At 38.3% G+C, this 144,179-nt stretch overlaps 2 protein-coding genes across 2 annotated transcripts; both read left to right on the plus strand.

Moving 5' to 3' along the window:
* Positions 1–2,225: 2,225 nt before the first annotated feature.
* On the plus strand, positions 2,226–74,870 carry LOC116738204 (probable phospholipid-transporting ATPase VB). Its single transcript, XM_032593998.1, has 5 exons — positions 2,226–2,279; positions 3,651–3,776; positions 5,615–5,774; positions 70,287–70,471; positions 74,482–74,870. Exons 1-5 carry the CDS (start codon positions 2,226–2,228, stop codon positions 74,848–74,850), a joined length of 894 nt encoding a protein of 297 aa, XP_032449889.1. The 3' UTR covers positions 74,851–74,870.
* A 2,726-nt stretch (positions 74,871–77,596) lies between these two features.
* On the plus strand, positions 77,597–105,994 carry LOC116738205 (probable phospholipid-transporting ATPase VB). Its single transcript, XM_032594000.1, has 7 exons — positions 77,597–77,650; positions 79,022–79,147; positions 86,392–86,592; positions 87,663–87,743; positions 89,061–89,165; positions 98,267–98,454; positions 103,349–105,994. The coding sequence occupies exons 1-7, from the start codon at positions 77,597–77,599 to the stop codon at positions 103,584–103,586; spliced, it is 993 nt and encodes a 330-aa protein (XP_032449891.1). The 3' UTR covers positions 103,587–105,994.
* The last annotated feature ends 38,185 nt before the right edge of the window (positions 105,995–144,179 follow it).

Consider the following 144,179-nt stretch of genomic DNA (forward strand, 5'->3'; position numbering starts at 1 on the left):
GAAATAAAAACTGTACCTACATCAACAAGCAAACCTGGTTTGCAGGAATCTTCATGATGTAGTCTCTGCTAACCCTCCAGTCATGTCCTTAACCACAGAAACCCCTGTCCCCAACATTTGAACTCCATGCTCCAGTCAAATGGAACTGTCTCCATTCTCCATGAGGTTTGTCCTATCTCTCTCACTCCCAGGCCTTTGTATAAGCTATTTCCTCTATAAAACACCCCTTCTTCTAATCCCACCTAACTTTCCTTATCTCTGAGAACTCCCACAGCACACAGCCCTCAGAGCTGCAGAGCACTGGTTTGCCTTCTGTGAGGGCCTGCTCAGTAGACCATGAGTTCCTTGAACAGAGGGACCATATCATTCATACCATTTCATCCCATGCTCTGCACACTCCAAGCACATAGTAAATATTGCATTCATTTAAGGATATTCTGCAGATGGTTCCAGGTTCTATCCTTCCTACACAGACATGGAAAGAGATTTTCCTTCCTGGCATTTCAAATAAGTCTATATTATATATTGTTCTTTTCTCCCATTCTTCAGGTAAAAGCAGTTCAAAACAAAAAGGGGAGGGGAGGAGTGGGTAGACAGGATACAGGGAGCAAAACTTTAGCAACTGCATCCTAATTTTATTCCCTGAATTGCCCTCTTCAAAACTTTAGACACACACAAGGCAACAGCCCAGGACTGACTCCCTGAGGTAAGAAATTGGTTCTGCTGCCATAGAGGCAGAAATAAAAACAGCAGGGTAAGCAATGGCATGATTCCACACCTCTACTTCCAGTAGTTTGCTAACAGAAGAGGTTAAAGGGTAGACTTGTTTGCCATGGGGAAGATAAAAATTATGTCCTGTTATGCTACCATGAAAAAAAAGTAATCATTACAAAAATAATGGCTACTTATAGTGAGAAAATTGTTAATATTAACAAATTTCATTGCCAAATAATTAAGGGAAGAAAATTCTCCCAATCCCTTAGTCTCTATGGTATCTAATATAAATTTAATTACATATTATTATGAGAACTTACTGGAAAAAGAGGTGTGGCCAGGAGGAGAATAAAGGCAATGTAGTCCACAAACCAGTTCACCAGGCTGAATCCAGCCCACTACATGTTTTTGTAGGGATACTAAGAATGATTTTTATGTTTTTAAATGTGAAACGTGTAAAAGACTGCCTCTCAGCAAGAACAGTTGTTCAATTTTGCTTCTTGGCCACAGAGCTTAAAATATTTACTATCCGGCCCCTTACAGAAAAAGTTTGCTAAACTCTATTCTGAAAGATAAAGCTCTGGAAAAAGCCAGGTTTGTAAGGAAAGCCTCAATTGCATAGAGCTGTGCTGTCCAAAATGGTTGACACCCAGCTCTGCATAGGTATGGAAATTTAAAATTAAACACAATTCACCAGCTGCATTTCAATGGTCACATGGGGCTAGTGGTTTCCCTCTTTGACTGTAAAGATATAGCACATTTCCATTATCACAGAAAAAGCTATTTGACAGTGCTGGAAGCTATGTGTATATGTGTATTTCCATGCCCTAACCTCCAATTTTCTGAAACAACTTAGTTCATTAAATGGGAACTCAGTGTGATTAAATGTTCCTCAACCAAAAAAACCCAGTCGATCCTATTTTCTATATTCAGAAACAAAACTGAATACCATCCCTGTCCCTGGACGCTATTGACAATCTTTGATGATTTAGCTGTCCAGACATTCTAGCAGTCTTAATATGGTCAGTATTTTAAGTTATACTGAGTTAGGAAAGTTATCAGAAAGATCTTAGTGCCAATGCTCCTGGACATTTTCCCTAGCTGTATTACCCTTGCTAAATCTCTACTTTGCTCAAATTCTCCATTTCGTCATTAGTAAAGTCCACTGTAACATTTGTGAAGGCCTGTTTTGTAAACTGTAAAGCACTGCTCAAGTCTCAGTCACTACTGTATTCCCAATACCTAATGTGCCTAGGAAAAAAGACACAATAAACATTTGTTGAATAATAGAGCTTCTTGTCAAAAAAGAAAAAACCTCTCTCAGGCCAAATAGCAATGACTTTTCCTATAGGACTAATCAGAGCATTGTAAAAGGATTTGATTATATACAAATGGGGACACGTTAGAGCCACTCATGTAACACCATTTTCATTGTCATGCAGCAATTAGACCAGCAATAAAGATACCTCATGACCTCTCTTCTTTCAGGTGATGGAGCAAACGATGTAAGCATGATTCATGCTGCCGACATTGGAATTGGAATATCTGGACAGGAAGGCCTGCAGGTATTGTTCCCCTCCATTCTTCTCCTTTCTACCCTAACTCTCCTTATTGGAGAGTTATGGAATTCCCCACAGTGTTGGAGGAATCTCTCCCCAAGAGCTTTGCAGAATTATCATCTTAGAGTTGGGGGGTGGGGGGGGGGGGCTTCCTTCTTACGTAACTTACTTCCTCTTACATAACCTCCATCACTATACCCCTGCTGCCCTGTCCCTCTGGTACAGAGAAAAATAGAAGGATGTTTGGCTTTTTATAGACAGCTGGCAATACCTGTATTCTAAAGCCAAAGAGTGCCTAACCATTCAGGTAGGGCTAAGCCTTCCTCTGACTCCATATTTCCTCCCTGTAGCCTATACCCACATCCAAGGGTATAGTGCCCTCCATGAGCAGTGACACATATAAGAACATTTGAAAACACATTTCAATTGCCATTTTAGTCTTGATGGCTAGATTGACCTATAAATTGTTTGGTACAGTTTAATAGACATACCTAAGTCAAAATTCAGCTTGGGACAAGCATATAACTTGAGCTACTAATGTCTCCCATTAAAACAAACCCCACCTTATCATTCTGAACTATTAACAATCATATTCCCACCTCTGGTGCATACAATAGGTACTGCCTAAGTTTGTTGATAAGGATGAAAGAATACAGTTACCTTTTGAGTATCTACCATATGCCAGCACTTGATATTCCAATTAATATGAACCTCACTTGATATTCCAATTAATATGAACAATCACAACCCCATGTGTTAGGAATTATTACTCCATTTGTTTTTTCAAATGAAACTTAGTCTGGGAGAGGTTAAACAGTCTGACCAAGACTCACACCAGGATTTATAACCAGGCATATTTCAATTTTATACTCGTAAAAGAGTACTAAGAGCTATGTCTTGTTCCAAGCAATCCTAAGGGCAGAAGACATATTTCAGCTCCATGTAAAGGAAGAACTATCCAACCATCAGCTCCATCTAAGAATGGATCAAATGGTCTGCCACAGGAGGTGACCAAGGGAGTTGAGAGGTTTGAGAATTACTTGCACAGAAGCCCCTACTCTCTCGTTAGCCATCGTATCTCTAGCATGGTGCCAACACATTTTAGGCCATAGTTACTGTTTATTGGATAAACAGAAGGAGAAGAAGGGCCAGACTAGACCAGTGGTCCCTTATGAGCTGCCTTTCTTGGATTCTAGTAAGGTTTGGCTTTTCCAGAAGAGAGGATGGGGTGAACCACCCAAGGATGCCACATAATTACAAAGGGTCTTTTCAGCCCTACCAGCTGTGGACCTAGAACAAAGCATGGCCCTTGAGGGAGTCTCTGTGGTTCACTGGCAGCTGTGGATAGAGGCTGATGTCTCTGTTCTGCCCTCTCAGGCTGTCATGTCCAGTGACTTTGCCATCTCCCGCTTCAGACACCTCAAGAAGCTGCTGCTTGTGCACGGCCACTGGTGTTACTCACGCCTAGCCAGGATGGTGGTGTACTACTTCTACAAGAATGTGGTGAGTAGCCCTATAGAAATCTCCCACCCAGGCCTTGGGAGGCCCATCCAGGGACCCAGTTCCCACCACAGTGGTAGACAAACCTTTTTAGCATAAGGGAGTAAGTCAGGATGGCCTGGCTTTTGAATCCTGAGACTGTATCCTACTAGCTCTGTGAACTTGAGCAATGTAATTCATTTCTCTGAGCCTCAATTTCTTCTTTGGTAAAATGGGCTAAGACTATTGTGTGAAGTTATTGTGAGCATTAGCAATACTGTATGGAAAGCACCTGGCACACAGAAGGCAGTATGAGTGGTTACAAGCACAGACTCTTGCATCAATCTTATTTGGTTCAAATCTATGCTCTTACATTTGATAATGGCCTTACACCTTAGTTTCACCAGCTGTAAAGTGGGGATGATAAGAGTACCTTTCTTGTATATTTGCTACAAGGATTAAATGGGAGCTTGTATATAAAGTGATTGGCACATAGTAATCACCTTATAAAGTTAGCCATTATTTTTTATTATTGTTACTATTGTCATCACTCTTAGATGGGCTCCATAAATGAGATTTATTTTCTGACTGCAAGGAAGAAAGAACTCGAATAACTATCCTGACATGTATCTGAGATTTTTCTCTCCCTATAGAGCCCAATGCAAGAGCTATAGCCTATCCCTTGGGAGAGTACAGGTTAAGACCAGTCTCCTAGCTTCCACCTGAGACTCTATGTATCACTTCAACTTTGCCAGCCTTCCCAGCAGAGAATTCACAGAGGTCAGGATATTTAAATAAAATATCTATTAGCAAAAATGTTTTAAAGGGGGAGATCATCTGGATTTTAGTTTTGCCTGACTCTAGCATGCTGTGTGAACTTGGAAGAGTCACTTAACCACTCTGAGCCTTGGTTTCCTCATCAGTAATATGGAGACACTATGACTCCCTCTTCCCTAGAAGTATTATTTAAGAGGCTTTAGAGTCAGAGCTCAGGAAAGTATGTAACACTATAAAATACAATCCTAGGAAGATACCATTGTTTCTCCTGAAAAATAGTTCATTTCTGAATTATCGATAAGGGCCCAAAGCAGGCACACACCAACTGAGGCATTAAAACTGTCAGCAGCTCTTGTTTGAAAAGTGGGGAGGTGGGGAGGCACAGGGGAACTGAGTTTTCATTACCTAGTTCAAGGACCTTTGAATAATCCCCAGGAGTCTGCAAATAGAATCTGATTCCTGTTTGCATAAGGAAAAAGGGAGGATTAAGAGCAGGGTGGTAGAAGAAAAATGCATTAGCCAAGTAGCAGCTACGAAATTGCATTGTGTCCCCTTATTCCACTCTCCCAGTCCTGATTTAGGCATGTCACAGTTGCCCTTGCTCAAGAGTGAGCATTTTTGTGCAAAGTTCAATGTGTATGTAAATAAACAGCATGACAAAAAATAATGTAAATTCGATAAACTGGATGGTAATATTCAGCAAGTCTATGCAAACAAGTCACTCTATTTAACTTGAAACTCACTCTGAGCATGAAAGACTGTTTACTTAGAATTCAAAATGCCCATTTAATTTTTTTTCTTGCCTCCAAAGGAGCCGTTCTTTTGAATAAGCACAACCTCTTCTCTGCATTAAATTTGTGAAATAGAAAAGGAAACGTTTCCAGCCAGCCATGCTTTCAAAGCTTAAATGGTATTTATTTCCAGCCCGATGCCGTGCTCGAAATTGTGATACTGATGCGGCATTATCTCCCCATTGCAATTAGAGGGTGGAGAACTATGACTTCCACATCCAAAACCAATTTCAGAGGGGATTAAAACTCTGCATGCTCTGAAATTTGAACAATGAATTAATTACTGCACTGTAGCTACTTGGGAGGAAAACGCAGGCCCCAGTCTCCGTGAGGCTGTCACCAGGTTCAGTGGGTGCCCTCAGAGGCGCAAAGATTCCAACCAGAGGAAGTGGAAGCAAACAAGGTCCTAACAGGGCCTGCGGAGGAAGGAAACACTTCAGTGTTAAACTCCAGGGTGAGTATTGGGACAATAGAACGGCAAAGATTTATTTCATTTATTCAAATCATCATTGAACAGCTGTGTCTGGAACCTTATCAGACACTGGGTATAGAGAATTAGACAGACGTGGTCCCTGCCTCATGAGGCTGACAGTCTAAATCAGGGCTCAGTAAGCTTATTCTGCAAAGAGCCAGATAATATTTTTAGTTTTCACAATAACCCTTCAAATTTGGGGAAAAGAATTAAACTACTTATTATATATTTTCATGAGATAAGAAATATTCATATTTAAATACAAGTGGACGGTAGTCTCTGGATTAGAGTTTGGAGGACGTTAGTTCACCTGCTTTGTTCATCATTATGTTTGGCATCTAGTATAATAGTGGGCACATGATAAACACTCATTTTGCATCTGGTGGATGAATGAATAAACAAATGGAAAGAGTTGCTGGAGATTACGTAAAAGGTAAATCCTAAAATTTGGATTTCATTTAGCCCTCTCAGACATCAAAGGCAATGTTTTTATTATTTTATTTTATTTTTTCTGAAGTAAATGAAGTTCTGGCTCTTTCCATGATCACATTCACTGCTACCTTAGTACTTTACTGTTACTAAGTGTCTTTAGTTTTACGTATTCTCAGTTGACTTTAATAGTGGCTGGAAAAAGTCACACCTACAAGATAGGTGAGCTTCCAAATGTGGTGGGAGAATGTCAGTCATATGACCCAAGTTATAAGGCTTCGTACTACACTGGCTAATTCAATTAACATAGAGTAAGTAAATTTAGTCCTCTTGCACCAAAAAAAAATATGTTTTAAAAGTAATTAAACTTAATATTAACTATTGCGCTACAAAATATTTTAGATACATTTTTCAAAGGAAAAATCCAAGGGTGGTTTAAAAACTTTCTCACTAGTTCTTCCTCTTCAGACAGCAAAATCACTTACCAGCAATTTGTTCTCTTACTTCAAGCGTGTTCCAAAGAAGTTTCCCTCAGCAGCTTGTTTGCTAGAAGGCTTGGTTTCCTCTTTCTCAGCCAAATTATCTTTCCTATATTTTCATACCAATGAAAGAAATACCCTCAGTTTACCTTTCCAACTTCCTTTCTCTCAGAGTTTGGTTTGTTCATTTGTGCACATGGCAAAATCAAAAGTTGGTAAGGATAGCTGTGCAGTAGCCTGATGGGGCTGAGATAGTTTTTACCCGATCAAAAGAAAGTATTTACATTTTACTCATGTTAGCTTTCTCGGGCCCACCTGTCAAATTATATTTCCCCAGCCTACAATGAAAGCATGAATGGGCAAGCATCTTGAATGAACGCCAAAAGAGAGTTCAATATTGGAAGGGATAGTGGAGCATCAAATCAAGGGAGTAAGCTTATTTATTAAACAAAGTTTGAGATGTATTACAGAAATGAAAATGGGAGAATCAGCATCTACAAAGACCCAGAGGCAAGGTCATTTCACCTTTAGGAAGTTGGAAGTTGTTCAGTATGTCTGGATGAATATGAGATATCCCCCAGCACCCACTTGTTCACAGTCCCTGATTAGTGAAATTTCCATGCTTAGGGTATCTTGTGACTTAGTCAGCAATGTTTTGTATCATATAAACCTTGGACCCTCCCATTGAATAGAGCTGGTTAAACAAGGTGTGGTACTATCTCAATAACAGCCAACCATTCCTGCTGGCTAATGACATATGATTTATTAATGTTTCTTTATTTTTGAGAGAGAGGGAGTCTGAGCATGAGCAGGGGAGGAGCAGAGAGAGACACACACACACACAGAGAATCCAAAGCAGGCTCCAGGCTCTGAGCTGTATGCACAGAGCCCCATGTGCGGCTTGAACCCATAGACTACGAGATCATGACCTGAGCCGAAGTCGGACACTTAACGGACTGAGTCACCCAGACACCCATGACATAACCTATTGTGTGGCATGGGAAGATAAACTGGACCAATATGTTTCTTTTCTCAAAACCTTGGACTAAGAAAATGAGCAAGATGTGAATGAAAGTAAATCTGAGATACATGTGACGGGACATATTACCGTAAAAATCATGAAGGAATAAAAGCTATTAGTAAGAATGAAAGGTCATTTAAGAGAGAAAAATGTAATGGTTATGCAGCAAAGCATACTCCTCTAAGCCCTTATTTAAAATACAATTTTTTATTGGGTGCCTGGGTAGCTCAGTCAGTTGAACATTCGTCTCTTGATTTCGATTCAGGTCCTGATCTGAGGGTTTTGAGACCCAGTGCGGCAACAGGGCCCCACTGGTGCAAAGTCTGCTTAAGATTCTCTCTCTCTCTCTCTCTCTCTCTCTCTCTTTCCCTGGACCCCTCTCTCACTCGCACGTGAGCATGCATGCGCATTCTCTCGCTCTCTCTCAAAAACAAACAAATAAATAAAATACAATTTTATTAAAAAAATACATCCCACAATTTACCCTCATAAACATCAATGGTGAAGCTATATGATTAACCTGGCCACAGTCTACTTCACTTCTGTTTCTCCTAGTATTATAATAATGCTCTCAAAATGTCTTTGCAGCGTTCTTCTCATTCCATTTTCTAAATGATCTCATTTTGCAGATTATAAAATTGAGGCACTGAGAGGATTAGTGACTGGCCCAGGTAATGTTGGGTGACCCTTCAGTTAGAACTTACATTTTTTTAACTGTTTTAGCATCTTCCCCATCAATGTGCCACAGTGAATCCCCGGACTACACATTAACAGCAGTCAGACTCCACATCTGCACTGGCCAGGTATTTTTCACAGTCATTCCCTCCTTCTCATCTAGATTGTCAGTTACATACTATAAATATTTATATACCTTAAAGTATAAAACAACATTTTAAATTTAGCTTAATGACTTTCTGGTGTGCAACACTTCTGATACTGCCATTCTATTGAGCTCAGTGTAAATGACATTATTAAATTGTACTGGCAGAAAAAACAACATTCTTTAAGTCATGTGCTTCAGAATTTTTACTTTATAAAGGTTTTGCAGTAGAAATCTCTTCCATAACTCACTTATTCTTTCTCATAAAACAAAAAGAAAAAAAAATTTGTTCCAGGCCTTTAAAGGAGGGTCAAGTGAAAAATTCATAATAGCTATATTGGTGACAAAGTTGCTTTAGAATTTTTTAGTATTTAACGGACTATCCTTTGTTACAAGCATCAAGTCCTAAAAGTGTGGTCAAGGTAGGAGGAATTTAAGGAAGCACATATCCTGGTAAGTTCCAACATGGCAAAGGTTTCTTTGAAATTATTTGTCAAATCTTGTTAATTGCTTCATCTCCAGTGTTGCCATGGAAATAGTACATATTTAAAGCTCATGCATATACACACACGCACACACACACAACTCAGTTTTTTGTACTTATACAATTATCCGCATGCTTATATTCAGTACAAATGAAATATTCTTCAGTAGTCTTACTGCTGTTGCTATCAGAAGTCTGTAAAAGCGAAGTAAAATATGTAACTGGTAGACTGTAGTGCATCTTTTAAAATACAGCATATTCCACAAAACGCAGATTTTTAAAATAAGCATGTGTGAATATACCGTGTGAGATCCCAAATGATGTTTTATTCAAATAACCTAACCAAAGACAAGTCTTCCTGAGGCGGGGATTAAGGTTCCTGCATCTGTGTTTTCCAGGTGCATCCTTGCTGACCTTGAAGGTAACAAATAGGTGTAAAAGACATCCAGGCCCCTACACTGCCAGCATTATGGTTCTTTGTGATTGTGCAGGAGATACATTAGCGTGACGCTGTGGCTCCCCGACTGCGGGGGAACCAAAAACTCACCTCTTGGATATTATTGCATTACAGCTTTGACTGGTACTCTGAAGTCAGGGAACCAACAGGTGACAAAATACATTTTTAAACTTCCCAGACTGCATTAGCATTAAGAATGCTGAAGGAAGAAAGTTCTGACTGAAGAACCATGGGCGTCCCTTTCACTTGTCCCCGTGGACTTTGAAGGAAGCAGCTGGTAACCTGGCCTCGCCTGTGAGCACTTTCTGTTCCTAGGAACCTGGGTGATGGAGCAATTCGAGTTATTACTGTGTGAGGAAATCCTGGCTACTGCAGCCCAGCCGGCCGGGCCAAAGATTGTCTTCTTGATATGACTTGAGAACCAGTAATATTTTAACCCACAATTGCAGATAACCATTTACCTGCCAGTTACTTGGGGACCAGGAAAGATTTTTAATTGGAGACTTACTTCCATTTTCCTTGACATGAAAGCGTCCTCGCTATGGGACTGAGGGTCAGGAAGGGAGGAGGACAGAGGCTGGCTGGTTCCAAAGGACTGGAGCAAGTTTATAAAATAGAGATACTATTAACAACACTCTTGGTCTATTTCTCTCATCGATTCTCTTAGAATCTAAGCCTTCTAAAAAGTTTTAACTTCTAAAGAAATTTACTACATATTAAACCCACGTCACCATATTGTCCCTTAGAAAGATTGTCCATGTGACACTCCCACCAGCAGCATCTGAGATCACCCAGCTCCCAGCAGTCTTGCCAGCTTTGTAACCAGGCTTTCTCCATCTTTGCCAATTTCATAAAGGAAGATATTCTTCTCTTTAATTTATTAGAGCCCATGTTGTCATTGGCTTAAATGATCATATTTGTAAATCTAACCTTCTAAAGTGTTTCCATTAATGTGCTTCATAGTAGTAAATCAATCTTGCATTCTTACGATAAATCTACAAGATGATGATGAATGATGCTGTGAATACTCTGCCAGTGTCAGTTTGATCTTCATCATTTACGATTTCAACACCTATGTTAATTACCGAGATTGGTTTCTGACAGTCTGTCCAGTAGCTGAGAATACTAACACACACCAGCGCCTGGAACTCTGGGAGGCCCAACATTATAAACCATCATTAGGCATATGGGGCAGGGAAGAAAAATAAGGACAGGTGTTTTTATGGTTAAATAAATTACGAAGGCTTACCGTGCATTTTTGTATATTTGAGATCCTAAGATGCCCTGTACTAGAGCACTCTGTTAAGATTTGTTTTATCCATGGTTTATTAAATTTATTTGGCTAAATATATGGAATGCTTTCTGTGTAGGATAACTATTAACTCCTGACAGGACATTCAAGTGTTTCATTTAACATTTTGAAAAGGGTATAGTTTTCTTTTGTTCTATATTTGCCAGTTTAATGCCAGTTTCACAAAATTTAACCACCTTTCCTGTTCTCTACAATGGCTAAAATGGAAAACACAATTTATTCCTTGAAAGTTTGAAAGAATGTTCCTATGAAATTAACCTGTCCTGGTGATTTTTGTTGATGATATTTTTTATTTATTTTTCAATTCCTTTTATGGTCATTGATGTATCTTGGTTTTACATTCTTCACAGACACTTTTGGAAATTCTTTTTTCAAAATAGTATTGTATAATTAACATTTTCAAATTAATAGAAAATTTTTATATATATCCTTCATATTTTTAAAAAACCTTGTCACTTCTCACTATATTTGTTTTATTTACAATATTTTATTTGATTTCTATCCTTTTTTCTTCATCAGATTTTCCAAAGTGCTTTTCTTCCAGTTCTACTCAGATGCAGTTGACATTTATTACTGTTAAGTTTAAGGCATACAACACAGAGTCTTACTATAGTGTGAAATGATGATAGGCAGGAGTTTAGTTAGCATTCATTATCTCATGTAGATATAATAAAAGGAGAAGTAAAAAAGAAAAACAAATTCCCTGTGATAAAAACTCCTAGGATCTATTTTCTTAACAGGTGCCCTATGTACCATACAGCAATGTTAGCTAACATCACCATTCTGTACATTACATCCCTAGTATTATTTATCTTGTGACTGGAAGCTTGTACCTTTTGACCATCTTCCTCCAATTCTCCCTTTCCTTACCCCTGCCTCCTGCAACCACAAATCTGACTTCCCCCCACTCTTTTCAAGATTCCATGTCTAAGTGAGATCACATAGCATTTGACCTTCTCTGTCTGATTCATTTTACTTAGCATGATGCCCTCAAGGTCCATCCATGTTACCACAAATGTCAGGATTTCCTATTTGCTTATGGCTGAATAATATTTCTTTACACACACACACATACACACACACACACACACCACACACATGTATTATATCACAACGTCTTTACCCATTCATCTACTGATGGACACTTAGGTTATTTCCATGTCTTGACTATTGTAAATAATGCTGCTGTGAATACAGGGGTGTAGAGATCTTTTGAGTTAGTATTTTCATTTCCTTTTAAAATATTTTTAGTATTTCCTTTTCTATGATTTTATTATTTAATTATCTCTACTTAAGTTTACCTATTGTTATTATTTTTTTGAATGATGCAAAGTTTATTTATATCCCCTCCTCATCAGTGATTAGCAAAAATTAAGGCTCTGGATTTGCTTTTGAGTAAGATTTTGTCAATCTTTTATAAATTTTGCCATATAATATTCTCTTATTTGTTATTTTCTAAATGATTTATTAATGCAGTATTGGTCTCTTATGATTTAAGAATTATTTAGAAAAATGCTTTGTAAATTTTATTTGTTTATTTAATTTATGTGATTATTTTCTAATTTTATTGTAAGTATCCAAAAAATGCAAACTGCAACGTTTCTACACTGAGGTATGGCAATAATAATATTTCTAAATGTTCAATAAATGCTCAAAAAGAAGTTGTTTTTCTGGGGTATATGGGTGGCTCAGTCAGTTAAGCATCCAACTTTGGCTCAGGTCATGATCTCATTGCTTGTGCATCAGGCTTTACACTGACCGTGTGGAGCCTGCCTAGGATTCTCTTTCTCTTCCTCTCTCTCTGCCCCTCTCCCCCCTCAAAATAAATAAATCAACTTTAAAAACAAAAGAAGTTGTATCTTCTCTATATAAGATATAAAGTTTCAGGTAGTCAAAATTATATCTTCTCTTTAAAAATTTTATATATTGATCTCTTTTATCTTCTAAATAATTAAAGAGGTATAATTTCTTCAAGTAAAATTGCAATGACTTGAAAGTATCCTTTTTTCTAGACTTCTAAAATATATTCAAAATATATTGGATATATAAAATATCTAAAATATATTCTAAAATATATTCAAAATAATTTCATATATAAAATATTTAAGATATATTCTAAATATATTCAAAATATATTGATATATAAAACGTAGAGCTCTTATTATTTAATTGGGTAAAGGAGAGTTTGTTAATATGAAATACCCTTTTGTCTTCTTTAATGTATTGCCTGAATTTTACTCCATTTGAAATTTAATATTACCACTTATAATTTGTGTTTATCTTTACCTTTTAGATTGACAATTCTCAAATGTGGTCTAAAACTCTTGGGAATCCCTGAGACCCTTTCAGAAAGCTTATGAGGTCAATCTTTTCAGAATAATTCTAAGATATTTGCCTTCCTCATGTTCTTTCAGGAGTGGACTGTGGAATGTTCCAGTCTACATGATGTATGGCTTTGATACATACATACATCACACTCTGAAGGGTAATAGTAGGTGTGCTTGTGTATTTTTATGTTTTAAAAATTTCTCAGTTTTATGAAACTTCTATAAGAAAACATGGGAAAAGCCCCTGTGACCTGGTTTAGGCAAAGCTGTCTTAGATAGAATACAAAAGCATGAACCATATTAAAAAATTGATAAATTGGAGTTCATCAAAATTTAAAACTTCAGCTCCTTGAAAGACACTTAAAGAAAAATGAAAAGGAAAAGAAAAGCCACAAGTAGAAGAAATATTTGCAAAACATACCCTGACAAAAGACTAGTATCCAGAAGATACAAAAACACCTCTTAAAATTCATAATAAGAAAACAACCCAATGGGCAGAAGATTTGAACAGACATGTTACCTAAGAAGAGACACAGATAGCAAATGAGCACTGAAAATGTGCTGTATATCAGTAGCCAACAGGGAAATGCAAATTAAAACCACAACAGGATAATACTACATATATATTAGAATAGCTAAAATAATTTTTAATTGACAATATCAAGTCCCGGCAAGAATGCTGAGTAAATAGAACTCTCATACGTTGTTAATGGAAATGAAAAATTTTTCAACCACTTTGGAATTGTCTTTATTGAGTTATTATTTCTTATACAGTTTATTATTTTGTAATATATATGTTCTTTATTAAGAATTATGCATCTGTTTTCAAATGGATTAACAATAATCATAAATTTATAAATAAGCATTTATTAAGCCTAACATTTTTTGCTTATTTATACATTTTATTCCTTCAATTATCAAATGTTGAAGGATTTTTTTTTCTGATTGCTGCATTGAGCATATTCTATCAATCCATCATGTTCCTTCTCCATTCTGTTCTCTCTCCTGAGAGATTGGCCTGAATAATGTACACCATTGGGATGCCCACCTTGTGGTTTTCTGTTGGATTTGGCCTCTGGGGCCAAGAGTTTGGAAGAGAAAGGAGAGAAATTAGTGTATTATTTCCCTTTGTCAGGTTGCTTTAAAATGGTTTGTTCCTTAACAGAAAACCACAGATCATCTTTTTTTTTTTTAATGTTTATTTATTCTTGACAGAGAGAGAGAGAGAGAGAGTGGTGTGTGTGTGTTTGTGTGTGTGTGTGTGTGTGTGTGGTGTGTGTGTTTGTGTGTGAACAAAGGAGGGTCAGAGAGAGAGGGAGACACAGAATCTGAAGCAGGATCCAGGCTCTGAGCTGTCAGGACAGAGCCTGATGTGGGGCTCGAACTCACTAACTGTGAGATCATGACCTGAGCCAAAGTCGGATGCTTAACCCACTGAACCAACCCAGTGTCCCAGAAAGCCACTGATCATCTTAAGGTGTCCTGCCCTACATAACATACTTACATTTGGGATTTGATGACCTCTCCATCTCCTTTTTCCCTTGGGTCTATGAGTAAGATAGTCTGCTGCTGTTACTAGCTCTGGATTCTTACTTTAATCTTTTGTGGTTCCCAAGCATCTCATCCACTCCCTTGCAATTAGTCTCTCTGTAAATAAACTCTCCTCAGATTTTATTCTGAGTCTCCATCCATTTTCTGTAGGGACACTGATGTCACTGATTATTCATAAGTTTGGCCAAGATATAGCTTGGCATAGCATCTCTTTTCATGCTCTTTTCAGAATATGATGAGCTTTTTCAATCCACATTTACCAAGTTTGGGGGGCTTTTTTGTTTGTTTTTTCAGTCCAAACATTACAGTTCAATTTGCCTTTATTTACTGAATCTGTCCCAGTTGTTTGGCATTGTCCTTAAGTTGACATGTAATTTTTATGTTGAATCCTTGCTCTCTATCTTTTCTAACTGCCATATTCTTTCTTATTGCTATCGTTTCTTTGTCTGCATTCTGGGGGACATGTAGTATATTTATCCTTGACATTACCCATTTGGTTTTCTGCAACAACAGTTCTTCCTTTTACGAGCATATTTTTATTCCGTTATTACATTATTAGTTATTGGGTTTAAAAAAATAATCCCACCCCCAGTGTTTATTTTCATAGTACTACTTTTCTGGATGACTGTGGCTTTTATTTCATAAGAATTTTATCTTCTTGTAAACTGGATGTTTATCCAGTAAAATGAAAGCATTGAGACTAGGTGTTTTTATTAAATTTATATTAAATTTTCTTCTGTTCCCTGCGAGAAATCTCTTTCGGCATCCTATTCTTTTAATAATAAATCTTCAAGATGGTATTCCACTTCCATATACTGTAATACTTAAAGAATTTTTTTTGCCCTCTGCTATCCAAATTTCCCCAGGTCTGTTTACTATCCATTTTTGGATGAGTAGACTCCCAGGTTCATATGCCCATCTGAAGAACAAGATTATGTATACAACTTCTGGCTTCATTCCTGTGTCTTCCATCATGCGGTATGGATATGCTCATCTTGTCCATAATTCTGTAACACTTAGAGTGACTGGAATATATGGAATAATCTAATTTGCATTTGTCAAGTTAGTTGTCCTACCAGGGCTTTCCCTGATCTTCCTTCATTTACAGCTTTTTGCCTCTGTGACATAATGAGCCACTCCCATTTTCTTTTTATACCTCCCTGTTTTGTGCTCTTTTATCATTTTGCTTTTTAGCTGCAAAATGTGTATAAAAAGAGCCATGATGGTGAGAGGAAAAGGGGTTGGTGCTTCAGCAAACTTCTAAGAAAATACCTGTGTAGATGACAGCTGCCCATTTCAATGTCTGGAAGAGGCGCAGGGACTTGGAGCCAAGAACTTGACGTTAATAGGACTAAAGTAATTCTATCTTCCTGGGGACCCTTATATGAGCTCTATTAGAAAAAGTGAACAGTGTATATAGACTATTGGCCACAGTGGAAATTCTAGTGGCTTTATAATTTGTGGAAATACTTCACAAATTATGGGTATAGATCAACACTTACTTCTGCTTCTTAGTATTGTGTGACTTTCCACATTTCTATGTGTGAGATAGGAGAAACTGCATCAGGAAGTAATACACAGAAGCCTGGAAAATACTTTGACACAAATTTATGTGTTCTTAGAATGTAAGATAAACTTCTGAAGAAGTGAGGCTTAAATTGGAACTTCAGAGAATCCTTTTTCTGAGGTTGCTTTTGATGACATCAAATTAAGATTTACAAGGACCACATTTAAAAGTCTATTAATTCCTTTTTAGATATCTTGGTTATTATCAACTGTTTCATTTATTGCTCAGATTCAGGAAATAATTCAGGTTTTGTGGGGGTGGAGACTGAGGTACTAAGGAGACTCTTTAAGAAAAAAATATAAAATCATGAATATGAAATTAAGTACAAATGATTACTTATTTAAAATGGAGAATGAAAATATAACATTTAAATGTCTTAAAAGTCTGACAAATAACATAAACATCACAAAGCTCAGAAAAATAACAATATTTTTATTAATTGACCAACACAGTTATATAAGTCATTTTTTATAAGACACTTTTGGCTGCACACTTTTTAATCAGTACTCTATAGGAGAACAATTTTATAATACAATTTTTATTAAGGAAATGGAAAATAATTCTGTATTTTATCTAACATCATTGACTGATCAAAATTTATTTTACTTAATGATGTTTTACAAAGTTTCATTCAGCTTCACAACTTATTGATATTACATAAAGTTTTATGTTGTTATCAGACTTGGGAAGCATTCCAACAAGTTAATTTTTTGTATAAACTATAGCTTATGGGAAAAAATGTCCATAGCTGTCTCCTGGTCCACACATTTCAAACTCTGTTTCTCCGCCACTACTGATTATACGTGGCCCACCACTGGAGGACACATTCATATCCTGATACAGATGCTCCTCTTTGTCATAGTGCTGGGTGGGTCAAAGCAAAAGATGCTCACTACATTTTTGATAGACATTTCTATACCAGAACAGCTAGCAGTGACATAAACATTCATAGAAGTGACCAAGAATTACATAAATACATTCCATGAAACCTAAATTAAATGTACCCACAAGTCAACTTCCCATGAATAGCCAGATCCCAGGTTCAGAACTTTACAAGTTTAGCATTCTGCTAATGTCTCTAAGATATAGAGCTTGTCTGAATGAGACTGCATAATAGTTCAGGCGTTTCTGGAAGCAAGTTCTCAATATTTTTCCTTTTTTTTTTTAAGAGTTCCATGTGTATAATTATTTTTCTTTGTAACTCCACATTTTCTCTGAGTATCTATTCTTTGCTGATACATTTGTTGAAACTAGTGGATAGTGAGAATGAATTGACTGAGTTCTATGACAGGCTTTTCCAAATGTTTTGTAAAATGCTAGTGTCCTGTCCTATTATTTCACATAAATAGCATGTGATATAATGGCTGTCTCTCATACCTAACTTTTCAGTTTGGTTTTTATACAGTGGCTCCATTCTCCTTGTTAAGTTGGTGTTTAGCAAGTTTTGACAATGGAAGGACATTTTAAACTCCCTTTGGAAGGAAAAGCCTGCTCTTATTTGAAGTCCATTGCATAACTCCATAACCTACTTCCTGATTTCCTCCTGACCCCACTGAACATTATCCTAGAGGCAGCAGTCGACCTGTATTTCTATTAAATTATTTTCTGCTATATAATATGTAGACTCTATATGTACATACAAAAAATAATGTGCACAAAACTAAGAGATAGATTTAATGAAGTTTGGTATGAATGAGACGATAAGGTAGGGAGAAGCAGACTGGTAAACAGGAATAGAAGCACATGAGACCATCTATATCATGGGCTGGAGACTAGACAGAAGTGACTACCACTTAGTGTGCATTTCAGAGTAGGAAAATTCTTCCATTGGCTCAACAATGGACATGGGAGGCTGAGTTTACATCTTAAAGATGTAATTCTGCCATGGTCTTTAAGGAAAGTCAAATCAGTACTGAACAGTCTGGATTCATGCTTCCTCGGATCACAAACCCTTCATTCTTTTGTCATTTCTGATCCAGGATTGACTATAAGCTTTGACCTTGTGTTGATACCTTTAGATTTCAGTATCTTCTATTCTCCAGCATAAGATCTTAGGGGAAACAAAAGGCATAAACTTTATAGTCAAGCAGATCTGGGTTCATATTCCAACTCTTACACTTACTCACTGTGAGACTGGGAAAAAATACTTAAACTTCATATTGCTCATCTGTAAATTAGGAATAGTTAAATCTTTCTTAGAAATCTGTGAAGATGAGATACAATATTGTACCTATGGCCCTGGGACAGTATCTACTGTATAGTTCTTTTCATTTCATAATTCTGTCATCTGATCCTCATCAAAGCTTTAAATCCATATTATATACATGAATTTGATAGTAATTTTTAAAAATTATGCTGTATCTAGCATAGAAATAAAGAGACAAGTTTACAAAACTGCTTCCCCAATTCTAAGATTGTCTCAATGCTGCCTTTCTAAGAAGAAAAGTTATCTAATGATTGGAAACCATCAAACGAGGATAAGGTATAGACAGGCGAATAAGATGATTTAAGATATATGGAGGTCATTGGAGGCCAGGAAAGCTTCTGATTACCCAAATTTCTTTCAAAGATCTGAAGTCAGTCAAACCATGAAGGAATCCTCCACTCTAAGAAGCCAACCTACTTTTCAATACTTGCTTCCATTATTCTCTATAACTCAAATCTCTAATTTCTTAAGATTCCTTCCATATCCCTACCCCCAAACTTTTACTCGTATGTTATGTGTTTTATTTTGGAACACTCCCTCTCCTCACCTCTGCTCTTTTAGATCAAACTATTCTTTGGGTTTCTAATTCAATTTTAATACTTCCATGAAACCTCAATGGCTATTATGAAAAGAAATGGGTAGAAGAGACTCTAAATCCTCACTTGAATCAGAGAAAATATGTCTTTCTAATTTTTATATTTTATTCTCAATCTCCAAGATTTTCCTCTTGCTTAAAAAAAGTTGGAAATCTACTATTAATTCTGCTCAGATTATTCCCATATTTTTGTTTAACGTTTCTCAGCTACAAAGTTGACTTTTAACAAAAGGTGTATTCTTAGTAGGCATGGATCATTCATAGTTTACATTTTTAAGCAATGTCTACAGTACCCAAATCGTGTTTTAAACAGTTTGAGCACTCAATAGATTTTAATCAAGATATATATAAGAGTTTTTCCTTACTATGGATTGAACCATGTCTTTAAAAAATTCATAGGCTGAAGCCCTAACCCTTAGTACCTCAGAATGTAATTTTATTTGGGAAAGGGTTTTTGCAGAGGTAAATAATTATGATGAGGTTATACTGGAGTAAGATAAGCCCTTAATCCAAGGTCAGTGTCTTTATAGAAAAAGGAAATTCAGATATAGACATGCACACAGAGAAAACGCCATGTGAAAATGAAGATAGATATTGGGGTGATGCAGCAGAAGTCAAAGACACACCAAAGATTGCCAGCACATGGCAGAAGCTAGGAAAAACACCTTGAACAGATTCACCCTCACATCTTCCAGAGGGCACTAACCCTACGGACACCTTGATCTCAGAATTCTAGGCTTCAGAACGGTGAGACAATACATTTCTGTTGTTTAAGCCACCCAGCTATGGTACTTCGTTACCGCAGCGCTAACAAACTAACATGGTCCCGAATGACAGAAAGAGACAAAGGACAAAGCAAATGGGATTCTCTCCTTCCTGTGAAACTCTGGATTCACCTGTGAGGAAACGGCAGACACTTGCAGCTTCTGCTCGGCAAATCCCAGGTCTTGCCGTGAAGGAATGTGGCCCAGGGCAGGCCAGCATGTTACACTGTTTGAGCAAAGGCAGGGCTCACTGTGATTTTAGGGCAGCAACAGAACCGAGAGTTCTGTTAGGACTCTGCCTTGTGTCTCTCAGGTAGCACAGTGCAAACAGCAGGAAGCAGAGGTCTGGCCTCTGTTGGGATCACCATGGAAACGCAGCCATGGCCAATGCAGAGGAGTCAGGACTCTTTGGTCTCCTTCTCCAAGGCAAAGCACTGCAGGATTAAATCCACATTGGCTGCAGGGTGCGTTGAACAAGGTTTGGTGGTGGTAAACCCGGAGAGGCTGGCTGCACAATCCATACCAATATAATCATGCCTCTGAAATTGTTCCTTTCCTTAGTTTTCTCTTTAAAAATGTCTAGGGTCTCAAAGTATAGATTTAGAAGACGATAGTGATTGCTCTGGGCCTCGAGAAAAAAAGCAATAAGCAACCCCACAGAGGAAATATGTGAAGGTTTATTTGTCATGAAATCACAAGACTGGAATAAAGCCTAATAGAGCCTGAGATCCATCCCTCTATCACTAAGCCTTTTCTTAAAGATAAGAAGCTACCTTATAAAGAAAGGTAAGAAGGCAATTTTCTGTCTCTCTCTGCTACCTGTTACTTGGAAGGGGGAGGAGAGGGAAGATGTAAAGACTGAAGAAATACATTGATAATACTAAAAACCCACATCCATATTTACTCTACATGTTACAAAGTTATTTTTGTGCCCACTATTTTATTTTCCCCTCTCAGCAACCCTATGAGGCAGATATATTTATCTTCCTTTTACAAATTAAGAAACGCTTTTTTTTTCCAAAAATGAAACTCAGAACTGGTTCAAGTTCATATATTAATAATTACCTGCTGAAACCTCACATTCAGAGCTTCTAGCTTCAAATCAGATATTATTTCCACTAAGACGTGCTGAAGAGAAGAATCAGCAATGGGGGAGGAGGAATAAGAAAGAAACAAAAAGGGAAAATGCATGTGTGGGAAGGGGGCTCCCTGCCATCCCGGGAGCAGAATCAAACACCCAAAGGGAAGAGAGGACGTTCATTTCCCACCTCACCTTAGTATGGTCTGGACTCTGGCCATGCTACATTGCTGAGTGTCAACTCTTTATAACATTAGTGTCATTATCCTCCAGCCCTGTTTCCTTTATAAGCCCAACCCCATTAGCATTTCCTCCTAGGCTTCAGTCTCCAGTCTCCAGTCTCCAGTCTCTTGGCACCTTTGTACCTTCTCTCTGAACCTTCCACACATGATGTCTTTATTCCCTCTCAGTTGTAGAAGCCAGAGCTGGATGAATTCTTTCAAGTAGTTTTTAGCTTCTACCCACCACTCTCTACTGCACAATGAGGGAGTCTGTCAAAGATTGGAACATGATTTACGTCGGGCTGCCTAGGTGGCTCAGCTGGTTGAGCGGTTAGAAACCAATTCTTGATTTTGGCCCGAGTCATGATCTGATGTTTCGTGATATCAAGCCCCAGGTCAGGCTCTGCACTCACAGCTCAGAGCCTGCTTGGGATTCTCTCTCTCTCTCTCTCTCTATCTATCTATCTCTGCCTTCCCCCTACCTCTCTCAAAATAAATAAATTAACATTTAAAAAAAAAGAACATGATTTAATTCAATGCATATATCAGTTTTTAAATAAACTGCATTTCAGGTAATGAGACATATATGATGGAGGACCAGTGTTTTATTTCACTCACTATCATTTTAGCTGTTTTTCCTTGTATTAATAGCACCTGATAATTAAACAATTAAAAAAGAAAAATAAGGGGTTCCTGAGTGGCTCAGTTGGTTAAGCATCCAGCTCGATCTCAGCTCAGGTCTTGTTCTCAGGGTTGTGAGTTCAAGCCCTGTGCTGGGCTCCACGCTGGGTGTGAAGCCTACTTTTAAAAAATGATATCTAGTTTTGGGACACCTGGGTGGCTCAGTTGGTTAGGCGTCCAACTTCAGCTCAGGTCATGATCTCACAGTCTGTGAGTTTGAGCCCCGCGTCGGGCTCTGTGCTGACAGCTCAGAGCCTGGAGCCTGCTTCAGATTCTGTGTCTCCCTCTCTCTCTGCCCCTCCCCTGCTCATGCTCTGTCTCTCTCTGTCTCAAAACAAATAAAAACATTAAAAATTTTTTTAAAGGAAGAAAAATAAGTTTATTCCAAACGGTACTGTATATCCCCATTTCCCAGGCTGTCTCTCATCTAAGGATATCATTTTCCAATACAAGCAACAGTGAATCCTGGCAAATGTTAAGTCAAAACTTTCCATCAAGTGATGATGGGGAAAAGAAATTGGTTATCGATTTCTGGTGTCATCACTCAGAAACAAGAGGTAACATTAATTAATTATTTACTATGTATTAATCATCATGTGCTAAGGCCTTCATGTTTACTATGAACCTTTAATTCCCCACAACCTTAGGAAGTAGATATTGTACCTTCCATAGTATAGAAAAGGAGCACCAGTCTAGGTCCATTTAACTCCAAAGCTTTTGGCCACTATGTTATACTCCCAGAATATGAGCAGTGTTCTATACTGCCTCACAACAGAAAACAAAATGCTATTATAAGAAAAGGAGTAAAGTATGTTTTACAGATTTCTAAAGTAAATAATGCTAACTTTAAAATGTAGAAAAGAAAGAGCATAGAAAAATGGTTCCTTAGAGTATTGATGGTAATACCAAAATGAATATTTCAGATTTGACAATCTAAGCAGACTTGCCTTCATCATCTTATTTTTGCTATCCCTCTGAACCAAGAAAGCAGGAACCATATCTATGTCTCAGTTAACCAGAACATAGTATAGTCAGGCTGGCTATGTCAATTAACTCCAAATGCGAAATGGTGGGTCAGTTCAGTCACTAAACAACCCAATTAATAGATGAGAGTATGTAGCAGCCTGAATGTGCCATTGCTAATTTCATCCCTGCCTGTTGACTTTTTGGTAATTGATCCGATCCATCATGCACCTAGCCCACTTGGTTTCCAAGATGCCTGGAATACTGTGTGTGGTGTTCTAGCTATTTCAATAATATAATTATGGCCTTTGAATTCCTCTTTCTCAAAAAGAAGTAACTTTGGGATGAAAGCAAATACAGCAGTCCTATGGATTCTGTAGCTGAAATAGATATATTCTTTATCTTATATCTCTAAATTATGACAGATATGTAACAATAAAATAAATTGCCTTTAAAAGTGTTTACACACTAGAGTCCTTTGAATTGCCATGCTGATAGCTAACAATACTATTAATTAGTATTAACTAAAGATTATATAGAGTTTTACTTGTTATTTTAAGAAAAATTCTACCCGGGCACCTGGGTGGCTCAGTCGGTTGGGCAGCCGACTTCGGCTGGGGTCATGATTTCGCGGTCTGTGAGTTTGAGCCCCGAGTCGGGCTCTGTGCTGACAGCTCAGAGCCTGGAGCCTGTTTCAGATTCTGTGTCTCCCTCTCTCTGCCCCTCCCCCATTCATGCTTTGTCTCTCTCTGTCTCAAAAATAAATAAACGTTAAAAAAAAAAGATAAAAATTCTATTTTTACCATTTTATTTTTTATTAAAACATTAATAATTCTCCATTGCCATAATTCTATCTTTTAGAGCTTCTGTGCAAATAAAATAATTGAAAAGACTAATCCTGTGACTAATAAAACTACATGATTTTAATGGGAAGAACACTAGGTCTACATTCAAGAAACCTAGATTATAACCTCAGCCACATCATAGATTTATAAAATTCAGACAATCTACAGGAAACATATCTAAAGGAAAGATATTTTAGAGACTATTTAGTCCAAACCCTCAAAGAAGGGGATCTAAAGCCCAGAGAAGTTCATTGCCATACCTCCTGATTCCTACCTTTGGATCCCTCCACCTCTACAGTCTAAGAATTTACAATGGAAAACTTTAAAAAAAGAAAGTACATTTTATAACTAATTAGGTTGTGGAAATACCTCATGCCTCGATTACTATGGACAAATCTTTAAAGTACAATATAATTGTTAAGATTACATAATAGTGGTAGGCTTTAAGTTTTGTAATATGAATATATTTTGTAAAGCCTTTTTTAGTGAGATCAATTATACAAAATCATTAAATTTTGATCCACATACGTTCATTACATATTCCACTATTTTGTTTGGTTTTTTATAATGCTAATATTACTCTTTAGTATTAGTAACTAAACAAGATGGATTCAGTGGAGGTGGGGGGAAGTGTATAATGTGTGAATTCATAGATTTATATCTCTCTATCAATTATTTATTCATTCATTCATTTAATTATTCAACACATATTGACTGCCTGCTCCTAGACTCTGGGATACAGAAATAAACAAGATATGGTGGCTTGCAGGCCCCACAACCCAGGAAGATACAGACATCCCAGCCTAGGATTAGAGCACTGTGTGTGAACAAGGTAAGAACAAAGAGTAGCAAGCACACGGATGATGTTGATGTAGCCTGCTCAGGAATGGACAAGGATGAGATAACACCTACATTTCATGACTTACAGGATTAGTAATAACAATAATAATAGATAATATTTTATTGATGCTTACAACATGCAAGGTGCTATTCTAAGCACTTTGCATCTATTAATTTATTTGATTCACACAATAACCTTTTGAGGTAGGTCCTTTTTTTTTTATTTTAGAGAGAGAGAGAGAGAAAGAGAGAGCACAAGTGGGGGGAGGTGGCAGAAAGAGAGACAGAGAGAGAGAGAGACAGAGAGAGACAGAGAGAACCTTAAGCAGGTTCCACACTCAGCACAGAACCTGATGCAGGGCTCAATCCCACAACGCTGAGATCATGACCTGAGCTGAAATCAAAAGTCAGAAGCTCAACCGAGTCACCCAGGTGCCTTGAGATAGGTCCTATTATTATCCCCATTTTATACATGATGCAACTAAGACTCAAGGTCACAGAGTCATAAAGTGGCAGAACTTGAATTTGAACTCAAATAGACTCAAGGCAATGACAAAGAAAAGGGAGTTAGAGTGAACAAAAAGAAGCTGAGTTAAGGTCACAGATGTCAGTAATGGCAAATCATAAAAGCTTTGTGTGGCTTATGAACAGTTATGAATTTATCCCAGAGGCTATACTTATGCAAGGCTCTTAAGTGTATCAAAAGTACATACATTCTCACTTCCATCCCTTTGGTCACATTTTTACCAGAAATGTCCTTCTTATACCCTCACTCTTTTTTAATTCTTTCCCATCCTTTAAAATCTACTCTGTGACACTTCCAGCCTATAAACCCCTCTGTCCCACTCTTCCAACACAAATAGCCCTTGTCACATAAGTCAATAATTCTACCTAATATTGTGCACTAATTTTTCCCATGTGTTTATCTAACCACCCTATATTAGTCACACACACACACACTTAAAGGCATGTCCTACTCCCCTTATATATTCCTGTAGTGTCTAATTCAGTTATTGAGCAACTAGAAGTTACTCATAGAATAAAACTTACTTTAGAATAAAAACTTATAAATTGATAAGCTCTAGGAACAGTGAAATCCATTGTTATTGCTCTCCCTTAAAGCAAAAATTTCCCAACCTCTCTATCTGGTCTGTCTGGTGCATTTTGCATAATCAAGAGATTTAAATCTCAACAATAGATAATTATAACTTGCTTGGCAAAGGCCCAAACTGCTGCCCAGATTAATGGAAGAAGAAAGATAAAATATTAAGAATAAATCACAACACATGTATTAGTGCTCACTGATTTTCTAATATCCTACTTCATATCTTGTACTACTTACAAGATAATCATACAGTTGAAGATTAGAAGGTCTCTTCAGTGTTTGTGTTGTTTTCTTATACCTTTCAATTCACCAATCTCCAGCCCCACTATTCAGACAGGATTTAATTTTTAAATTAGGCTTGACACTTGAGAAACTATTTATAAAGATCTCCCACGTAGGAAACTCCATATCCTTCCATAGTAATTCATCCCACTCAGCCAACTCTTCCCTATGTTTAATCTAAATCCCACACATTGCAGTTGGGGCCCATTTCCTCTTGTTTTGACCCCTGCTGTGTAAATGGAGAATGGTTGATTATCATCAGTTATAACTAAACCATTCTTTTAAAAAAAAATCAAGGTACTATTAAATAACCTAGGCCTCTCTTGTTTAATAATCAGTATTTTAACCTATATTCATAGATCTTACTTCCTAATTATTTTTATCTTCACCTCTAAACTCCCTCTAACTCCTAAGTGGAATCTAGAGCTTAAAAATGGGTCCCAGGGACTGTCTGGCTAGTGGCAAGCATAACTGAAAGATGACCTCATGGTTCCTGATTTCTGCACTTCTATTCCTGCCTCTCATTATGGTGACTCTACCCTCTATAGGGCTACTTTTTTGTTTCATTGCTTGATAATCACCTCTGGAATAGCCATCAGCCAGACTAAGAAAGATTACAGAGCAAGGATTCCCTTTTGGTAATTATGTTCTGCCCCTCGTACTTTACACTCTTAATAAAAATTCTCTGTGAATCTCTCACCATTTGCCCACATCAGTAAGGAATCTACATTAATAATGCTGAGTCTATCTTGTAAAACAGATACAATTTTAGCAGCAAATGTTAATGTGTCTTTTCTTTCTAGATTATTGTCCACTTTGTCCTGACCACCCCCCTCCATGTTGGCATATACCTTCAACCACGCTCTGAGTTTGGTCCTCTATCCAGTGAGCCTCCGCAGGATGGTTGTAATCTGATTCCCTAATAAAATGATGAGTGTTTCCTATGGAATATAATTTTAAACATGTTCAAGTCAAGATAGACTGCATCACATCTTTCTTAGACCTATCTTTCTAGGTCATAATGATTGAGTCTGACAAGATTTTTTTTTTTTCTTCATGAGTATCCATCCAATAACCTGTCCAAGTTCAAAAAACAAAAACAAAACAAAACAAAAGTTTAATTTAGGTCACCCTTTTTAAATTTAAAAATATATTAGTCTGCTAGGGCTGTCCTAACAAAGTACCACAGACTAGATGACTTAAACAAAAATTTATTTTCTCACAGTTCTGGAGGCCAGGAGTTTAAGATCAAGGTGTTGACAAGGTGGATTTCCTCTGAGGCCTCTCTCCTTGTCTTATAGATGGCCATCATCTCCCTGTGTCTTCACATGATCACCCATCTGTGCCAGTCTGTGCTCTCAAGTCTTATAAGGACACCAGTCATATTAGATTGGATCCTACCCCAATGACCTTATTTAATTTTAATAATCTCTTTAAAGGCCCTCTTCAAATCTAGTTACATTCTAAGATACTGAGTGTTAGGGCTTCAGCATATGAATTTTGGAGCAACATAGTTCAACCCATAAAAAATACATACTCTTCCTTCCTCCACTAAATATATATTATTGGCAATTTGCCAGAACTGCCTTGTTTAACCTTTTTTCCCCAAATTACTTCCTAAGCCCTGATCTAAGGATTTTTTGTTACCTTAATGGCTTCACGAATTCTCTGTATTTCTTTTAAAAACCTTTTGGATTTTTTTTTTTATGACAGCAAAACAGCTTATCAATTCAGTCAAACTGAGCAACTCAGTGAGAAAAAAAACAAACTTCACATTTAGTGGAGTTGATAAGTCCATAACATCAGTGTGCCTATATCATTTAAGGAAGTCACCTTAAATATAGCCTTGGTAATATTCAGAATTATTTCCATTTCAGAGGTAGTTCTGTAATTAGAAACTTCTATTTTTTTCACTTTTCATTATTTTTATGTTATTTTCTAAAAGTATGCTTAGCTCTTTTGTATTGCTTTGCTCCTTAAGCCCTCTTAGTGTAGAGACTTCTTGAAACTTACTCCCTGAGATTATTGAAGTCTGATTTCTGAAACAAATTAATTTTACCTAACTGATAGAAAAGAATTTGTGAAGTAGCTACAATCACCAAAGACATGAATAATTGAATTAAGAGACTAAGCTGAGATTTCCTAGTCTCTGCTCCAACTAGTACTGCCTGGTTAAATGTGGGGAGGTGTCTTCCCAACATTGTCTTTGATCATCTTCTCCTTTTAACCAATTCCCCTCTAAATCTTATTAATTCCTTTAATGTTCCAGTTGTGTATATTATTTCCAGCCCTATCTTTACATACCTATTTCTCTGCTTTATTTTGGGCACCTCTAGCTAAATATCAGCCCCCATGATTATGACGTCCTTCAAATCTGCTCCTTCTCCAGGTGTCTCCATTTTCCTGATCCCCACTTTCTCACTTAAGCAGGCTGGAAACTCTCAATGGAAGCATGGTTTTTTTCTCTTCCTTCACTAAACAATCTGTGATTTTTGCCTTCATTTCCATCACCATCACCCTCCTTTAAGGCTTTGATATAACAGACTTAAACCAGTCACTGGTCATGTAAGAAGCATCTTCATTTGCTCAATTCCTCTCTCATCACCTTCACCACCAATGTATCCCAGCCCCTATCTACTCTAGACTGGTATTTCCAATAACAAGTTGTGTAGGGAAGGGAATGCACATAAGAAAAGGGCCAGTTTCTTAGAGATTAAGAGAGATAAACAAAAACATTGCTTCCCTTAAACACCTCCCAGTTCAAAGGGGAAAAAAAAAAAAAAATATATATATATATATATATATATATAGTAAAATGCCTTCCAATGTCTACTGAATAAAGTTTAAATTCTTACCCTAGGTAAGGCATTCAATGCCTTTAATATCCTGGCTCTAATTTCCTCACAAATCTCCTTTGATGCTCTAAAATAATGGACATTTTGTTATTCCTCCCACATACCCTGTGCTTCCATGGCAGTATTCATGCCATTCACTCTCTTCTGGTGCATACTCTCCAGTTTCTACTCATCATTCAAAGTTAAGTTTTTATGTGGAGCTTTCTCTAATGTGGTCAGATACGAAGGGTTCATATCCAACTCATCCTTTAACCCAGGGTCTCCAAACTAGTACATACATGCCCCAAAGGAAGAACAAATGACCTATTGGAATATGGAAAGAAATATTTGAACATCTATTTACAGTTGATGGGGCTGCAAGAACCAACCTAGGACTCCAGATTTCCCTGAGAATAATGTCATATCTCAGGAAGTAAAAGATAGACTCCAAATTAGTAATGGAAACAGTTTCTCTCTTTGAAGAGAAGCAGGGCTCCTGGCACATTCTCCATTGCCCAAAAGAAAAGGGCCTGGCTGCTCTCATCAACAGAAGTTTTCTTCTGACATGTATTCTCTGAATCTGCCATCTCTGCTACTTACACAATAACCAGGGCCTGGGTTTGTTACCTAAAATGAACTGACTCACCAGGAAATGTATTTTTACTGCTCTTTTAGCTGCGTATCACAGCTATGTTTACAGTATAAGTGTTCATGACAGCAGACACATTTAAAAAATCATGAACAACAACCACTGATGATAAAACATTTTATCACAAAAGCCCTTCACTAGGCTAGCACTGTAATTACCAGGGGTTTAGTGTCTCCTGAATTTAAGGAGACACAGCCAGACATTAATACATGATAATGCCCTATGACACCAAAACCAGAAAAAGGAGAATAAGAATACATCTGAAGGAAAAGACTTTGTTAGGGAGAAGTGTCTGAATCTGATAAGAAAACTGTAACATGTTCTCCCTTTAAAGAAAAGGATGAGGTAATAGGATGAACTGGTGTGGGTAAAGAAAATGCAACAACAGTGTCCAGAGAGAGAGAGAGAGAGAGAGAGAATGCACACTCCAAGTGTTGTGTGAGTGCTATTTTGGGAGTACAGACGCTTTACTGTATTTCAGAACACTGCAGAGTTTCAAACACCCTAGTCAGTTTGTTTCTGACAATTCTTAGCTAAAGACAGAGTTCATGAAGTCTAGACATCACAAAGACTAGGGCCTGGTTCAGCCATTAAGTAGCCTCCAATTACTCTGCCACAAGATGACTAAAAGAGCAAAGGGGTCAAGTCAGCCAAAGGAATGTCCACCAACCCACTCCTCAGCATCACATCTTATGGTTTGTGGAGGACAAAGTATGTTCCCAAATGACAAAGTTTCAGAGTATCTTGTAACTCCAGCTGTTGCTGAAATATGATAACTTCCCTAGAGGTTCAGAATTGAATAGCTGCATGATTGAGGAGAGGGAGGGGAATTTGGGGAAGACCAGAAGCTCTTGAATGAGAATGTAGGTTCGTTGCCACTTCTTTGAAGCCCAGTTAGAAACTTAACTAGCCTACTCCAGTTAGGTAAGGGCTCCCTGTATGACCTTAAATCAATCCAACACTAGAGCTCTTTCTATGGAGGGCACTCAGGTCAAGTAAAACCATAGAGTGGGGGAAGCTAAAAGCCTCATACTAGTTCCAAAAAAAGGTGTTAAAATTAAGTAAAAAAAATACTTGAGATACAAACATTTGGGCAAAATGTTTAGCAGTTTGTCATAAAGTTATACATATATATATACTATGCCACACCAATTTCATTCTTGAGAATGAATACATGATAATGTATTCAAGAGAAATGAAAATATATGTTCACACAAAGACTTGTGTAAGAGTGTTCATAGCATCTTCATTCATAATAGCAAAGATGGAAAATCCCAAATGTACATCAATATGAAAATGGATAAACAAATTATGAAATATGTACATATAATATACTTCTCAAAAATATGAACTATTGATACACATAGCACATATGATTCTCACAGACACTATGCTGAACCAAAGAAGCCAAACACAAAAGAATGCATACTATATTATTCCATTTTGTGAATATGTAGCCCAGGCAAAACTAATATATAATGAAAAAAATTAGAACTGCAGTTGTTTGAGAGAGAGAATTGATTTTGGGACAGAGAGGGAAGGGGATCTTTTCTGGAATAATGGAACTGTTCAGTATCTTTAAAGGGGTGAGGATTGCACTAGATATACATTTATCAAAACTCATTGAATTAAATAGTTAATACTTCTATACTTTATGTAAATTTTACCTTAAAATGGTAAATAAATATTCAATTCTAGTTAGTTGGTTTGTTTTGTCTTTCCCCAGTGATGTGGGTTAGTATTTCTTAAACTAAATTCTATGTATTCTCTCTTGAGCAAATGAGTAAATGTATGAAGGATAATGAAGCTCAAGTTTAACATTGTTGTAGCAGAAAGTTACAAATATTAAAAAAGAGAAGATTATGATGTATATAATGTTGTTACATTGGAATAGGAGGCACCAGTATGAACTCAGTTTTTAATAGATGAATGGATACATTGTGATGATGATGATGATGATAGATAGATAGATAGATAGATGATAGTTTTTCAGCTTTGTCTACTTAAGAGGACCTAGAAGAAATGACACTAGTAGCAATGAACACATCTAATACTTATATTTGGCTTCTAATTAATAGTGAAATTTCCGCTAAAAAGAGCCAGGGATCCATGAGAAAAAGGCTAATTACAGAGCTGGAGCCGGGAAAGTATAAGATGATCCTGGAACATCTTGTTCTATCAGAAAGTGGTTACATAATGATGGAAATGTGTTAAAAGAACACCAAATCTTATTTTCAGCTTCTACTTTCACCCTAATATCAAAAACAAGCCAAATAACCTACAAAGCCATAGATTTTTTGGTAAACTCATCAGATAGCTGAGGATGAAATAAGCCAAAATTAACCAAAATCTAGAAAGTCACTAGACTCTTATAGAAAAAAAATGTCCTACAACTTTTCTTATCTTTTGTAGGAAAGTGGAAATAGGAAGAAACTACCATTAATGGGTTTCAGGAGAAACTAACTGAACTCTAAACATTTTAAAGACTAAAATGGCAATTGGTATGATGTTCAGAATTCTGAGAAGTGCTATGCACAAAGAGAATCTATACCTACTCATCAGATCTTTCCCATAGGCCTCACTAAATGCTTATGCAAAAGATTATGAGCAGAACAAGAGATCTGAGACAGAACCCCTAAAACACAGGCACTTGCTGAATGCTGAGAGTAGGAGAGGAGAACTGAGAGAGACCCTCCAAGGCACTGAAGACCCTCATTACATACTTCTGAGGCTTTCCAAAGCAGGAGGAATAACAGAAGAGTTAAGAGAGACAACACTGAGGAGCAGGTGCCCAGAACCTGAGAGTCTCTTTCAGCTCTTCTGCCCTGTTAGACATACCATGCTAAAACCCTTACAGGTATGCTGAACATTCACTGACTACACTTCTCAGTACTCCAAAGATAAGGGCAAGACAGGAAAGTAGAAAGAGATCTCTTGAAACACAGAAAGCCAGGAGGCAAAACATGATAGCAAAGGGAACTCCTTAACAACATAAAAAGCTGGGAGCCAGTTTATAAGACAGAATGAGATTCCAATTGATTTAAAAGTTGGATATTGTTTGTACAGAGTTCTTACTCTGCCAAAGGTAAGTACTGGCTCACCCCTGATTCACTAACCTAATGGTGTACTAAATCTAATTAAAACAATAGCTCAACTATGGTTTAGATGGACTTCTGACGGAAAAAAGGGTGCTCCCTTTCCTGAGTAGAAACATATTTACTCATTATTTACTTCACAGTCTCTACTGTGTCTTTTGCTTGTTTGTTTGGTTTGGGTTGTTCTTATTGTTGTTGCTGTTGTTGTTATTTTAGTACATACAATGCACACATCAAAAACTATAAAACACATGAAGAAAAAAATGTAAAGGGAATACAAGCAGACTCAGAGATGGCCAAGAGGTTAAAATAAGGCAGGGACTTTAAAATAACTTTGTTAAAATAATATATTGGAAAAGGTTTATAACATAAATAAACAGATAGGTAATTTTAGCATACACATATAAACTATTATAAAAGAAAAGTCAAACGAAATTGCTAAAATGAAATATATTGTATCTGAGATGAAAAACCCATAGATCAGCTTATCATCAGATTGGAAACATCAATGAAAAGAATAAGTAAACTTGACAGCAGGAAATCATAACAATATTAGCACAAAAAAAGTGAAACAATGGAGTAGAAATATCTAACATGCTAAAGTATATGTGATTAGAAGCTTATAATGTGAATTAAAATTTTATTATAAAGGGAAAAAACAAAACATTACAGTAGAGAAAGCTAGAAGCTTAATCAAATGATCAATTAGCATTATCAATATTGGGATAAACCAGTATCACATACCGAATGAAATGATACACTGAGAAGGACACAATACAACTTCAGTGATACAACTACCTCCCTAAAATGCATAACCTGAATCTATGTATAAGTAAACATCACACAAACTGAAGTTGAAAGACACTTTTGAGTGCAAGTTACCTGTACTCTTCAAAATTTTAAGATCAAGAAAGGTAAAAGAAGGTTGAGGAGCCATTCCATATTTAAAGAGACATTACAACTAAATGCAATAAGTCGTTCTGGATTGGATCCTGGACAAGGAAAAATATCTATAAAGGACATTATTGACATAATTAATTAAAATTCCATATGGACTGTGTGTTAACTTATATATAATCAATGCTAAACATTCTGATTTTGTTAATTGGACTATGGCTATGTCGGAAAATGCCTGTGTTTTAGGAAATATTCAGTAAACTAAGGATCAAGGGTGACAATATTTAAAATATACTCTCAAATGGTTTTCTGTCTATAAGTATATAGTGATAAAAAAACACATACACATGCAGAGAATAATTAAGCAAATGAACAAAATGCAAATAATTGGTGAATCTGGGAAAACTATCATTGGAAATCCTTTTCATAAGCTTGAAATTATATCAAAATATAAAGTCACCCTCAAAGAACATCTTTAAAAAGAAATGATACTGCCAGACAATACCATGCTCCTTGAGAAGTGGTTTTAGAATAGGCAGGGAGATGCTGTGGTCAGGCAACCAAACTAGCATTTCACTGGGGATCAAGATATGTGTCAATTCTGTGAAGATTCTGAAATGACCTGAGTTCAGAACCATGAGTCTTTAAAGCAGGAAGGAACCTTGGCACTACTCTAGCCTACACCCCTCCTGTTACAGATAAGGAAAATGAAGTTAGATGTGGAGCCCAAGCTTCACTGAGAAAGACACAAGCCTTCTGATTCTTAGTCTTCATTTCTTCATACATTCGTTCTTAATTCATTCGTTATGCTACATTCTCAAGAATTTTAAGGCTTTCCTGGCAACCTTGCCACTTCTTTCTCTTTAAGCCACTCTGAATCTTTCATCCTTAATCTGGGCAATCACTACAATTTGCCATACCTGAGGTGTGCATTTGCTTAATGTCATGGCATTTCTTATAAAGGGAGGTCTAAGTTTCATGAGGAATTCCAAAGGAATATGAGGGCTTTGCTGACTCCTGGGGCAGCATAACCCTCTATCACCCTTTCCTCCCTCTCAGATTACCTCTTCCAAGGGGCGATCCATCTTAATTACTGTCCCTCCTATTTTTATTGACTGGCTATTGAGATTTATTGAACACTCAGTGTTTACTCATCACTGCCCTATCACACTGATTATGACTTATTACAGTAGTCCTCCCTTATCCCCAGGGATTATGTTCTAAGACCCCCCCCCCAGTGAATGTTTGACATGGAGGATAGTACCAAACCCTATATATACTATGTTTTTCCTGTATATGCATACCTATGATAAAGTTTAACTTATAAATTAGGCACAGTAGGAAATTAACAATAATAAAATGCAACAGTATAATAATATACTGTATATAATAGGTATGTGAATCTGGTTTCTCTCTCGAAATATCTTATTGTAGTGGACTCACCTTTCCATGATGATGTGAGATGATAAAATGACTATGTGATGAGATGTAGTGAGGTGAATGACTTAGGCATAGTGACGTAGTGTTAGGCTACTGATATTATGTCAGAAGGAGGATCATCTGCTTCTGAAATACCATTGACTACAGGCAACTGAAACTGAAGGGGCACTGCAGATAAGGGGTGGGAGGAGTACTGTACTCCCAATTTAGTCATTCCCTGATTAAGCACTCTTGAACTAAATAAGGCTGTGGTATGTGTATGGAGAGGAGTAGGAAAAGTTGGCACTTCCTTTTCCAAGAAAGGCATTCAGTAATATGTAACTATGTGGCTCTTCTGGTGGATGCCCCAAGTAATAAGGGAGAAATTTTGGAATCCAACCCTATGTTCACCTATAGCTAGCTGGGTTATACTGTAAGGCAACAGGATAAGCCCTAAACCTCATAGCTATATCAAAATAAATATCAATAGAAATTCACCTTCCCTAGAAAAATATTTTATAGCAATGATCTTATTGGAGGCCTGATAATCTCTTCTTCCTATGTGAAGGCACTTTGACCAGAGCTGTAATCAGTATTTTGACCATTAGTCCTAATAGCAGCAGTATTTTCTTAGTGCATTGTGTATAATATTAATGTTTGTCTCCTCAAGAATGATTCAGCATCTTTGCAATCACCCAGACACAAAGGTGTCTGGGAATAAGGAGGCTTTCTTTTTTGCCCTTAAAGCCCCTTTCACGTCTGTCATTCCCATAATATCAGTAACCATGCCTTTTGCTATGTTTTTAATGTTTCTTACCTTTTCCTCTACCATTTGGTCCCCACTGAGAGCTCTTTGGTATAAGCCTACTATCACTGGGACTTGGAAGAAGAAAATGGCTTTGATGTAATTAAATGAGCTGATATTCAAAGAAAAAGCAGGAAGGAAACTTTGAACAAGAAATCAATAGGTGATACAGAGTTGAACGTTTCCAACCACAAGTGGAACAAGGTAGAGCTGACCATTGGTTCTTTATATCCTGTAATGTTTTTAGCAGAATCTTGCACATAATCTCAATAAAACATATTCTTAATAACATTTGCTAACTAAATGACCTCTAGAATGTATGTATAGAAGTGGTACCACTCAGCTCTTACTAGAACTACAAAAGGAAACCATTTTATTCTATTCTACTCAGCACACTCTTTCTACCTCTCAAATACACACACACACACACACACACACCACACACAGAGTGATATTTAAAGATCAAGGACTTTGGTGTCAGACAAACTTGATTTCAAATCCAGTTCTGTCCTTATCATATTTGTGACCTTGGGGAAGTTACTTAATCTCTATAAGGTTTAGCTTCCTTGTCTGTAAACAAGATTAGGTGAGATAATGTGAAATTCACTTGCAAAAGTTAGGCATTATCCTACTTCTCTAAGTATTTTTCTTTTTAATAAATCATAATATAGTAATTATTCATATTTATACACACTCATACACATTCAATTAGTCCCTCAAAATGTTAGTATGTTTTCATATGTCCCATAAAATATCTTATATAACTTTCAAGAAGTTAGTTATACCTTAAACACGTGACAACACCAATATATTGTTTCCATGAAGTAAGATTGTATTACTATCCTCAAATTATCTCATCCCAATTTTTAACCATGGATGTCTGTACTCAGAGAAGCAATGCACACTTGGGAAAAGAATTCTGCTCAAGGTTTTCCATGGTCATGCGCTTATGCCTTAAATCACTTCTTGTATATTCCAGTGACCCAGGAACAAATTAACTCCTTAGGCTAATATCCTACATCAACACTTATCCATGGGATGTCCTCAGGGCTTCACAAAGTCACTTTGGAAGCCCACTCCTATTCTTGAAAACTATTTAAAAAATGGTGAGAGAGAAAATGCCCAGGATCATCTGTCCCTAATATGCTTTATCCCTTAAAGTATTTAAGGGCAGTGTCTGGATTCAGAATGCCTGAATTCAAAACCTAGCTCTGCTGTTTACTTTCTCAATTACTTTGAGGTATTTAGTCTCTCTGTGTTTTAGTTTTCTCATCTGCAAGATGGTGATAATTATAGAATCTATCTCAGGTGTATTTTAAAGATTAAATGAACTAATATATTAAAGTGTATAGTCCATGCCTAGTACCCTGGAAACTACCATAACAAGGTATGGCAGACTTGGTGAAGGTCCTGAAAAAAACCTTAAAACCCTAGCCCACTATTGACTCATAGCATAGGTAGGTCATTTCTTAGCTTACAAAATTTAGGTATTGAGGGCAGGTCCAAAATGGCAGCATAGAAATACCATGAACTCATCTCCTCCCACAGACACACTAAATCTACATGTAGCATAAATCCTCCTGAAGAAGAACTCAGGGTCCATTGAACAGCTTTTGCACAACAAAGGATAGAGTGACCACAGAGAGAGCAGCAGGAGAGATGGAGACACAGTAGCAATAGGAAGCCCACCCATGACTCTACAAACTTCAGTGGGAAGGGATAGCATTGAGTGGTCCACATACAGATTCACATGACCTGGAACATAGCAAAAAACAAACAAAATAACCCAGCAGTTAAAAGGGAAACTAGATCATAAGTGAACAAAACCCATTTGCCAACCCTAGAGCATCCACCTAACAGTGAGGAAACTGCCAAAACTTTCTACAGGGTCATAGGGCTAGAGAACGCTATTATTTACATTTCTCCTCTACCTTGATAGCACAAACAGGAGCAAGGGCTAGGCACTTTAGGCAGCTTGCTACCTCAGCAAGCCCTGGGCTCTAGCCCATACCAGCTCCCTACCACCCGCCCACACATGTGACTGTCTCAACTCTAGCTGTCCCTCCATGGCTCTCTTGGCATGGCACACACAAGGAGACACACAGTCTTCACCCACTACAGCTTTAGCTATTTTGCTAAGGTAGCCCAGGTGTAAAGCACACTGGGACACCCCAGACCATGCCCAATCCATCTCTAGCCATCCCACCAGAATGCCCCCTGCATGGAGTTCTCTGGAGTATGGCTGTGCAAGCACCATCCATCCCACCTGGGTGACCCTGCTACAGAGCACCTCACTATCACCAAGCCCGTACTCACCCAGATCCATCCATCTCATCAGGATGTCCCTGGTGCAGAGTGCTCAGGGACGCCTGGCCCACAACCTCTCCAACTCCAGCCAGCTAACCAAAACCTGCAGGCACACATAGTCTACATAGGGTACTTCCTATACAAGGCCACTCCTTTAAGACAGAAGAGGTAGCTGACTTGTGTAATTCATAAAACCAAACGTTGGAAGTCAAACAAAATGAAGAGAAAGAGGACTGTGGTCCAAATGAAAGAATATAACAACTTTAGAAAAAGAAGTAACTGAAAGAGTTCAAAGTAATAGTCATAAAGATACTCACTGAACTTGAGAGAAGAGTGAATGAACTCAGTAACAACTTCAACAAAGAGATAGGATATGTAAAAAAAGAACCAATCAGAACCAAAGAATATAATAACTGAAATGAAATCTGGAGGGAATCAATAGCAGATTAGAGGATGCAGAATAAAGGATCAGTGATCTGGTAGACAGAGTAATGGGGAGTACCTAAGCTGAAGAGCAAAAAGTAAAAAATGAATTAAAAAATGAGGATAGGTTAAGGGACCTCAAGACCAACATTGAGCATACTAACATTTGTATTATAGGGGTGCCAGAAGAAGAAAGAGAAAGGGACAGGAAACCCATTTGAAAAATAACAGCTGAAATTTCCCTGAACTGGAGAAGGAAATGGACATCCAGGTCAAAGAAGCACAGAGAGTCCCAAACAAGGTGAACCCAAAGAGGTCCACACTAATACACAGAGCAATTAAAATGTCAAAACATAAAGATAAAAAGAGAACCTTAAAAGAAGCAAAATAAAAGCACTGGTTGCATACCAGAGAAACCCCATAAGGCTCTCAACTGATTTCCCAGCAGAAATTCTGTAGGCCAAAGGGAGTGGCATGATATATTTGAGGTGCTGAAAGGAAAAAAACTACAACTGATACTACTCTATCTGGCAAGGTTATCATTCAGAATTTAAAGAAAGGGACACCTGGGTGACTCAGCTGGTTAAGCATCCGACTTTTAATCTCAGCTCAGATTATTATCTCATGGTTTGTGAGTTAGAGCCCCATGGCAGGCTCTGTACTGACAGCACAGAGTCCATTTGGGATTCTGTCTCTCCCTCTCTGATCCTCCCTCTCTCACTTTCTCTCTATCTCTTTCTCAAATAAATAAATAAACTTAAAAAAAGGAATTGAAGAAGAGATAAAGTTTCCCACATGAATAAAGGTTAAAGGAGTTTATCATCACTAAACCAGCCTAGTGTACCACAGCGTAATAAAAGCCATGTATAACAAATCCAGAGCCAACATGATAGCCAATGGCAACAAACTGAAAGCTTTTTTTCTAAGGTCAAGAACAAGACAATGATACCCCACTCTTGCCACTTTTGTCAACATAGTATTGGAAATCCCAGCCAGAGAATTAGGCAAGTAAAAGAAATACAAGTCATCCAAACTGGAAAGGAAGAAATAACTGTCACTTTGCAAATAACATGATACCATATATAGAAAAACCTAAACACTTCACCAAAAAAACTATTACAAGTAAAAAATAAATAAACAAACAAACAAACAAACAAACTCAGTAAACTTGCAGGATACAGAATTAACATACAGAAATCAGTTGCATTTCCATACACTAATAATGAGCTATCAGAAAAAGAAATTAAGAAAATAATCCCACTGGCACCTGGATGGCTCAGTCAGTTAAGTGTCCAAGTCTTGATCTTGGCCATGACCTTGCAGTTCGTGAGTTGAGCCCTGCATTGGGCTCTGCATTGATGGTGTGGAGTCTGCTTGGGATTCTGTCTCTCCTTGTCTCTGCCCCTCCCCACTTGTGTGCACTCATTCTGTCTCTCTTCTCTCTCTCTCTCTTAAAAAATAAATAAACTTTAAAAATTTTTCTTAAAAAATAGTCCCATTTATAATTGATACAGAAAGAATAAAATACCTAGGAATAAATTTAATGATGGGGGACCTGTACTTTGAAAACTATAAAACATGATGAAAGAAATTGAAGACAATAGAAATAAATTGAAAGATATGCCATGTTTATGGATTGTAAGAATTAATACTGTTAAAATATTATTCTATCCAAAATAACCTACAGATTAAACTCAATCCTCATCAAAATACTGATGGCATTTTTCACAGAACTAGAAAAAAATAATCCTAAAATTTGTATGGAACCACAAAAGACCCACAATAGCCAAAGAAATCTTGAGAAAGAACAGAGCTGGGGATATCATGGTCCCTGATTTCAAACTATACTACAAAGGTATGATAATCAAAACAATACAGTACTGTCATAAAAACAGACAAATAGATCAATGGAATAGAATAGGTAGCCCAGAAATAAACCCATGCACATATGATCAATTGATCTATGACAAAGGAGGCAAGAATATATAATGAGGGAAAGACAGTCTCTTCAACAAATGGTGTTGCAGAAACTGGACAGCTACATGCAAAAGAATGAAGCTGGATCATTCTCTTCTCTAATATACAGAAATCAATTCCAAATGGATTAAAGACTTATATAACACCTGAAACCATGAATCTCCTAAAAAAAATGGGGAATAAGCTTTTTGACATTGGTCTTAGCAATATTTTTTGAACCAATCTCTTCAGGCAAGGACAACAAAAGCAAAAATAAATAAATAGTATTATACTAAACATAAAGGCATTTGCACAGCAAAAGAAACCAAATAAAATGAAAATACAACCTACTTAACTAGAGGAAATATTTGAAAATCAGAATTCCAAAAAGGGGTTAATATCCAAAATATATAAGGAATTCATATAACCTAATGTAAAAGAAAACCCAAACAACCCAATTTAAAAATTGGCAGAGGACTGCACTCTTTTCCAAAGAATACATAGAAATGATCAACAGACACATGAAAAAACACTCAACATTACTATTCATCAGGGAAATGTAAATAAAAACCACAATGAGATATCTCCTCATACTGGTCAGATTGGATATTATCAAAAAGACAAAAAAGTAGCAAATGTTGGTGAGGTTGTGAAGAAAACTGTTGCTGTGAATGTAAATTGGTGCAGCCAATTTGGAAAATTATGAAGGTTCCCCAAAAAGTTAAAAATAGAACTACTTTACTATCACACAATACCACTTCTGAGTATTTATTTGAAGAAAGTAAAACACTAATCTGAAGAGGTATAAGAACCCTTGTGTTCATTGTGGCATTACTTACAATAGCCAAGATATGGAAGTAGCCTAAATGTCCATTGATAGATGAATGGATAAAAAAAGAGGGTGTATACACATACACACATGCACCAGAATATTACTCAGCCAAAAAAAGAATGAAATCTTATTATTTGTAGCAACATGGATGGACCTAGAGGGTATTATGCTAAGTGAATTAAGTCAGATAGAGAAAGACAAATAACACATGATTTCACTTATATGTGGAATTTAAAAAACAAAACAAACAAAACAAAACAGAAACAGACACATAGATACCAGAAACAAACTGTTGGTTACCAGATTGGGGAGGAAGAGGGAGACAGACAAAATCAGTAAGGGGATTAAGAGGTACAAACTTACAGTTATAAAATAAATGTCATGGGGATATTATGTACAGCAGAGGGAATATAGTCAATAGTATTGTAATAACTTTATATGGGGACAGATGGTAACTAGACTGATCATGGAGATCATTTCTAAATGTATAAAAATATCAATTCACTATGATATATGCCTGAAACTAATAGGATATTTATATCAATTACACTTCAGTAAAAAAAGAAAGAAAGAAATAGACTGCATTAACAAAAAAATGTAAAGTGAATATGTAAATCACTCAGTAATTGACCACAGTAAATAAGCTCCAGCCAAAGTGGCTGACTGTGGGAAAGAAGGGGCAACAACTTAGAGAAAAACACACTAACATGTTCAAGAGAAATGCCATCCTTTGTTATTAGAAAAAAAGGGTTGGGCATGGGAATAGAAAATCCCAAAAGTTCACTTGTTCATTTTTGTTATTTTAATCTAGGGCAAAGTAACCCCTTAATTTAATGTAGTTCAACTGAAAGAAACTAAGCTATACATATATGTATATATATATATATATCACACATATATATTTCTTATATATATGCAATAGCTTAGAAGAACTAGACAAAGAAGACATGGGAAAAGGAATTGAAGGCAGCTTCTCCTTTTCTTTCATTCAGTGAGTTGTATCAAAGGAAAGCACTGTAAAAACTTTAATGAAGTAATGAAACTAATTTTGAAATCTTCTGCATATGTTTTGTTATTAGAAGAGCTGCACACAACCACATTAATATTAAAAAGGCACCCATAACTGATCTGTGATTGCTTATTAGACATTTACCTTAGCAACCACTATAAAAGTAAAATATAATAGAAACTTTCAACCTCACAATCTAGCTAGTACACAAATGGTAATCCTAAACTGCTAAATGGGCAAAGGACCAAAGTGGAAGTGTTCCCTGAGCCTTTGAAATCAAATACTCGCTTGTATTAAAATGCTTTAAGAGTGTAAATTGGGGGTGCCTGGTTGGCTCAGTCAGTTAAGCATCTGACTTCTGCTCAGGTCAGGATCTCACAGCTTGTGAGTTCGAGCCCCGCATCCGACTCTGTGCTGACAGCATGGAGCCTAGAGCCTGCTTTGGATTCTGTGTCTCCTCTCTCTCTCTGCCCCTCCCCTGCTCACACTCCTCTGTCTCTCTCTCAAAAAAATAAATAAACATTAAAAAAAAAAAAGAGTGTAAATTGGCAGTGATCTATGCATTGCCTGAGAGCTTCACTTTTTCCTCCAGGTCTATGTAGATCACTTGCCCTGCTTCTACTCCCAGGTCTATGCTTCTATCAAAGCTATGCTGAGGACACAGTGTTTCCCATGGAGTTTTCCTTCTTGCTGTAAAGTGCAGCTTCAATTCCATCGCCTCTACAACTCCTCTTATGTAACTGAATGGCAATGATATACATATTTCAAAAAATTAAACAAAGGCAGGAACTTTTAGCTGTCATCATCAATAAGATGATCCACAAGAAAAATTACCATTGTATATCCGTTTGTCTACCATGAGGACAGAGGCTACATTTTTCTCTCAGCTCTACAAAGAAGGTAGTATAGTACCAAAGAGCCCTCAATACCAGATGATATATTTCATTGATAATATGAATTTAAAAAGAAAAATAGATGTAGGGTGGGAGAATTGGATATGTATAAAAAATGGGAAAGGTGATATATACATATATATACATGTATCACATGATATACATATAATAAGACATATATATGTATGTATGTATACATGTCTTAGCTTTCCAACTATAATATAGTCTGTTATCTCAGTTTCATACCACAAAACCTCAGTGACATTTCTAAGTGTATTTTATAGGTAAGTTTATAGTTTAACATTTTTATTTCACTAAAATTTATCTTGATCATTGTTTTATTAAGTTCAAGTACTAAATATCCCCAAATATGCACTGACAGATACTTTCCCCACTCTCATAATTCTCTCTATGCAGCCCTGTTGGTTTAATGTTACAAATTATCTCTCATGCTTATTTCTTTTCCTAGTGGCTCTTATCCTGTTCCCCTCTAAACTTACTTTTATTTTCCTTCTCATTATGAAATGAGATTTCCCTTTCCTGGTTACCAGGTACTGAAGATGAGAAATACGACTTGGACTGGCAAAATATGGACTATACACCAGGATTCTTGTATTTTCCTCTGTAATATCAAAGATCTCCAAATCAAATACAAAAGGTCATTATTTCCCAACATTTATCAGGACTATTTCCTGAATTTATGTTCTAAGTCCATATTTTCAAGACCCAATAGTTGTAGTTCTCTTTGTCAGGTCCTATGATATAATTAACTATTATTTCCACCATCTACTTAAAATATTTTGAGAAAGTGTCATGGCATTTCAAATATCCAATGTTAGCTATTGATTTAGGGGAAATTTCTGTCATTTTTTTTTCCTTAGTGGTTCATTACCAAGTCAAATTTACAAACTAATCCCATTGAATTTACCACACTTCTATCTTGGGAATTAATAACATTTCCTTCTATTTGAGAAACCATTTCTTCCAGCTACTTGGCAATTGTGGTTGCTGCTGTGTCCAGTGAAACCCACTAAACTAAGAAAGTATGTTTCTATCTCTAAATTAAAATTCTTAAAAAAAACCCACTTTAGGGGCGCCTGGGTGGCGCAGTCGGTTAAGCGTCCGACTTCAGCCAGGTCACGATCTCGCGGTCCGTGAGTTCGAGCCCCGCGTCGGGCTCTGGGCTGATGACTCAGAGCCTGGAGCCTGTTTCCGATTCTGTGTCTCCTTCTCTCTCTGCCCCTCCCCTGTTCATGCTCTCTCTCTCTCTGTCCCAAAAATAAATAAACGTTGGAAAAAACATTTTTTTAAAAATAAAAAAAAAACCCACTTTAATCTAGAAACAGAGAATAGAAACAAGACATATTTTTTTTTCTTTCTGTATTCTGCTAAGGTTTCTCATTGTTCACAATTCTATCTAGACCACTGGCAATGCTTCACAAGCCAACTTGTTTCTAGAAAGAAGTAAGCAGTGGAGAAAACCACTAGATTTATCAACCAAAATGGTCTCTCTCAGGGCTATGGCCATGGCCAGCATAAAGTCAACCATCTGAAAATGGCAGATATCTAGAGGCCAGATTCAGCTGAATATTCTCCTACAAAATTTAGTCATTAACAAGTGTCACTTACATGAGGAAGAAAGAGTAAAAAGAATTCTGCAGCATGTGAACTGTCAATCCCTTTACTTCATCTGACATATTTGCTCCATTTTGGGCTTCTTGGCCTGACCAAGAACAATATCGACCAGTGTTTGATTTTTTCCAGTTTCTGGTGCCCATAATTTCGGAAAGTTCAAAAGACCAATAAACCTGTTATCTAACTCTTTATGACCTTATTCTTATCAAATGTATTTAGGAAAATAAAATTTTAAATTTCCCATAGTATCAGTACCCTCTAGCACGTAACATTGCACACTGAAGAGATACATGAGGCAAATCTGACAGTGGAAAATTTCTAAAAATAAAGATAATCTCCTAGTTACTAGCAAATAGATCATTTTGGTTTGATAAAGCTTCAGAACATAGCAGTCATAAATTGTAGATGAAAGAACCAATAGAAAAGGCCAACGATCAAGATCAGAAACTAATTTAATTAGAAGGAGGTAGGTAGAAGAAAACAATAATTTACAAAAGAAGGACCTAATTAATGCCACTTGTGACATGGAATTCCATGTGTGTTTGAAACCACAGAAAAATAGAAGAGTGAACTGTGCCACTAGAATGGTCCTTTGAGTTCTTCTAGGTCTCAACTTAGGCACCAAAAACTCATATGGCTCTTTTTTAGCCATGTTTGGCAACTTTCAAATAAACTTTGATTATCTCTGTGATGTGCTATCTCACAACAAAATATACTTTCCTTATTCTTATAATTAACATATATTAAGGGTTTTCTGAAGAAAGTCATAAAAATAATAGACCCACTTAGCTGAATATTGGGCCTTTCTTCTGAAGAACCCAAAAGATTTTTTCCTCATTTCTCTTTAAACAAATGATGTAATTTAATATATGAATAAAAGGTATTATTTCTCTTATTTTATAAATGTAGAACTAAGGCCCAAAGAGATAAAATAAAAATTATGTCACCCTTCCATTCAGAAAGTGAATCTTCTCATTTAGAGCTATAGTGCACCTTGAGTATCTTCCTCAGTCATTGTCATGACTTTACAGTGAGTTTATAGTGAATTTCATACCTATACTAACACCCTCAGCTTTGCCTAATCCTCTTGGATCCTTTGGCCCTAATCTGATGTGCTATATTATGTATGTACATATATACATATACATACATATAAATGGCCTTTTGGGATTTGTACCAGTGTGTTCATACTGACCAGTTTCATTAGTGTTCTCATTTTGAGCATTACAAATCCACATAATGACTGGCAAGGATTAAGAGTCAGTCTGTGATCATGAAAGAGAGCAAAGCTCACTGGCCCACACTGAGATCAAATGAATAAACTTATTCTCATTAATGTCCTTATTAATAAAGCTAAACAATTGTTCTAAGAGAGAAGCCCAATAAAAGGTAAACTAAATGCTTCTAATATTTAACTAGTAGCCCTTGATTTTAAAAGCAGTATCACAAAATATACATTGTGATTTACCACTAACAATTACTGTATTTTGTGAACCATTAATTTCAAGACCTCTATCTTTAAACAAAATTAATTTATATTTTATTACAAATCTGCTACTTATAATTCTACTCGTCAGTCTATTTCAAACTGAATTTCCCTAATGTGACGACTTTCATTCTATAGACAATGGTAGCTGAGATATTTAGAGAAGGTAAAGTATTTACTCAAAGTCATACTTTAATAAAGTGGTAAGCAATAATTTAAATACATTTCAGTATAATTTAATTTAAAGTTTTTAATTTTAGCCTGTCTAAGGCTTTATAAGAGCCTTCATAAGAAATTAGCAAATGCTAATGAATGATTTGCTTCATAAGAAATTAGCAAATGCTAATGAATGATTACTATCTTAAGCACAGGCTAAGTTCTACATAATTTCATTATCTTATTAAGCTTTCATGACACATGAAGAAGTTATTGAGAGATTTCTCCCATTTTATAGATGAGGAAAACAGGAACCTAGAATTAAAGATGCAATTTAGTCCATACCTATAACTAAAGTTTGCCTTATGCCTAGACAATTAGGTGGTAACCTACAGAGTTTAAGGGCATTATTTACAAGCACATGAACACACCCCTGCCTTACATGGACATGCTATTCCATCATTAGAAAGTAAGTCCCTTGAGCTAAAGCATCATGTCTTCAATAATCACTGTTAAAATATAAACAATTCTAAAGCAGGTTATATACCATCTTTGGTCAGATATGCCAGAAGCAGACTCTAACGAGGATTCAGGTGGAAGAGATGTATACATTTCCAGGGCATATCAGTAAGGGGGTAGGGGGTGCAAAAGAGGAACAGAGAGGAGGCCCAATATGCTCTAGCCTGATTCAACAGGGAAACCTTAAAAATTAGGCTTGCCTCACCTCAGTATTGTCTCTGACCCCAAATGACAAATTTGGGCTTTCATAATCTTACACTCTTTAGCTGTTCTTTAAATGCTACTTCAGAAGGATTAAATCCCTAGATTCTTGTGGGTAAAGAAGTTCCTGAAGTAACGGACACTGGCTATTGACAGCCAAAATGCACAAAGCCAGGAGCGCCCCCAAATTAGGAACAAAGGATTGAAGGGGAACTGGACAGAACATCAATATTAGCTGCACGTACAATGAAGCTATTCATTCATTAGCATCTCCAAAGGGAAGAACATAAAGCCCCCAGAGAAAGAGAAATGAGCTGGCAATTTCTGTTGAAGACAGAAAGAAGGAACAGGAAGTCAGAGAGGGTCCATACTTTGAGTAGGGTGTAAGGACATTTAAGTAAAGGTCTTGGGAACCATTCCTACCTCAGGAAAGGAACAAAGCTGGGAATGGAAGTGAGAGAAGAAAGACCATAAGTGTTGAGAGAACACCACAATTTGAAATCATCTTCTGTTGGATCTCTTTTGGTGGATACGTGTTCTAATATCTTAGCAGCCTTCCAGGAGAGTTACTATTCACACCTATAAGCTTTTTATTAGCATTGTAACTATTAACTTGGCCTTTTATATACAGAAGAAAACACTGTAGTTTTTTTTTTTTTTAATGAATATACATTTTAAACTTTTATAAGCTTACTAAATTCTAATGGTAAAGAAAAGTAACAGAATAGAGAGCCAAGAAATAGACCCACATGAAGATAGTTACTTGATTTTTGGCACAGCAGCAAAGACAATACAATGGAGTAAAGTTAGTCTTTTCAACAAATGACACTGGAACAGTTGGACATCCACAGGCAAAGAGTGAATCTCAACACAGACTGTACACCCTTCAGAAAAATTAACTCACATAGGATCACATTAATGTAAAATGCAAAATTATAAAAATTCTAGAAGATAACATAGGAGAAAATCTAGATGACCTTGGATATGGTAGTGGCTTTTCTAGATAGAACACCAAAGAAACAATCTATGACGGAATTAATTGATAAGGTAGACTTCATTAAAATTGAACACCTCTGTTCTTGCCATGTCAAAAGAATACGAAAATGCACAGTCTAGGAGGAAATATTTGCAAGACACATCTGATAAAGGACTGTTATCCAAAATATAAAAAAGGAAGAAAAACTTTTAAAAACTCACAGTAAGAAAGTAAAAACACAATTTAAAAATAGGCCAAAGACTTTAATGGACATCTCATCAAAGAACAGATATACAGAGAGCAAACAAGCACCTGGAAAGATGCTCCGCAGAGCATGTCATCGGGGACAGGCAAATTCAAGCAACAATGAGGTAGCTATCAGAATACCCAAAATCCAGAATACTGACAACAAATGCTGGTGAGGGTGTGGAGCAAAAGGAACTCTCATTCATTATAGGTGGGAATGCAAAATGGTGCAGCCACTTTGGAAGACAGTTTGGCCATTTCTTATAAACTAAAAATATTTTTATCATATGATCCAGCAATCAGGCTCTTTGGTATTTATTCGGAGAAGCTGAAAACTAACGTCCACCCAAAAACCTGCACATAGACGTTTATAGCAGTTTCATTCATAATTGCCAAAACTTGGGAGCAACCAAGATGTCCTTCAGTAAGTGAATGGATTAATAAACTGTGGTACATCCAGACAATGGATATTATATATATATATATATTTTTTTTTCAGAGAGAGTTAGTGAGCAGGAGAGTAAACAAAGGGAGAGGGAGAGAGAAAATCTTTTTTTTTTTTTTTTTTTTGAGAGGTAGGAGAACTAAATTTATTTCCTTTTTTGGCATTAACTGATGGTGTGATTTTTTTTTTAAGTGACTTGGCCTCACCAACCTCAGCTTTCTTAGGAAAATTAGTGGCTTTGGCTGAAAGGCTCCCTAAGGGGTCTTCCACCGAACTCCTTATTCAGTAGCTCAGATCCCTGGTGCATTCAGCAGCACCTCTGTTGGGGTTAAAAATAGTGTGTGTGTGTTGTGAAAAGTGGGTTTGATTTTCACAGCTCAGTTTTTCCCCTTCCTGGTTCTATCTGCTCCATCTTCAGAGAGAGAAAATCTTAAGCAGGCTCCCTGCTCAGCACAGAGCCCAGCATGGGGCTTGATCCCACAACCCTGAGATCACGACTTGAGCCAAAATTAACAGTTGGATGCTTAACCAACTGAATCACCCAGGCACCCAAGACAATGGAATATGATTTAGTGCTAAAAAGAAATGAGCTATCAAGCCATTAAAAGACAAAAAGAAACATAAATAAATGCATATTGCCAATTGAAAAAAGCCAGTCCAAAAAGGTTATATACCATAGAATTTCAACCATATTTCCATTCTGGAAAACCAAAAACTGCAGATAATAAAAATATCATTGTTTGGGAGTGAGGGAGAGGGATGAACAAATGGAACATAGAGGATTTTTAGAAAAGTGAAGCCACTCTGTATAATACTATAATGGTGGATACAACCCATTATACATCTTTCCAAAGCCATAAAACATACCTTAAGAGTGAAACTTAGTGTAATCTATGAATCTTTATTGTAATCCATGAATCTATATGTCAGTATAGGTTCATCAATTGTAACAAATATACCACTCTGGTGGGGAATGTTGATAAGGGGGAGGCTATGAACATATGAGGTCAAAAGGTACAATAGGGAAATTTGTGTGCCTTCCTTTTGCTGTGAATCTTAAACCACTCTAAAAAAAGTTTTAATTATAATTTTAAAAAATAAAGAAATTTCAGAAGTCCCCTTTTTTTCACTTTCAACTAATCTTTCCAAAATTGTTTTTCTTGCCAAATATTTATAATGACTGCTCTTAAGAGAAGTCAACATTTAGAGCTGTGGTTTTTTTTTTTCTTATTCTTGAAACCTCAAATTATGGAAATGTTATAGAGTTTATGTGATGGTGGAAAAAATATACTTTGTACCTGCTTTCAGAAACTCCGTTACGTGTGCACATTAATCATGTTTGGGATGATTTATTTCTGCATTCATGTAGGCCAATTTTATTAGTGTTTAGTTTGGCTGAATAGAAGAAAATCTGCTTTCTATTTCATCTCTGTAAAAAGAAGAGTTAGATTTGTGCTAACTTTCATAAAGGCTATACATCCACTTTGTTCCTAATCTCAGGCACTTTCATACTCATTCTTCTTCTACATTCTCCCTCTGTAGCGCCCTCTATAAAATCTTTTGATCTAGGTCTGTTCAAGTTATACCTTCAGATTTTCTTCCAATGCCTTCAGAATCTTCAATGTCTACAACAGGAATGTTTCACATTCACCATATGGATATTGCCACTGCCATTTCCGGCTTCAGTACTTAGCCTTCAGTGCTGGCCTCAAATATTTTACTATCGAGACTGCCTATCTGTGTGCTCTCCAACCACTACACTGCCACCAGGAGGCTAACCCCCTGCACAGACCCAAAAGCCACCTTCTTTTGGCCACTGACACATTAATAGCGCTTTTTTGCTCTCCAGTACGGCCATATTCCCTCAGTCTGCAAAGAAAATGCCCTTCATCTTTGTAGTTGTTGTTTAGTCTTACACATTCAGAAAGCTTTCTCAACTCCCTACCCTCCAAATACTACCTCAAACTTTTCAAAATAGTCAATAACACATTTATTTGAATTTGTCTTTCCTATTCACTACTACTCTGGCCTCTCTACGGGCAAGGTTCACATTCAGTAATTCCTAAATTCCTAATATCCAATAAGGGTCCATCAGCCTGGGCCCTAAATAACTCTACTTGGATTTACAATATTGACTTGGTCACACTATTTTGATTTTCTTCTTCATGTGCAGGTACTACTAAGATAGAATTTCAGAAATTCCGCCACCACCCCATTTCCATTGTTTGAACTTCTACCATTTCCTAGCATTTCTCCTCAATAGAAACTAATTTGGAGAAAATTTCATCTCTCTGTTGTATATGTGTGAACTTACAATGATTAAACCTCGTGACAAATATTTGGCTACCCATGCTGAGCACCATTTGTTTAGACTAGTCCTTTGGTCCCTTTCTTATAGCAAGTGCATGTGAATAATCAAAGTTAGGTCTAGCTTCAATTAACTCACAACATTATAAGTTATAAAATTGCTGACCAAGTTGCTGACTTTAAATGGTGTAGGCTACCTCAAAACATACAGATGAAGAGTCATCAATCTTCCTCATATTTAGTCTACACTAGACAAAAGATTGAGATTTTAAGCAAAAATATTTATATTCTTTACAGATATTCCTGCCGCTATAGACACAACTGTATATGGAGATTTAAAGTTTCCAACAGCATGTTGAGTATAACGCTTTACTTTTCTTACACTCCTTTATGCCCTATTACATCTAGCAAATAATCAGGGATAAGAATATTTGCTTTCTAGCTGAATAAGAAGATGGTTCTTGTAGAATGGGTAAGAGGGCCATGAATTTTAGTGTATGGATTTAGAGTTCAGACTTTGAAGTCACACATGGGTTAAAGTCCTGATTGTCAGTCAGCCCTGAACCTAGAGCAACTTAGCATCTCTGAACTTCAGTTTGCTCCTGTGTTAAATGAAGACAGCACTAGTTCCTACTCCACAAGGTTTTATAAGTGTTAAATGAGATAATGGATGTAAAGCCCGTAACTTGGTGCTTAGACAAATCAATGATTAGTAATGCAAGTTACTATTATCATTATCATCACCATGATTCTATATGCACTACATATTCAAATTTCAGTGAAGCTCTAAGTAAAACATGACAGGGGGGTCAAGGAACTATGAAAGCTGCTGACCACTCGTTGAAGGAAAACTCGACCAAATAAATAACTTAATTCTGCAAAACAAAGAGAGGAAGCTTGATGCATGCTCATTAGGTAGGGTGATCATATAATTTATCATCCTAATTGAGAACCTTTGGAGAGAGAAGGGGGCACAATTACTAACTAATCCAGGACAAAAGCATAAGCAAAGACCGTCCCAGACTGAATCAGGACTTAGGGTCACTTTTTTGCTAGCACACTCTGATTTCTGATATTCTAAAATGAAAAAGACAAAAAAGAAAAAAACAAAAACAAAAACCTAACACTACAGTTTTGGGATTTCTATGCCACATAATCCTTGATATCCCTAGCTATTACAGAGAAAATCATTGAAGACAAAAAAATTACCAAGGTATTGCTAAAGATCTAGAAACACAAAATGAACTTCAAAATAATAAACTTTTGGAATGGATGCAAATTTTAACATCAACACCTGAGTCAAGTTCTACCTCTGCCTTTAAATCTTCACATAACTGGGCAAGTCAGAATCTCTAACCCTTTGTTTACTCTTCTGCAAGTGATAAAAATGATGATGATGATGATAATAATAATAATTAATAATACATACCTAATCATTGTGATACATAAAGTTGCATTATACATTATAAAGCAACAAACAAGTTAGTTAATTGAATTAGTTATTTTAGGAATTTCTTAAAGATTCTATCATAATTCTCTTCATTTGAGAAGAACAAGAACCTTGCTTATTAAATTCAAAAACTCTAAGGATAAAAGCAATGCAAAATTCTTTACCTAGCATGGATGATTGCTGAACTGATCCTAGAATCTCTTAGTTATTCAAACTGTATGCTCTTTAACAAAATGATGAGATTGAGTCAATAAATACTACGGCCTCACATTTTTTTTTTAAGCGTGGCCTTAAAAATAATTAAACCAATAACAAACAAATCCTTTTTAAAGACGTTGGGTTTTAAGCAGTTAATTCAATCAAAACCTGTGGCTAGGTTAGGAAGGACTAGACAAAAATGTTTCCAGTGCCCCTATTTGTTCCAATTCCGTGGTTTTCAATTCAAGTAAGCATTTGAATTATCTGAGGAGTTCTTAAACACCAAGATGCCTTTCCCAAATGATTAAATCCTCATCTCCAAGGTTCTGGGCCTGGGCATTGGTATTTTTAAAAGCTTTAGGGTGATTCTGATAGGCAACTGGGGTTGGCACCCTAGCTCAGTGGCTAGATTGTAGGAGGCACCTCAGAGCATTCTTTTACCTATATATCCTTCAAGGCTGCTGTTTAATCCCCCTCCATGTACTCTTTTCTAAACCCTCAGGCCCAAGAATCCCAGTGTCTTAAACTGCTCTTTGTCTTTACTTTAGTCCTAATCAAATTCCACTGAAAATGTCTGTGACAACTCTACTCACATTGAAAGGTAACCATTGATAAGACAAAGGATTAATCTTCTTAGTGGTGTTTATATTTCAATGGTGAACCAAACTTTAAGGTAAAGAAAGAACACATTGAGGGGAGGAGATAGAGACAACAGGTCAGAATGTCAGGAAGTGGCTTCTGAGTATTTTCTGGAGATTTCCAGTATTCCAGAAATCATATCGAGGATGTGCTACTCCATCTACCTGTGCCTAAACCTGTAAATTTGATGTAGGTATCAGTTCATGAATAAAACAAATAGTACAAGTCAATACAATAATGTAATATTTGATTCACACCTTTTACTTCCCAGACAATGTTAGGTGTTTTCACATGGTATCTTCGATCCCATAACCCTGATGGAAAGTTAAGAATTACTATCCCCATTTTACCTATGAGAAAATGATGACAGAGAGGTGATGTCATTCCTGCAGATACAGATAAGGAATGATCTCTTCAACTTGACTTCAAACCTCAGCTCTTTTCCACTTTTCCCCGCTTCTTTCCTAACGGTGATTATTGCTTTGAGAAATGATTAAGTCCACATTAAAGTGAATTCAGAACAAAAGAGAAAAAACCTGTTAGGGAGGTTGACAAACCCTGCAGTAATTTAGAGCTTATTCTTTTGTGTATTTTAAAGCCAGCTATCCTGGGGAAATGCAAACAGTTTTGATCCAAAAATGTCTATTAGCATATTCAACCTCCACTGTTTCTGCTATCTCTTCAAATGTTGTAGGGACATCAGTAAGTCCCTATAAACTACCCTTGGCAGGAAAAGCCTCTGTGGTGACATAGTAAACACCACATTCGGTGTAATATTCTAAGAGCAGAAACAAGAATCTGCACCATCCCAGGAATAAAAAGGGAAATGAGTGATTTGTACATTCTATATCTAAACCAATCTGATAAAGAACATTCAGGTTCACTTGATAATGTATTGGTTTGATTTGAGAGAAAATATCATCCATCCACCCAGATAATGGTTTATGCCAAACAAGTCAGCTAGAATCTTGGCATATTGATCATTTTTAAGGATAACTCAGTGAGTGGAAAATGAGTGGAAATAATTTGTAAGATGGTAAAATGTATCCTTACTTTTTAAGGCTGATTTAGAGTTTTGTATTTAGACACTTGATACTTGTTGCTAAAAATTTAGATTTTAAAATTGAATGTGACATAAGATGAACTACATTTGGGTGTTAGATTATATTTTAAGATTAATGTGCACATCTAAGGACAGAAAACACTAGACAGAATTATTTTGAAGGAAGAAGGGAGAAAATGAGACATGAGAGAAAGGAAGAGGAAGGAAAAACATGACTTGTGGAGCAAGGAATAAGAAGTTTCTCACATTACACATTCTCTTATCCCAGAAAGATCAAAGGTAAGTGTTGGGAAGAGGAAACAACTTGAGTCTTGTTCTCAAGAGGGAAAAGGAAGATAGACTGCCTCCATGGACAACCAAGAGACATAGTAAGCTTGAGCTGTACAAGGAGAGGGGGAAAAGATGGTACAGAAAATGAGAATATTTCGTTTTATTTTTTAAATTGTTTATTTTTGAGAGAGATAGAGAGCACAAGCAGGGGAGGGGCAGAGAGAGACGGAGACAGAGAATCCAAAGCAGGCTCCAGGCTCTGAGCTCTGACATGGGGCTCAAACCCACGGACCGTGAGATCATGACCTGAGTCAAAGACGGATGCTCAACAAACTGAGCCGCCCAAAAGACCCCAGAAAATGAGATATTTAAGAAGTCAATCTAAATAGATAGAAGCCTAGAGAGTGGGAAGTCCATGGAGTTTTGAAAAAAGCAGGAAGAAGTTTCAAACTGTACAAAGACAAAAAGACAGTCAAACTGATGTAATGTTGATTTGTCACTGAGCATGAGATTGTAGCTGCAGCTAGAATAGGGAATCGTAGAGTAAGCGATGACAGGAATCACAGTGATTTATCACAAAGCAAATGGCCTTAGGAAGGACCAGATGAGAACCAGACATCATGGAGGATGCTGGAATGAACGAGTGGCAAAGGGCCAGCTGCAAACATGTGTAGTCTTGGTGGCAGTTGAACCTTCAGTGACCACACATGATCTTTACATGGGGACAAAACATAAGCTTCATGCCCTCAAAAGCCGAACAAGGTCTTTGTACCAAAGGAAAAAACAAATGTTACTCAATAGGCAAACAATGCTGAAAGTTCACTTCCTCTAACTCTGTAGTCAAGCTACTCAGTCAGGATAACATCACTAGATGGCCAGGCGCTGAAGTCAGGAAGTAGTTTATTTTCGCTGAAACTGAAGGGGAAGTTAGAGAAAAACAGCTGCAACTTGATCAATTCAAGAAAAGCAGGTACGAATAAAGAGAGCCAGTGAAAAAGAGAGCCAGCTCAGATTTGCTGCGAGCTAAATTTTGCACACCAAAAAGAAAGCAAGAGAGAGAGAGAGAGAGAGAGAGAATACCCAGTATCACTCATCTATATTTGGTAGGAAAGACAAAAGCTGAATTGGGGATTGAGGCTTTCTGGGTCAGAGGGCAAAGTTCGCCCTAGGAGTTGGTGGGGTCATGAGTGAGACCCCTTGAAAAACCCAAGGAAAATAAATCAAATCACTGGATGTCTCTAAATAGGAGGAGGTGACTGAGGAGGAGGAAAAGAGGCCAGAGTTAGAAGGGGAGAAGGGAAAACAGGGAAAGGGAGGGGTTTTGAGGAGGGCAGCGGATGGAGACAAAAGGAGAAAAAGCTGCTTGTTTTCAAATCAATACTTCCCAAAGAGGATGTCCTTTCCCCAGGGCTATTCCAAGGGAATCAGGGAATCAGAGTTGCAACCTCTCTAACATCTGTTAAGCAAGGGCAGTTTTAGATTTGCAACAAAATATCTTCTGCTTCAACCCCTTTCTTCTCTTTTACTGGAACCATAAGGCCCAGTATCCTGCCCACCCTGCATTCCGCGCACTGCCCACCTTCTCCCCAGCACTTTCCTCTCTCATACAGTGTCAAGCAAAGTAGAGACAGTTACCAGCTTCCCCTCCCAACAGCTGAATTATTCCTCCAAACTTTTATTTTGATAGCAAAGTGGTTCAAGGTATGCTTGAGGGTTGTGGAAACCCTCAAAAGGATTACAGAATGAAAAAGTTTTGAGAACCATGCTCTAAATAAAGAATTGGAGACAAAAACCTGTCACAATGAAAAATTAAACTGAACTGCCTCAAAGAAAGCAAAGGAGCAGCCGATACCTTGGTGAGCAAGAAGAAAATTCATGTAACATGGGACTGGTAATGACACAGCTTCCTGCAAATGTCTAAGTCTCTTTCTGCCTGGCATGTGGTAGAGAAATGTAAGGAGAATTTACAGCCAGGTGATAGTAACATGCAAAATCAAGTTTATTTCTAAATTTGAAATTTATTGTCAGTAACTTCTACCATAAATAAACCTACGTGAATGAATGGGTCTGATAACCCAGAGCTCAGGGGACTACAAAACCAGGCCTTTCCCTATCGTGAGGTCTTTGAAGTTTGTCTTTTTCAAATAATCAATATAGTAGTATGCTAGTGAAGGTCCCAGGGAAAAAAACAAAAACAAACAAACATGATTATGTATTAGTTATGTGACCTTGGGAAAGTTAATCATTCTCCCTGAGCATTAGTTAATGTGTTTAGTGGAAATAATAATACCTACATCATGGAGATGAGATGAGGATTAAGATTTTAAAAATAGTCATTATTTGTGAGTGCTTTCTATATGTCTTAGGTAGGATATTAATGACTTTACTCTCACTCATTAATCAAATCTCTTTTATCCTCCCCCATCCTGAAAATCTTACTAGCTGATTCTTACCCCTAACCCAAGTGTTCAGGATTTTCAGATTCTCTTTCTCTCTCTTCTTTCTTTCTCTTTTCTGTTCAAAAAAGACCTGAATATCCCTCTTAACCAACCTAGTGAATAGTAATGGGACCAAAGCAATGTGCCAGGCACTGGGTTAGAAGCTGGAGAGACAGACTAAGACATGGTTTCTACCCTCTAATGATTTACAATTAATAAATCAGGCCTGGAGAACTGATCCTACCTCTCCAAATCTCCACAGCTCCAATCCTCAGCCTCCAGCCTACGTTCCTCTCCTATTTTCCTCTACCCATGAAACACTGCAAAAAAATAAATAAAATAAAATAAAAAATTTTTAAAAATGTATTTTTAGTAAGAAGTGAAGAAATGAAGTAGGATAATGGTTCAGCTTTGGTGGGCAAGTCTGTGAGCATGTTTTTTTGACAGAAGAGTCTTTTGGTTCTTCTGAAATCATACCCTAGTCAGGCTGTTGATCTGGTCGATCAAGACAGATCTGATTTTCAGGGTAAATGGTCAATATCCTTGTAACCATTTCTGAATAAGAGCAATCAGAGGTTTCCCACCACCAGCTGTTCAACATTCATGAAGAAATGTCCCAAAAGTAATAGAAGCGTAGAGTTTTCTGAATGAGGATGAGATGTACACTAGGAAGTTGTGGTAATCAGTGGAAGTGTAGCTCCTTGGGACAGAGGAAGATTTTGGATTCAGAAAACCTGGTTTTGAATGTCAACTTCTCACTGAGTGGGATCATGGACAAGTTGATTAACTTCTCTAAGCACTATTTCTCTATCTTTGTAAAATGAGCACTATAATACTTTTGTCTCACGGTTGCTCCCAAAATTCAGTAAGACTATTATGTAAAACACCTAGGCACATAAGTGGCCAATAATGGTAGCTGTTACCACTATTACTCTTCAGTGTGGAAATCACTAATAAAACTTCTGAAAAGAGATGTAAGACAAACCTGTTCCCTTTGTCCTTCTCATTCCAAGGCCTTCCACACATGCTTTCTCCACATTTTCACATCATATATTTTTTTAAAACCATGATGGACAACTAACTTCTGCATTGTGATGTTGCCAGAATCTTTTTCTGCTTAGTGAACTTTAATTATTCCTGAATTACATTAGGATTCCCATGGAATTACTTATTATAGCCACACAGTGCCAAAATGAGTCACCATGATTAAATCTGTGAGAATGGCTACCAAGGAAACTATGTATGAATTTCCATCCTGTAAAGTATTCGGTCACATGAAACCAACTTCCAATGAGTAACATGAGTAATATCTCAGGGATTTTATGGCATCATAGACAGTGAATAAGTAGTTTTATATATCAACTAGTACAGTGACAATATTGATTTATGTCCTGTAGTGTATTTCTTTTTAAATAACTTAAAATTAGGGGTACCTGGGTGGCTCAGTCAGTTAAGTGTCCGACTTCAGCCCAGGTCATGATCCCATGCTTTGTGGGTTCGAGCTCCACGTCAGGCTCTGTGCTAACAGCTCGGAGCCTGGAGCCCTCTTTGGATTCTGTGTGTGTGTCTCTCTCTCTGTGTTCCTCCCCTGCTTGCACTCTGTCTCTCTGTCTCCCCCAATAAGTAATTTATTAAAAAATTTTTAATAAATAAATAAAAATAAATAAATAAAATTAAATTAAAGATATAATATTTTTATATATCTTTAATCAGTCATACATATCTTTTGATTTTAGGGAACCAATAGAATAAATAAAAAATTCACTGATGTAATATATGATCATATAGTACTACATAGTTATCCCAAAGCTATATTTGGTTAAAAATGTTATTTAACCTTGTAATCTACACAGCAAACAAAGAGTACCAAATCTACCATGCATTTCTAGGAGAAAGAGCACTGAAATAATGAACAAAATATTATTACCTTTTCCTATGACTGATGGTTTCTTAGAAAACCATTTTTTAATCTATAAATATATTCTAGAGGTCTGTTTTAAAGTTAGCATATAAATTAATATTCGCATTGATGGTTTCAGATCTTGGAATTCCAAATAAGAAGTAATAAAAATAAAACTAGCATGATGTTGTGTATTTCTTGATTCCATAAATATGCAAAAAGTATCTTCATATTTCAATAATATTGTAACTGGATTTGTGCTGACATGATAGCATCATACTTTATTCATGTCGGGTTGGATTCCCTGAATTTTGGTCCCAATTTGCCTCCACTGCCCAATGTTATGATTCCTCCTGAATCAGAGGAGGGCTGGGAGCACCCAGAGGTAGAATAAGAGGGATTGGAAGGTTTTGAAAGCAAACTCCATGGGAAATTAAGATTCATGGGGCTAAATGCTGGTGGAAGCATTCTATCATTTTACCCAATCTGAAAATGTTTAACTTCAATGCACTATATTTAGAAGCTACCGTTTCGTGAAGTGGGTCCACATCTGGCAAACCCCTGAATGTTTTGGTTTACTTTTTGTTTTCTGGGAACAACAAAAATATAGATTAAAACTTTTCATATTTTCATGATTTCAGTTGGCTCTACACACACTACTCCTTTTTTTTTTTTCCCACTTCACATGTGGATTTACGTACTGAAGGCACTGAGCTTATTTGGTGTAATTATGAGATAGCATTTACGAAATGTCATTAATATAATTTGTCTAATGTCAAAGCTTATTTATATTATTTGGGGATGTAAAGGATATTGTTTCCATTTGTTTTAAAGGTGACAGAAACTGAAGTTAAGCATTCGCTGCTGTCAAGTGAGCTAATGGCAGCCAAGAGATCAGAATCTTTTCTTTTAATCCTTTCTACTTCATCATTAACATGGGAAAAGTCTTCAGTCATTTCCGGCTTTCTTCCTTTTCTCTCCAATTCCCATTTGTGAATTGGACACACTTCTGTTCATATCTTTCTTACACTTTCTGCATTCCCATTAGATTTCAAGGTGGAATACATGTGGGAAACATGCTAATAGTATGGGGGCAGAAATGATGCTAATGGAGAGTGGATATAATGGGCTTGCTTGTAGGCATGTCTATAATTTTCTCTCTCTAGTCTCCCATTTCCTATCTTTCACTCCACTTCAGCAAATCTCTTTGAGGAAAACCCCAGGACTCAGGATGAAGAGCCTAGGTTTCACACTGGAGAGACTGCCCAAGAGATTCAGAGCCACCCATTTACCTGTTTCCCTCATCTTTAACACGAAGGTAGTAATATGCTTATTTCATAGCACTCTTACAAGCACTAAAAACACTAAATATCATAACTATTTAAACAGCAAGACAGAAAGACACAAACAAACCCAGTCCACACTCACAATAAGAACTTAACAAACGGTGCAGTTGTTAACTGGTTTGTAGCTGTTATTCCCACTTGCACCCTTACCCGACCCTTCACCCCACCTGAGCCACCTGCTCTCTCTCTCGTGGAAGTTCTCTCCCCTTACGTGGGCCAGATCTCTCAGTCTCATCACTTTTTCACCATACATTGGGTCAAATACTACGATGTACAAGCTATCACTTAGAGAATTTCAGGAAATGCAGCTATGTATAGAACCTTTCTCTAAATAGTGGAGAGTAAACCCACCTCTGCCAGGCCTCAGACCGTGTGCTAGCTGAGCATAAGCAAGCCACTTCATTTGCCTGAGACAGACTCCACAAATTTACATGGATGTTAATGCTATCTTTGTTCTAACATTACCTTTTCTGATTATTTTATTGCATCATTACATAAATCAGACTACATAAATCATGAGAATAGATTTTGAAAACTATAATGAGTAAGCTATGAAATGTTTTCTATAAATGTAAAAAAGAATCTCAATTGTGATAAATCTGGGCAAATTTCACACTTTCCATAGGAATATGCAGCTCATGCTTCCTTAATGTCACCCTTCTCTTCAAATTTCAATTCTTACTCTGTACAGGGCTCTTCAAGAACTGACTCTGCCTGAAGTGTGGGACAATCTTTCTCTCCTTTCATCACCTCATTAAAGTCTAATGAGGTGATGAGGAAAAAAAGGGTCACATGTTGGCTTTTAAATCTATTCAATATACATTGTTGGAAGCAGCATTTTAAAACCAATATGAAGACAAGCTTGCAAAATAACTATTTTCTAAACTTCTTTATTTTTTTAAATAGTCATGTGTTTTATTTTATTTTATTTTATTTTATTTTATTTTTAATGTATGAAATTTATTGCCAAATTGGTTTCCATACAACACCCAGTGCTCATCCCAACAGGTGCCCTCCTCAATACCCATCACCCTCTAAACTTCTTTAAAGCACAGGGCTTCTTGGAGTGATATTTGAGTTTCATGCCTTGTATGTCATTTATTTTCTTCCTGATTTTACCACAGTGTTCAAATGTCAGGCTCCAATTCGCATCTGAATCCAACCCTCCGCTCAGTCTATCCATGCAGACTGGTTGGATTAGGTAAACTGAAGTCCCATCAAGATAAAGTTGCCCTGAGGGGCACAAGAGGGCATTACAGAGAATCAGGTAAACTGTGAATGGAGTCTTCTGTGTGAAATAAATTAACTATAAAAGGCCCCAGGTGGCTTTTCCTATCTTCCAAGAATTAACAAAGTTTCATTGTTATGGAATAAACTTGTGGGATTTTTTTTTTTTTATGACAGAATAAATGTTGCACATACACTATATAATTCATTCCATCCTGGCAGGAAATGGTCTCCAATTTTCTCTGGGGAACTGTACAAACATCTGGATAATCTTGAAATCTTTTAATATGAAAGAGTGGTAATTACCCCCAAACTTACTACTTCCCATGTTTATTTCCCCTTTTCTAATGATTAGAAATGTCTTTCTTTCTCAGTGAGGATTTAAAGATTGGTTATGAAGGAATTAATTTTGCGAGGTGTCCACCAAGGACACAGGGCCTCATCCCATGAAAATTCACAGAAAGATACTTTTTGCCATTTTTCTTCAAGGCAGCCAAAGTTCCTAATTTTACAGATGTTCTTTTTTTTTTTTTTTTTTTAGTTTCCTTTGTTTTTGAATGTTGAGCTGAAGTGACTTTTTTAATTTAATGAGTAGTATTATACGGTTGTTTATATTTAGCTCCACATTCTCATTCATCACTATCCCATGGAAGAATTTTGACAAGCAATGTACAAATGTGACATGGGTACAAAAGCATATCTCAGAGGCTTGGAATCTCGGGTGAATGCCATCCGCACTATAGTGCTGCATAACTCTGGAGGAGAATTTCCAGGGAGTTACATGCGGTATGAATCTAGCTTTGACGTTTTGCTCTGTAATACTTTTTTTGCTTCATAGAAAGCAATAGGAGTCTCTTTCTCTCACTTTTTTCTATGTTCTTTTTGCTACAACTTTTATGTGTTCTCAAGTGTTGGTTCTTTATTCTTTTACTCGACTCTATTTTTTTTTAAGTTTAGTTGGCAAAATTTTAACTAACTGATCACAAGTACTTTGTTCCATTCCTCTCCTGCTATACCTGAGCATTTTTGTTTTGCTTGTTTTGCTGCTTTATTTTTTTTTAACATTTATTTATTTTTGAGAGAGAGAGTGCAAGCAGGGGAGGGGCAGAGAGGGAGACAGAGAATTCCAATGCTTCTCACTGTCAGTGCAGAGCCCAGTGTAGGGCCTGAAATCACAAACCATGAGATCATGGCCTGAACCAAAGTTGGAAGCCCAACCCATTGAGCCACCCAGTCACCCCATGTCTCTTTATTAATAGTACACCTAGAGCTATATTATTTCCCTGTGTGGCCTACATTTGAATTCCTTTATTTTCTTTGCGTTGGTTTTAGTACCTTCTGTTGAATTACAAGGGCCTTGAAGGGAGAGGAAGAGCTGAGTGGTCCAGTTGGTTGCTGTGTCACCAAACTTCTTTTTGTTAGGAAGGCATTTTTTGAACTTTGACAAGTCTGATAATCTTTTGGGACCTCAGATTCTTAATCTGAGATAATAAATTATATGTGCTGTCAATTGGCTCATTATGGAGTAGTTATTTCTCCTAAAGTATTTGAAGGTGTAATTTGTATTGAATACTTACTAGCTTAGAATAATAAACATTTAATGATCCCTACCATATGCCTGCCACCATGCTGTGGTGGGGGCAGAAAGATGGATTGGGATTCCTTCCTCAAGGACTGTTTTGAAAGACAGACTTAGATAGAAGAATAGTTTCAATAGACCATGGCAAAGTGTTTACAAGTATCTAACTATTTTTTTAAGTTTTTATTTATTTATTTTGAGAGACAGAGATAGCCCAAGCAGGGGCAGGAGAGAGAGAGAGAGAGAGAGAGAGAATCCCAAGTAGGCTCTACACTGTCGGCGTGCGGGGCTCAAACTCATAAACAGTTGAGATCGTGATCTGAGCCTAAATCAAGAGTCAGATGCTTAACTGACTGAGCCACCTGGGCACCCCACAAGTATCTAATTCTTTACTAGTAACTGTTGTTAAAATTGACTAAGAAGACAGTGTAGGTAACACAAACAAACTTATTTAATACTTCATAAACAGTCTCCATTCAGAGAACTGCAAAATGGGGTGGAAGGCAAGAAGCTTTTACAGGAAAAAGAATAAAGAAGAAGGAGAAAAATAGAAAATATCTGATAGGCTGGGGCCACATGGTCAACCTTGTTGGGGGTGAGAAGGCCCAGGGTTGGCTTAGTGTTTGGGGACTGGCTGATGGCTTACTGCAGTTCTGATCAAGAGGAGCATTTCCGGGCACAGGAAAGCTATCTAAGTTTCAGTTTGCTGACGTGATACCCACAGGCAGGAATGGCTCCATCTTGGGCATAGAAAGTTATTTCAACAGTGTTAAATATGTTTGTGTATCATTATGCTATTTTTTAACATTCTGTGTTGTAATAATGGTAAATTAGAGAGGAGAAATAAATTTCCAACATAATCTAGTCCTTCTGGATCCAAGTAGAATAATCCAAACAACACTGAACAAATTTTACCCAATTAATACCAGTCATTAACTCTATTTTTAAAAATATATTCTTTCTCTAATAAGTATTCACTTTTGCTTCGCTTTAATCCATAGATTTCCTGTTTTAAATGGAGAGAAAGGAAGAGTTAATTAACATTTGTTGGACACCTATCACGTGCTTAGTATGATGCTGAGCTGAGTGCTTTAAAAGCATTATTTCAATCAACACTCAGAACAACTATCCAAAATGGGCTTTGTGAATTCTAATTTAAAGATACGGAAGTCAGACTAAGACATCAGATGATCTTCTCAAGTCACCCACCCAGAAAATGTTAGTTAATATTCATACCCAGTTTCCCTCATTCCAAAGCCCATGCTAATTCTGTTACATTACATTTCTACTCCAAATGAAAATCATAGAAGTTCAAATAGCACTTTAAAGCTATATAGGACTTTAATACCCTCTGAGTCTAACCACCTCATCCTATGGATGAAAAAAATAAGGCCTGGAGAGTTTAAATGACTTGCTAGAATTCGTTCTGCTAGTTGATGTCAGAGATTGAAGTAGACACCATTTCTTCTCTAAGACAAGTCCATGTTCTGGAATAGTCTATCTGAAAATACAGGAATAAAAAATAAAAATAAAGGAATGAATTCCCTGCTGCAGGAAATGCTTAAATAGAGATGTGATGATTAAAAAGATTACAGAAGCATTTTTTTTAAGGGAAGGAAGTTTGGATTTGAAGACCTGAAGGCTTCCTTCTATCTCTTCCATTCTTTAAGGCTGTATAATTAAGAATACTTTTCCGGGGCGCCTGGGTGGCGCAGTCGGTTAAGCGTCCGACTTCAGCCAGGTCACGATCTCGCGGTCCGTGAGTTCGAGCCCCGCGTCGGGCTCTGGGCTGATGGCTCAGAGCCTGGAGCCTGTTTCCGATTCTGTGTCTCCCTCTCTCTCTGCCCCTCCCCTGTTCATGCTCTGTCTCTCTCTGTCCCGAAAATAATAAACGTTGAAAAAAAAATTAAAAAAAAAAAAAAGAATACTTTTCCATTATCTTCTCTTCAATTAAAAATAAATGAAAATTGGGGCACCTGGGTGGCTCCGTTGGTTGGGCGTCCGACTTCGGCTCAGGTCATGATCTCATGGTTCGTGGGTTCGAGCCCCACATCGGGCTCTGTGCTGGCAGCTCAGAGCCTAGAGCCTGCTTCATGTTCTGTGTCTCCCTCTCTCTCTGCCCCTCCCCTGCTCACTCTCTCTCTCTCTCAAAAATAAATAAAAAACATTTAAAAAATAAATGAAAATGGAAATATAGCATACGAAAATTTGTGGAATGCAGCAAAAGCAGCTTTCAGAGGGAGGTTCATAGCAATGTGTCCACCTCAAGAAATGAGAAAAGTCTCAAACAACCTGACCTTACACCTTAAGGACTTGAAAAAGAGGAACAAAGCCCACAAAAATTAGTAGAAGAAAGAAAATAACAAAGATTACAGCAAAAATAAATTAGAGACTAAGAAGACAATAGAGATCAATAAAACTAAGAGCAGGTTCTTTGAAAAGGTAAATAAAATTGACAAGACTTTCACTAGACTTAACAAGAAATATAGAGAGGGAACTCAAATAAAATCAGAAATGAAAAAGATGTTACATCTCTCTGCTTATATTGTCCTTCTGTTCTTAAATGTTCTACTTTATCCATTAGAACCCTTGGCTTATTAATTATAAATATTTTAAATTCATGGTTTGATAATTCCAACATCTTTGCTGTACCTGAGCCTAGTTCTGATGTTTGCTCTTTCTCTTCCAACTGTGTTTATTGCCTTTTAGTATATCTTGTAATTTTTTCTCAATAGCTGGGCATGATGTGTCAGGTAAAAGACACATTCCTAAAAGTTCTTTAGGAATATAGTGGTAAGGTGTAGGTGGAAGGGAAGAAGTGTTTTCTACTCTTATAACTAGTTGTCAGTCTTTTAGTGAACCAGTGCTTCTGGACTGTGAAGTTCACACATGCTTCTTAGTTCCCCCCATTCTCATTACCCTTAGATGGGAAAGGATAACTAGGTTGGGTGGACCTGGATTTCCCTTCTTCTACATGGCAGTCTAGAGTGGACTCTAGTTAGGTATTTTCTTTCCTTCACATGGAAACTAGAGTCAGCTGGAGTTGAATATTTCCCTTCCCCTCAGGTTAATTAGGCTCTGATAAAACTCCATCAGGTTAGGTTCTCATTAACTAGTTTCTCCTGGGGGCAGACCTTATTAAGAAGGGCATAATTCTCTACCATATTCAAAATGGTTCCTTTCTCTGCTCCCTGCCAGAAGCACAAAGGGATTTTTCTCCAATATTCACTCTAAGAACCTAGTAGATATATCTGGGAGGTGGAACCTAGGAGTGTGCAGGTCTTCCTTCTACCATGACTGTGTCACCCCAGGGTTTTTAGCATTGAGAGTTGTTCACATGGAACCTCGAGCCATTTGTCAACTGAAGTTCAGGTCTCTCTACCCTCGTTCTGAGGAGGTTTCAGCTCACGAGTTTCTGCTCTGGTAAGTTGTAATTCTTTGTATTTTTCTATCGGGCATGCCAACTTTAGGGGGCAGCAGTTTGCCTTGTGACCTCACCTCTCTTATGGATCTAGGATGGATTGTTGATTTTCAGTTTGTTTAGCTTTTTGCTGTTAGGACAGAGTGGCAACTGCCAAGCTTTTCACATGCTGTACCAGAAACTGGAAGTCTTGGGTTTTTAATTTTTGATAATTATTATCATTTTTCATGTTCTATGTTTTCTTGAGAGCTCACCTTCTCTAGTCTTACAGCAGAATAGAGGGTAAATTCTGAGAGGTAAGGACGATTCTCTCTCAAGGTCTCTTTTGCTAGTTCAGTCTCTCTCTCCGTCTCACCTTCTCCTTCTCCAAGTCTTCCTTTCCTTCCTCTTTCCCTTATCTCGTTCACACACACATAGAGTTAAAATGTCGTGTGTCCTTGTCTTTATGCAATCCATCAAGTTTATTAAAATAATGACAGAAAATTTGTAAGCCTAGTAGTGATAAACCAGGCACTGGGTTTTCCCATACTCTATCCCAATATTTAATTTACTTCTTATACACAGAGTCCTTTGTTTTGTACAATTGGTTTCTGACCTATTTCCCTTCAAACAAATATCCCTTTAAACCTTAAATATAGAAATAGTATGAGAAAATATTTTCCCCTTATTTTCCTTTAAAAAATATTCTCTTAATACAAATTGATAACATCAGTTATTAAATTATTTGGTTACTATTTTAATCTTGTATCATAAAGTATTAGTTAGTATCAAATTGAATCTATGATTCCAGGGCCATTATATTAATTTTTATAATCAGATTCCAGGATTATGGATGGGAGAAAGGATAGATGTAAAATATTTCTCTTTAATTTTTAATCAATAAGCAACTGACAATTAATGCAGATAAAGTAAAGAAAATCAGCTTTTAGTTGATTAGTTTTATTTTTAAATTATCATAGGATTTCATGTTTACCATGAATCATTCAAACATAATAGAAGTGTGTTAAATAAAAGCAAAAGTTTCACTCCTTATATGCCTCCAGACCNGGCTCCACCGGCTTTGGCACAAATGGTGCCAATATCCAACCCAGACTCCACACACCACTTCCTGAGGATGCCCAGGAGCATTCCCACACTTTCTGTTGGACAAAACCCAGGAGCTTGGTTGCTTCTCCATTTTTTCAAATGCTTATTGAGCACCTACTATATTCCAAGGTGCATGCTAGGCATTGAGACTAGGGAACAAGAGCCACAGGCCCTATCTTCTCAGAGCTCAATCTAGCAAGGAAACTGGATGATTCAACAAGGAATTTCAAGTGAGTGTGATGAGGGTTGGGCTGGAAGACACGCCTGGTTGTATGGGACCACAATCTAGACTGGGGCCAAGGAGAGTGCAGGAAGGTAAGAACTGAGCCGAGCAATGGAGCTAGTCAGGCAAAGAGGAAGAATTTTCAGGCAGAGGAAGGGGACAGAATGAAGAGATAGAGGTGAGACAGACCCAAGAGGCTAGAAACTCCAAGGTCTGCTATGACTGGACCACAGAGTTGAGGGGGAGAAATGATGTGAGGTGGGAAAGGTCAGCATGACCCAGGTTATGAAGGCACTTAACTCATATGCTAACAGTTTAGAGAGAAGGGAGTAAAAGCAAGAACAGGTTCATACTTTACAAAAATTACTCTGGCTGCTGCTGTATGGAAGTTCGATCGATACACTGAGGGAAGAGGAGAAGCAGGGAGACCAGCTAAGACTGTAGTATTGTGTTTCTGTGGGAGGAAAAGCATTACCCAGGTAGAAGGAGGAAGCTTTATTTAATCAGGGTTAATTACCTCACAGCTCAGGAGCAAGATCTGAAAAAGGCAACGTGTGACAGCACCCTGCCACTGGCCACATGGCTAAAGCCTTCTTTCATCTTGGGAGGCAATGCTGAACTGGGGATGAGGGCCAAATCTTGGCCTTGTGCTATATACAACCCCCACCCCCCTGAGCTTCAGTTTCTCTTCTGTATAAACCATACTGCTCCAAGCTCTCAGCCACGCAGGGGTGCAAGGCGACAGACCCAGGGTTGCTGAAAGAAGATGGTGATGCCTTTACATACTAAATATAGCAACAGGATTTGGCAGGAAGAGTGGCAAGCAAGGGGAGACCATTTGTTCCCCACCTCCTTCTGCCTTATTTTTGTTCCTGTGTTTTGACTCCAGGACCTTTGCCTATTGCCTCCCAAAGCCCCTCTGAAAGCTGGCCATGAGAACTTATTTTAACAGAAACCAGAGGGTAGCCAGGCCAGACAGCTCTATCCACCACACGAGGCCACAGAATGTCATCCCATTAGGGCATGTGACTCCTTCCTCACCTGCCTGAGGCTGCTTTTGTTTCAGGGGAGGGTTCTAGTTTCAGTCAGTGAGAGGTGCTCCTCAGCTGGTTCGGCATGAAAGAGAACGTGCTTGTCAAGATCTGTTGGCTTCCCTTGCTGGGAAAGACTTTCACCACCTCTCTGTTTCATTTTTTCTTTCACACAAATAAATGTGTTTTTCCTCTCTCCTCCTTCACTCTGCCTCCCTATAGTATAAATCAGCTTCAGAATCTCACCTTCCAGGCTAACCCTTGGAGAGAAAGACAAGGATTGAAGCAACACTTATCATGGGGTTGTTTACCTGCACATCTGGGCCTGCAATACAAAAGAGGCACTTATCAGGATAGAGTCATCATTTTTGTTCCCTCAAGGTGGCTTTGGAAGGAGAGGACTGGGACTGGGAAGAGATTTCATCTTACCACCAAGAATCTGCCCTGCCACTAATACTGCATTTGCATTTACACTGAGTCCCACACTATGAAATGGTCTTTTCAGTATCCATCCAGTGTAACTGCTTTGCCAACCTATTGTCACTAGGGATTGTTAAAAGAAATGAAATGCCTTGCTCCTGCCCAGAGTGAAGTGGGTAGCCATTAGTCTGTGGTCTAAAAAGAATTTCAATTTAAGTACAGATTTTTGCCTAATCAGTTAGTAATTATTTGATATTTGGGTATATATTCATCAGGGTTGGTGCAAAGCTTGAGATCATTCAAAAATTATGGAATCTGCATGTTTAATTCCAAGATTATCATCAAAAACCTGAGTCCTTATTTTGCTGTGAACTGTTAGAGAGCAAAGGTCTCAGTCTCTCTACTTCTCTACACTCCCATTGCTGGTAGGCCCACAGGGGCTACTCCTCCACAACTCTGCTAAACCTCTAATCTCATCCTGCTTCCCACTCTGTTCCCTAGAATGATCTTCTTAAAACTCAAAACTGATCCTGTCACTCTCCAACTTAACTCCCTTTAATAGCTTTCTTGTCTACCAAATAAATTCCAAATCCTTTAATGCTCTGACAAGGCTCTGCATGATCCAACAGCCTTACCTCCCTTCCTGGCCCCATCTTTCACCCCATTCTGCCTCCCTTTCTTCACCTTCGTCTACTCTGGCCTCTGAGCCTTCATACATGCTCATCACTCTACCTGGAATTCTCCTCCTTTGCCACTTCTTGGCCTTATCTTCCAGGTCTGAGCTTAAATAGCACTTCCTAGCAAGGCCTTCCCTGACTATCTAGATGAAATTCAGGTCTTCTAGTATATGTTCACCTGGCATCCTGGGCTTTGCCCCTCATATAGTTCAGTTATAAATTCTTTTTCAATAATGTTTTGAGCTGCAAGAGGGACCAGCTCCGTTTCACTGCTGTATCTTGGGTGCTTAGCACAGCCTAGAACATTGGAGGTATTAGATATCATTGTCTAACTTGATAGGGCTTTGGGGAAATTAAACAGCTACTTTTTCACTCTAAATGTAAGCTCTGGTGTCTTTGATCACTCCAGGAGCCACTGGGATTGAAGACCAGCTGCAAGAAGGGGTTCCAGACACAATTGCTGCCCTGCGGGAAGCTGGGATCCAGCTCTGGGTCTTGACTGGAGATAAGCAGGAGACAGCAGTCAATATCGCCTATTCCTGCAGATTGTTAGATCAGACTGACACTGTTTACTCCATTAATACAGAAAATCAGGTGAGGCCAAAGTAGGGACCACATGTCCAAGTGCAGAACAGCCCCTAGACCAACAAGAGATAGGGTTATGGGAGGGATTTGGGTACAGAGGGGAAGCACCCCTACCCTTAAAATATCACTGAACCTTGGAGCTCAGAGGTCCCCAGAAATCATCCACCTCATCCCAATGCATGGCTGACCAGTTTGATTATATTACATCTAGTAGTACATGTTAGAAAGTTTTGATCTTCCAGATTTCACCTTTGGCCCAATCTCCTCATTTTACAAATAAGGAAACTAAAGACCCTTGAGACTAAGTCTCTTTCCCAGAGTCACCCTGGTAGTTTCTGATAGAACTAAGTCTAGAACGCTGTTCTCTGCCAGGCCAGTGCTATCTTCATTATACCACATTGTTTGCTCACAGAACCCCAGTTGTTAGTTTCTTATACTTTGGACTAACTCTTCCATTGAAAAAGCCCCAACTAAATTGAAATGATTATGAGTTTAAAATTGCAGCTCCAATTTGTATGTCAGATTGGTTTGCCACAGAATAAAACCTGAAGGAAATGATTCATGAGACCAGTAAATTTTGACAGGATAGGAGAGAGAGAAGCAAAGTCCTAAAACTGCAATTTTAAACCCCAGTAGGTTGTGGGTGGCAGGGGATGGGGTTTGGAGAAAGGGCTGTGTAAAATCTGGAGAAGGGTATTCAAAGTTATAATACAGTTTTATACTTAGGAGAAAAAATCTATTTTCACAATGCAAACCACAGAAAGTGAAGTTTTAACACCTTGGTTGATGAATATGGGAAGTAGGCATTGAGATGTATGCTTCCAAAAGGAAGCAGGAAAACATTGTCCTGGAAGGGCAGTGGGAGCAGGGCACTGGAAGGGAGACCTAGACGCACCATGGGAGAAAGGATGGAGAAGAGGGAGGAACATGGGAAAGAACAGCACAAAAAAAGGATACAGGGACGGTGCCGGAACCTCTTTTGGTTTTGCTTAAAACGGATATGGACCCAGAATAGAAGTTCGGAAGATTTAACTCTGGTTTTTATTCCATAATGAATCCACGTCACATACTTTTTAAACAGTAGTGTATACTATGAAAAGTGCCTGAGGCCCTTTAGATGAATTGGAAAAATCACTTTCTTGTCAGGTGCACAGATTATGCTCTGATTATATTAAACTCCAATGAATTTTCAAAATGAAAATAATCTTGGGGAAATCTTTGGCATTAATATTATGCTTAGGAAAGAAAGTAATTTGCTGCTTGCTTGAGTACTTGATCCCTGTAATAGCGTTGATGTCTGCCTGCCCTACTCACAATGGAAATTCTGTTTGCAATGATCATTTCACTTCAGGTAATTCCAGGAGGAGGACATGGGCAAACTTGTGAGTCAGCCAGTCCAAGGGGGATAGAGTGGGCTTCTGTGGTTTCTGTTAAATACAGTGCATTCCTATAGGAAGCTGAAGATGTTTAGCAATTAATTATCCAATGTTCCTAAGGAATAGCGTGTCACATTTCATGTTTGGTTCAGTCACTGTTAAATCATTCAAAGATGTTTGGGACCCTGTTGGTACCTGAATGTTAGGACCAGCCCATGCTCTGAGTCCTTTAAACCTGTAAGATTAGTCTTTCTACCTGAGAAAAAGTGGTGGGTACATGGATATGTTAAGCCAAAAACAGGAAATCCATTCCAAATCTCAGATTTATTTAAACCTTAGTTTAATATAATTATGTATTCAGTGGATATTTCCTCCAAGGGTTTTAATCTGCCTAATTCATTATAAATTGATTTAGGGCTACTGTTTCTTTGTTATGTATCTTAAAGCTGTAAGCAGGTTATGGGACCTCTCTAGACCTCAGGGTTCTCTTTCATAAAATGAGAGAATTACTATCATCATCAGTGGAAGTGCTGGTCTGTCAAGGAATTTAGAAGGAACTAGAGCATTAGAAACCAATAACAGAAATGATTATTGTCATTATTAGTAGCATATATTGAAAGCTTAATATGGTCCAGATATCATACCTCCCTAAACTTCACCCTCCTCATATGTAAAATAGGGATTAGAAAGATTTATTTCAGAGGCTATTGGGAGGATTAAATAAGATCATAGAAGAAAAATACTTATTAGCACAGTATTTAACACACTCCAAAATTCAGTGGCTGAAAACAACCAACATTTATTATCCCACAGTTTCTGTGGGTTAGGAGTCCAGGGTCAGCTTAGCTGGGTACCTCTGGTTCAAAGTCTCTCTGAAGGCTGAATTCAACCTGTCAGGTCTGTGGGCTCATCTAAAGGCCCCAACTAGTGGGTTGTTTGGGAATGAAGAGAAGGCCATCCTCAAAGCTTACACACATGATTGCTGGCAAACTTCATTTCCTTACCACATGGGCCTCTCCATAGAGCTGCTTCACAACATGGCAGCTGCTTTCTCCCACAGCAAGCCATCCAAGAGAGAGGGAAAAGAGTGCCAAATTGGAAGCCACAAGTCTTTTTATAAGCTAATCTGGAAAGTGACATCCTATCACTTTTGCAGAATTCTCTACATTAGAAAGGAATTGCTAGGTGTGGCTCATAACCAAGGGGAGGGATTGCACAGGGGCATGCATCTCAGGATGGCAGGGATCATTAAGAACCATCTTGGAGGCTGCCTACCACAGTACCCGGCATATACTAAAGGTTAAATGAATGGTAACTATTGTGGTTATTACATCATACTTTGAAATAAGCAAATTCAGAAATTTTATTTTGAAACATATCTCCAGTGACTTCCTGCACTCCTGCGTTGGAGGAATTTATATAATTTATGCTGGCCCCAACTCCCAGCAAGGACTATCTTGATCTCTTTCCCAGATAAGTGCCTCAGGCATAACCACCCACCCCTGGCACAGCTTCCTCTCACCCCTCTAGGTTCTGGGCATACCCTACTGCTTGCAACACTCAATTTAGCATCCCCTAAGGGAAGACTCAGGAATGATTAACTGCAGTTCTGCTCACTCCAGAAGAAAGTATCCCAAATAATCTCAGAAGCTTCTAGATCAATGGTCCCCAAACCTGTCATATCAGAAAAATCTTCACAATTTTTGCTTAAATCCACATATTACCTGTACTTTTTTTTCATGTAATGAATTCATTTAAATTGACTCACTTTGAACACTTTTAAATTTATTTTTAGAATAATTTTTTAGGACTATACTAAATGAAAACCATCATCCTTGCCATGGATAAAAAACACTGCTAACTAAAGATCATGTGAACAAAACAATGCTATTAAAATCAATAATACTGACTGCCACAACTTTATTTGAAAGTAATGTTGCAAAATCTAATAAGGTACTAAGGATATATTTAGAACCAAAATCTGACTTGATCTCTGATATAATCAAAAGTAAAAGAGGAAATAAATTCTTCACTATGTTTCGAGGTAAATGTCAGAAAAAATAAGTTTCTTTACATCAGTAAAATGTTCACATTCATAGTCAGTTTTAACATGTATGAGCAACACATTCATATCAACAGGTAAACACGCAGTGTATTTTTTCAATTGGGAAGCGATAATTCAAGCAGTGATGATCTGCCTCCACTAGTAAGTTGGATGAGCTAGCGCAAGTTACTAAAGATTTCACTGTTTCAATTTCCTCATCACTCAGTTTCCTCAGGAGAACCAAAATGATTTGTAAGAAATAAAAAGCACTGTATTATCATGACATATTATCATTATTTACCATCACATGCATATTTATTAGCTTATACCATCCCTGTATCATTCCCCATCTTGCTGAGCTATTTCCACTCCCATTGTCTAGCAGTCTCTCCTATTTTGCCATTAATTTGCTTCCAAATTAATATTGCTTTGATGCTTTTTGAAAGGTTAAAGAGAAATGTAAGAATCAGAAAATGATTCCTGGGTAATCTCTATGGTGGTAGAATTTCATAACTATTTTACTAAAAGATAAAGTGAGATCTTTAACCTACATTTCTGTGTTGTTTACTAATACCATATTTGTGATTCTGACTCTATAGGAAACCTGTGAATCCATCCTTAACTATGCACTGGAAGAAGTGAAGCAATTTCATGGACCACAGAAGCCAAACCGCAAGCTCTTTGGGCTCTGCCTACCTTTTGAGACACCACCTCCTACCTCAAGAGCTGCAGTTCCAGAAGTTGGATTGGTCATCAATGGGAAGACATTGAATGCCATTTTCCAGGGAAAGCTGGAGATGAAATTTTTAGAGCTGACTCAGTATTGCCGGTCTGTCCTGTGCTGCCGTTCTACCCCTCTCCAGAAGAGTATGATAGTCAAGCTGGTGCGAGACAAGTTGAGCGTCATGACCCTTTCCATAGGTACCCATCATGCTGAGATGTGGGTGCAGCTTGTAAGGCTGATCTGACAAAAGTCCTGGGCCAGAGGTGGGAGGTCACATATCAAAGTCGAGACAGCCAGGCTGAGGATCATTTTCTCAGACTGAGAGAGTTCAAAGTGACAATCAATACGTGGCAGCTGGAGATGAAACAGAGGCTAAGTAGAGTGAGAAAGTGATTCACAGCTCTGAGGATTAGCAGGTCACAAAGGAAAACAGGGCTTGGATGGAGGTCAAAGCCAAAAGAGGCCTCAAATTCAGAACATTCACATAACTCAATAATGTACACTCAGGCCAATCAGTTCTGGGATGCAGACCATTTCCCTTTCGATACTTAACACATGGCATAATAACATAAACCTAAGATGTTTGTGGATTTGATATTCTGCGTATTGACGGCTGGTGGGGAGATTTTAGAAGCTGAGCCTTTCACATATGTTCATTCCTAAATACAAGGCCCAGCACAAAGCACATTCTCAACAAATGCTAGCCTCTTGGTTGATGAAAAAATTTCTCATAAGAGACTAAACTTTAATCATGGTTAAGGAAGAGAAATAAAAACTGTACCTACATCAACAAGCAAACCTGGTTTGCAGGAATCTTCATGATGTAGTCTCTGCTAACCCTCCAGTCATGTCCTTAACCACAGAAACCCCTGTCCCCAACATTTGAACTCCATGCTCCAGTCAAATGGAACTGTCTCCATTCTCCATGAGGTTTGTCCTATCTCTCTCACTCCCAGGCCTTTGTATAAGCTATTTCCTCTATAAAACACCCCTTCTTCTAATCCCACCTAACTTTCCTTATCTCTGAGAACTCCCACAGCACACAGCCCTCAGAGCTGCAGAGCACTGGTTTGCCTTCTGTGAGGGCCTGCTCAGTAGACCATGAGTTCCTTGAACAGAGGGACCATATCATTCATACCATTTCATCCCATGCTCTGCACACTCCAAGCACATAGTAAATATTGCATTCATTTAAGGATATTCTGCAGATGGTTCCAGGTTCTATCCTTCCTACACAGACATGGAAAGAGATTTTCCTTCCTGGCATTTCAAATAAGTCTATATTATATATTGTTCTTTTCTCCCATTCTTCAGGTAAAAGCAGTTCAAAACAAAAAGGGGAGGGGAGGAGTGGGTAGACAGGATACAGGGAGCAAAACTTTAGCAACTGCATCCTAATTTTATTCCCTGAATTGCCCTCTTCAAAACTTTAGACACACACAAGGCAACAGCCCAGGACTGACTCCCTGAGGTAAGAAATTGGTTCTGCTGCCATAGAGGCAGAAATAAAAACAGCAGGGTAAGCAATGGCATGATTCCACACCTCTACTTCCAGTAGTTTGCTAACAGAAGAGGTTAAAGGGTAGACTTGTTTGCCATGGGGAAGATAAAAATTATGTCCTGTTATGCTACCATGAAAAAAAAGTAATCATTACAAAAATAATGGCTACTTATAGTGAGAAAATTGTTAATATTAACAAATTTCATTGCCAAATAATTAAGGGAAGAAAATTCTCCCAATCCCTTAGTCTCTATGGTATCTAATATAAATTTAATTACATATTATTATGAGAACTTACTGGAAAAAGAGGTGTGGCCAGGAGGAGAATAAAGGCAATGTAGTCCACAAACCAGTTCACCAGGCTGAATCCAGCCCACTACATGTTTTTGTAGGGATACTAAGAATGATTTTTATGTTTTTAAATGTGAAACGTGTAAAAGACTGCCTCTCAGCAAGAACAGTTGTTCAATTTTGCTTCTTGGCCACAGAGCTTAAAATATTTACTATCCGGCCCCTTACAGAAAAAGTTTGCTAAACTCTATTCTGAAAGATAAAGCTCTGGAAAAAGCCAGGTTTGTAAGGAAAGCCTCAATTGCATAGAGCTGTGCTGTCCAAAATGGTTGACACCCAGCTCTGCATAGGTATGGAAATTTAAAATTAAACACAATTCACCAGCTGCATTTCAATGGTCACATGGGGCTAGTGGTTTCCCTCTTTGACTGTAAAGATATAGCACATTTCCATTATCACAGAAAAAGCTATTTGACAGTGCTGGAAGCTATGTGTATATGTGTATTTCCATGCCCTAACCTCCAATTTTCTGAAACAACTTAGTTCATTAAATGGGAACTCAGTGTGATTAAATGTTCCTCAACCAAAAAAACCCAGTCGATCCTATTTTCTATATTCAGAAACAAAACTGAATACCATCCCTGTCCCTGGACGCTATTGACAATCTTTGATGATTTAGCTGTCCAGACATTCTAGCAGTCTTAATATGGTCAGTATTTTAAGTTATACTGAGTTAGGAAAGTTATCAGAAAGATCTTAGTGCCAATGCTCCTGGACATTTTCCCTAGCTGTATTACCCTTGCTAAATCTCTACTTTGCTCAAATTCTCCATTTCGTCATTAGTAAAGTCCACTGTAACATTTGTGAAGGCCTGTTTTGTAAACTGTAAAGCACTGCTCAAGTCTCAGTCACTACTGTATTCCCAATACCTAATGTGCCTAGGAAAAAAGACACAATAAACATTTGTTGAATAATAGAGCTTCTTGTCAAAAAAGAAAAAACCTCTCTCAGGCCAAATAGCAATGACTTTTCCTATAGGACTAATCAGAGCATTGTAAAAGGATTTGATTATATACAAATGGGGACACGTTAGAGCCACTCATGTAACACCATTTTCATTGTCATGCAGCAATTAGACCAGCAATAAAGATACCTCATGACCTCTCTTCTTTCAGGTGATGGAGCAAACGATGTAAGCATGATTCATGCTGCCGACATTGGAATTGGAATATCTGGACAGGAAGGCCTGCAGGTATTGTTCCCCTCCATTCTTCTCCTTTCTACCCTAACTCTCCTTATTGGAGAGTTATGGAATTCCCCACAGTGTTGGAGGAATCTCTCCCCAAGAGCTTTGCAGAATTATCATCTTAGAGTTGGGGGGTGGGGGGGGGGGGCTTCCTTCTTACGTAACTTACTTCCTCTTACATAACCTCCATCACTATACCCCTGCTGCCCTGTCCCTCTGGTACAGAGAAAAATAGAAGGATGTTTGGCTTTTTATAGACAGCTGGCAATACCTGTATTCTAAAGCCAAAGAGTGCCTAACCATTCAGGTAGGGCTAAGCCTTCCTCTGACTCCATATTTCCTCCCTGTAGCCTATACCCACATCCAAGGGTATAGTGCCCTCCATGAGCAGTGACACATATAAGAACATTTGAAAACACATTTCAATTGCCATTTTAGTCTTGATGGCTAGATTGACCTATAAATTGTTTGGTACAGTTTAATAGACATACCTAAGTCAAAATTCAGCTTGGGACAAGCATATAACTTGAGCTACTAATGTCTCCCATTAAAACAAACCCCACCTTATCATTCTGAACTATTAACAATCATATTCCCACCTCTGGTGCATACAATAGGTACTGCCTAAGTTTGTTGATAAGGATGAAAGAATACAGTTACCTTTTGAGTATCTACCATATGCCAGCACTTGATATTCCAATTAATATGAACCTCACTTGATATTCCAATTAATATGAACAATCACAACCCCATGTGTTAGGAATTATTACTCCATTTGTTTTTTCAAATGAAACTTAGTCTGGGAGAGGTTAAACAGTCTGACCAAGACTCACACCAGGATTTATAACCAGGCATATTTCAATTTTATACTCGTAAAAGAGTACTAAGAGCTATGTCTTGTTCCAAGCAATCCTAAGGGCAGAAGACATATTTCAGCTCCATGTAAAGGAAGAACTATCCAACCATCAGCTCCATCTAAGAATGGATCAAATGGTCTGCCACAGGAGGTGACCAAGGGAGTTGAGAGGTTTGAGAATTACTTGCACAGAAGCCCCTACTCTCTCGTTAGCCATCGTATCTCTAGCATGGTGCCAACACATTTTAGGCCATAGTTACTGTTTATTGGATAAACAGAAGGAGAAGAAGGGCCAGACTAGACCAGTGGTCCCTTATGAGCTGCCTTTCTTGGATTCTAGTAAGGTTTGGCTTTTCCAGAAGAGAGGATGGGGTGAACCACCCAAGGATGCCACATAATTACAAAGGGTCTTTTCAGCCCTACCAGCTGTGGACCTAGAACAAAGCATGGCCCTTGAGGGAGTCTCTGTGGTTCACTGGCAGCTGTGGATAGAGGCTGATGTCTCTGTTCTGCCCTCTCAGGCTGTCATGTCCAGTGACTTTGCCATCTCCCGCTTCAGACACCTCAAGAAGCTGCTGCTTGTGCACGGCCACTGGTGTTACTCACGCCTAGCCAGGATGGTGGTGTACTACTTCTACAAGAATGTGGTGAGTAGCCCTATAGAAATCTCCCACCCAGGCCTTGGGAGGCCCATCCAGGGACCCAGTTCCCACCACAGTGGTAGACAAACCTTTTTAGCATAAGGGAGTAAGTCAGGATGGCCTGGCTTTTGAATCCTGAGACTGTATCCTACTAGCTCTGTGAACTTGAGCAATGTAATTCATTTCTCTGAGCCTCAATTTCTTCTTTGGTAAAATGGGCTAAGACTATTGTGTGAAGTTATTGTGAGCATTAGCAATACTGTATGGAAAGCACCTGGCACACAGAAGGCAGTATGAGTGGTTACAAGCACAGACTCTTGCATCAATCTTATTTGGTTCAAATCTATGCTCTTACATTTGATAATGGCCTTACACCTTAGTTTCACCAGCTGTAAAGTGGGGATGATAAGAGTACCTTTCTTGTATATTTGCTACAAGGATTAAATGGGAGCTTGTATATAAAGTGATTGGCACATAGTAATCACCTTATAAAGTTAGCCATTATTTTTTATTATTGTTACTATTGTCATCACTCTTAGATGGGCTCCATAAATGAGATTTATTTTCTGACTGCAAGGAAGAAAGAACTCGAATAACTATCCTGACATGTATCTGAGATTTTTCTCTCCCTATAGAGCCCAATGCAAGAGCTATAGCCTATCCCTTGGGAGAGTACAGGTTAAGACCAGTCTCCTAGCTTCCACCTGAGACTCTATGTATCACTTCAACTTTGCCAGCCTTCCCAGCAGAGAATTCACAGAGGTCAGGATATTTAAATAAAATATCTATTAGCAAAAATGTTTTAAAGGGGGAGATCATCTGGATTTTAGTTTTGCCTGACTCTAGCATGCTGTGTGAACTTGGAAGAGTCACTTAACCACTCTGAGCCTTGGTTTCCTCATCAGTAATATGGAGACACTATGACTCCCTCTTCCCTAGAAGTATTATTTAAGAGGCTTTAGAGTCAGAGCTCAGGAAAGTATGTAACACTATAAAATACAATCCTAGGAAGATACCATTGTTTCTCCTGAAAAATAGTTCATTTCTGAATTATCGATAAGGGCCCAAAGCAGGCACACACCAACTGAGGCATTAAAACTGTCAGCAGCTCTTGTTTGAAAAGTGGGGAGGTGGGGAGGCACAGGGGAACTGAGTTTTCATTACCTAGTTCAAGGACCTTTGAATAATCCCCAGGAGTCTGCAAATAGAATCTGATTCCTGTTTGCATAAGGAAAAAGGGAGGATTAAGAGCAGGGTGGTAGAAGAAAAATGCATTAGCCAAGTAGCAGCTACGAAATTGCATTGTGTCCCCTTATTCCACTCTCCCAGTCCTGATTTAGGCATGTCACAGTTGCCCTTGCTCAAGAGTGAGCATTTTTGTGCAAAGTTCAATGTGTATGTAAATAAACAGCATGACAAAAAATAATGTAAATTCGATAAACTGGATGGTAATATTCAGCAAGTCTATGCAAACAAGTCACTCTATTTAACTTGAAACTCACTCTGAGCATGAAAGACTGTTTACTTAGAATTCAAAATGCCCATTTAATTTTTTTTCTTGCCTCCAAAGGAGCCGTTCTTTTGAATAAGCACAACCTCTTCTCTGCATTAAATTTGTGAAATAGAAAAGGAAACGTTTCCAGCCAGCCATGCTTTCAAAGCTTAAATGGTATTTATTTCCAGCCCGATGCCGTGCTCGAAATTGTGATACTGATGCGGCATTATCTCCCCATTGCAATTAGAGGGTGGAGAACTATGACTTCCACATCCAAAACCAATTTCAGAGGGGATTAAAACTCTGCATGCTCTGAAATTTGAACAATGAATTAATTACTGCACTGTAGCTACTTGGGAGGAAAACGCAGGCCCCAGTCTCCGTGAGGCTGTCACCAGGTTCAGTGGGTGCCCTCAGAGGCGCAAAGATTCCAACCAGAGGAAGTGGAAGCAAACAAGGTCCTAACAGGGCCTGCGGAGGAAGGAAACACTTCAGTGTTAAACTCCAGGGTGAGTATTGGGACAATAGAACGGCAAAGATTTATTTCATTTATTCAAATCATCATTGAACAGCTGTGTCTGGAACCTTATCAGACACTGGGTATAGAGAATTAGACAGACGTGGTCCCTGCCTCATGAGGCTGACAGTCTAAATCAGGGCTCAGTAAGCTTATTCTGCAAAGAGCCAGATAATATTTTTAGTTTTGTGGGCCATATAGCCCATTGTACCTACTCAACTCTGCTGCGGCCACATGAAAGCAGCTATAAGACAGCATGCAAATGAATCCATGTGGCTGTGTCCCAATAAAACCTTATTTATGGCTTGATTCAGCCTCCAGGAAGTAGTTTGTCATCTCCTCGTCTTAATAAATCTTGCTTCTCAAAATGTGGCTCCTGGACCAGCACATTTGCATCACCTGGATGCTTATTAGAAATGCAGATCCTCAGACTGCATCCCAGGCCTCCTACCTCAGAATCAGCACTTTTAGTAAGAGTCCTGGATGATTTGTACGAACGTTAAAGATTGAGAAGCACTGGTATAGGGGAAGGAGATTAAAGTTTTACAAACATTTTCTTAGGCACATCTCCCTCAAAGAAGGTCAGGGTGCTATGGACATATCACCAGGAGATTCTTGACCAAATAAATTAGACAATAACATTTAAGCTATGACCTAAAAGAAGAATTTGCCAGTTTCCCTGCCAAGAAAAAGAGGCTTAACAACCTGAGTCTTTACAATTTTATGTCATATGCTGTATCTAATTCCAAAACGAGATGTACGTGACTTACAGTAAGAACGCAAAGCAATAGGGAAGTTACAAGAGAAATTTATAAGAGTACAGACCAGAACCATAGAAAGAGAAGAGGTAGTTTGCACCAGGAACTTCAGATAAGATGCTAAGTATTAAAATTTTTTTTTTCAACATTTATTTATTTTTTGGGACAGAGAGAGACAGAGCATGAACGGGGGAGGGGCAGAGAGAGAGGGAGACACAGAATCGGAAACAGGCTCCAGGCTCTGAGCCATCAGCCCAGAGCCTGACGCGGGGCTCGAACTCACAGACTGCGAGATCGTGACCTGGCTGAAGTCGGACGCTTAACCGACTGCGCCACCCAGGCGCCCCAAAATCAATATTAAATTATAATTCAGTAAGAGTATTTCTATGGAAAAATGAGCAAGTGATATCCAAGCAGTGTTTTATTGCTTTGACTAGGGCTTAAAGCCCTTTAATACTGCAGTGTGTGTAGTGTAAGACAAGTTCAGTAAATGCTAGTCCTCCAACACCCAGGTCACCAACGTCCCCCATGCCACCCTTGATTCCTGTAGTTTTTTTGGTACTTAGTACAACTTGGTACTGTTTGGCACAGCATTATTAACATTAACATCCACCGTCATCTACAGGGAACCTACCACATACCAGACACTGTGCTAAGAACTTTATGTATGTATGTAACTATGAGAGATAAGTGTAATACAGGGGTTAAGAGAGTATGTGCTAGAACAAGACTGGGTTCAAATCCCAGCCCCACTCTGCTACTCAGCAGCAATATGGCCTCAGTAATTTACTTAAGCTCTGTGTCTCAGTGTTTTCATCTGTAAAAGGGAGATACTACCTAATTCACAGGGTTATTGTGTGCATAAATGAGCTTACATGTGTGAGGTACATAATAAATGCTTCATTTGTCCAGATTAAACTAGATGATGATGATGGCAGCAGGTGCTAACAACCCTGTGAAGTGGGGACAGTTATCTCTCTATAGATCTGGTTGCTGAGAACCAGAGGGGTTACCCAGGTCACATAACTAAGTACATCACAGAATCGGGATTGGACCTAGTTCTACTGTACTCCAAATTCCCCAGACTGAATGCCCTCACTACCATGGCACTCAGTGCCTCCTAGAGGTCTAAGAAGCCTGTTCTCCAGTGGTTGCCAAACTCTTTGAAGGCAGAGATCACTCTGATCCATGTTGTGTGTTGTCCACTGTCCAAGCTTCTCTAGCACTGTGTCTCAACATAAATTGTTCAAGAAATATCATATGATGAGATCATCACACTTGGACACAGAGCTTCAAACAGCCTCCGACACCAGCCAGGTTACTGCTCTCTTCCTCCCTTGGCTTTAGCCTATGTCTGAGGTTTGGGTGAAAACTGGGTCAAGCATCACAGCATCCACCAGATAAGATTGCACAAATTAAAAGCTGGAATTTGGAGAGATGAAGTTGATGGAGAGGAAAGACTGAGGCTTAGAGTCAGAAGGACCAAATCTACATTGCAACTATCAGAGCATGGCCTATAACTGGCAAACTTCCTCCCTTGGCATCCCTGGAAGAAACTGCCAATCACAGCATTCTGTGTTTAGTACTTTCCCCACTTCTAGCACTTTAAAATGGATCCTACTGGCCTCTCATAGTGTAGAATCAAGGATTCTGGACATTAGTGCCGGAGACTGAACTGTGATCTCCGATCTTGAATTCACTTTAACAAGTGCATCCACTTCCCACATCAAGTTCATGAGGATGGATTCTGCATCCAGAACCTCTGGATTTGAACTCCAATTTTGTTACTTACTAGCTCTATACCCCCAGCCCAATGACTTGACCCCTCTCTGAGGCTCAGTTTCCTAAATTGTAAAATGAGAGTAGTAATCACTACCTCAAAGGGCTGCTAGGTAGATTTAATGGGTCAGAACATAGCTTAGCATATAGTATGTGCTTTATGTGTCTTTGTTGCTATTGTTATTTGCTGTTGTTGCTATTATTGGCCTCATCTGTAAGATGGTGTCCCTTCCAGCTCTGGTATCCTAGGGTACTACAGCCTCAAGTCACAGTTCCAGCCCCAAGTGGCCAAGGGCATTTGGTGTGGTCACTTAGCTCATCTGAGCCACTTGACCTACCCATGTGTAAGAGAGAGAAGAGTTATTATTTTTCCCATTTAGCTGAGGAGGGAGAAGTGAGACAAGATTCTCAAAGGGGAAAGAAAGTCAAAGCTTCATAACAGCTGCTGAATGATAGTATCAAGGGAACTTCAGTACTTCAGTTCTTCTTAAACCCACCATGTCCAGTGCACAAGTGGTTGCTGTTGATCTGGAGTCTCAAAGTCTTCCCATAGTGCATTTCAAACCTACCTGTAGCTCAGTAAACAGAGACTGAGTCTTCTCCCTTCTTTGGACAGAAAGATGCAAGATCCAGGAAATCTCAGGGCATCAGGATCTCTTTCAGAGCCAGAAAACTTCCAACTGGTCACCAGAAAAGCCAAAGGATGGAGCTCTTTGGCTAGAAGCCTCTCAGTCAGCATTGTTATTGTAGAATCCAATAGGAGATTGAGAAAGTTTAGGAATGGTCAAAGAGGAAGGCTTGAAACTCAGATGCTGGTTGTGTGATTTTCTGGCTCTGAACTTAGGCAGGAAGTAACTGAGTATCTTAGAGCCTTAGGTTCCTTATCTGTAGAGTGGGGCTAATAATATTATCATTGAGATAGAACACTAATGTAATATGTACTATCTTTAGCAATAATCTTTCAACATGGGACAAATTATAAGGTCTATTGCACATCTAATATACTATATACTAATATGCTATAATATATATCACACACCTGGCACAAATAGAAGCTCCAGTATAATCATTGGTGTCACTAATAATATTAACATGCCCATATTATTACATCCTTTTCAAAATAACACTAGTCTGGCAGTTAGGTTATGGGCATTATAGTTTGTACACAAACCTAAGGAACAATTTCTTACTATACTTTTTACCCTGTGTGCCTCAGCCACACAGGACATTCTGGTCCCAGCACTGGGAGCAGCAGCTTAAGTGATGACTTTGGTCAAGTCACCAAGCCACATCGCAGGGGGTAAACAATACTAGTGATCCCAGCCCATCTCAGGTGGGCAGTCTTTTTTTTTTTAATGAAAAAAAAATGTTTTTATTTAAATCCAAGTTAGTTAACATATAGTATAATAATGATTTTAAGAATAGAATTTAGTGATTCATCACTTACATATAATACCCAGTGCTCATCCCAACAAGTATCCTCCTTAATGCCCATTGCCCATTTAGCCCATCCCCCACCCAACACTCCACCAGCAACTCTGTTCTCTGTATTTAACAGTCTCTTATAGTTTGTCTCTCTTTCTCTGTTTTTATCTTATTTTTGCTTCCTTTCCCCTATGTTCATCTGTCTTGTTTTTTAAATTCCACATAGGAGTGAAATCATATGGTATTAGTCTTTCTCTGACTTATTTCAATTAGTGTATGTTCTAGTTCCATCCGTGTTGTTGCAAACAGAAAGGTTTTCTTTTTGATAGTCAATATTCCATTTTATGTATATGTGTGTGTGTGTGTGTGTGTGTGTGTATATATACATATGTACATACGTATATACACATAACATCTTCTTTTTCCATTCATAAGTTGATGACATTTTGGGCTCTTTCCATACTTTGGCTATTGTCAGTAGTGCTGCTATAAACATTGGGGTGCATTGCCCCTTTCAATCAGCATTTTTGTGTCCTTTGGACAAATACCTAGTAGAGCAATTGCTGGATCACAGGATAGTTCTATTTTTAATTTTTTGTTTTCCAGAGTGGCTGCACCAGTTTGCATTCTCAGGTGGGCAGTCCTGAGTGGAAAACAGCTTCAGAAACCATAAAGCAACAGTTAAGGAGAAGATATTCTTCCTCACCTGTCTGAGTTGCATCACCATTAGGAATATATTGTGAGGAAAATCTCATGAAGTCATCTTCCCACCAGGCTTTCTGCCCAGGATCTGGTCTTTCTATCATCCCTTCCCCGGGACACCCCCTACTCTTCCCACACTACTAATCGTAACTACTGCCTTTTGATATCCTGTGCCATGGTCTAAGATGCTACTATTCCCATCTGAAAGATGGCAAAATGATGTTCAGAAAGGTTAAGTGATTTGCTCAAGCTCACACAGCTAGTAAATAACAGATGTAATCATTCCAAACCAGCCTTTTATGCCTCCATAACCTGTGCTCTTAACCACCCCATTACACTTACCTTAACAAGTTGGTGCAATTCCCTTCAGGTCCCGAAGAGCAGTAATAGTAATAGTAGTAGCAGCAGCAGCTCTATGGATTAGTTATCTCTGATGCTTACACAACTCTGCATGTCACAAATGAGAAAATGGAAGCTCCAAGTCAGCATAGTGACTTGCCAGAGGCTTCTAAGCAGCGGTTGTTGACTACTGCCCATGGGTCCTCACTCACAAGGCCACTCTTTCTGCCTGCAGTGTTATGTCAACCTGCTCTTCTGGTACCAGTTTTTCTGTGGTTTCTCTGGCTCCACCATGATCGATTATTGGCAGATGATATTCTTTAATCTCTTCTTCACCTCCTTGCCTCCTCTCATCTTTGGAGTCCTCGATAAAGACATCTCTGCAGAAACACTCCTGGCATTGCCAGAGCTGTACAAGAGTGGCCAAAACTCTGAGGTAAGCTGGAGGGGCCTCAACTCCTCCCTGTCTCTGAATCCTCCCTGCAGGTGTCAGAGAAAGAGCACTGGCCTGGGGTTAGGGGTCCTACACTCTGGTCACTACCCTGCCTCTTACCTCCTTTGTGACCCAGTAGCTCCACTCCCTGTTCCTGGTCTGTTTTGCATTTGCTGTTGAGGGCGATGGACCAGACCAGTGGGTATTTTTCTTTTTTAGTTATTTCTTAATTAAGTAACATGGGACTGCCCTAGTTGAATGCGGAGAGGACATGCAGAGAGATCCCATTGCCCTCAACTGGCCCCTTTCTCCAGGCCTTTGACAGAACCCTCAAGGCTTGGTTTGGGAACCCCTGGGATTAAAAGCTAGTTTGCTCATCACTGGGTGATAAATAAGGGCTTCTACTCATGTTGGGGAATACAAAGCTTAGAACACAAGATTATACATGGTCTAGAATTTGCTGGTAGCCAGTAGACTAAAGAAGGCCTGGGAAACCATCAGGATGGTTTCCTGGAAGACAGAGGTCACACTGACACCCTTAGTGATTTGGAGAAGCCAGACCATGGGCAGTGAAGCACAAAATGAGAACACTGGTCTCTGAAGCCACTGAGCCCTGTCTCTTGGGAATCTGTGATCCTGGGCTGTGATGGAGAGCTCCCTTTCAGATGCTATATAGAAACCTTAGAATCTCTAAACTTACCCATTGTGTATTAGCACTAGCGTGGTGCTAATGAATGACAGTTATTGATAACTGAGCACTTACTAGGTACTACAGCACAACCACATTTAGATTTCTTGAAACCCAAGGAGATAGTTGGTGTTTTCATCCTTTTTTATGGAAGAAGAAGCAATTATCAAAGCAGTTTAGTGACTTTCACAAGATCATAAGGTTCAGGCAGAGCTGGGACTTGAACTAAGGTCTGTCACCCCCAGGTCTGTGTTCTTAATGGTCCCATTCTATTGCCTCTGAGATAAAAAGCATTCTAAATACCCTATTGTTTGCCCCAGATAGCACAAGAACATTCCTTACAAAGGCTTGCTTTGATGGTGGTTGATGTGTTCTTTCCTGGCAGTGCTATAACTCTATGACTTTCTGGATTTGCATAGTGGATGCATTCTATCAGAGCCTTGTCTGTTTCTTCATTCCTTACCTGGTAAGTCGTATAGTCCCTTTCTAATCATACAAATCACAGAGTGGATTGCAACTGGTACTGTAAACATGAATCCTAGACTAGTAATGTCTTTCTGGATGATGCAGCACAGAGGATCCAAACAGGTGGTCTGCAGACTATATCCAACTCAGGGTATTTGAAAAATTAGAATTTTTTCCAAAACATCTTAATTTCTGTCACCTTTTAAAAAACTGGAAACTGTCATTACACTGGGTCATTTTTGCCACGTGGCAAAAATCCAGAATTGATTCACAGCCCTGCTTAGATGGGGTGCATGTTCTTCAGTTTGCCATAGTCCCTACCACTCCATTTTGTCTTATACCTAGCTCTCTTCACTCATTTACTATTTCTTACTTGAATATTGAAGGTATTTGAATTTACAACCCTTGATTTATATTTAGGTTTCTGCTTTCAAGGACAAGGCCGCACACATTCAGGAAATAAGTTCTGATAATAAAGGATACTACATTATCTGAAATAAAAGCAAGAATACAGATAGCAAGGGATACCAGCCCCATCTCAATTTGGGAACAAAGATAGCAGGATATAATCCGTATTTCTCCTGGACAGGGAAAACAGAATATGGGTCAAGTGCTAAACTGTGGTGTCTACCCTGCCTCACATCCTTTTGCAGTCAGCAACAAGATGGGTCGAGTGATTTTGTGCTTCATTTGAATTTCCCTAGCTTATAATACCTTCCTTCTCTAGGACTCTGCTTACCTTTCCTACTTCATTTTTTCCCCTACTATGTGCTCAACAAACGGACCATCTGGGACCTTTTTGAACTTTTCAGCATCAAGTTCTCACTTTTCCCTGGTCTGCCTTTCCTCTCTTTTCAAGAGATGAACTCCTCTGATTATGATATATATTCTCTTCTGTAACCCCTGGGGTACTTTGTATACCTGGTACCATTGTATCATTTGCTACCTTAAATTGTACTACATTTTCCCTGCCTAGTAGACTATAGACTCCTTGAAGGTACACAGAAGCATCTTCAGCAGTTGGCATTGTGCCTGCTGGTTGCTCAATAAATTTCTTGTTCATCCATTCTGCAATGTTCTGGAATACCCATCATGGCTTCTGCTACAAATATGTTTCCAAAGAATTTAACCATATTAACTCACTCCTCATCTTGTCTGTTCCTTGGGTCAGTTCCCCAGAGATGGCAGCTGAGTATCTTCCCATTCCTTCCCCTCCCATGATACCTGCCTTCACTGATGCTTTATCATCACTGTGTCAAAACCAAGGCCTTGAATCCAAGGATACATCTGACAGTGCCTGTTTTTTCCTCCTCTGCAGACCTACAAAGACTCTGATATTGATGTCTTTACCTTTGGGACACCCATCAACACCATCTCCCTTGCCACAATTCTCTTGCACCAGGCAATGGAAATGAAGACCTGGGTAAGCACCCAAGAGCCCCTTTGACCTGAAAATTTTCATTCATTTTACTCTGTATCATTGATCCAATCAATAACTAACTGCTGAACTCCTACACTGTGTCCCATTTGTACAGGAATGAGGGAGGCATAAAAGATAAAGTCCCCAGCCTCAACTTGCTTATTATCTATCCAGAATGATAAAACTAAGACCTATAAAACAATGAGACAATTTTTTGCAAAAATAGAATGTATTTTCCAAATTTTTATATAAATTCTAGTTAGTTAACATACAGTGTAATGTTGGTTTCAGGAGTAGAATTTAGTGATTCATCACTTACATATAATACCCACTACTCATTACAACAAGTGCACTCCTTAATGCCCATCACCCATTTAACACATCCTCTGACCCACCTCCCTCCATCAATCCTCGGTTTATTCTCTATAGTTGAGACTTTGTTATGGTTTGCTTCCCTTTTTTTTCCCCCCTTCCCATATGTTCATCTACTTTGTTTCCTAAATTCCACATATGAGTGAAATCATATAATATTTGTCTTTTTCTTACCGACTTATTTCACTTAGCATAATACACTCTAGCTCCATCCATGTTATTGCAAATGGCAAGATTTTATTCTTTTTATGGCTGAGTAATACTCCATTGTGTGTATGTATATATACACCACATCTTTATCCACCCATCAGTAAATGGATGCTTGGGTTCTTTACATAGTTTGGCTATTGTTGATAATGCTGCTAGAAACATTAGGGTGCATGTACCCCTTCAAATCTGTATTTTTGATTTAAAAAATCAAGGATGTTTCAGAGATGAGGAAAATGGTAGCCTGACTATACTTGAGGCTGTGTTAGGGAGGTCTATTCTCTCCATTTAATTTCAGGGCAAGCACATCACAAGCATGTCTAAATATCACATTTCAGTATCTAAAAATGACAATGCCAGCTTTCTCATTAAATTCTTCTAAACAATGGTAATAACAACAAAGAGCTTAAAATTATTTACCAGGTACCTATTTATATGATTTTTAGTGTATTATCTCATTTAACCTCCTAGAGAGCTTTGTTGGTGGGGGGGGGGGGGGGTCAGTGTCAGTCTTACTGAGGTATAATTGACATATAGCACTGTATAAGTTTAAGGTGTACAGGATAATCACTTGACATACATACATTGTGATATAATGGATTTTAACTAAACCAGATCAGCCCCTGACATGATGTGCAGTAGCTAGTAAGAGCCACCCAAGGAAACTTCAGATCACAGACCCCCTCTGTTCCAATTCATGCCAAAGATAAATAGAATAAACTGATAAATCCAAAAAACGTATAGCAGAGCCAAGTACAGGATAAATTTCCTCAAGAAGCACCAGCATGAGGAGAGACTGAAAAACAGTGGGACAGGGGAGGAAGAGGTACTGGGCTGGCCCAAACTGAAGGCTTTCTGGAATCCAGGACAGGAAACTGTGGCAGAGGAGAGTCTTATTCCTATGGGTTAAGAAAGACTGGAGCCCTGTTTACTGCTAGGTCCAGGGTCTGGGCTGAAATTCCCCACTCAAGCAAGCTGAAGAAAAGTTGACATGCTATTTGGAATTCCAGTTTTATCAGAAGCCATGAGGAAGGTGGTTAAGAATCAAAGAGACAACTTTAATCCTGAGAACTGAAGCAAGTTAGGGAAACATTTAGAACTCTTCAAAATGAAAATTTTGTCATTGAAATTAAAAATTCAATTCATGGGATCCACTCTAGATCAGACACTGGCAAGGAGTAAACTACCAAATTGGGAGATATTACTAGGAACTCATCTGGAATGCCACACAAATATGAAAAAAGTAATTCAAAGGAATAATGGCTAGAAGAAGAATGGTAGAGAAGCAATATCTGAAAAGATAATCATTGAAAAAGAAAATTAATATAAATCTGGATATATCATAGCAAAACTATACAATGTACAAGAGACGATCTTAAAGTCTACCAAAGACTATGGACAACTTACTTGAAAAGGAATAGCAGTTAAACTGAAAAACAATAGAAGCTAGAAAACAGTGGAGTAATCATCTTCAAAGACCTGAGGGGAAATAAAGAGTTGCACATCACGTAAGACCAGAGCAAAATAAATGACATTTTCAGATACTTAAACAAAAGTAGAAACATACTTCTGCAAGAACATGAAAGCTAAAACTGTAAGAAACAACATAACGGTAAGAAAGAGCTATTCAATAGGCAATTTATGCTACAGCCTTTGTCATTAATGGGAGGAAGATAGAAATAGGCAGTTAACTATCAATTTTTCCATAGAAGTCCCTATTTAGTGTGTCTAAAGATGTAAGGTATCTTAATACTTGAAAATGTAGCTTAAAAACTTAAGGTTAACCATAAAGGAATGGAAATAAGTAAGAGGAAAATAGAAAACTATCAATTCTGCAGGATGTAGGAAAGATAAAAAAGAGCAAAGAAAAATGATTGCCCCCCAAAATAAAACACAAGATGTTCAAGAGAAACCCAAATATATCAATACCAATAATAATGTAAATAGATTTAATTCACCTGTTAAAACCAAAAATTATCAGATTGGATATTTTTGTCCAGCAAATATAAGGGGAAATAGACAAATTCACAATTATACTGTGAAAACTGTGATATTTATATATAATTCTATCAGAAATGGATCAAACAAAAACAATATAGAAGCCTTGAATAAATTATCACATTTGATCTAATGTAGTTAGATATAATATATAAAATCCTGTTTCAAACAAATACCAAACATGTATCTTTTCAAACACAGTTGATATACCAAAAATTAAAAGACCAAATTCTCACAAAGGAATTTGAAAGAATCATAAACATCAGATTTTCTGACAACACATTTAGATTAAAAATGAGCAATAAAAAGAGAGCCAAACAAACTTAACATACTTGGAAATTTCAAAATGTACTTCTAAATAATTCACAAGGTCCAGCATATATCATGATGGAAATTATTGCTAAATGCCTATAAAAGTACCATATATGCAAACTTATGGGATGCATCTAATGCTTTTATTATTTAAAAAAAAAAAAAAAGAATTCAATTCAAGGAACCTAAAGAGAAAAATCAAGGAAACAATTGAAAGGATCAGTAAGACCAATAATGGAGTTCCTCAAAACCCTAATAAAAACTAATCTGTGTTACTCAGCCATAAAAAAAAGAGTAAAATCTTGCCATTTGCAATGACATGGATGGAGCTAGAGAGTATTATGCTAAGTGAAGTAAGAAAAATACCATATAATTTGACTCATGTGGAATTTAAGAAATAAAATAAACAAGCAAAGGCAAAAAGAGAGAGAGGCAAACCAAGAAACAAACTCTTAGCTATAGAGAACAAATAGAGGGTTACCAGAGGGGAGGTGGGTGGAGGGATGAGTTAAATAGGTGATGAGGATTAAGGATTGCACTTGTGATGAGTACAGGGTGTTATATGGAAGTGTTGAATCACTATATTGTACACCTGAAACTAATAGTACACTGTATGTGAACTAACTGGAATTTTATTTTAAAGTTTATTTATTTATTGTGAGAGAGAGAGAGAGAGAGAGAGAGAGAGAGAGAATCCCAAGCAGGCTCCATGCTGATAGCCACCCAGGAACCCCCAAACTGGAATTTTAATTAAAACTAATCTCTGGCAAAACTGATCCAGGAGAAGACACACACACACACACAGACATACACAAAGACCACAAAAATAAGACGAAAAAGACTGATAAACATAGCTATAATCATTTTTTTAATATTTTTTGAAAATTTAAACCAAGTTGATAATTTCTTTAAAATTTACCAAAACATAACCGAGGTCAGTCAGCAAACCTGAATAAACCAGTCACCATTACAGAAATTAGCTAAAATAATCCTGATACCGAAATAAGCATAGGTCACAAGGAAAGAAAATCATAGACCATAACAAACAGAGATATAAAACTTCTAAATAAATTATTGGCAAGGTGCCTGGGTAGCTCAGTCTGTTAAGTGTCCCCCTCTTGATTTGGACCCAGGTCATGATCTCTCAGTTCTTGAGATGAAACCCTGCATTGGGCTCTGTGCTCACAGCACAGAGCCTGCTTGGAATTCTTTCTCCCTCTCTCCCTGCCCCTCCCCTGCTGGAGTTCTTTCTCTCTCTCAAAATAAATAAACATTTTAAGTGAATGGCAAATCGACTCAGCAGTGTGTTAAAGATAATAAGTCCCGACCAAGGAACTTTTATATCCTGGTAGTAGACTACAAAATATAAGCTAATGCCATCACTCTGGAGAGCAATTTGAAAATAGCTGGAGGAGTTTAAGTACTCATCTGCTATGACACAATTCCACTTATAAGTATGATGCATCCTGAAAATTACTCTTGCATGTGTATATACAGAAACATGTTCAAGAATTAATCATTCTTAATAGAAAAAAAAAGAAAAGAAAAAGCATAAGTGTTCATCAATAGGAAAATAAATTGTGGCATATTCATACAATAGAACAAGTAAAATAACTAACTAAAGCCATATCTATCAACATGGATGAAACTCCAAAAGGATAAGGTCTAGTGGAAAAAAAAGTTGAAGGATACATATACATGATAAAGTAAAAAAGTATTCATAAAAATGTAGGTATAAAATGTGTATGAGAGTGATGAGAACACTGAATTTATGTTCTAGACTAAAAAGAAAACATTTGCGGGGTATTATGGGTGCTTTAATTGTATATGTTAAACTTAATTTTTTAATAAAAATTGGAGGCAAATATGACAAAGTTAAAATTGATAAAGCTAGGTGCTGGCTATATGAGGTGTACTATCTGTATGCTTGAAGTATTTCACAATTTAATTCCATTTTTTAAAAAACTAGCCCAAGATATTTCCCAAGAAGAATTCTACTCTCTTTTAACTTTTCAAAATGCCTTGAAATGCATAAGCAGTCCTCAACCATATATCATATGGGTGATGAGACTAAAGATTCTATATCCTAACTGGTCACTCAGCCCACTTTCTCACAGCACTGCATCTGGCTGCTTTCAAAGAGGGTACCTATTCCTTTCACTCACCATTCAGCATTATTAACTCACCTAATGTATCTCTAGACTAGCTAACCCGGTGGTTACTGGCAATTTCCAGTGCTCTTGGCAAAGGAGTCAGCTATTGGAATCATTATGAAAAAACGCATTTCTCTTTTGAAAGTACCTGAAGCAGAAGGACAGTCTCTTTGTTTTCCCAGATAGAAATCAAACATGAATTTGAATAACTGTCAGTTTCCACAGTTCCCACCAAAGCAGCTAACTGCTACCTAACAAAACTAACTAAATAACAACAACAACAAAAAATAGCTAACTGCTTTCTTCTTCACGAACAGGGGCTGGATTATTCAGATCATCTCTCCTACTGAAAACTAAAAATGAATAATTAAAAAAAAAACTCTTCAAAATCATAAAAACGCTAACAGGATAGTAACAAAAACCTTTGAGAAGGGGGGATTCTAGACAAAGACCCAAATCCTGTTTCCTTGAGGGTATTTGCAACCCTGCTCAAAAAGAACTTTGTTTCTGGCACCTTGACTGAGCAAAAAGTTCAGAAATCAAACCCAGCCACCCAAGGCAAGAGTCTAATAAGAGCCCACATTAAATTAGGACCCCCAAAGAAAGCAAACTGGTGTAGCACTCTGGAAAACAGTATGGAGGCTCCTCAAAAAATTAAAAATAGAACTACCCTACGACCCAGCAATTGCACTACTAGGCATTTATCCATGGGACACAGGTATGCTGTTTCAAACGGGCACATGCACCCCAATGTTTATAGCAGCACTATCAACAATAGCCAAAGTATGGAAAGAGCCCAAATGTCCATCGATGGATGAATGGATAAAGAAGATGTGGTACATATATATCCAATGGAGAATTACTCGGCAATCAAAAAGAATGAAATCTTGCCATTTGCAACTACATGGATAGAACTAGAGGGTATTATGCTAAGTGAAATTAGTCAGAGAAAGACAAAAATCATATGACTTCACTCATATGAGGACTTTAAGAGACAAAACAGATGAACATAAGGGAAGGGAAACAAAAATATTATAAAAACAGGGAGGAGGACAAAACAGAGGAGACTCATAAATATGGAGAACAAACTGAGGGTTAACGGAAAGGTTGTGGGAGGGGGGATGGGCTAAATGGGTAAGGGGCACTAAGGAATCTACTCCTGAAATCATTGTTGCACTATATGCTAACTAATTTGGATGTAAAATTTTAAAAATAAAAAATTAAGTTAAAAAGAAAAAGATACAAAACAGATGAACATAAGAGAAGGGAAGCAAAAATAATATAAAAACGGGGAAGGGGGGAGACAAGAGATTCTTAAATATGGAGAACACACAGGGTTACTGGAGGGGTTGTGGGAGGGGAGATGGGCTAAATGGGTAAGGGGAATTAAGGAATCTACTCCTGAAATCATCGTTGCACTATATGCTAACTAACTTGGATGTAAATTTTTTAAAAAGAGAGAAAAGAAAAAGAAAAACATCAATCAACTACTGATACCACCTGATGCTAACCAGGTGATGGATTTTCTTCCCCTGGAAGCCATGAAAAGTTATTTTCAAAGACTTTTTTTCAAGGAAGTTTTTATGATTTATTGCTTCCATCTTTTTAGAAGGCAAATAAATGTTTAATTCTTAAAAATAAATAAATTAGGACCCCAAAGCTATACCTCAGGGTAACGGTACACCCAAAAAAAATGGACCTACCTATTCAATCTCCCCAGCAGGTACTGTAGGAATCATTCTCATTGTGAACAGGGCTTGGAGAATCTGTAAAAAAGAACTGTCCTAGGAAAAGAACCATGGGTTGGCCTCAGACATATTTGCAGCCCAAGTTTCTAGTACTTCGTTGAGCCAAATTTTGACATATGAATTCAGTTTAAAGTGAATTCAAGACTGACAGTTGCCAAGGACATTGCAAAATAAACACATACACCCTCTCTAGAGAAAGGTATCTCATCCTATGCCTCAAACTGTTCCTAGCAACTTTAAGGGCAAAGAGCATCACATAATCCAAAGTAACCAACTCTCAAAGAAACAAAAACCAATTGGTGAGGATCAAAAAAAAAAAACAAGCATCAGGGGCACCTGGATGGCTCATTCAGTTAAGTAGCTGACTCTTGATTTCAACTTAGGTCATGATCTCACAGTTCATGAGATAGAGCCCCACATTGGGCTCTACACAGATCGGAGCCTGCTTAGGCTACTCCCCTGCTTATGCACTCTCTCTCCCAAAATAAATAAATTAAAGAAAAAAATATATTTCAGATGTTGGTATTATCAGATATATATTATAGAAAATTATGTTTACTATGTTTAAAGAAGTAAAGAATAAGCTTTAAAATATCTGCAAGGATTGGTAAACTATATAAAGCAACCTCGCAAATTTAAAAAGAAACCAAATAAAACATTTAGAAATAAAATACAGTGGCTGGCTTAACAAAAAATCAGAAAAAAATTGAAAGGGAGATTTATTGAATTTGTCAAGAGAAATTATGCAAAATATAAAACAGAAGAAAAATAAAAATTATGGAAAAGGTACAAAATGTATAGAGGATAGTGTGGCATCTGAAAAGGTCTACATACATTTGATCAGAGTCTAAGGAAAGGAGAGAGAAAATGAGATAGGCAGTAAGTTTAAAAGATGGTTACTAAATTTCACATATTAAAAAAATAAAATGTAAAACACACACAAAAAAAGATGGTTACTTAAGAATTTTGCAAAAATGAAAAACATCTATCCACAAATTCAAGTTCAACAAAACCCAAGATAAAAGAAACACATACTTACCATAAAGAAACTATAGAATACTAAAGACAAAAACCATAAAAATAGCCAGATCTTAAGACATAAAGATTTCATTCTTAGAAACAAAAGTAACAGACATCTCAGTAGCAAAAACATAAGCCAAAAGACAATGGAGTGCTATTTTAAATATGCAAAGAAAAAAAGAACTGCCAAACAAGAATTCTGTTATCTGTCAAAAATATCCTTCAAGTATGAGAATGAAATAAAACATCAGAATAGATCACCAGCAGATTCCCACTAAAGGCAATTCTAAAGGAGGTACAAAGCAAAAGGAAAAAAATCTCAGATGGATGGTCCAAGATGCAAGAAGGAATGAAGTCATAAACAGTAGTCAACATGTAACTGAATTTTAATGAATATTGACAATATTCAACTATAAGGAGGCAAACCATTAGAGACGCTTAAATACAAGGAACAAACAGGATTGCTGGAGGGGAAGTGGTGTGGGGATGGGCTAAATGGGTGATGGGCATTAAGGAGGGCACTTCTTGGGATGAGCGCTGGGTGTCATATGTAACAGATGAATCACTGGGTTCTACTCCTAAAACCAGGACAACATTGTATGTTAACTAACTTGAATTTTTTTAAAAAATCGGAAAAAAATGCAGTAGCAATAAGTCAGGAAAGAGGTTAAGAGTTAAAGTGCTCTAAAGTCCTTGTATAATTCAGGAGGAGGGAAAAGTAGTTACATATTTTAGACTGTGGTAATTTAAGATTGCTTATTATCATTTATTGAGTAATCACTGAAAGAATAGAAATGGAGTGTATAACTTTCAAACCAGTAAAGGGAGAAAATGAAATTGTACAAAATAGTAAGTTTAAAAGAGGATAAGAATGGGGAAAGAAACACAAAACAGAATAAGATCAGACAACAGAATACTGTCTGCTTTGAAAATAATAAACTGTAGCCACATGTGAAAAAAAATGGATTCATCACACCAAATAGGATTCTATTTACCTAACATTTAGAAAACAGTAGATAGGCAGTGAAACTACAAAGGATCGCTTGGAAATTATCACCAAAGTCAAGGGTGAGACAGAATTTTTCAGGGCTCTTTGGGTAGGTGTGTTCAAATTCTGGATTATAGCAACACGGGTGTTCACTTTATAATGATCCATTAAGCTGCATGTTTTTTTTTAATTTTTTATCTCCCCCCAAAAAATGTTTACAACAAAGTTAGCCAAGTGCTATGATTGTACTGCCTCCCGATCTAAGCTATACTTTTAACAGTGTTTACTTCTCCTTTCCTTCCACAGACCATTATCCACGGACTTGTTCTGGCAGGCAGCTTCCTGATGTACTTTGTGGTGTCCCTTGTTTACAATGCCATCTGCATCAACTGCAACAGTCCCACCAATCCCTATTGGGTGATGGAAGGCCAGCTCTCAGACCCCACTTTCTACCTCATCTGCTTCGTCACACCAGTCACAGCTCTTCTGCCAAGGTTTGAGCACAGGGGCTGTCATCTTCATAGAACTACCAATGCCCACTTATTAAGCCATTTTCATAATCCTAGAGTCAGGAGTTTGATTCCTGATAGGAACCTTGAGACTACAGTTTCAAAGACAGGGTACTAGGACAGAGAGACCAATAAACTAAAAAGCAAATAACACAGAGTGTGGTCCCAGGTCAGCCACAGAGTAGCAAAGTCCCCAACTGGCTTGGCCTCAGTTGTGGTATCTGTAAAATGAGTAATAATTCCTGCCCTCCTGCCTTACAAATTTTGTTGTACATAAGGGATCATTTATTTACTAGCCAAGGAGTCTCATACTCAAATATCTACAGGGACAGACAAGCAACTGCAACAAACCAGGTGAAGTACAGACGTGGGGAAAAAGACCTTCTCAGCTTCACCCTATCATTGCCACCAGGAAAGATCAAGTCTTAGCATTCCAGAGCTTTGGATTTTTTTTTCATAAATCCAAATTTTGCATGAAATAGCCAACTTTTTAATGTTACTCAAATTTGTTTAACACACACACACCCACAACCTGTATTAGCCAAATAAATCATTTATGTCCAGGGACTATTTCTAACATTTCTAGCCTAAACCTTCTGCATTTGCCTTATCCAGAAAAACAGCAACAATAATACCTTATATTTCCTTGAAGCTCACTCTTGCCACATGCTACCTAGCACTTCATTTTACTTTTGCCATCACCTAGAAGTTAAACAGAGCTATGGTTCTAGTCCCACTTGCTCATGGGACAGCTAAGTCCCAAGAAAGAACATAATGTGTCCACAAGTCCACCACACATAACAGTGGGAGCTGGATTCTCCCAATTCAATGGCCAGTGTTCTATTCTGCAGCCCACACTCTAGTCAGAGCAGTCCGTGAACTTCACAATGATGTACCCCATGGGCAAGACTTAGCCCCTCTCCATTCTTAAGATCTTTCCACTGTAAACATCAAAATTCAGCCTCCCTACCATTATAAGCTATAGTAAACAGACTATCTCAACACTGCACAGAACTTTTTCTAATCCAAAATTAGAGAACTATAGCAGACCTTACTTCCTTTAATAAATGTGGCACCTTGCTTAACCTAGGTTGGTTTCCATTTCCTTGTCCTAAGCCAACTCAGAGCCTTGACCTCTGATGCATAAAGGCTGAAGATACCTAGATGGCAAACATAAATATCAGTTGAGTTCTAAGTATGCTCTATGTGCAATGCCTCCCTCCTTGTCCCTTGCTGGTGTCTGCAGCATCAGTCCTCTCCCACCTCCCTGCTTCAAAGTTTGGATTCAACACCACCAGGCTTCCTGTGCTCCCCTGAAGGCCCATGCCTTCTCACCTTCCTGCCCTTATTCATGCAATTTCTTCTACTTGGAATATACTTCCTATTACCAAACCTCCTCATTCTCTGACATCATTTCAGGCATCAATTCCAACCCTTCTGTGACTTTGCCTACCTTCCTACCTGGAAATACATCCCCCTCTCCTATGTGTTCCCATCACCTTGGTGTAACCCTGTCACTGCCTTCAGCCATTTGTTGTCTGTCTCTGTCTGACCATTAACTCCTGGATAGAAGGTATCCTTCTTACTATTATATAACCAGCATTTAGCACGGTTCCCATCACATATGCTGCACTCTGAGATAAACGAGCAATAGATGTTAGAAGAACAGAAAGGTGAATAAAACAGAGCCCTTGTTCTCAAGAAACCTGCAACTCAGTATATGATTCAGACACAACTGTGACCATAATACAGGTGAAAGTGACTAGTATTGGTAGAGGGCCCTGAGTGAAAAGCAGGAAGCAATTAACAACAAGTACAAACCTCAGAGGAAATATTGCCCACCCCACACCTTCTTCAGCCCAAACCCTTGGGGGAGACAAAGAAGATTGTGCTCTCATTGGAAAAAAAGCATCAAATATATGGATTTTTTGTCCACACTTTTGGGTTACACACAGTTATGATCACCATTACCCAAGGACTGAGCTCCCTGTTCTGTATCAGATTTAGGATATGGAAAGAAAATTATCATACATTCTTTGCTTACCCTTGGCTAGAAAACACTTAGAGCCAACAGCAACCAGTTTGATGATGATCCTTGAAAAGAATGAAGACTGTTGACAAGATGAACCTTCAGTGTTATAGATTGTTAAAACAGATGAGGGACAAATTAGGGGAAAGCTGGAAAATATTTACTTGCTAGTTACCAATAACACAGAAGTTAAATCTCTGCTATTCTTTATTATCATCATAAAGTTGGATTTCTGTTTAATGTTGTTTACTAAGAAAGGCAGAGGTTTCCTCTGATAGGGAAACAATTATTTTAATAGTTCCAAGGACTGTGGGCTTATAACTTTGGAACAATAAATGTTTCTTAAAGAAATCTACATAATCGAATGTTCACCACAGAAAACTATTTGTTCACATGATGTTATAAGCTATATTTATCATAATGGAGATTGAGCTCACTCACCAAGCTTGTGATAATTAGCCCACTAGCTGTGACCTCACTTATCTTGGTCTAATTAATTCAAGCAATATTAAAGAACTGTACTGAGTCTCTTAAACTAGGAATATGTAAATTATTTTACAGATAAGACAAAAGAAATAACACACTAACTTTACAACACAAAGCAGTATCTTAATTAGCTACAAGAGAGGATAACAGTCCTTGAACACTCTTTCCTTGGCTTAAATCACACAACATTCTCTTCATCTTTCTCCTACTTCTCCTTTATTTTCCTTGCTGCTTCATGTCCTTGACATAGTTGATGTCTAGTCTTAGTCTTGGGTTCTTCTGTCTTCTGACTTTATGTTCTCACCATATACATAGCAACCACTATTGTAAAGTTAAATATCATTTTTAACAGACAAATCTCCAATATAAATTCCCAGTCCAGACCTCTCTTCTGAATTCTAGATACATCTTTCTAGATACCAATCATCACCTCCACTAGGCATGTTAGGTCTGAGGAAACTGAGAGACCTCTATAATTTAATTCATAATCCATCCTCTGTCAGCACCACCATCAAAGAAACTTGGGTCTCCTCCAGAGTTCTCTCAAATGCTACCCACACAGGACCAGGACAGACCCCTGGGAGTTATCCTTGATACCACTCACCACCTCATATCTGGCTTGTCACCAAGACCTGACAGTTTTGTCTTGTACCTATTTCTCATATCCATCTGCTCTATTTCTAATCTTTTTACCCCAAATTACTTCAGTAGTCTCCTATTGGGTTTGCTCTAACCTATTATTATTGTGTCAAAGTGTAATCGTGTCATCCGTGTATGTCCCTCCCAAGGGCTTCCCAAGGTCATCACAATAAAGCACAAAAACCAAGCTATGGCCCCCAGACTTTGCCTGCTCTGGCCTTACGAACACCTTCTGTGTCATATTTCCACACTCTGTCCTCACTATCCATACTTCAACCATCATGCTCAGGATTTTGTTCTCTCACCCCCTCTTTGCCTGGCTACCTCCTATGCATCTCTCAGTCCTCAAATGTTTCCTTCTCAAGGAAGGTCTCTCAAACTAGATCAGGTGTTTGACACTCTCTGTGCTCTCTGCATTTAGAAGTCTACTTACGTGCTACATGAGAGCAAGAACCTTGTCTTGTTCACACTTTAATCCCTTGGGGCCTGGCCCATTGTAGGGACTCTACAAATATTTGTTAAATAAATGGCTGGAAGAAGGAAAGTGCTAGCTTGGAGGAAAGGCTTAAACTGAGAAAATTCAAATTTCCAAGCAAGAAAGTTAGTATTTCCTGAAACATATATATGGTCACCAGTACTGCCTCACTGGGTGAGAAGAGAAAGAATGAGGGAAAGTTTATCTGATTCCATGGAAACTACTGTTGTCTTCAGAAACCCTTTGGCCACTGTAATGTCACCCTAAAGTTTTTAGACAATAGTGGAAGGATGGAGTCTTTCTATAAGGCTTTAGAAATAAAAACTTTTAAAGGATTATTTTTGGAAAAGATCACAGGTATCCTGAGCAACTGAATTACACTTTAGGTTAAGAAACTGACACCAAAAGAGGGAACATGAATTGCCCAATATCACAAAATGATGTAATGGTGTGATTTTTTTCTCCATATACCACATGGTTTTATTCACCTTCTCATTCCTTTTTTCCCTAAACTTAGATTCTAAACACAGATGGAGACTCCCAAATCCAGAGTCCACTACCTTCAACTTGGCAGGGGGAAACACCTGAGTTAACCATTCAGGGAGGTCAATTAACTTCTCTGGAAATCTTGGGAAACCCTTCTTATCACTTAGGGACTCAGTTTCTTCATCTAGCAAATAGTGATAATATAGTGATGCTGTCAAGTCAACCCACAGATTCAGGGAAAGAACATGTATTTAGAAACTACTTAAACATTAATAAGTTAGACAAAGCATTGACATTACAAAGGAAGTACATTTTCCTGATTTAGAATTGCCCAGAAATAGAATGCACCACCTTGTACATGGTGGATAAAAGCCTTGGGATCCAGAGTGCTTGGTTCTGATCACCACTCCATCACTGTGTGGCTCCCCTAGACAAATCACTAATCTCTTGGTGCCTCAATTTCCTCATCTGTACATACAGAGAAATGAAAGTACAACTTCATGGGATTGTTGGAAGAATGAAGTAAGTTAACGCCTAAATCACTTAGGATAGCCCTGGTAGATAATAAATGTTAGCTATTATATTTTGTTACTGTTGAACTCCCCAATTCCAGAGATGCCTAGACATAGATTTGATAGCCAACAGGAGTGTAACAAAGAGGATCTTGCCCTGTGTGGGGAGTTAGATTCTAAGGTCCTTTTCAATGCTGAAATTCAAGAAGTCAACAAAAATCAACATGCCTTTATTCTTTTATTTCATACCAGGTACTTTTTCCTATCTCTACAAGGGACTTATGGGAAGTCTCTGATCTTAAAAGCTCAGAAAATCGACAAACTCCCCATGGACAAAAGAGATCTAGAAATCCAGAGTTGGAGAAACAGACAGAGGCCTGCCCCCATTCCTGAAGAGGCTCAGCATACCCACCATCCAGTGCCACCTGTCCCAGAACAGGACTTCAGAGCCAACAGCCCAAAGAGCTCTAGCCCTTCCAAGTACAAGTGAAAGAAGGACTGGGTGCTGCATGGAGAGAAATGCAGTAGAGACCATCTGAGGGATGACCCATGCCCAGAGGACTCCTCAGCTAAACTCTAATCCAGGGAATACCTTCTTCTGGGTCTAGTAGGACAATGGCTTCTGGAACCTACTCAAGTGGACAGATTGCTGAGTACTGGCCCTCAAGCAGGAGCAGTCATCGCTGATCCCAGAGTTCACTGACCATATGAATAGCCTGCAGAAATCTGTATAAACTCAAAGGAAACCACCCAATCAATGGTCTAATTCACCCATGACTCTTCCTTTTCATGGAGGAAAGGATGTGTCATTCTTGTTCTTTTCTCCTGACCAGGTTTGACTTCCTTGAAGAAAGTGCTGGCCCCAAGGGCTTTGACATAAAAAGACTGGAAACCAGTCACCCTCTACCTTTCTCCTGCTGCCAGGTAGCAGATCATGCAAACAGAATTTTTACAAGGAAGCTATGTTTCTCATGCATTGAGTTTTAATTTTTTTTAGCCCAGAGACATTCTTGTGGCCCTTTAGATAAGTATAGCCAGTGGCCAATGCAACTAGACCATACTTTGCCAATATTCTAAGAGATATATCTACCCAGGCAATTTCTCAAGGTATGGAAGTTTCTGGGCTTGTCAAGCCCAGACACATCACCTTGTTGTGCCAAGAATTAAAGTTTCAAAAGAAACCCATACACACAGGTACTTTATCTTGAGTATATGAATTCTTGAGTATATGAATTCTTTCATTCATCAAGAATTGGGTTATTTTTGTCTCTAACCCAAAGAAAACCATATCTAAAGATTAAAACTAGATTTTAACTCAGTGTCACAGAGACTTTTGAGAATTATAGGTCCACAGCTAGTGTAAGAGGCAGAAGGAACATGCTAAAGCAAATGGGTGCACTGGAAACCCCAAGCTTTAGCTAATAGACCATATGTCCACAATCTGTACCAAGAGGATAGGAGCAGTATTCTTTTTTAAAGCTATTTATTCATTTTTAAAATACAAGTACACATCCTCATTCAGCTCTAAGATTGGTAGACTTTAATACATCTGCACCCGGAATAGTATGTATGACAGCAACACTGAGCCCAAACAATTACACCTTAAAGACCTGGAAGACACCGACCCATGCTTCAGTTATTTTAGGGAGAATCAGAGTAAGTCTCACTGTAGAGGTAAAAGGATTACACAACTTCTTATCCATAGAGTTATAAGTGCCAAAATGTAAAAGAACTCAAAAAAGTATTGAAATTTTAAAAATAGCTGATAGAATTCTAAGAGGCTATCAAGAGAATTAAGGTATACTATGGGCAAGTATAGCCTGTCCGTAGTTGTTAAGATAAGCCAGAGAAGGCTACTGAACCCTCTCCTCTTTAGGATAGTACCTATATATTCAGCAAAATCCCTGTATATTAGGGATGGATGCAATGTTGTGATAAGTCTTTGAGCCTAAGAGTCATAGCACCCCGCACACACAAGTTGACTTAACACTTGAGTAACTTTTCAGCAAAGATGAACAAAAAGATCTCAACAATCAAGTTGGCAAATGGCAAACTGAGCTCATCCACTGACCATTCTGCTAACAAACCTAACTGATGGGACCATTTGAAGCATTATCCTGGAGTCAGTATGCTGTATCTGTTTTACTGACTGTGCCACATGATGTTACTAATAATGGCCAACAGGAGAATCCTACATGGAGATTGTTAGAGAGGCAAAGCAGTAATGATATGAATTGCTCCAAATGAGAAGATTGAGCCAAAACTTGGATCTCAAGGTCCTCCCTTTCCCCCATTTGATTCCTGCCCACTCCTGCAAGCCATATTGAGACAGGTGGGATGTTTCAGAGAGGAAGAGAATAGTGGAAAGAACACTGGCTTCAGTAAATCTGGATTGAGTCATTGCTACTGTACTCTCTAGGAGCCAGGAGCCTTGAAACAAGATGCCACACCTGCAAATTAGGTTAGAACTGCCCTACCTCCTGGACTTGGCCTAAGGATCAAGTCAAAATTACATAAGGGACGTGAAAACCCTTTGAAAGTTGTAACATCCTCAACAATAACACAGGAATTTTTATTTCAGAGCTAAGAGGAAACAAGGTAATAGGAAAGTCATGCAGATGTCAGACCACTGTACCTAAATGCCAAGCCATACCCAACATTGTGATGTCGCACTCTTTCTTGCATGACCAACCATCCCAGTTTGCCTGGGGTTTTCCAAGTTTTATACTGAAAATTTCCTCAGTCCTGGGCCACCTGAGATAGCTTATTACCTACTCTTGCCCCCCTTTGAAACCAAAGCAACTGTGACCACCCAACATGCCATTTAGGGGAAAAGGTTATAATTTTTCCTATAACATTATGCTAATGACTGTACTTAGTAATTTTTATACTTTTACTGGTTGACTGGAAATGTGCTATTCTTTATTAGAAAAAAAGAAATAAATATTGTTTTTCACAATTGCCGGAAGTTCTGGGCACCATCTCATTTGTTCACCCATCCTTCTTCACACTCATTCATTTATTCTAGTCATCTGTCCATCCATTTATCTATCCAATAAACTTCTGTTAAGCCCCTACTAGATGCCTTGTGATGTGCTAGGGGCTGTGAGTTTAAGACAGAGACTCAGTCTTAAGACTCAGTCTTAAACTCACACTTTGTCAGACAGACTATCAGGAACATATTTGATCCAACATGAGAGTGTGACACAAACCAAAATGGCTGTAGGAATCAGAAGCAGCAGCACAGAGAGTCTCCTCTGTCTGAAACTCTAACCTGGCTACTCTCCTCTTGCTGGAATCCTGACACTAGCCTCAATTCCCGATTGATACAGGTGCCTCTTTTCAGTCACTCATTCAGAAAATATCGAGTGCCTGCTATACACAGCACCGTATTAGGCAGCAAGGATAAAATAGGAAACAAAACAGGGCCATCTCCTCCCCTCAAGGAATTTACAACCTAAAAGGGAAGAGAGGCAATAATCAAGTAAATAAATAGGATCATTGTACTCCATGAGGAGAAAGAAGAATGGAGAAGAAGGGACGGGGTGGTTCCCAGGGTGATCAGGAAAAGGTCTTCCCATGGAGGGGAGGAGAGGAGACTTCAACCATGAAAATAAGACCGGGCCATTCCAAATGGAGAGAATTAATTACAAAAGTCCTAAAAAGGACAAGTTTGGTATACAGAAGGAGGAGGAGGAGAAAAAAAAAAAAGGAAAGGTCAGTATGACTAGAACACAAATAAAAAAGAGATAGTGACCCTGTGATAATGCTTATAGTAACAACTGTACTAGCTCACTGTGTGCTACACACTAGACTAAGTGCATATCATCATGTAAACCTCAAAGCAACCCTCCGAGATAGGGACTGTTATTTTCTATTTCAGTTAGTTTCTGTGACATAACAAACCACTCCCCTTCCCCACAAAATTTAGTGGACTAATACAATTACTTATGTTCTCACAATTCTATTTGAGGTGGGATGGCTGGGATCTCCCATCCTTAAAATCATCAACCAACAGTGTCACATGTCAGCAATGTTCTGGGAGTGAGAACATAATCTACAAAGCCTCTTGAGACCTAGGCTCAGAACTCACACATCATCAGTGCTGCTGATTTGTATTCTATCAAACAAATCATAAGGCCAGCCCAGTTTCAAGGGGTTGGGAAAATATCCTCTACCTTTAATGATAGGATCTACAAAGAAATTTGAGGTCATTTGCAATCCATCACATTACATTCGATTACAAAAGGAGAGACTGAGGTAAAGTCAAGTTACATAAATAGGACACAGTCTCACAACCAGTGGGGAGGCAGCATTCAAGAGTCTGAAACCAGAGCCTATACTCCTAGCCACAAAGCTACACAACTACAAGATGGGGCTGAAGGGGCAGATAGGAACCAGATGACAGAGGGTCTGGTTTTTTCCATTCTCCTGAGAGGCAAGGTAGTTCAGTAGTTAGTTAGCTAGAATTCCACCACAACTCTGTCACAGACTGGCAATGTGACCTGAAGAAAGACCACACCATGTTCAGCTGGATTGAGCACCCACACAAAAGTCTCAGAAAATACTAATAGCTAAGAAGAACTATAACTCATGCCTGCACATCCCTAAAATATCTTCCAGTGAGCTGATCACCTAGCCAGAACTTTCTATCCTGCACTGAGAGTCCTAGGAGAAATCAATCATACAGGAGCAAATTCTCCCAGGAAATTAGAGAACACACACACACACACACACACACCTACCTCTAACCCAGGCAGGATTTCACTAAGGAAGGTGGGGATGGGGTGTCTGGGTGGCTCAATGATTAAGCGTCAGACTCTTGGTTTTGTGTCAGGTCATGATCTCACGGTTAGTAAGTTAGAGCCCCTTGTCGAGCTCTGACAGCACAGAGCCTACTTGGGATTCTCTCTCTCCCTCTCTGCCCCTCCCTGCTCGTTTGCACTCTCTCTCTCTCTCTCTCAAAAATAAACAAACTTAAAAAAAAAAAGAAGAATGGGGATTGTGAGCTGGGGCACGTAGGCCTTTTGAGAGCACTACAGAAGGAATCTTGCCCATCCCAACTTTAGGCCTCCCACAAGGAGGATCTGGGCATTGTCAGACAGGAGCTGAGACAAGAGCCTTTTTGTTCAAAGGCGTTCTGGTGCCACCTAGCATCAGTGGAGGAGCTGCCGCTTCTGAGGACTCTTCTGTAGCTAGAGCAAGGTAAACAAGACAGAAGAGAACTGAGCCAGGAACCGGGAGCCTAGATTTTAAGTCCACTCTGCCAGTGGTATCCACTGTGACTCTGGACAAATCCCTTCACCAGGTTTCAACCTCAAACTAAGGTTCTTTTGGTTTTTCTCAAATGCTCAAGGTAGGAACAGGACTGGTTCTAACATTCTGTGGTTCTAAGAGCTATTTGGGGGAGATTACAGTGCAGGAATGCCCCTGTGCAATCAAAGCCTTTAGTATCTGTGCAGCTGTCTGATTCTCTGTCATGCACACACATGGTGGAAGATCCCATGAGGCAGAGACCCTGCAATATCGTTCTCTGCTATGTTCCAACTGCTTAGCAAACGGCAGGGTTCAACAATGTTGTGAGTCTTGCTGTTGAAGAAACTCATTGATGGGGTCTGGTCTCGGAGTATAGCAGGCAGGAGAAGAGCAACACTATTTGAGAAGATAATGAACCCCCTAAGCCTTTTTGAGGTCCCTCGTTGCCTTTTTCACCTCAGTGAATAGTAAGCGGCAAATACCTAAAGCAGGTCCAGGACAGCCACTATCTCCAGCTGTCATGAGGGAAACCAGAGCTAGGACACCTCTTTCCCTCAAACAGGCCATAGGCTCACTCAAGGTGCTGAGGAGTCTAAGGAGTGGGGAAGAGCAGATTTAGTCTCCTATGACCTCCATCAATACCTCCACCTCCCCTTAAACACAGCTGCTTTCTCTATAAATAAAGCACCAAGTTGAGTCTCCAGTAGCCCCTTCCATGCATATCACAGCCCCTAAGCCCCTCCTCTGCTGATATTTAAACTATCACTGGGCTCCTGGGTAGCTCAGTCAGGTACACATCTGATTCTTGATTTCAGCTCACGCAATGATCTCCTGTTTCACAGATTCAAGCCCAGCTTCAGTCCCCATGCTGTCAGTACAGGGGATTTTCTGCTTGGGATTCTCTGTCTCTGCCCCTCCTCCACTTGTGCTCTCTCTTAAAATAAATAAACTTAAAAAAAATTAAACTGCCACCATTTTTGCCCTCTCAGTCTGTCTTCAAGAGAAGCCAGCCCCTCAGAGGTCAGGCCTGAGGGAAGAGAAGCCCAGGCATCTCAAGAACCAAGACCACCTGGGAGGTGACATTATCCTCAGTGCCTGCCTTCAAACCCAGTTCAACAAAGGGAAGCTGACTGACCAGACACTTAACTTTAAGTAAAAATGTTTTTCCCCCAGTATTATAGGCTTTTCCTACCCCAACTAACCTCTATCCCACAAGATGTAATGAAAGATATTCCTGCAGATGCAGATGACAAAACTCAGATAACAGATATGAGTCCAAGGATTACCAGGTAATTTAGAATTAGAACTGAAACTGGAATTGGGGTCTCCTAACCATTCAGTGAGGGCTTTTCAACTATCTTGTCAGCCAGAGATTAACTGGCAATCCTTTCCAGGGCTGATTGGACATTTAAACATCAGAATATTAATGAAAAGGAGTAAAATTTTCAAAATATCAGGCCACAAGGCAGGTGAGTCAGGGTAGACCTGTTTAACCATGGAATCCTTCCAGAACTCCTCATATCACCCTCTTTGCCAATGGGCAGCCTAGGGTTGAAGAAGGGGATTATACCAGTAAGCCAAATTCTCTTCTCCCATCTGCAGGGGCAGAAATGAATTCTGAAGCCCCACCAACCGCTGCTTCTGAGCCTCCGATTCTGCCTTCAAAACAACCCACCTTTTTCTGAAGAAAGAAGGAAAAGAAAAGAGAGGGGAAAAAAAGAAAAAGAAAAGAAAGAGGGAAGGAAGGACTGTATTATGCTTTTGTCCCTTTTACAAAAACAAATGTTTAAAAGAAACATCCTATTGCTTTCCCCATTTGTAACAGACCGGTATGTTGGGCAGTGAGAGCTCTCTTTCAAGAGGGAAGTACAGGAACCTAGGGCAGCTTAACATTTGCTATGCTTCTAGACAACCATTTCTCTTTTTAAAGAGAAAGGAACCAAAGAGGCAATGCAAGGCCCAGATAAGAGGGTGAACTTGCCAGAGAATGAGAATCACCTCTGCTCTCCTCAGATAGCTCATGAGCTTGCCCCAGGTGGCTGAAAGACAGTAATTTAGAAGATACATTCTATGTTGAAAATAAAACTTATCGGACACCCTTAACAGGTGCTTTTACAAAATAGACCCATTCAATCAATTGGTTCTGGATAATCAGAGGATGTCTTTCAGGCCATGGTCTTAATATCATGACCTAATGTGAGATTTTGGTAACTCATCTATTTTAACAGCAGTTTGGGGTACTTCATCACAAAGAATAAGCAGGAGTTCAGGCAGGGTGGCAGGCCAGAGCAGAGGGGTAGGGGATATACACCTTTGACCAGAAGACCCTTTCTTTAGAAATCCCTTGCTTCACCCCCTGGAAGTGATGGCCTACACATCAGACAGCTCTTGCAGTAGGACAAACAGAGAATATACCTCCTTTTTTTGTCCCCTGCAAATGCTAATGTGTTTTTCCACTTGGTTTCCTTGTTCCATTATATAGAGAAGCAAACTGATGTTTGATAACTTACCCAAAGTCAACAGGCAAATTTGTGGCTGAGAGCAGAAATTCAACCCCAAGTTGCCCAACTTCAGGACCCAAAATATTAACCACTAGGCTACATACTTACATAGAATAGAAAAGAGCCCTGACTGAATTTAGAGTTGGGAGATCCAGACCCCCAAATCTACAAGTTTCTTATTGTGAAGGTTTTCTTCCCCTTTCTTTCTCCATCTGTAAAATTAGGGGATTGGTCAGAGACTTCTAAGAACCCCAGATTTTTCTGAATTCATGATTCTCACCTGTAAGAACACATACTCCGTTTACTCGTAAATGCCCTTGAAGCTTTCACTCAACCTATCAATAAGAAATCTTTTTTCAAGTAGATGTGTTAGAAACCAGACTAATCACCTCTTGTAAAGGATAATTAAAGGCACTAGTAAGTCAACTGAAGACCTGCTGACTGGCTAAGCAAATCACAAATACAGCTTGGGGATGGTGAGCAGGAGGAGTAAGCAGGTGTTAGGGAAGAAATCTGAAGGATATTAAGATAACTCCCAAAGGAAATAAGAGTTGTGTCCTCTACTTATGCCCCAGTTCCTGAGCCAAGTATACACTGGACTTCCATTACTTGGCCCTGATCTACCTTGCCAGGCTCAGGGCCCATGTTCAAGGAAACATAATTGCTCCCATTATATAACTACATTTTATACTTTCCCACCTCTGTGCCTTTGGTTTGAGCCATCTCCTCTACCTAAAATGCCTGCTCAAAGCCTGAATCTCGAATATAGCCCTCTACAGACCACTTCTTCCATAAAGCTATCCCTAGTTGCTGACCTCCCAAAGCTCTCTGCACATCACTTACAGAACTCAATACAGACACATCTAGTTACTCAGATCTTTTTCTTTCTTTCTTTTTTAAATCATTCCTTCTAGAATGACAGAGCCTGAAGTAACAGGTCCTAAATGATTCATCCTAGGGCTAGACCAAGGCTTGGCCAATGATAGTAGGGGACTAGCTCATAAGAATGTTCTTAAGAAAAAAAAAATGTTTTCTCATCTACTCCTGACTACAAATCCAGGGGGCAGGGGTAGGGAGAGGCATTTCATCTACCTCTCCCCATCCCAGGAGGTCTCTGCCTTGGCCTCCTCCTTCTTCTCTTCCTAAAGGCAACGACCAGAAGATGATACAATGGTCAATGTTCCAGGAAAATCAGTGGTTCTTGAGGGCCTAATGTTAAAATGGTTCTAGATACATCCTTGGCTCTTCTCTCTCTTCTGTTTCCTCCTTCCATGAGGTCAAACGGCACAACTAAGCTAAGATTCACCCCACAGGAAGGCCAACCTCTCTTTTACTCCCCTTTCCCTCTTATACTTTGGGCCATGGGCTCAGTTATCAATAAACTCTTTCTGTTTCCATTCTTCTAATTACTCTGGTAGTACTAGTCTGGGGAGAAGGAAGTAGAGCAATGGGAAACTGGAGGCCCACAGAGGAGAGACAAAGTGACTATTCATGTAAGATGCCCACATTCTTGTATTCTATGTCCATGACACCAAAATAGCATCAAAATTTTAATTGGTATTTTTATTCCCATTTTATAAGTAAGCAAACAGACTCAGAAAAGTTAGGTACCTTATACAAAAATGCACTATTAATAAGAGGCAGGAATAGTATTCCAAACCCAGACCAGATTCCCAGCCCACTGTAACTAACAGAAAGCCTGGTGTTTGGTAAATAGCACATCATGTAATTTTCCACAGTTCTGTCTCACAAACTCCCTCAGGGTCTTGTCTGTACCTCCAGGCACTTAAGCTTTCCACCCTCTTTCCCTCCCAGTTTCTCCATAGACACAACTTCCAAACACTGACACAGAGCCTAGGAGAAGGACTGGCACCCTGGAAGACATGATGACATTGGCCTAGCTCTAATTACAGCTCCAACAGCCTGTCTGTGCCTAGCAGACAAACCATACCAGAAGCACATTAATTTCTGCCCCAGCTGGCTCCCACCATGGGAAGGCTCACATTGCCATGCTCAAAGGGGCCCTGCCTGAACCCCTGATGAGGGAGGAATGTACTAGGCCCTGCCTCTCTTCTTATTTTTAATTAGAAGTTCCATTAAAACCACTACAGCAATGAGGCACACACCAGGCAACATACTTCAGAACAATTAGCACACTCTTCAGGGGGCTAAAATGGCCTCAGCCCTGGTCTGGGCGACATAATTGCACCAAAACATACGGCCTACCAGGAGGCTCCCATTTTAAGTGGAAAGAAACAATTAGTCACACAATCTATCAGGCAGTTAGATCTGTGGGAAATTATTCAATGTACATAATTTAAAAGTTTGCCAGGGGTTGAGGTATATGGAAATTATTACTTGCCTACAGCTTGGTACATCCATAAGCAAACCACTATCCCCACCCACCCCCACCCCATGCTATTAATGCTCTGTGTTTGTGTGTAGATAACCACTAAGTAAAGAGACTGGTTGTAATTATGTGTCTGGATCATGGTAGACAAGAGTATTTCATTCCTAAAATGTGGGAAATAATCAGTGGGGCAGAGAGGTTATGGAACCCCAATCTACCTCACTGCCACTTTCTGAATCCCCAAGCCACTAATTAAAACCTGCCCCTAAGATAGCTCCTGGCCAACTCATCCTGGTGATTTTGAGAAGTAAATAAAAAGAGCAAATTAGAAGGCCAAAAAGACCTTGAACACCAGGAAAGTTGCAGAAAACCACCCGAGGCTCCCTGGACTCTGTTTGAAGCCACACTCCTGGATTCCACATGCAGAAGCATCTTGCATGCATTCGATAATCCCTCTCTAGTGCTCATTGCTGAACCTTCCACAGACCAGCAGTGCTGCTATAATTAATATTCAACTGGCATTTCCACTGCGCACTCAAAGCCTGTTCTTTCAGCCTTTTCAAATCCAGTTCAGACCAACATAATCTTTGCCCTTGCATTTTGGTTCAGGCAGCAGCGATTGTTAGGATGGCAGATTATGCTTTATTAGCATCTATTGAACAGCAAAGAAGCCTGGCATGATAGTGGTCATCACTAGGTCTCTGAAACTGAACTAGGTCTCACAAACTAAAATTAACAAGCCAGCAGTACACAAATACTGGGGCAGGAAGGAGACTGTTTCAGGAAGAATTATTATTTATAATTTTTCATACAAGACTAAAGATGGAGTGCAAGGTTATGAGGCATCCAAAAAAGGGGGTAGCCCAGCTAATAGGCCACTGTTTGACTATTAACTTTAGAGTCTCCACAATTTCCCTTCAAGTGTCATGATTTGTGCATCTAGAGCAACTGGTATAGTATAAGGAAGCCTTAATTCAAATCCTGGACTAATCTACTGGATGACCTTGTGCAAATTCTTTCCCTCTCAGGGACTCAGACACTTGTGTTTAAAATGAGAGTTAAAAAGGATCAGTGGTATTTAAACTATCTCTCTGAGATGGATATGGTCAAATTCCCTTCCCTACATTACCCAGAGAAGCTCTCATCCTTTTCATATGCCAGCCTTTTCCCTAAGATTCTGTTTTTTAAAAAGCATTTTTAATCTGTAGAATACAAGTTTGAAGCCACTAGATGATTTCTAAAATCTTTCATACCTACAGGGTCTATGAAGTAGTAAGAACTGAAATGGTACAAGGAACACAACATGCTAGTACAGAAGCAGCTGTATGAGTATATTTTGTGGCCAAAGAAATATAGGAGGTAGACAGAAGCAGCAGCAAATTAACACAGAATCTCAGCAAAGTGCAGAAAACACTCAGAGATGATATTAATGACTGTAGATACATAAACACGGAGCACAGGAGACATGTGCTATGTCTGAGAGATATGTAGACTTTTTTAGTAACTAATATAGCTCAGCAATATTCTATGGCAGATTTATTGGATATGTGAAAGGCCCCTGGGTCCACGTTGGTAAGTCCAGATTGTTAAGACTTTCTACCCCTTCTCTTGAATGGATGTATTGCTCAGTCATACAAGCTTTGAAACTTGGGAAGATATCAACAACTTGAAAAAAATCTTCTAAAGACAAATTCTTAAGCTTAAAAAAAATACAAATCTTCCAAGATGAAACCAAATGTCTCTAGTTAATGAAAGCCTGGCAAACTCAAATAACCAACAATAACAAAGTTAACTTCTGAAAAATAAAAAGAAATAATCAGCTCAATTTCCACTTAAATGTGATGGATTGACATACACATTTTTCTCCATTCTTTTCTAAAATCCCATTAGAATATGAGTTAAGGAAGGAGAAAGTCTAAAACCTCAAGAACAATAAGACACGGAAAGAAATAGATGCAAAAGGGAGGGATCAATACAACTAAAGAAAATGGAAAAGAAATGAAGGAGTGGTAAATAGATTAGATATCATCTTTCCTCTCTCTGCAAAGGACCTACAGGGTGAGAAACCAGGATAGTGTCAAAGAACCTCAGAAAGGCTCAGAAACAGAGAGCAATGGGAATATGGTGAAGCAGGAAGATCCTGAACTCACCTCTTCCCATGAACACACCAAGGCAGCAGCTACATATAAAGCAACTCCCTCTGAGAATGATCTGAAGACTTGTAAAACAACTCTTCCACACATAAAAAAAAAAATCAATGGTAGGAGGAGCATACATGTGATCTGGTCAAAATCAAATCCCTAACACAGCAAACCACATGGTTTGGTGCACCAAGAAAATGAGCTCCCATAACATTTGGCTTTGAAAAATCAATGGAGCTTAACTGAGAGTTGCAGAGGGCTATAGGAAACTGAGACTCCACTCTTAAAGGGCATACACACAATCTCACTTATTCTAAGATCCAGCAGAGTCAATAGTTTGAAAAGCCCTGGACCATACAGGAAGATTTATTGACTAATTTTAGGGCATGTGCCAGAAGGCCAGGGATCTGTGGGAACTTTTCCTGGAAAAAGAAATACTGAAAGTTTCCATTTTTCTTGCCTTCCTTCAGCCTAACTGGCCAATGCTAGTAGGCACTAGTTCTGACACTCTCCATCTACTTCTTGAACACCAATTACTATGCCCCAGTGTTCCCATGTGGGCCGACCCTGCCCCTAACACCTTTCTTAGCAGGCACCCTTCCAAAGCACCTCCCTTCCTATAGCACCCAACAGGCAGCCTTGATCAGAACCATGTACCTTCAAAGTGACTTCTGTCCCAAGGAGGGTAGGAGCCAGTCCCACCCACCCAAACATCTGTAGTAGCTACAGCATGTCTCTCAGCCAGTCATGCCCACCATTGTGCTTGCATCACTTACAGCCCAGTCATCAACAGGAGGACACATGCAGCCCACACAGGAGTACCCCTGGGGTACCTGGTTCTCATGACCAAGAGGGATTGCATTTCTGGGTCCCACAGGACACTTTCTATATGACACCACTCCCTTCAACACCAGGAGACATAGCTAATCTACCTAATACATAGAAACAAACAGAGAGAGATAAAAAGAGGAGACAGAGGAATATGTTCTAAACAAAAGAACAAGACAAAAATCACATAAAAAGAACTAAATGAAATGGAGGTAAGCAATCTACCTGATAAATAGTTCAAAGTAATAGTAATAAAGATGCTCATTGAACATGGGAAAAGAATGAATAAACTCAATGAGAATTTCAACAGAAACATACATACATACATACATACATACATAAAACCAATCTGAGCTGAAGAATATAATTACCGAAATGAAAAATACACTAAAAGGAATCAACAGATTAAAGGATGTAAGAGTGATGCAAGGTCAGTGATCCAGAAGACACATAATAGAAATTATCTAAACTGAACTGCAAAAAAGAAAAAAACAATTTAACAAAAATAAGGCTAGGTTAAGGGACCTCTGGGACAACAGAAGAAGAGAGAGAAGGGGGGAGGGAGAAATTTTAGCTGAAGAAAAAATAGGTGAAATTCTCCCTATTTGGGGAAAGGAACAGATATCCAGGTCCAGGAATCAAAGAGAGCCCCAAACAAGATGGACCCAAAGATGTCTACACCAAGACACAAAATAATTTAAATGTAAAAAATTTAAAGATAAAGAAATAGTCTTAAAAGCAACAAGAGAAACACAACTAGTTATCTACAAGGGAACATCCATAAGATTACTAGCTGATTTTTCAGCAAAAACTTGCAGGACAAAAGGAAGTGGAATGATATGTTCAAAGTACTAAAAGGAAAAAACCTACAACCAAAAAGACCTCTACCCAGCAAAGGTAATATTCAGATTTAAAAGAAAGATATGGGGCACTAGGTGGCTCAGTAAGTTAAACGTCTGACTCTTGATTTTGGCTCAGGTCATGATTTCACGGTTCATGGGATCAAGCCCTGCATTGGGCTCTGAGCTGACAGTGTGGAACTTGCTTGGGATTCTCTCTCTTCCTCTCTCTCAGCCCCTCCCAGCTCACATAATCTCTTTCTCAAAATAAATGAACTAAAAAAAAGAAAGATAGAGTTTCCCAAACAAAAGTTTAAAAAGTTTGCCACCACTAACCCAGCCTTACAAGAAATGTTGAAGAAACTTAAACAGAAAAGAAATTGCCATAGCTAGAAGAAAATTATGAAAGATAAAATTTCACTGGTAAAAGCAAACGTATAGTAAAGATAGTAGCTCAATCACTTATAAAGCTAGTATGATGGCTGAAGAACAAAAGTAGTAAAATTAGGGGCAACTGGGTCGCTCAGTTGGTTAAGCGTCCAACTCTTGATCTTGGCTCAGGTCATGATCTCACTGTTCATGGGATCAGCCCTGCATTGGGCTCTGTGATGACAGTGCAGAGCCTGCTTGGGATTCTCTCTCCCTCTCTCTCTCTCTGCCTCTCCCCCAATCACACGAATGCTCTCTCTCTCAAAATAAATAAATAATTGTATTACTTTTTAAAAATGTTTAATTCTATCTATAAAAATTAGTAAAGGAAAACACAAAATAAGAATATTAAAATGTTACATCACATACATAAAAAGTTAGGGAGGAGTAAAAATATAGTTCTTTTAGAATGTGTTCAAATTTCAGTGATCATCACTTTAAAATATACTGCTATGTACACAGGGTGTTATGTATGAACTTCATGGTAACCACAAACCAAAAACCTATATTAGATACATAAAAAAAAGAAAGAGAAAGGAATCCAAGCATAACACTAAAGATAATTATCAAATCACAAGGAAAGACAGCAAGAGAAGGAATAGAGAATAACTACAAAAACAATAAGGAAACAGTTAACAAAATGGCAATAAGTACATGCCTATCAATAATTACTTTAAATGTAAAGGACTAAATGCTCCAATTAAAAGACATATAGTGACTGAATTGATTTTTTAAAAAAATACCACCAGTATACATATGTATGTATGTGTGTGTGTGTGTGTGTGTATGTGTATACACACACATACATACTACCTACAGGAGACTTACTTCACATCTAAAGACACATACAAACTGAAAGTAAAGAGACAGAAAAAGATACTCCATGCAAATGGAAGCAAAAAAAAAAGTTGGGGTAGCAATACTTATATCAAACAAAATAAACTTTAAAACAAAGACTATAACAGACAAAGAAAGGCATTAGAGAATGATAAAGGGATCAATCCAACAAGAGGATGTAACAATTATAAATATGTATGTACCCAACAGACATATGTCTGTTATGTATTAACAGACATAAAGAGAAATTGACGTTAATAGAGAATATGATAATAGTAGGGGAGCTTAACACCCCATTTACATCAACGAATAGATCATCCAGACAGTGGATTCAAATGACACAATAGAGCAGATGGACTTAACAGATACATACAGAAAATTCCATCCAGAAAAAAAAAATAGAATACACATTCTTTTCAAATTTGCAGGGAACATTCTCCAGAATAGATCACATTAGGCCACAAAACAAAATCATATCAAGCAACTTTCCCAACAATGGCATGAAACCATAAATTAATTACAAGATAAATACGGGGGGGTGGGGAGGGGGAAACAGGCACATGAAGGCAAAACAACATGCTACCAAACAACGAATATGTCAAGGAAGAAATCAAAAAAGATAATAAAAAATATAGAGACAAATGAAAATGGAAACATAATGTTCCAAAATCTTCAGGATATTGCAAAATCATTTCTAAAAGGTCAACTTATAACAATACAGGACTACTTCAAGAAACAAGAAAAATCTCTAACAATCTAACTTTATACCCAAAGGAACTAGAAAAAGAAGAACAAAGTTCAAAGTTAGCATAAAGAAGGCAATAATAAAGATCAGAGTGGAAATAAATCAAAACTAAGAAAAAAGAAAATGGGCACCTGGGTGGCTCAGTTAAGTGTCCAACTCTTGAACTTGGCTCAGGGTTCTTGGGTTCGAACCCCACATCAGGCTCCATGCTAATAGTGCAGGGAATTCTTGGGATTCTCTTTCCCTCTCTCTCTGCCTCTCCCTCACTCCCTCACTCTACTCACTCAAAATAAATAAACTTTGAATTTTTTAAAAAATCAATAAAATGAAGAGCTTGTCCTTTGAAAATATTAACGAAATTGGTAAACCTTTAGACACACCCCTCAAGAAAAAGAGAGAGGGCTTAAATAAATAAAATCATAAATTAAAGGGGAGAGGTTATGACCAACACCACAGAAATATAAAGGATTATGAGACTATGATAAAAATTTATGTCAACAAATCGGACAACCTAGAATAAGTGAATAAATTCCTTGAAACATACTATCTCCCAAGACTGAATCAAGAAGTAGAAAATCTGAACAGACAAATCACTAGTAATGACATAATGAATAAGTAATAAAAAAAACTCCCATCCAAGTCCAGGACCAGATGTCTTCCCAGGTAAATTCTACCAAACATTTAAAGAAGAGTTAATATTTATCCTTCTCAAACTATTCCAAAAAAAATTGAAGAGAAAGAAACACTTCCAAATCATTCTAGGAGGCCAGCATTCTCTGATCTCAAAACCAGATGAAGATACTACAAAAAAGAAAATTACAGGCCAATATCCCTGATGAATACAGGTACAAAAATTCTCAACAAAATATTAGTAAGCCAAATTCAGCAATGCATTAAAAGGAGCATTTACTACAATCAAGTGGGATTTATTGTAGGTATGCAAGGATGTTTTGATATCTGCAAATCAATTAACATGATACAGCACATAAACAAAATGAAGAATAAAGATTATATGGTCATATCAATAGATGCAAAAAAAAAAAGAAAAAGAAAAAAAAAGCAGTTGACCAAATGCAACATCCATTTGTGATAAAGATTCTCAACTAAGTGAATATACAGGGAACATATGTCAACATAATAAAGGCCATATATAACAAACTCACAGCTAACATCATACTCAACAGTAAAAAGCTGAAAGTTTTTCCTCTAAAATCAGGAACAAGGCAAGGATGCCCACTCCTACCACTACTATTCAACATAGTACTAGAATCCTAGCTCAGTAAGCACACAAGAAAAAGAAATAAAAAATATCCCAACTGGTAAGGAAGAAATAAAACTATCACTGTTTGTAGATGACAGGATACTATATAGAGAAAACCCTAAAGACTGTAGCAAAAAACTATGAGAATAAATGAATTCAATAAAATTTCAGGAAATGAAATTAATGCACATAAATCTGTCACATTTCTATACACAAATAATAAAGTAGCAAAAAGAGAAATTAAGAACACAATCCCACTTACAATTGCATGAAAAAGAATAAAATGCCTAGGAATAAATTTAACCAAGGAAGTTAAAGACCTTCACTCTGAAAACTATAAGACTTTGATGAGAGAAATTGCTGATGACACAAATAAATGGAAAAGTATACCATGTTCATCAATTAAAGGAATTTTGTTAAAATGTCCATACTACCCAAAGCAGTCTACAGATTCAGTGCAATTCCTACCACATATCAATAGGATTTTGTGTAGAACCAGAACTAATACTCCTAAAATTTAGGTGGAACCACAAAAGACCCTGAATAGTCAGAGCAATCTTGAGAAAGAACAAAGCTGGAAGTATCATGCTCTCAGATTTCAAATTGTATTACAAAGCTATAGTGATCAAAACAGTATGGTACTGGCACAAAAATAGACACATATATGGCATAGAATAGATAACCCAGAAAGAAACCCATGCTTACATGGTTAATTAGTCTATGACAAAGGAGGCAAGAGTATGCAATGGGGAAAAGACAGTATCTTCAATAAATGGTGCTGGGCTAGTCAGAGTGGCTAAAATGAACAACTCAGGAAACAACAGATATTGGGGAGGATGTGAAAACAGGGAAACCCTCTTGCATTGTTGGTGGGAAGGCAAACTGGTGCAGGCACTCTGGAAAACTGTGGAGATTCCTCAAAAAATTAACCTATTGCTATAACCCAGCAATAGCACTACTAGAAATTTATCCAAAGGATACAGGAGTACTGATTCACAGAAGCACATGTACCCCGATGTTTATAGAAGTGCTGTAAACAAGGGCCAAAATATGGAAAAAGTCTAAATGTCCATCAACTGATGAATGGATAAAGATGTGGTATATACCTATACAATGGAATACTACTCGGCAATGAAAAAGAATGAAATATTGCCATTTGCAACAATGTGGATGGAACTGGAAGGTATTATGCTAAGTGAAATACCTCAGTCAGATAAAGACAGATATATGTTTTCACTTATACGTGAAAGTGGAGAAATTTAACAGAAGACCATGGGGGAATGAAAAGAAAAAAAATAGCTACAGAGAGGGAGGCAAACTATAAGAGACTCTTAAATACAGAGAACAAACTGAGGGTTGAGGGGGTGGAGGTAGGGGGATGGGGAAAATAGGTCATGGGCTTTGAGGAGGGCACCTGTTGGGATGAGCACTGGGTGTGGTATGTAAGTGATGAATCATGGGAATCTACTTCTAAAGCCAAGAGCAGTTTTATACTGTTAGCTGACTTGACAATAAGTTATATAAAAAAATAAAAAATAAAGTGCACAATTCAAAAAAATTTTTTAATTAAATAAAAAATAAATGGTGCTTGGGGGAGGGGCCAAGATGGCAGAACATCATGGAAGTTTTTTCAGCTCTGTCAACCCTGTAATGCAACCAGATCAACACTAAACCATCTTGCACACCTAGAAAACTGATTTGAGGATTAACACAACAATCTGCACAACCTGGACCACAGAACTCGGCAGGTACATGGCACAGAAAGGTGAACTGGGGGAGAGAGAAGCCACAGAGGACAGGGAACTGTTTCTGCTTGCAGAGAGAGGACAGAGATGGGTGGAGGGTGGGAGGGAGTATGGGAAAATCACCCCTGCCCCAAAATCAGCTGGAAAGAAAGTGGAAGAGTGGACAAGGGACTGAACAAAGAAGAGAAAAAGGAGAAAGGAGAGGGTTTAAATTCCCTTTCGACTCTATAGACAGGGGGAGATCAGAGTCTGAAACTCCACAGCTTGATACTTGACGGTGCTCTGGTGGGAAGGGTGAATCCCCAGGAGCAGAGAGCAAGGTCCCAGGGGTCTTAGGGCCACATGGGGAGTGGTGGTTCCCTTGCTGAGAAGACATTTGGTAGAGGCTGTACAGCCTCCACACAAAGGTCCCAGCAGACCCTGGAGAACAACCACTTAGAACAAGGATGTTAAGGGTGTAGCCTGGTGCCAGATGTATGTTGTGATTTACCATAATTCCTGAAAAGCTTCTGCTACACAATCGCATGAACTTTTTCTGGGGTGGGCTGGCACCTAGCCACAGTCACTGGGCATTAGCAGCAGCACAGTCTCATAAACATTCCTGGGGGTGGGCCAGAGACCCTCCCCCAGAGGGTCTGAGCAGGTCAAAGGCACCATCCCTCAGAAGTTGGGGGTTGGGAAACACAGCCCCATCTGAGATAAAACTCAGGAGGGAGGTGCCGCCTGGCGGCCTGACGACTTGGTCAGGGACAGTGTAGAAGCAGGGAGTAGACAAAAGCAGGAAACAATGGAGGATGCTTGGTTGCCAGTAGGGGAGAACAGAGAGTTCCGATATTAGACACTGTGTAGCTGGGTGAGGCCATTTTCACCTCTCCCACGCGTGCACATATATGCCTACACATGCCACAACAATCCACCCAAGTAAGCTAAGCATTGCAATCTAGTGGAGAATGAAGCCGTTACACTACACCCCACCCAACTGGGCCAAGAGCAGCTCAACTGCTCTTGAGAAACACCACAAGTCTCTCCACCTGCTTAGTTTACAGGCTATAAAGTGCTTCATAGTTTGACTTCTAGGGGAAACCAGATGTAATTTTAATCATACTTAATTCTGTTTGTTGGTCCATCTATCTAACTTTTTTTCTTTCTTTTCTTTTCTCATTCAAATACAGGAAGATAATTTTTTCCATTTTTATTAAAAAGATTTTTAATTTTCTTCTACTCTATTCCTTCATTTTTTAATTTTTAAATTCTATTTTACTTTCATCATTTCATTTTATTCTATTTTATTGTATTTATTTTTTCAAATTTTCAAACCTTTCCTTTTTTTTTCCTATCTTTCCCTTTTTTTTCCTAATCTACCAAGCTTCTTTCAACAACCAGACCAAAACATACCTAGGATCTAGCACCCTTTATTTTTTGTGTTGTTTTTAATTTTTTAATTTTTATTATTTTACTTTATTAATTCCTTTTCTTCCTTCAAGATGATGAAATAAAGGAATTCACCCCAAAAGAAAGAACAGGAAGAAATGACAGGCAGTGATTTAATCAACACAGATACAAGCAAGATGCCTGAACCAGAATTAAGAATCAGTATAATAAGAATACTAGCGGGGTTGAAAATAGATTAGAAGAATCCCTTTCTGGAGAGATAAAAGAAATAAAAGCTAGTCTGGATGAAATAAAAAATGTTATAACTGAGCTGCAATATCGAATGGATACTACAGTGGCAAGGATGGATGAAGCAGAGCAGCAAATCAGCAATATACAAGACAAACTTCTGGAGAATAATGAAGCAGGAAAAAAGAGGGAGACTAAGGCAAAAGAGCACAATATAAGAATTAGAGAACTCAGTGACTCATTAAAAAGGAATAACAGAGAGAGGAGCCAAGATGGTGGAAGAGCATGGAAGCTTTTTGTGTGTCTCACATCCATAAAATACAACCAGACCAACACTGAACCATCCTACATACCTAGAAAACTGATTGGAGGATTAACGCAACAATCTGCACAACCTGAACCACCGAATTGCAGGTACGTGGTGTGGAGAGCTGAACTTGGGAAGCAAGAAGCCCTGAAAGGTAGGGAACCACTTTTGCGGGTGGAGAGAGGATGGAGACTGGGGAGGGGGTAGAAAATGGGAAAATCACCCCTCCCCAAAAGCAGATGGAAAGAAAGTGGAAAATTAGAAACAGCCACAGGGCTAAACTAAAAAGGGAGAAAGGAGAAAGGCGAGGGTTTAAATTCCATTAAGACTGTAAACAAGGGGAGCGCAAAGGCTGCAATTCTGCAGCTTCATACCTGGTGGTGCTCTGGTGAGAAGGGTAAATCCCCATGAACAGAGTGGGATCTGGGAGATGCCAGGGCCACATGGGGAAAAGCGGTTCCACTGCTAGAAGGACATTTGGTAGAGACTGTTGAAGCCACCTGGTTCCAGCAGACCCCAGAAGGCAGCCAAGTTCACTGGTCTGGGGCAAGGTTGTTAAGGGTGAAGACTGGTGCCAGATGTGTGTTATGATTTTCCATAATCCCTGAGATGGGGTGCGTATGTGCATGCGTGGGAGCAGTGAAAATGGTGCCACCCAGGTACCCAGTCTGTTCCAGAAGACTGTCTCGCGAACATTTTCTGGGATGGGCTGGCACCTAGCCACAGTCTCAGGGCACGGGCAACAACAGGGTCCAGCGGGCGTACCTGGGTGCAGGCGATATTTGGCCATTGCTCATTTGGCCATTGCTTGGTGAGACCCTCCTGCAGAGGGGCGGAACGGGTCAAAGCCACAGTCCTTCGGAAGTAGGGAGTCGGGGAAAACAGCCGTATCTGAGACAAGGTTTGGGAGAGAGGTGCTGCCTGGGGCCAGGTCATGGAGAGTGAAGAAGCTGGAAGTGGACGAGAGCTGAAGACAGAGGGTATACAATTGCTGATCGGGGAGAACAGACTGGGTACCTGGGTGGCTCTATTTTCACTGTTCCCACGCATGCACATACGCACCTATGAGCCCCACAACAATCCACCCCAGTAGGCTAGCAGCGCCACCTAGTGGAGAGCAGAGCTGTTACGCTGACAACCGCCCAACCAAGCTAACTTCGCTCTTCAAGAAAACAAGTCTCACTGCCAACTTAATTTATGGACTATAAAGAGCTACATAGACTGACTTCTGGGGGAAAACAAAACAATTTCAGTCCTACTTCAATCTGTTAGCAAGTTCATCTATTCAATTTTCTTTCTTTCTTCATTTTCCTTTTTCTCTTTACAATTCTTTTCGTTTTCTTGAATAAAGAGATAAAATTCATTTTTATTTTCAATTTTCATTAAAAATATCTTTAATTTTTATTACTATAATTTTTATACTTTTGTGTAAATTTTTTCAAATTCTACTTTACTTCCATCATTTTATATTAGTCTACTTCAGTGTACTCACCTTTTCAAATTCTCAATTTCCTTTTTTTCTTTTTTCTTTCTTTTTCTTTTTTCCTCTTTTTCATTTCTTTTGCTTTTCTTGATTGCAGAAAGAGAAAACCTCCATTTTTACTTTCAATTCCTATTAAAAATATTTATTAAATTTTTATTACTATACTTTTTGTTGTTATGTTTTTTCAAATTCTATTTTAATTCCATCATTTTATTTTAGTCTACTACAGTGTATTCACTTTTTCAAATTTTCAAATGATTTTTTCTTTTTTATCTTTCTCTTTTTCATTTTTCTTTTTTCTTAAATACAGAAAATTAAAAATTCATATATATTTTTAATTTTTATTAAAAATATTTTGGGGCGCCTGGGTGGCGCAGTCGGTTAAGCGTCCGACTTCAGCCAGGTCACGATCTCGCGGTCCGGGAGTTCGAGCCCCGCGTCAGGCTCTGGGCTGATGGCTCAGAGCCTGGAGAATGTTTCTGATTCTGTGTCTCCCTCTCTCTCTGCCCCTCCCCCGTTCATGCTCTGTCTCTCTCTGTCCCAAAAAATAAATAAACATTGAAAAAAAAATTAAAAAAAAAAATATTTTTCTTTAATTTTTTATACTACATTCTTTACTTTTTTTAAGGAAAACATAAAGAAATATTTATAACAAACAGAGCCAAGTATCTTGCTCCAGAATGTTTAGCTGTCTTAATCCAAAGTCTATAAAGACAAAGTGCCAATACTCTTTCTTCAACAAATTCTTGAATTCAGAATTCACATTCTTAGTTATGTGCCAACTTCTATTGCACATAAAAAAATTTAACTTTTAATTACATATAAAAAATTTAAAATATCTCTTAGCAAGGAAGACAATTAAGAATCCCCAAAACTAGAAGTTATTCCTGGAAAGAGGTTATTAAACCATAGAAAGAGGATCTGGGAGTAAAGGTCTTAGAGACATTGAATTAATGTTCTAAGACAGGGGTCAGCAATCTATGGCCTCTGACCCAAATCTGCCCCACCTGCTTCTGTAAATAAAGTTTTATTGGCTACATCAATTAATTATTCTTAACGTGTTGTCTCTGACAGCCTTCACATAGTTATAACAGAAACTGTAAGGCCCAAATTATTTAATAAAGCCAATATTTTAGGGACAGAATATTTAATATCTGTCCTCTTACATAAAAAAAATTACTGGCCTAAATTTTAAGAGCATGATTCTATAGACTTTATTAAAGGGGAAAGCATGAAAAGAAAAAAGAAGATTCCTAGTGAGAATAAGGCCTATATATGTAATTGAAATTAAATAAAATCTTTGTCATAGAAACATTAGGAACCAAGGATGCCATACTAATACAAATAAATTATTTAAGAAATAAAAATGGAGAAAAAAGACAAATCTCCTATGCAGAAGAATTCCAAATGGTTTGTGTAAATACCCTGCCCTAAAGGAAATGGGACATTTACTTCCCATTCCTTTTTTTTTTTTTAAGATGGAACTAGTTTATTTTATTTTTCAATATATGAAATTTATTGTCAAATTGGTTTCCATACAATGCCCAGTGTTCATCCCAAAAGGTGCCCTCCTCAATACCCATTACCCTCCCTCCCCTCCCCCCATCACCCATCAACCCACAGTTTGTTCTGTTTTTATTTTTTTTTAATATATGGAATTTATTGTCAAATTGGTTTACATACAACACCCAGTGCTCATCCCAAAAGATGCTGTCTTCAATACCCATCACCTACCCTCCCATCCCTCCCACCCCCCATCAACCCTCAGTTTGTTCTGTTTTTATTTTTTTAATATATGAAATTTATTGTCAAATTGGTTTCCATACAACACCCAGTGCTCATCCCAAAAGACGCCGTCTTCAATACCCATCACCTACCCTCCCCTCCCTCCCACCCCCCATCAACCCTCAGTTTGTTCTCAGTTTTTAGGAGTCTCTTATGCTTTGGCTCTCTCCCACTCTAACCTCTTTTTTTTTCCTTCCCCTCCCCCATGGGTTCCTGTTAAGTTTCTCAGGATCCACATAAGAGTGAAAACATATGGTATCTGTCTTTCTCTGTATGGCTTATTTCACTTAGCATCACACTCTCCAGTTCCATCCACGTTGCTACAAAGGGCCACATTTCATTCTTTCTCATTGCCACGTAATACTCCATTGTGTATATAAACCACAATTTCTTTATCCATTCATCAGTTGATGGACATTTAGGCTCTTTCCATAATTTGGCTATTGTTGAGAGTGCTGCTATAAACATTGGAGTACAAGTGCCCCTATGCATCAGTACTCCTGTATCCCTTGGGTAAATTCCTAGCAGTGCTACTGCTGGATCATAGGGTAGGTCTATTTTTACTTTTTTGAGGAACCTCCACACTGTTTTCCAGAGTGGCTGCACCAATTTGCATTCCCACCAACAGTGCAAGAGGGTTCCCATTTCTCCACATCCTCTCCAGCATCTATAGTCTCCTGATTTGTTCATTTTGGCCACTCTGACTGGCGTGAGGTGATAGCTGAGTGTGGTTTTGATTTGTATTTCCCTGATGAGGAGCGACGTTGAGCATCTTTTCATGTGCCTGTTGGCCATCTGGATGTCTTCTTTAGAGAAGTGTCTATTCATGTTTCCTGCCCATTTCTTCACTGGGTTGTTTTTTGGGTGTGGAGTTTGGTGAGCTCTTTATAGATTTTGGATACTAGCCCTTTGTCCGATATGTCATTTGCAAATATCTTTTCCCATTCTGTTGGTTGCCTTTTAGTTTTGTTGGTTGTTTCCTTTGCTGTGCAGAAGCTTTTTATCTTCATAAGGTCCCAGTAGTTCATTTTTGCTTTTAATTCCCTTGCCTTTGGGGATGTGTCAAGTAAGAAATTGCGATGACTGAGGTCAGAGAGGTCTTCTGCTTTCTCCTGTAGGTTTTTGATGGTTTCCTGTCTCACATTCAGGTCCTTTATCCATTTTGAGTTTATTTTTGTGAATGGTGTGAGAAAGTGGTCTAGTTTCAACCTTCTGCATGTTGCTGTCCAGTTCTCCCAGCACCATTTGTTAAAGAGACTGTCTTTTTCCCATTGGATGTTCTTTCCTGCTTTGTCAAAGATAAGTTGGCCATACGTTTGTGGGTCTAGTTCTGGGGTTTCTATTCTATTCCATTGGTTTATGTGTCTGTTTTTGTGCCAATACCATGCTGTCTTGATGATGACAGCTTTGTAGTATAGACTAAAGTCTGCGATTGTGATGCCTCCTGCTTTGGTCTTCTTCTTCAAAATTACTTTGGCTATTCGGGGCCTTTTGTGGTTCCATATGAATTTTAGGATTGCTTGTTCTAGTTTAGAGAAGAATGCTGGTGCCATTTTGATTGGAATTGCATTGAATATGTAGATAGCTTTGGGTAGTATTGACATTTTGACAATATTTCTTCTTCCAATCCATGAGCATGGAATGTTTTTCCATTTCTTTATATCTTCTTCAATTTCCTTCATAAGCTTTCTATAGTTTTCAGCATACAGATCTTTTACATCTTTGGTTAGATTTATTCCTAGGTATTTTATGCTTCTTGGTGCAATTGTGAATGGGATCAGTTTCCTTATTTGTCTTTCTGTTGCTTCATTACAAGTGTATAAGAATGCAACTGATTTCTGTACATTGAGTTTGTATCCTGCAACTTTGCTGAATTCATGTATCAGTTCTAGCAGACTTTTGGTGGAGTCTATCGGATTTTCCGTGTATAATATCATGTCATCTGCAAAAAGTGAAAGCTTGACTTCATCTTTGCCAATTTTGATGCCTTCGATTTCCTTTTGTTGTCTGATTGCTGATGCTAGCACTTCCAATACTATGTTAAACAACAGCAGTGAGAGTGGACATCCCTGTCGTGTTCCTGATCTCAGGGAAAAAGCTCTCAGTTTTTCCCCATTGATGATGATGTTAGCTGTGGGCTTTTTATAAATGGCTTTTATGATGTTTAAGTATGTTCCTTCTATCCCGACTTTCTCGAGGGTTTTATTAAGAAAGGTTGCTGAATTTTGTCAAATGCCTTTTCTGCATCGATTGACAAGATCATATGGTTCTTATCTTTTCTTTTATTAATGTGATGTATCACGTTGATTGATTTGCAAATGTTGACCCAGCCCTGCATCCCAGGAATGAATCCCACTTGATCATGGTGAATAATTCTTTTTATGTGCTGTTGAATTCGATTTGCTAGTATCTTGAGAATTTTTGCATCCAAATTCATCAGGGATACTGGCCTGTAGTTCTCTTTTTTTACTGGGTCTCTGTCTGGTTTCGGAATCAAAGTAATACTGGCTTCATAGAATGAGTCTGGAAGTTTTCCTTCCCTTTCTATTTTTTGGAATAGCTTGAGAAGGATAGGGATTATCTCTGCTTTAAACGTCTGGTAGAACTCCCCTGGGAAGCCATCTGGTCCTGGACTCTTATTTGTTGGGAGATTTTTGATAACTGATTCAATTTCTTCACTGGTTATGGGTCTGTTCAAGCTTTCTATTTCCTCCTGATTGAGTTTTGGAAGAGTGTGGGTGTTTAGGAATTTGTCCATTTCTCCCAGGTTGTCCAGTTTGTTAGCATATAATTTTTCATAGTATTCCCTGATAATTGCTTGTATCTCTGAGGGATTGGTTATAATAATTCCATTTTCATTCATGATGTTATCTATTTGGGTCATCTCCCTTTTCTTTTTGAGAAGCCTGGCTAGAGATTTATCAATTTTGTTTATTTTTTCAAAAAACCAACTCTTGGTTTTGTTGATCTGCTCTACAGTTTTTTTAGATTCTATATTGTTTATTTCTGCTCTGATCTTTATTATTTCTCTTCTTCTGCTGGGTTTAGGCTGCCTTTGCTGTTCTGCTTCTATTTCCTTTAGGTGTGCTGTTAGATTTTGTATTTGGGATTTTTCTTGTTTCTTGAGATAGGCCTGGATTGGAATGTATTTTCCTCTCAGGACTGCCTTCGCTGCGTCCCAAAGCATTTGGATTGTTGTATTTTCATTTTCATTTGTTTCCATATATTTTTTAATTTCTTCTCTAATAGCCTGGTTGACGCATTCATTCTTTAGTAGGGTGTTCTTTAACTTCCATGCTTTTGGAGGTTTTGCAGACTTTTTCCTGTGGTTGATTTCAAGCTTCATAGCATTGTGGTCTGAAAGTATGCATGGTATGATCTCAATTCTTGTATACTTATGAAGGGCTGTTTTGTGACCCAGTATGTGATCTAGCTTGGAGAATGTACCATGTGCACTCGAGAAGAAAGTCTATTCTGTTGTTTTGGGATGCAGAGTTCTAAATATATCTGTCAAGTCCATCTGATCCAATGTATCCTTGTTTCTTTATTGACCGTGTGTCTAGATGATCTATCCATTTCTGTAAGTGGAGTGTTAAACTCCCCTGCAATTACCACATTCTTATCAATAAGGTTGCTTATGTTTGTGAGTAATTGTTTTATATATTTGGGGGCTCCTGGATTCTGCAGATAGACATGTATAATTGTTAGCTCTTCCTGATGGATAGACCCTGTGATTATTATATAATGCCCTTCTTCATCTCTTGCTACAGCCTTTGATTTAAAGTCTAGTTTGTCTTGTAGAAGTATGGCTTCTCCAGCTTTCTTTTGACTTCCAGTAGCATGATAAATAATTCTCCATTCCCTCACTCTCAATCTGAAGGTGTTCTCAGGTCTAAAATGAGTCTCTTGTAGACAGCAAATAGATGGGTCTTGTTTTTTTATCCATTCTGATACCCTATGTCTTTTGGTTGGTGCATTTAGTCCATTTACATTCAGTATTATTATAGAAAAATATGGGTTTAGCATCATTGTGATGTCTGTATGTTTTATGCTTGTAGCGATGTGTCTGGTACTTTGTCTCACAGGATCCCCCTTAGGATCTCTTGTAGGGCTGGTTTAGTGGTGACAAATTCCTTCAGTTTTTGTTTGTTTGGGAAGACCTTTAGCTCTCCTTCTATTCCAAATGACAGACTTGCTGGATAAAGGATTCTCAGCTGCTTATTTTTTCTGTTCATCACATTGAAGATTTCCTGCCATTCCTTTCTGGCCTGCCAAGTTTCAGTAGAGAGATCTGTCACGAGTCTTATCGGTCTCCCTTTATATGTTAAAACCCGTTTATCCCTAGCTGCTTTCAGAATTTTCTCTTTATCCTTGTATTTTGCCAGTTTCACTATGATACGTCGTGCAGAAGATCAATTCAAGTTACATCTGAAGGGAGTTCTCTGTGCCTCTTGGATTTCAATGCCTTTTTCCTTCCCCAGATCAGGGAAGTTCTCAGCTATTATTTCTTCAAGTACACCTTCAGCACCTTTCCCTCTCTCTTCATCCTCTGGAATATGAATTATACGTAGATTATTTCTCTTTAATGCATCACTTAGTTCTCTAATTTTCCCCTCATACTCCTGTATTTTTTTATCTCTCTTTTTCTCAGCTTCCTCTTTTTCCATAATTATATCTTCTAGTTCACCTATTCTCTCCTCTGCCTCTTCTATCCAAGCCATGGTCATTTCCATTTTATTTTGCAGCTCCTTTATAGAATTTTTTTAACTCCTCCTGACTATTCCTTAGTCCCTTGATCTCTGTAGCAATAGATTCTCTGCTGTCCTCTATACTCTTTTCAAGCCCAGCGATTAATTTTATGACTATTATTCTAAATTCACTTTCTGTTATATTGTTTAAATCCTTTTTGATCAGTTCGTTAGCTGTTGTTATTTTCTGGAGATTCTTTTGAGGGGAATTCTTCTGTTTGGTCATTTCGGATAGTCCCTGGAGTGGTGCGGAACTGCAGGGCACTTCCCCTGTGCTGTCTTGAATAACTGGAGTTGGTGGGCAGGGCCACAGTCAGACCTGATGTCTGCCCCCAGCCCACCACTGGGGCCACACTCAGACTGGTGTGTACCTTCTCTTCCCCTCTCCTAGGGACAGGATTCACTGTGGGATGGCATGGCCCATCTGGGCTACTTGCACACTGCCAGGCTTGTGGTGCTGGGGACCTGGCATATTAGCTGGGGTGGATAGGCAAGGTGCACAAGGGCAGAGGGGTAGGCTCAGCTCGCTTATCCTTCAGTGATCCACTTTGGGAGGGGCCCTGTGGCACTGGGAGGGAGTCAGACCCGCCGCCGGAGGGATGGATCCGCAGAAGCACAGCGTTAGGTGTTTGCATGGTGCAAGCAAGTTCCCTGGCAGGAATTGGTTCCCTTTGGGATTCTGGCTGGGGGATGGGCGAGGGAGCTGGCGCTGGTGAGTGCCTTTGTTCCCCGCCAAGCTGAGCTCTGTCCTCCAAGGCTCAACAACTCTCCCTCCGTTGTCCTCCAGCCCTCCCGTTCTCCAAGCAGAGCTGTTAGCTTATAACCTTCCAGATGTTAAGTCCTGCTTACTGCCTGAACACACTCCATCCAGCCCCTCTGCTCTTGCAAGCCAGACTCGGGGCCTCTGCATGGCCAGCGGGCTGCCCTCTGCCCTGGCTCCCTCACACAAGTCTGTGTAGTGTGCACCGCCTCTCTGCCCTTCCTACCCTCTTCCATGGGCCTCTAGTCTGCGCTTGGCTCCAGAGAATCCATTCTGCTAGTCTTCTGGCAGTTTTCTGGGTTTTTTAGGCACGTGTAGGTGAAATCTAAGTGATCAGCAGGACACGGTGAGCCCAGCGTCCTCCTGTGCCGCCATCTTCCCCTCTTCTCTCCCTACATTCTTTACTTTTATGTGTGTTTTTTCAAATCTATTTTACTCCCATCATCTCATTTTAGTCTACTTCAGTGTATTCAATTTTTCAAATTCTCAAACGATTTCCTTCCCCCTCCCTTTTTTTTTCTCTAATCTGTCAAATCACTGTCAACACCCAGATCAAAACACACCTAGGATCTAGTATCATCTATTTGATTTGTGTGTGTGTGTGTGTGTGTGTGTGTGTGTGTGTAATTTTTAATGTCAATATTTTTTCATTTTAATGTTTTATTTCAATTTTTCTACCTCATTAATTCCTTTTCTCCCTTCAAAACACAGGGATTCACCCCAAAAGAAAGAGCATGAAGAAACGACAGCCAGGGATTTAACCAACACAGATACAAGCAAGATGTCTGAACCAGAATTTAGAATCGCGATAATAAGAATACTAGCTGGAGTGGAAAATAGATTAGAATCCCTTTCTGCAGATAAAAAAAATAGTAAAAACTAGCCAGAATGAAATTAAAAATGCTATAACCAAGCTGCAATCACAGATGGATGCAGCAGCAGCAAGGATGGATGAGGCAGAGCAGAGAATCAGCGATATAGAGGACAAACTTATAAAGAATAACGAAGCAGAAAAAAAGGGAGATTAAGGCAAAAGAGCACGATTTAAGAATTAGAGAAATCAGTGACTCAAAAAAGGAACAATATCAGAATCATAGGGGTCCCAGAAGAGGAAGAGAGAGTAATAGGGGTAGAAGGATTATGTGAGCAAATCATAGTGGAAAACTTTCCTAACCTCGGTAAAGACACAGACATCAAAATCCAGGAAGCACAGAGGATTCCCATTAGATTCAACAAAAACCCACCATCAATAAGGCATATCATAGTCAAATTCTCCTTACTTATGCAAGGAGAGAATCATGAAAGCAGCAAGGGAAAAAAAGTCCCTAACTTAACAAGGGAAGACAGATCAGGTTTGCAGCAGACCTATCCACAGAAACTTGGCAGGCCAGAAAGGAGTGGTGGGAAATATTCAGTGTGCTGAATCAGAACAATATGCAGCCAAGAATTCTTTATCCAGCAAGGCTGCCATTCAAAATAGAAGGAGAGATAAAAAGTTTCCCAGAAAAGCAAAAATTAAAGGAGTTTGTGACCACTAAACCAGCCCTGCAAGAAATTTTAAGGGGGAATTTCTGAGGGGAGAAAAGATGAAAAAATAATAATAATATATATATATATATATGTGTGTGTGTGTGTGTGTGTGTGTGTGTGTGTATACCAAAAGCAACAAAAGATTAGAAAGGACCAGAGAACATTACCAGAAACTCCAACTTCACAAGCATCATAATGGCAATAAATTCATGTCTTTCAGTACTCACTCTAAACATCAATGGACTCAACTGTCCTATCAAAAGACATAAGGTAACAGAATGGATAAAAAAAATAAGATCCATCTATATGCTGTTTACAAGAAACCCACTTTAGACCTAAAGACACCTTCAGATTAAAAATAAGGGGATGGAGAACCATCTATCATGCTAATGGTCATCAAAAGAAAGCCAGAGTAGCCATACTTATATCAGACAATCTAGACCTTAAAATAAAGACTGTATCAAGAGATGCAGAGGGGCATTATATCATAATCAAGGGGTCTATCCACCAAGACGACCTAACAATTGTAAACATATATGTGCCAAATGTGAAAGCACCCAAATATATACATCAATTAATCACAAACATAAAGAAACTCATCAATAGTAATACCATAATAGGAGACTTCAACACCCCACTCACAACAATGGACAGATCATCTACTCAAAAAATTAACAAGGAAACAATGGCTTAGACTGACACCCTGGACCAGATGGACTTAACAGATATATTCAGAACATTTCATCCTAACACAGCAGAAAATGCATTCTTCTCCAGTGCACATGGAATGTTCTCCAGAATAGACCATATACTGGGACACAAATCAGCCGTAAGTAAGTGCAAAAGGATCGAGATCATACCGTGCATATTTTCAGACCACAATGCTATGAAACTCAAAATCAACCACAAGAAAAAATTTGGAAAGGTATCAAATACTTAGAGACTGAAGAACATCCTACTAAAGAATGAATGGGCTAACCAAGCAGTTAAAGAGGAAATTAAAAAGTATATGGAAGTCAATGAAAATGATAACACCACAACCCAAAACCTCTGGGATGCAGCAAAGGCAGTCATAAGAGGAAAGTATATAGCAGTCAAGAAGGAAGAAAGATCTCAGATACACAACCTAACCTTACACTTTAAAGAGCTGGAAAAAGAACAGCAAATAAAACCCAAAACCAGCACAAGACAGGAAATAATGAAGTTTAGAGCAGAAAATAATGTTATCGAAACCAAAAAGACAGAACAGATCAATGAAACCAGAAGCTTGTTCTTTGAAAGAATTAACAAAATTGATAAACCACTAGCCAGTTTGATCAAGAAGAAAAAGGAAAGGACCCAAATAAATAAAGTCAAGAATGAAAGAGGAGAGATCACAACCAACACAAAAGAAATAAAAACAATAATAAGAGAATATTGTGATAATTACATGCCAATAAAATGGGTAATCTGGAAGAAATGGACAAATTCCTAGAAACATATACACTACCATAACTGAAACAGGAAGAGATAGAAAATTTGAACAGACCCATAACCAGTAAGGAAATCGAATTAGTAATCAAAAATCTGCCAAAAAAGCAAGAGTCCAGGGCCAGATGGCTTTTCTGGGGAATCCTACCAAACATTTAAGGAAGAGTTAACACCAATTCTCTTGAAACTGTTCCAAAAAATAGAAATGGAAGGAAAACTTCCAAACGCTATGAAGCCAGCATTACCTTGATTCCAAAACCAGACAGAGACCCCACAAAAAAAGGAGAATTATAGACAAATTTCCCTGATGAACATGGATGCAAAAATCCTCAACAATATATTAGCCAACCAGATCCAACAATACTTTAAAAAAATTATTCTCCACGACCAAGTGGGATTTATACCTGGGATGCAGGGCTGGTTCAATATCCACAAAACAATTAACATGATTCATCACATTAATAAAAGAAAGGACAAGAACCATATGATCCTCTCAATAGATGCAGAGAAAGCATTTGACAAAATAGAGCATACTTTCCTGATAAAAACCCACAAGAAAGTAGGGATAGAAGGATTATACCTCGAGATCATAAAAGCCATATATGAACGACCCAATGCTAACATCATCCTGAATGGGGAAAAACTGAGAGTTTTCCCCCTAAGGTCAGGAATAAGAGAGGGATGTCCAGTCTTGCCACTGTTATTCAACATAGTATTGGAAGTCTTAGCCTCTGTAATCAGAAAACACAAAGAAATAAAAGGCATCCATATCAGCCAGGAGGAGGTCAAACTTTCACTCTTCACAGATGACATGATACTCTATATGGAAAACCCAAAACATTCCACCAAAAAACTGCTAGAACTGATTCAGGAATTCAGCAAAGTTGCAGGATATAAAATCAATGCACAGAAATCGGTTGCATTCCTATACACCACCAATGAAGCAACAGAAAGAGAAATCAAGGAATTGATCCCATTTACAGTTGCACAAAATAAAATAAAATAAAATAAAATACCTAGGAATAAATCTAACCAAAGAGGTGAAAAATCTATACACTGAAAACTATAGAAAGCTTATGAAAGAAATTGAAGAGGACACAAAAAAAATGGAAAAAGATTCCATGCTCCTGGATAAAGAACAAATATTGTTAAAATGTCAATACTATCCAAAGCAATCTACATATTCAGTGCAATCCCTATCAAAGCAATACCAGCATTCTTCACAGAGCTAGAACAAATAATCCTAAAATTTGTATGGAACCAGAAAAGACCCCAAATAGCCAAAGCAATCTTGAAAAAGAAAACCAAAGCAAGAGGCATCACAATCCCAGACTTCAAGCTATACTACAAAGCTGTAATCACCAAGACAGCATGGAGCAGACACTCAGATCAATGGAACAGAATAGAGAACCCAGAAATGGGCCCAGAAATGTATGGCCAACTAATCATTGACAAAACAGGAAAGAATATCCAATGGAATAAAGACAGTCTCTTCAAGTGGTGCTGGGAAAACTGGACAGCGACATGCAGAAGAATGAACCTGGACCACTTTCCTACACCACACACTAAAATAAACTCAAAGTGGATGAAAGATCTCAATGTAAGACAGGAAGCCATCAAAATCCTTAAGGAGAAAGCAGGCAAAAACCTCTTTGATCTTGGCCTCAGCAACTTACTCAACAAATCTCTGGAGGCAAGGGAAACAAAAGCAAAAATGAACTACTAGGACCTTATCAAAATAAAAAGCTTCTGCAAAGCAAAGGAAACAATCAGCAAAACTAAAAGGCAACCATGGGGTGCCTGGGTGGCTCAGTCGGTTGAAGGTTTGGCTTCGGCTCAGGTCATGATCTCACAGTTTGTGGGTTCGAGCCCTGCACCTGGCTCTGTGCTGACAGCTTAGAGCCTGGAGCCTGCTTCAAATTCTGTGTCTCCCTCTCTCTCTGCTCCTCCCCCACTCATGCTCTGTCTCTTTCTCTCCTTCAAAAATAAATAAAAACATTTTTTTAAAAAGGCAACCAACAGAATGGGAGAAGATATTTGTTAACGACATATCAGATAAACAGTTAGTATCCAAAATCTATAAAGAACTTATCAAACTCAACACCCAAAAAACAAATAATCCAGTGAAGAAATGGGCAAAAGACATGAATAGACACTTCTCCAAGGAAGAAATCCAGATGGCCAAACGACACATGAAAATATGCTCAACATCACTCATCATCAGGGAAATACAAATCAAAACCACAATGAGATACAACCTCACACCTGTCAGAATGGCTACCATTAACAACTCAGGCAATGACAGATGTTGGCGAGGATGTGGAGAAAGAGGATCTCTTTTGCATTGTTGGTGGGAATGCAAGCTGGTGCAGCCATTCTGGAAAACAGTATGGAGGTTCCTTAAAAAACTAAAAATAGAACTACCCTACAACCCAGCAATTGCACTACTAGGCATTTATCCATGGGATACAGGTATGCTGTTTCAAAGGGCACATGCACCCCCATGTTTATAACAGCACTATCAACAATAGCCAAAGTATGGAAAGAGCCCAAATGTCCATAGATGGATGAATGGATAAAGAAGATGTGGTATATATATACAATGGGGTATTACTTGGCAATCAAAAAGAATGAAATCTTGCCATTTGCAACTACGTGGCTGAAACTGGAGGGTATTATGCTAAGTGATTAGTCAAAGACAAATATATGATTTCACTCATATGAGTAATTTAAGAGACAAAACAGATGAACATAAGGAAAGGGAAACAAAAATAATATAAAAACAGGGAGGGGGGCAAAACAGAAGAGACTCCTAAATATGGAGAACAAACTGAGGGTTGCTGGAGGGGTTGTGGGAGGGGGGATGGGCTAAATGGGTAAGGGGCATTAAGGAATCTACTCCTGAAATCATTGTTTCACTATATGCTAATTTGGATGTAAATTTTAAAAAATAAAAAATAAAATTTTTAAAAATAATAACAAAATAAAATAAATATTTAAAAATTTTTAAAAAAGAAATAACACCAGAATCATAGGGGTCCCAGAAGATGAAGAGAGAGAAAAAGGGGTAGAAGTTTTATGTGAGCAAATCATAGCAGAAAACTTTCCCAACTGAGGGAAAGACACAGACATCAAAATCCAGGAAGCACAGAGGACTCCCATTAGATTCAACAAAAACCTACCATCAACAAGGCATATATAGTCAAATTCACAAAATACTCAGGCAAGGAGAGAATCATGAAAGCAGAAAGGGAAAAAAAGTCCTTAACCCACAAGAGAAGACAGATCAGGTTTGCAGCAGACCTATCCAAAGAAACTTGGCAGCCCAGAAAGGAGTGGCAGGATATATTCAATGTGCTGAATCAGAAAAATATGCAGCCAAGAATTCTTTATCCAGCAAGGCTATCTTTCCAAATAGGAGAGATTAAAAGTTTCCCAAACAAAAATTAAAGGAGTTTGTGACCACTAAACCAGCCCTGAAAGAAATTTTAAGGGGGACTCTCTGAGGAGAGAAAAGATAAAGAAAAAAAAAAAAAAAAGACCAAAAGCAACAAAGACTAGAACGGACCAGAGAACACCACCAAAAACTATAACTCTACATGCAACACAATGGCAATAGATTCATATCTTTCAGTACTCACTCTAAATGGCAATGGACTAAATGTTCTAATAAAAAGACATAGGGTAATAGAATGGATAAAAAACAAGATCCATCTATATGTTATTTACAAGAGACCCATTTTAGACCAAAGAACACCTTCAGATTGAAAGTGTGGAAGATGAGAATCACCTATCATGCTCGTAGTTGCCAAAGAAAGCCTGAGTAGCCATACTTACATCAGACAATCTAGATTTTAAAATAAAGACTAATAAGAGATGAAGAAGGGCATTATCTCATAATTAAGGGGTCTATCCACCAAGAAGGTCTAATAATTGTAAATATTTATTCTCCAAACATGGAAGTGCCCAAATATATAAATCAATTAATCACAAACATAAACAAACTCATTGATAATAATACCATAATAGTCGGGGGCTTCAACACCCCACTTACAGCAATGGAAAGATCATCTAAACAGAAAATCAACAAGGAAACAATGGCTTTGAATGACACACTGGACTTAACAGATATATTCAGAACATTTCATCCTAAAGCAGCAGAATACACATTTTGCTCCAGTGCACATGGAACATTCTCCAGAATAGATCACATACTGGGGCACAAATCAGCCCTCAACAAGTGCAAAAGGATCGAGATCATTCCGTGCATATTTTCAGACCACAACACTATGAAACACAAGTAAAAATTTGGAAAGATAACAAGTACTCGGAGACTAAAGAACATCCTGCTGAAGAATGAATGGGATAACCAAGAAGTTAAAGAAGAAATTAAAAAGTACATAAAAGCCAATGATAATGATAATACCAGAGCAAAATCTCTGGGACACATCAAAGGCAATCATAAGAGGAAAGTATATAGCAATCCAGGCCTTCCTAAAAAGGAAGAAAGGTCTAAAATACAAAACCTACCCTTATACCTTAAAGAGCTGGAAAAAGAACAGCAAATAAAACCCCAAAACAGCAGAAGACAGGAAATAAAGATTAGAGCAGAAATCAATGCTATTGAAACCAAAAAAAAAAACAAAAACAAAAAACAGTAGAACAGATCAATGAAACCAGAACCTGATTCTTTGAAAGAATTAACAAAATTGATAAACTCCTAGCCAGTTTGATCAAGAAGAAAAAGGAAAGGACCCAAATAAATAAAATCAAGAATTTAAGAGGAGAGATCACAACCAACACAGCAGAAATACAAACAATAATAAGAGAATATTATGAGCAATTATATGCCAATAAAATGGCTAATCTGGAAGAAATGGACAAATTCCTAGAAACATATACACTACCAAAACTGAAAGAGGAAGAAATAGAAAATTTGAACAAACCCATAATCAGCAAAGAAATTGAATTAGTAATCAAAAATCTCCCAAAAAACTAGAGTCCAAGGCCAGATGGCTTTCCAGGGGAATTCTATAAAAAATTTAAAGAAGAGTTAACACTTATTCTTTTGAAGATGTTCCAGAAAATATAAATGGAAGGAAAACTTCCAAACTCATTCTATAAGGGCAGCATTATCTTGATTCCAAAACCAAAGACCCCACTAAAAAGGAGAACTACAGACCAATTTCCCTGATGAACATGGATGCAAAAATCCTCAACAAGATACTGGCCAACCAGATCCAACAAAACATTGAGATAATTATTCACCACAACCAAGTGGGATTTATACCTGGGATGCAGGGCTGGTTCAATATCCACAAAACAATCAATGTGACTCACCACATCAATAAAAGAAAGGACAAGAACCATATAATCCTCTCAATAGATGCAGAGAAAGCATTTGATAAAATACAGCATCCTTTCTTGATAAAAACCCTCAAGAAACTAGGGATAGAAGGATCATACCTCAAGATCATAAAAGCCATATATTAAAGACCCACCGCCAATATCATCTTCAATGAGGAAAAACCGAGGGTTTTCCCCCTAAGGTCAGAAACATGACAGGGATGTCCACTCTTGCCACTGTGGTGATTCAACATAGTGTTGGAAGTCAGCCTCAGCAATCAGAAAACACAAAGGAATAAAAGGCATCCAAGTCAGCAAAGAGGAAGTCAAACTTTCAATCTTCGCAGATAACATGATACTCTATATGGAAAACCCAAAAGATTCCACCAAAAAATGCTAGAACTGATTCATGAATTCAATAAAATCAATGCACAGAAATCGGTTGCATTCCTATACACCACCAATGAAGCAACAGAAAGAGAAACCAAGGAATCGATCCCATTTACAATTGCACCAAAAACCATACAATACCTAGGAATAAACCTAACCAAGAGGTGAAAAATCTATACATGAAAACTATAGAAAGCTTATGAAAGAAATTGAAGACGACACAAAAAAAAAGGAAAAATTTTCAATGTTCCTGGATTGGAAGAACAAACATTGTTAAAATGTCGATACTACCCAAAGCAATCTACATATTCAAGTCAATCCCTATCAAAGTAATACCAGCATTCTTCACAGAGCTAGAACAAATAATCCTAAAATTTGTATGGAACCAGAAAAGACGCCAAATAGCCAAAGCAATCTTGAAAAAGAAAACCAAAGCTGGAGGCATCACAATGCCAGACTTCAAGATGCATTATAAAGTTGTAATCATCAAGACAGTATGGTATGGCTCAAAAACAGACACTAAGATCAATGGAACAGAATATAGAACCCAGAAATGGACCCACAAACATATGGCCAACTAATCTTTGACAAAGAAGGAAAGAATATCCAATGGAATAGACAGTCTTTTCAGCAAATGGTGCTGGGAAAACTGGACAGCTACATGCAGAACAGTGAACCTGGACAACTTTTTTACACCATCCACAAAAATAAACTCAAAATGGATGAAAGACCTAAATATAAGACAGGAAGCCATCAAAATCCTCAAGGAGATGGGAAAGCAAGCTGGTGCAGCCACTCTGGAAAACAGTATGGAGGCTCCTCAAAAAAACTAAAAATAGAACTACCTTATGACCCAGCAATTGCACTACTAGGCATTTATCCACAGGATACAGGTGTGTTGTTTCGAAGGGGCACATGCACCCCCCATGTTTATAGCAGCACTATCAACAATAGCCAAAGTATGGAAAGAGCCCAAATGTCCATCGATGGATGAATGGATAAAGAAGATGTGGTATATATATATACAATGGAGTATTACTCAGCAATTAAAAAGAATGAAATCTTGCCATTTGCAACTACGTGGATGGGACTGGAGGGTATTATGCTAAGTGAAATTAGAGAAAGACAAAAATCATATGACTTCACTCATATGAGGACTTTAAGAGACAAAACAGATGAACATAAGGGAAGGGAAACAAAAATAATATAAAAACAGGAGGGGGACAAAACAGAAGAGACTCCTAAATATGGAGAACAAACTGAGGGTTGCTAGAGGGGTTATGGGAGGGGGGATGGGCTAAATGGGTAAGGGGCACTAAGGAATCTACTCCTGAAATCATTGTTGCACTATATGCTAATTTGGATATAAATTTTAAAAATAAAAAATAAAACAAGTTAAAATTTAAAAAATGTCCTCGAGGATAAAGCAGGCAAAAACCTCTTTGACCTCTGCCACAGCGACTTCTTACTCAACACATGTCCAGAGGCAAGGGAAACAAAAGCAAAAATGAACTACTGGAACCTCATCAAAATAAAAAGCTTCTGCACAACAAAGGAAACAATCAGCAAAACTAAAAGGCAACTGACAGAATGGGAGAAGATATTTGCAAATGGCATATCAGATAAAGGGTTAGTATCCAAAATCTATAAAGAACTTATCAAACTCAACACCCAAAAAACAAATAATCCAGTGAAGAAATGGGCAAAAGACATGAATAGATACTTCTCCAAGGAAGACATCCAGATGGCCAACTGACACATTTAAAAATGCTCAACTTCACTCATCATCAGGGAAATACAAATCAAAACCACAGTGAGATACCACCTCACACCTGTCAGGATGGATAATATTAATAACTTGGGCAACAACAGATGTTGGCAAGGATGTGGAGAAAGAGGATCTCTTTTGAACAGCTGGTGGAATGCTAGCTGTTGCAGCCACTCTGGAAAACAGTATGGAGTTTCCTGAAAAAATTCAAAAGGGAACTATCCTACAACCCATCAATTGCACTACTAGGTATTTATCCAAGGGATACAGGTTTGCTGTTTCAAAGGGGCACATGTACACCAATGTTTGCAGCAGCACTATCAAAAATAGCCAAACTATGGAAAGAGCCCAAATGTCCATCAATGGATGAATGGCTAAAGATGTGAAATATAGATATATGAGGGAATGTTATTCACCCATAAAAAAGGATGCGATTTTTTTTTTTTTTTGCCATTTGTAACATAGAACTGTAGGCTATTATGCTAAGTGAAATAAGTCAAACTGAGAAAGACAAATGGCATGATTTCACTTATATGTGGAATCTAAAAAACAAACAGCAAAATCATATCAATACAGAAAGCAAACGGATGGTTGCCAGAGAGGAGAGGGGTAGAGGGGATGGGCAAAATGGGTGAAGGGAAGTGGGAGGTACAGGCTTCCAGATATGGAATGAATAAGTCACAGGAATCAAAGATACAGCATAGGGAATATAACCAATGATACTGCAATATTGTTGTACAGTGACGGTAGCTACACCTGTGGTGAGCATAGCATGATGTATAAACTTGTTGAATTGCTATGTTATACCCCTGAAACTCATGTAATGTTGGGTGTCAACTCTACTCAAAAAATAATAAACAACAAAACAAAAACAAAGCCCCAACTCAGACTGCAAATCTCAGTGCGTAAGTGAGACTGCTCATCTACCGCCAACAGACTGGGAT

The sequence above is a fragment of the Lynx canadensis genome, chromosome A1, assembly GCF_007474595.2.
Source record: "Lynx canadensis isolate LIC74 chromosome A1, mLynCan4.pri.v2, whole genome shotgun sequence".
NCBI classification, from domain to species: domain Eukaryota; kingdom Metazoa; phylum Chordata; class Mammalia; order Carnivora; family Felidae; genus Lynx; species Lynx canadensis.

Coding starts and splice junctions, on each gene's coding strand:
- LOC116738204 (XM_032593998.1), top strand. CDS start 2,226: ATGATTCATGCTGCCGACATTGGAATTGGAATATCTGGACAGGAAGGC. Junction 3,777..5,614: donor ACTACTTCTACAAGAATGTG/GTGAGTAGCCCT, acceptor ACTGCACTGTAG/CTACTTGGGAGGAAAACGCA. Junction 5,775..70,286: donor CTTCAGTGTTAAACTCCAGG/GTGAGTATTGGG, acceptor TGATCACTCCAG/GAGCCACTGGGATTGAAGAC.
- LOC116738205 (XM_032594000.1), top strand. CDS start 77,597: ATGATTCATGCTGCCGACATTGGAATTGGAATATCTGGACAGGAAGGC. Junction 77,651..79,021: donor CTGGACAGGAAGGCCTGCAG/GTATTGTTCCCC, acceptor CTGCCCTCTCAG/GCTGTCATGTCCAGTGACTT. Junction 89,166..98,266: donor CAATGGAAATGAAGACCTGG/GTAAGCACCCAA, acceptor TTCCTTCCACAG/ACCATTATCCACGGACTTGT.